This window comes from Oncorhynchus clarkii, unplaced genomic scaffold, assembly GCF_045791955.1.
Source record: "Oncorhynchus clarkii lewisi isolate Uvic-CL-2024 unplaced genomic scaffold, UVic_Ocla_1.0 unplaced_contig_6757_pilon_pilon, whole genome shotgun sequence".
NCBI classification, from domain to species: domain Eukaryota; kingdom Metazoa; phylum Chordata; class Actinopteri; order Salmoniformes; family Salmonidae; genus Oncorhynchus; species Oncorhynchus clarkii.
Genome location: NW_027261001.1, coordinates 2,330 through 126,097, shown reverse-complemented (window position 1 = coordinate 126,097; position 123,768 = coordinate 2,330). Strand labels below are relative to the sequence as shown.

At 44.8% G+C, this 123,768-nt stretch overlaps 3 protein-coding genes and 1 pseudogene across 4 annotated transcripts; 1 reads left to right on the top strand and 3 right to left on the bottom strand.

The window, feature by feature from the left end:
- Nucleotides 1-16,561: 16,561 nt before the first annotated feature.
- LOC139403123 (microtubule-associated tumor suppressor 1 homolog) lies at nucleotides 16,562-94,993 on the top strand. 2 transcript variants are annotated; one of them, XM_071146833.1, is made up of 15 exons: nucleotides 16,562-16,618; nucleotides 32,860-34,801; nucleotides 36,039-36,273; nucleotides 44,690-44,920; nucleotides 46,958-47,116; nucleotides 50,198-50,305; nucleotides 70,177-70,505; nucleotides 78,997-79,063; nucleotides 82,994-83,208; nucleotides 84,265-84,370; nucleotides 85,095-85,168; nucleotides 85,357-85,452; nucleotides 86,017-86,133; nucleotides 87,322-87,419; nucleotides 93,819-94,993. In XM_071146833.1, exons 2-15 carry the CDS (start codon nucleotides 33,212-33,214, stop codon nucleotides 94,033-94,035), a joined length of 3,642 nt encoding a protein of 1,213 aa, XP_071002934.1. In that variant the 5' UTR covers nucleotides 16,562-16,618; nucleotides 32,860-33,211; the 3' UTR covers nucleotides 94,036-94,993. The 2 variants fall into 2 exon arrangements, with proteins under 2 accessions (XP_071002934.1, XP_071002933.1); XM_071146832.1 differs by lacking the exon at nucleotides 16,562-16,618 and adding an exon at nucleotides 16,722-16,991.
- Nucleotides 94,994-96,269: 1,276 nt separating this feature from the next.
- On the bottom strand, nucleotides 96,270-104,539 carry LOC139403122 (fibrinogen-like protein 1; annotated as a pseudogene).
- Nucleotides 104,540-113,213: 8,674 nt separating this feature from the next.
- LOC139403130 (uncharacterized) lies at nucleotides 113,214-118,157 on the bottom strand. Its single transcript, XM_071146842.1, has 4 exons — nucleotides 117,685-118,157; nucleotides 114,946-115,043; nucleotides 114,762-114,864; nucleotides 113,214-114,525 (listed from the first exon to the last, which is right to left on the bottom strand). Exons 1-4 carry the CDS (start codon nucleotides 117,986-117,988, stop codon nucleotides 113,690-113,692), a joined length of 1,341 nt encoding a protein of 446 aa, XP_071002943.1. The 5' UTR covers nucleotides 117,989-118,157; the 3' UTR covers nucleotides 113,214-113,689.
- A 337-nt stretch (nucleotides 118,158-118,494) lies between these two features.
- Nucleotides 118,495-122,004, bottom strand: LOC139403129 (uncharacterized). Its single transcript, XM_071146841.1, has 4 exons — nucleotides 121,573-122,004; nucleotides 121,357-121,448; nucleotides 119,971-120,079; nucleotides 118,495-119,859 (listed from the first exon to the last, which is right to left on the bottom strand). The coding sequence occupies exons 1-4, from the start codon at nucleotides 121,823-121,825 to the stop codon at nucleotides 118,664-118,666; spliced, it is 1,650 nt and encodes a 549-aa protein (XP_071002942.1). The 5' UTR covers nucleotides 121,826-122,004; the 3' UTR covers nucleotides 118,495-118,663.
- Nucleotides 122,005-123,768: the final 1,764 nt, after the last annotated feature.

The following is a 123,768-nucleotide window of genomic DNA, read 5'->3' as shown; positions in this document are numbered from 1 at the left end:
TGGCTAGACTAATTTACCAATCTAAAAATTGCTCGCTGACATGGCTAATTTGAACGACTGCCAGTTTAACAAAAATACTTTTATGTAACTAGGTAAGTTAGTTACGAACAAATTCTTATTTACAATAACAGCCTACCACGGCCACACCCGGACGACGCTGGGCCAATTGTGCGCCGTCCTATGGGACTCCCAATCACGGCCGGTTGTGATACAGCCTGGAATCAAACCAGGATCTGTGATGACGCTGCTCGCACTGAGAACCGCTGCGCCACTCGGGACTTTCAATGACCGATTTAACAGGAGAAAACCTGCTGCGGCACAACAGTGTATTCCACTGTTATAACTCAACAGTAAATTGAGTTCCTAATTATTGTTTATTTGTTTTTGTCGGAGGAGGAGGGCACTAGAGGCCGGGGCCCTACGGTTTACGTCGCTTATGCCTGGAGTCCACCCACACCCAGTATGTGTTACAGAAAATGTTATTAGAATGTAAACCTGCTCAGAAACTAAGTTATTACATGGAACTTCAACCTATTATGCCATTTTAGCCTGTGATCGGTTGGAATTTTGGAGGAATTGGGGAAATTGTATGATTAGATTAGGTATATATTTTAAAGTTTGAGTGGTTCACAAGATAAGAATGTGTGCCAATGACTATAGAGCATTTCTACCTATTCCAAGAATCTGATAAAGATGCACAATTTCTCCAACGGTTAGATCCATGAAATATACATGTTTGTATGATGGTTAAGCCTGTAACCCTTCAATTGCAATTCAAAGATAATTCTCCAATAGAATAGTTTCTATTATTTCACCTTTTTATTTTTATGGGGAAAGCCATGCTTGTATTATCTGTAATCCAGTCAACTCTATACTGTATTCTGACCAATGGCGCTGATTTGACACGGACTGTATTTGCCCACTAGATGGCAGCCGAGATTGAGAAATGACCTCTGCCTGCAGCATAGCATACTGCATACCACCACCATAAGAGGCTGCTGCACCAACTTTTCAGTTCAATATGCCCGGTTTTTATCAACTTTTTCTTATGACTCTAGGACGTCACCAACTAATATATATATAATCCTGCGTTTTCATCTGAATTCCGCGAAGGTTAAAAAGGTTACAATGACGCCATAGTCTGCACAGGTGAATAGTGCAGAGAACGGATTGCATGACTGGCATTTCTCTGGCCTCTGTCTTGTCGTGGAGTCTCTGGTAAGTTTTGCCCTTTTGACTAACGTGCTGTTGTGGCGTTCAGTTGTAAACAAAACTCGTGTTATTTGCTAAAAAATGTTAGGAAATGTTTTGTTTTCAGTGCCAAACAAATAGAAATGTTCGTGGACTAAACACTAATGCGTGTTTATTACTGTGTAACTTGGTTCAAGTCCATCTATCATGGCTTGTCTTGAAAAGAAGACACTTTCTTGGAGCCACTGTGTATGTAGCCGACAGTTAGTTCAGTCTGAGGTTGTGTGGTGGTCTGTTGTCCTAAAGAGCTGAGTAGAAACAGATATGGGTTGGGTTAAGTACACTTGCTCAATAAAAATACAGCATTGAATGTGTTTTGTTAAAATGTGTGCCAGTAACCCAGTGTGTGTGTGTGTAGCTGCGTGTCCTCTGTCTAGTTGTACACCTCTGTTCAGCAGTCTACACCCGTTGGTGGTATCCCTTTTGTCATCATTAGTGAATGAAAGTATTCAAGTGATTTCATGCCGCACTCTTCGATCACAAGATGTCAAACCCTCACCTAACTAAACAGTGAAATGTCAAGGGCATAATGGTTTTGAGTTAAACACTACATCTGGAAAAAGGATCCTAATATAGCCTAAGATAATCTACGCCTGTCAGGAGATCTACAACACAATATGCTGCCAGTGGAAATGAATAGATTATTGACTTACAGTATACAAAAGTAATTAAGTAAGCCTTGTCTGAGACTCCAGCCCCTAGGGCCATTCTGGCTATCTCCTCCTGTTTCAGTAGCATGAGGCAGCTTGACGTACAAGTACACCCTCTGGACAGGACACTAGTCTAGCTCCTGTTTCAGTAGCATGAGGCAGCTTGATGTACAAGTACATCCTCTGGACAAGACACAAGTCTAGCTTCTGTTTCAGTAGCATGAGGCAGCTTGACGTACAAGTACACCCTCTGGACAGGACACTAGTCTAGCTCCTGTTTCAGTAGCATGAGGCAGCTTGACGTACAAGTACACCCTCTGGACAGGACACTAGTCTAGCTCCTGTTTCAGTAGCATGAGGCAGCTTGACGTAAAAGTACACCCTCTGGACAGGACACTAGTCTAGCTCCTGTTTCAGTAGCATGAGGCAGCTTGATGTACAAGTACACCCTCTGGACAGGACACAAGTCTAGCTCCTGTTTCAGTAGCATGAGGCAGCTTGATGTACAAGTACACCCTCTGGACAGGACACAAGTCTAGCTCCTGTTTCAGTAGCATGAGGCAGCTTGATGTACAAGTACACCCTCTGGACAGAACACAAGTCTAGCTCCTGTTTCAGTAGCATGAGGCAGCTTGATGTACAAGTACACCCTCTGGACAGGACGCTAGTCTAGCTCCTGTTTCAGTAGCATGAGGCAGCTTGATGTACAAGTACACCCTCTGGACAGGACACAAGTCTAGCTCCTGTTTCAGTAGCATGAGGCAGCTTGATGTACAAGTACACCCTCTGGACAGGACACAAGGACACTAGTAGCTCCTGTTTCAGTAGCATGCAGGCAGCTTGATGTACAAGTACACCCTCTGGACAGGACACTAGTCTAGCTCCTGTTTCAGTAGCATGAGGCAGCTTGATGTACAAGTGTACACCCTCTGGACAGGACACAAGTCTAGCTCCTGTTTCAGTAGCATGAGGCAGCTTGATGTACAAGTACACCCTCTGGACAGGACACAAGTCTAGCTCCTGTTTCAGTAGCATGAGGCAGCTTGATGTACAAGTACACCCTCTGGACAGGACGCTAGTCCAGCTCCTGTGTCTGTAGCATGAGGCAGCTTGACGTACAAGTACACCCTCTGGACAGGATGCTAGTCCAGCTTGATGTAGATTAGTGTTTGGAGCCAGGGTATTCAAAAGCTCTATGTTGACATTGAACCTTCTAACCTGTTACCTGAACATTCACTATGTACAGTCAGTTCCCTTCCTTTGTGCATTGACGTAGAAGGTGTGTTATGCCAAGCCTGGGTTTATCCCAGTGTCAATGCATGGTCAGTTTATCATGACTGGGCATTCCTGCCATAACGGCATCATCTTCTGGGCTGCTGAGACAAGAATTACATCATGACATAATGTCCATGCCATCGGACTAGGAGGAAGAGGGAGTGGTGTGTGTGTGTGGTAGAGCTCTTGGCTGCCACTGCGGCAATGTCTCCTCTTGGCACTGCATGAGGGACTATAGGGTAAACCTGGAGGTTAAACTAAATACTCTCTCACTGCAGCGGAGAAAGGGCAGGCTGTCTGTGATGAATAAGTCTTCTGTTTGACTACCTGAGTGAAGGGGGATGAGAGGGAGAAAGAGGGTGATGGGGTAGGCATACTCTGTATATATGGGTAGTTGTCATTTGGCCAAAACGAAAGTGGAAAAATATTATTTTCTAAAATTAAAGTTAAATAAACCAACTCAGCAAAAAATGAAACGTCCTCTCACTGTCAACTGCGTTTATTTTCAGCAAACTTAACATGTGTAAATATTTGTATGCACATAACAAGATTCAGCAACTGAGACATAAACTGAACAAGTTCCACAGACATGTGATGAACAGAAATTGAATAATGTGTCCCTGGACAAAAGGGGGTCAAAATCAAAAGCAACAGTCAGTATCTGGTGTGGCCACCAGCTGCATTAAGTACTGCAGTGCATCTCCTCCTCAGGGACTGCACCAGATTTGCCAGTTTTTGCTGTGAGATGTTACCCCACTCTTCCACCAAGGCACCTGCAAGTTCCTGGACAATTCTGGGGGGAATGGCCCTAGCCCTCACCCTCCGATCCAACAGGTCCCAGAAGTGCTCAATGGGATTGAGATCCGGGCTCTTCACTGGCCATGGTAGAACACTGACATTCCTGTCTTGCAGGAAATCACGCACAGAACGAGCAGTATGGCTGGTGGCATTGTCATGCTGAAGGGTCATGTCAGGATGAGCCTGCAGGAAGGGTACCACATGAGGGAGAAGGATGTGTTCCCTGTAATGCACAGCGTTGAGATTGCCTGCAATGACAACAAGCTCAGTCCGATGATGCTGTGACACACCGCTCCAGGCCATGACGGACCCTCCACCTCCAAATCAATCCCGCTCCAGAGAACAGGCCTCGGTGTAACGCTCATTCCTTCAACGATAAACGCAAATCTGACCATCACCCCTGGTGAGACAAAACCGTGACTCGTCAGTGAAGAGCACTTTTTGCCAGACCTGCCTTACAACAGACCTACAAGCCCTCAGTCCAGCCTCTCTCAGCCTATTGCGGACAGTCTGAGCACTGATGGAGGGATTGTGCGTTCCTGGTGTAACTCGGGCAGTTGATGTTACCATCCTGTACCTGTCCCGCAGGTGTGAATTTCAGATGTACCGATCCTGTGCAGGTGTTACACGTGGTCTGCCACTGCGAGGACGATCAGCTGTCCATCCTGTCTCCCTGTAGCACTGTCTTAGGCATCTCACAGTACAGATATTGCAATTTATTGTAATGGCCACATCTGCAGTCCTCATGCCTCCTTGCAGCATGCCTAAGGCACGTTTACACAGATGAGCAGGGACCCTGGGCATCTTTCTTTTGGTGTTTCTCAGAGTCAGTAGAAATGCCTCTTTAGTGTCCTAAGTTTTCATATCTGTGACCTTAATTTCCCACCTTCTCTAAGCTGTTAGTGTCTTAACGACCGTTCCACAGGTGCATGTTCATTCATTGTTTATGGTTCATTGAAACAGTGTTTAAACTCTTTACAATGAAGATCTGTGAAGTTAATTCAAATTTTTACGAATTATCTTTGAAAGACAGGATCCTGAAAAGGGCCATTTCTTTTTTTTGCAGAGTTTGGTTGTCTAAATAATTCAAAATGTTCTGCCACCTCCGACTACCATTTCCTGCATTGTAGCCTTGAATTTGTGTCATAATCTATGCTAATATAGGGCTAAAGGTTTCATGATTCTAAAATAGACAAGACAATTATTATTTGTTACTTATGTTTTTAAATCGGGATTCATATTCTGGAAATTCTTTTGAAAAACACAGTTTACTTGTGTAATGATGGGAACCAAGTGTCTCCCGATTCTCATTTTGAGGAACATTCAGTCATTTGACAAACATTTAGATTGTGTATATTATGATGATGTTACCTGCCTCATGCTTAACAATAATTTTTACATTTTGTTCAAGACATAACCTTTTTTCCCTTCACCCCATAGGACAGTATGTCACCCCATAGGACAGTATGTCACCCCATAGGACAGTATGTCACCCCATAGGACAGTATGTCACCCCATAGTCAAATTTAACATTCAACATAATTCATGACACTTTCAGAAGGTTTCTGACCACTGTGAAATGCAACTTCTACACATCAGTAATAGATCATTAAAGAATTAAAAATGTACTCATTCCAACTGAAGGGCCTCTCGTCCTGTATTGTTATTTTTCGTCACTACCTCTCCGAGTCGGACTGGGTAATTTGCCCGCCCGCTTCCTTCCTGGATGCGGTAGCTGTTTCTTAGGCTCCCTCCCTGGAATCTAACCCAGATTCCCTATCGCCATGGTAGGCACAGAAAGTACCATTGAAAGTTGATAGGGCAGACATTCAAATTAGACGTCACCAGTCAAAGTTATATAGTCACCAAAAGCGTTTGTGGTGCCCGAGAGTACCCTGCATGGGTCTGAATGAGTGCACGCATCCCCAAAGGTCAGCACCCGTTGACGTTTATTAGCTCTGTAACTGCTGCAGTCATCCAAGTAACGTTTGAGCAACCAAAGGAACCCTAACGGATTTAATGACCCACTTGACGTTTCACTTTACCGTGTCTTTGAGACCAGACTGACAGGAGGACTCAGGTAGACCCCCACAACATGGAGGTGTAGCTGGCCAAGCAGTGAGGCGCAGTCCTCTAGTGATGGAGGAGACCCAAGCACACCCGTGTGGACCCAGTGGGAGGCCCCGAAGCCGTGAGAGCCGAGGCATCGCTCAGGAGTGTTCTGCTGGAGTTGTTTATATATATGTATGTGTGTGTGTGTGTGTGAGTGAATGTCTAAGCTGTTAACCCAGGGGGCTAGTTACCATATCTGTTTCTACTCAGCTCCTAAGGACAACAGACCACCACACAGCCTCAGACTGAACTAACCGTCGGCTACATACACAGTGGCTCCAAGAAAGTGTCTTCTTTTCAAGACAAGCCATGATAGATAGACTTGAACCAAGTTACACAGTAATAAACACACATTAGCCCATGAACATTTCTAATAGTTTGGCACTGAAAACAAAACATTTCCTAACATTTGTTAACAGAAAACAGACTTGTTTTCAATTGATTGCTGCTAAGGTTGATGGCTCAATCCTGACACACTTTTGAAGATCAGACCGCTCAAACTATATTTGACGAGACTCCTCGTTGTTCATTTCCATTTTCCTGTTGTCTCTCTTGTATGACGTGCTCAGACTTTTTGAAGTCAATCTGGATGAAAACACTGACACCATGGTTACCATAGTAACAGTCAGAGCCCCATCCTTAGCCGCAGGGTGGTAACTTTCCCCGACTGTTACATGTGTGTCTTATGCATTGCATTGCACTTTAATCAACTGTCAAGACTGCAACAAGCAAGGCCAACATAGCCACTCCTTATTCAAACTCATATAACTTTGCCTGGGCTTGTTGAGTTACGCAATAGCCATTTCTGATTGATGGCATCATTGTATCTTAAGAGGTCTTACCAGCCATTCAATTCTTTGTTTACCCTGGAATTTAGCTATGTAAAGAGTTAAACTGTTAAATCTAGTTACATTTTTCATTAATGGAGGCCAAGCCTCTCCCATTGTTACAGTATTTACTGTTTTACTCTTAAAAGTCATAGATCAAGTTGTCTTACCCACTGTACCAAAACAGCCAGAAACCTGTGATTCTAGTTTAAAATGAAACATTTTACATTTATTTTTGTCATTTTTGGTCTAATTTCTCTTGACTATTTACTGACCCTAAGCATTGAGACAGGGGAGTTATAGTTTACTATCCGTAGTATAGATTGACTGGAGCTCTCTATAGATATGATGTATTAGCTGCTTGTCCTGTTTTAGTGCTACCATTTAGGGTGTTATCACTCTTCCTCCTCACACTCTACTGTCTGTGTTGACTCCATCCCCTCACTCTGGTCTATTTTGGGTCCGTAACCCGTCAGGCATTCTAAGCAGCCACCCAAGCCGCGTAGGCTATGCCAGGTGGAGAACGCTGCATCCTGGATGTTTGTGGGGAGGAATTGCACCAGGGTCACTCAAAATGAATGGTCCCTCAGTGTTTCCGCTGTATGCATTTAGCAGAAACACACCGCCGCTGCTAAATCGAAGCTGCCACCGCAACAAAATAAATATATATATATATATATAGATAGTGCCTTCGGAAGGTATTTAGACCCCTTTACTTTACAGCAATATTCTAAAATTGATTAAATTTGATTGAAATTGAAATATATATATATATATATATATACACACACACACGCACATACACACAGTGGGGCAAAAAAGTATGTAGTCAGCCAACAATTGTGCAAGTTCTCCCACTTAAAAAGATGAGAGGCCTGTAATTTTCATCATAGGTACACTTCAACTATGACAGACAAAATGAGAGAGAAAAAAATCCAGAAAATCACATTGTAGGATTTTTAATGAATTTATTTGCAAATTATGGTGGAAAATACGTATAGGTACCTTTTTGCAAACTCATAGTGGGCTGTCATGTGCCTTTTTACTGAGGAGTGGCTTCTTTCTTGCCACTCTATCATAAAGGCCTGATTGGTGGAGTGCTGCAGAGATGATTGTCCTTCTGGAAGGTTCTCCCATCTCCACAGAGTAACTCAAGAGCTCTGTCAGAGTGACCATCGGGTTCTTGTTCACCTCCCTGACCAAGGCCCTTCTCCCCTAATTGCTCAGTTTGGCCGGGCAGCCAGCTCTAGGAAGAGTCTTTGTGGTTACAAACTTCCTTTTAAGAACGATGGAAGCCACTGTGTTCTTGGGGACCTTCAATGCTGCAGAAATGTCTTGGTACCCTTCCCCAGATCTGTGCCTCGACACAATCCTGTCTCTGAGCTCTACGAACAATTCCTTCGACCTTATGGCTTGGTTTTTGCTCTGACATGCACCTGTCAACTGAGGGACCTAATATCGACAGGTGTGTGCCTTTCCAAATCATGTCCAATCAATATAATTTACCACAAGAGGACTCCAATCAAGTTGTAGAAAAATCTCAAGCATGATCAATGCAAACAGGATGCAACTGAGCTCAATTTCGAGTCTTATAGCAAAGGGTCTGAATACTTTTTTATTGTTGTTTTTAATACATTTCAAAAAAAACATTTTTGCTTTGTCATCATGCAGTATTGTGTGTAGATTGCTGAGGAAATGGTTTTATTTAATCCAATTTAGATAAAGGCTGTAACGTAAAAAGTCATTGGCACTGTATATTTATTTTATTTATAATGTAGATGCCCCAGGAAAACCCTATTCCCTGCCCCGCTAACTCTGCCACCACTGCTGAAAGAAATCCTAGGGGAAACACTGGTACTCGCATTTTGTCGTACATTCCAAATAGTCCAGCTGTTTGTTTACCTACACCTGAGTTTAGTTCCATTCTGTTTTGGCTGGAGGAGCACAAAATGGCAACCGTCTTTCTTTGACCGCTTCCTCTGAGTTCAGTCTCACTGGCAGGTTAATGGCGTCTCATAAAAACCTGATACGGTGCAATCACGTTAGGTGGGTCCGGTGTAGACCCAACATGCCTGTTAGGGTGGTATGTTGCGTCTCTCTGACTCCCTCGCTCACTGGCAGAGCACTGAGACATCCGATATAGCTGCTCACTTAGTTCGGTCATGTTTCACCCACACAAAGACTGTAATTTTATTCCGATCTCCAAACTAAACTTGCGTACTGCTTAGTATACAGTGATGTGTTGGCTAGGCAGGCAAGACGAAATACTGGTGCACTTTCAGCGGGCAAACAGTGTGGAACTTTGCAGATAGAAATGTCATGTATAGAGTTGATGTGATATAAACGCAACACGTAAAGTGTTGGTTTCATGAGCTGAAATAAAGTACGCCCAAAATGTTCGATACGCACAAGAAGCTTATTTCTCTAAAATGTTGTGCTCAAATTTGTTTACATCCCTATTAGTGAGCATTTCACCTTTGCCAAAGGTAATTAATCCACCTGACAGGTGTGGTATATCAAAAAGCTGATTAAACATGATCATTACGCAGGTGCACTTTGCGCTGGGGACAATAAAATGTGCAGTTTTGTCACACGACACAATGCCACAGATGTCTCAAGTTTTGAGGGAGCGTGGAATTGACATGCTGACTGCAGGAATGTCCACCAGAGCGGTTGCAGTACGTCCAACAGGCCTCTCAACCACAGACCAGGTGTAACCACGCCAGCCCAGGACCTCCACATCTGGCTTCTTCACTTGTGGGATCATCTGAGACCCGGACAGCTGATGAAACTGAGAAGCATTTCTGTCTGTAATAAAACCCTTTTGTGGGGAAAAACTCATTCTGATTGGCTGTGCCCATACCCAGTCATGTGAAATCCATAGATTCGGGCCTGATATTCATTTCAATTGACTGATTTCCGTATATGAACTGTAACTCGTTGAAATTGTTGCATATTTTTGTTCAGTATACATGCCAGAGAGGCATGAATGTCCTTCGTACTGTATTTCTATCTAAACGTTCCACAACGTTGTGGTCTGTTGAGGTGGAGATGGACTGTTATGACCCACCTGCGAGCTATTTGTTTAGTCTGATAGTCTGCCTCGGTTGAAGCTAACAGCTGAGCTATGTGAGGACTCTGAATGACTCCAGAGGGAATAGATGTCACAGCCTCCCCAGGCGGTCTGGAATACCCCCTCTAACCACTAGGCCTAATGCTTGCTGGGTGGCTTGTCGAGCACTTAGCTTAAATGTTTACACCCACCACATAATTGAGAATGTGGTCTAATGGCTCAGTGTGGTTGGTGGTGAATGGTAGATGTTGCATTTGTGTAGTCTAAATACCTACTTAAAATACCATTGTCTACCTTTTCACCATATAGCCTTATTGTATGCCTTATGTACAGTGACATCAAAATGATTCAGACCCCTTCCCCTTTTCCACATTTTTTGATTGATATAAATTACTTTTTTTTACCTCATGACAAATCAAAACAGGTTTTTAGTTTTTTTTGCAAATTTCTAAAAAATAATAAACAGAAATACCTCATTTGCATATGTATTCAGACCCTTTGCTATGGGATGTGAAATTGAGGTCAGGTGCATCCTGTTTCAATTGATCATCCTTAAGATGTTTCTACAACTTGATTTGAGTCCACTTGTGGTAAACTATATTGATTTGACATGATTTTGAAAGGCACACACCTGTCTATATAAGGTCCCTCATTTGACAGTGCATGTCAGAGCAAAAACCAAGCCATAAGGTCAAAGGCATAGATCTGGGGAAGGGTTCCAAAACATTTCTGCAGCATTGAAGGTCCCCAAGAACACAGTGGCCTCCATCATTCTTAAATGGAAGAAGTTTGGAACCACAAAGACTCTTCCTAGAGCTGGCTGCCAGGCCAAACTGAGCAATCAGGGGGGAATAGGCTTGGTCAGGGAGGTGGCCAAGAGCCCGATGGTCACTCTGACAGAGCTCCAGAAGTACAACCATCTCTGCAGCACTCCACCAATCAGGCCTTTATTGTAGAGTGGCCAGGTGGAAGCTACTCCTCAGTAAAAGGCACTTGACAGCCCTTCGGAGTTTGCCAAAAGGCATCTAAAGGACTCTCAGACCTTCAGAAACAAGATTCTCTGGTCTGATGAGACCAATATTGAACTCTTTGGCCTGAATGCCAAGCGTCACGTCTGGAGGAAACCTGGCACCATCCCTACGGTGCGGAATGGTGGGTGTAGCATCATACTGTGGGGAGGTTTTTCAGCGGCAGGTACTGGGAGACTAGTCAGGATCGAGGGAAAGATGACCGGAGCAAAGCACAGAGAGATCCTTGATGGAAACCGGCTCCAGAGCACTCAGGACCTCAGACTGGAGAAAAGGTTCACCTTCCAACATTACAATGACCCTAAGCACACAGCCAAGACGACACAGGGTTGGCTTTGGGACAAGTCTATGAATATCCATGAATGGTCCAGCCAGAGCCCGTACTTGAACCCGATCAAACATCTCTAGAGAGACCTGAAAATAGCTGTGCAGCGACGCTCCCCATCCAACCTGAAAGAGCTTGAGAGGATCTGCAGTGAAGAATGGGAGAAATTCCCCAAATACAGTTTTGGCAAGCTTGTAGCGTCATACCCAAGAAGACTCGAGGTTGTAATCACTGCCAAAGGTGCTTCAACAAAGTACTGAGTAAATGGTCTGAAATACTTATGTAAATGTGATATTTCTGTTTTCTTTTTTTTAATACATAGGCAAACATTTCTAAAAACTTGTTTTTGCTTTGTCATTATGCGTTATTTTGGGTAGATTAATGAGAAGAAAAAAAAACATTTAAGGAATTTTAGAATAAGGCTGTAACGTAACAAAATATGGAAAAAGTCACGGGGTATAAATAGTTTCTGAATGCACTGTATGTTACAAGTCTAAATAGTTACAGAATACTGACCTATTTCTTCCGTTTAGCTCCTTGTGGAGCAAGGGGCCTCCCAGGTCTAAATGATGGTTCTGGGTCTTTAGGCCAGCCGGGCTGATTGCCCCTTAGTCTCCAAAGAGGTCCTGAGCTCTGGTGGCCTGACAGGGGCAGCCTGGGAAAAATGTGTTCCCTTGTCGAGGAGGGTAAGTGCTGGCTGAGTGGTCCATGATAAGTTGACTGTGTGTGTGGTCCTAGTATTGAAATATGTATTTCAAACAAGATTAGGCAGATTTTAAGTAGCTGGCTGTGATGTTTTGCAGTCCCGATTTTTAAATACATGATGTATTTAATTTGTGTGCTCCTGTTTAGTACATTTAGTCTACCACATCCCAAGTCATTGCTTTCATCAAAACATTTAGTCCACCAGTGGTTATTTATACTGGTCTTCACTTGATGTACTTGTCCTGTTGCCCAGCCCATAGACCCTGTCCTGTTGACCAGCCCATAGACCCTGTCCTGTTGACCAGCCCACAGACCCTGTCCTGTTGACCAGCCCATAGACCCTGTCCTGTTGCCCAGCCCATAGACCCTGTCCTGTTGACCAGCCCATAGACCCTGTCCTGTTGACCAGCCCACAGACTCTTTGTGTGCTCCTGTTTAGTACATTTAGTCTACCCTGTCATTGCTTTCATCAAAACATTTAGTCCACCAGTGGTTATTTATACTGGTCTTCACTTGATGTACTTGTCCTGTTGCCCAGCCCATAGACCCTGTCCTGTTGACCAGCCCATAGACCCTGTCCTGTTGACCAGCCCACAGACTCTTTGTGTGCTCCTGTTTAGTACATTTAGTCTACCACATCCCAAGTCATTGCTTTCATCAAAACATTTAGTCCACCAGTGGTTATTTATACTGGTCTTCACTTGATGTACTTGTCCTGTTGCCCAGCCCATATACCCTGTCCTGTTGACCAGCCCATAGACCCTGTCCTGTTGACCAGCCCACAGACTCTTTGTGTGCTCCTGTTTAGTACATTTAGTCTACCACATCCCAAGTCATTGCTTTCATCAAAACATTTAGTCCACCAGTGGTTATTTATACTGGTCTTCACTTGATGTACTTGTCCTGTTGCCCAGCCCATAGACCCTGTCCTGTTGACCAGCCCATAGACCCTGTCCTGTTGACCAGCCCACAGACCTTTGTGTGCTCCTGTTTAGTACATTTAGTCTACCCATCCCAAGTCCTTTCATCAAAACATTTAGTTGGTTATTTATACTGGTCCACTTGATGTACTTGTCCTGTTGCCCAGCCCATAGACCCTGTCCTGTTGACCAGCCCATAGACCCTGTCCTGTTGACCAGCCCACAGACCTTTGTCCTGTTGCCCAGCCCATCCCAGACCCTGTCCTGTCTTCACTGATGTACTTGTCCTGTTGCCCAGCCCATAGACCCTGTCCTGTTGACCAGCCCATAGACCCTGTCCTGTTGACCAGCCCACAGACTCTTTGTGTGCTCCTGTTTAGTACATTTAGTCTACCACATCCCAAGTCATTGCTTTCATCAAAACATTTAGTCCACCAGTGGTTATTTATACTGGTCTTCACTTGATGTACTTGTCCTGTTGCCCAGCCCATAGACCCTGTCCTGTTGACCAGCCCATAGACCCTGTCCTGTTGACCAGCCCACAGACTCTTTGTGTGCTCCTGTTTAGTACATTTAGTCTACCACATCCCAAGTCATTGCTTTCATCAAAACATTTAGTCCACCAGTGGTTATTTATACTGGTCTTCACTTGATGTACTTGTCCTGTTGCCCAGCCCATAGACCCTGTCCTGTTGCCCAGCCCATAGACCCTGTCCTGTTGCCCAGCCCATAGACCCTGTCCTGTTGACCAGCCCATAGACCCTGTCCTGTTGCCCAGCCCATAGACCCTGTCCTGTTGCCCAGCCCATAGACCCTGTCCTGTTGCCCAGCCCATAGACCCTGTCCTGTTGCCCAGCCCATAGACCCTGTCCTGTTGACCAGCCCACAGACCCTGTCCTGTTGACCAGCCCACAGACCCTGTCCTGTTGACCAGCCCACAGACCCTGTCCTGTTGACCAGCCCACAGACCCTGTCCTGTTGACCAGCCCATAGACCCTGTCCTGTTGACCAGCCCATAGACCCTGTCCTGTTGGCCAGCCCATTGACCCTGTTGACCAGCCCACAGACCCTGTCCTGTTGACCAGCCCATAGACCCTGTTGACCAGCCCATAGACCCTGTCCTGTTGACCAGCCCACATACCCTGTCCTGTTGACCAGCCCACAGACCCTGTTGACCAGCCCATAGACCCTGTCCTGTTGACCAGCCCATAGACCCTGTTGACCAGCCCATAGACCCTGTCCTGTTGACCAGCCCATAGACCCTGTCCTGTTGACCAGCCCATAGACCCTGTCCTGTTGACCAGCCCATAGACCCTGTCCTGTTGACCAGCCCATAGACCCTGTCCTGTTGACCAGCCCACAGACCCTGTTGACCAGCCCACAGACCCTGTTGACCAGCCCATAGACCCTGTTGACCAGCCCATAGACCCTGTTGACCAGCCCATAGACCCTGTTGACCAGCCCATAGACCCTGTTGACCAGCCCACAGGCCCTGTCCTGTTGACCAGCCCATGTATGAGAGGAGCCAGGAGAGATAAAGGACTAAATCTGTGTGTTATCAGTAACAGCTGGCTCCATGCTGGCTTCATTTTCACTAGGTTACAAGGAGACACCAACATACACACTCTAGCTCTCTCTGGCTGTCATTTCCATGGCGAAGTGAAAGGTTATATGAGGGTTTGCATGCCACCAGGAAGCCAGACTCTCATCCAGGGGAGAAACATTTCCTCAATGTTCATATCATACCAAACAAACATCACCTCAACGTTTCTTCAAAAGCCTAAACAGTATAGTTACTCTAATCCCCTTGTGTGTGTTTTCCCTCTGATCTTGTGATTCCATAGCCTTTAACTCTGACCTGAGCTTCAACATAAGAAATGCTGGCTTGGCTTTGAATTCTTCAGCATCCTTTTTAATAAATCTGATTATTTTCGACGCCGCTATAACATGCCTGGACTTGAAGAAAATGTATCTGAAAGTAGTGATTATGTTTGTTTTTTTGCAGTTGCGTTCAGAGTCAATGTTTTTATATATTGACCCGTTATTTAATCAGATAAGTCGTGGAATGATTGGTTGATGATGATGCCATTCTCCACATAAATATGACAGTTTTCAGGCCTTAGACGTTTCCATCCATTGATCTTTGTGTGAGTGAATTTAAACCACTTGGTCTGTAGCTGCTGCCTGCTTACCCCTGAACGACATGTCGGCTAATTCCCTTCCCACCACTATGTGCTTATTGAAGTGGGAAAGTTCTGGAAAGATTTTCTGTTCTAAGCTGCAACATGTGTGGCGGATGTTGGATGTCCGAACTTCACTCTGGTCAAACATCTAGTGTTTGTTCATTCCAGACTTAGTTACAGTAGGGTGAAGGAGACCTATTGGGAGAACCCAAAATCTCTCTATTTACACGGGACTAGCTGGTCAGCAGCCCTGTGTATCGGCATGTCACATATTGTAATCTATTTACACGGGACTAGCTGGTCAGCAGCCCTGTGTATCGGCATGTCACATATTGTAATCTATTTACACGGGACTAGCTGGTCAGCAGCCCTGTGTATCGGCATGTCACACATTGTAATCTATTTACACGGGACTAGCTGGTCAGCAGCCCTGTGTATCGGAATGTCACACATTGTAATCTATTTACACGGGACTAGCTGGTCAGCAGCCCTGTGTATCGGCATGTCACACATTGTAATCTATTTACACGGGACTAGCTGGTCAGCAGCCCTGTGTATCGGCATGTCACACATTGTAATCTATTTACACGGGACTAGCTGGTCAGCAGCCCTGTGTATCGGCATGTCACACATTGTAATCTATTTACACGGGACTAGCTGGTCAGCAGCCCTGTGTATCGGCATGTCACACATTGTAATCTATTTACACGGGACTAGCTGGTCAGCAGCCCTGTGTATCGGCATGTCACACATTGTAATCTATTTACACGGGACTAGCTGGTCAGCAGCCCTGTGTATCGGCATGTCACACATTGTAATCTATTTACACGGGATTAGCTGGTCAGCAGCCCTGTGTATCGGCATGTCACACATTGTAATCTATTTACACGGGACTAGCTGGTCAGTAGCCCTGTGTATCGGCATGTCACATATTGTAATCTATTTACACGGGACTAGCTGGTCAGCAGCCCTGTGTATCGGCATGTCACACATTGTAATCTATTTACACGGGACTAGCTGGTCAGCAGCCCTGTGTATCGGCATGTCACACATTGTTGTAATGTGTATCGGCATGTCACATTGTACTTTCCTTTCCCTCCAGAACCTGGCGCTACTTTTCTGCTGCAGCAAATAAGGGTGGGAGACTTTGGCTGCTAAGCAACAGCGAATTCTGATTTGTCCCCTCCCACTTCGGGGGGGGGGCAGCAGCAGCAATCTGACCAGGTTACCTGCTCTCTCTCACACACACACACGCGCATTCCTCTCCAACAGTGTCAACAGAACTGAACTCTCCCCTCCCACTCTAAGTTAGACCTTGAACATGCCTGGCTGTGTGTGCTTTAGGAGGAGGTGTGTGTGTGTGTGGGGGTGCGCACTGGAAGTGTGTGTGTGTGGGTGCGCACTAGAAGTGTGTGTGTGTCGTGGAGAGAGTTGTGAGGAGAGCTGCTGCTGCTGGCATGAGGTGCTCATGGTAAGGGGGGAAAACACATTCCATGGCTGCCTTACACACACACACACACACACTACTCGTCCCCGTCCCTCTCTTTCTGAGAAGCTTTGGGGTTAGTTACTGCAGTACTGCTGAGCTTCAGAGCTGAAGGGGAGGGGTGGTTCTCCCTCTCTCTCTCTGAACCTCGTCAGTCGAACACTGATAGTATCGGACACAGCGGGGACAACTCTCCCACCACATTAACTGTGCAGCAGCGTGTGTGTTCGTGTGTGTGTGGTAGCGCTAAAGGGAGAGGGCTAAGTGTGTTCCAGGAAAAAGGAGGAGTGTGTAAAAGGAGGAGCAGCACCATTCTGGCTGTGTTTTCTCTCAGTGTACAGAGGGGCTGGATGTCTGGGTAAGTCATGGCTGGAGCAGCAGTACTTTGTATGATGGTGTGTGTGTGTGAAGGGGATGTAGATAACATGTAAAGATAACTTTACCTTGACTCTGGGGCATGTTTCAGCCTGGGTATTTGAATAGTATGTTTGAACTGAAACAAGTTGGTCAGTATGTTATTACTAGCTGAAACAAGTTGGTCAGTATGTTATTACTAGCTGAAACAAGTTGGTCAGTATGTTATTACTAGCTGAAACAAGTTGGTCAGTATGTTATTGCTAATTTGACATTTCCATAATTACCCATGTTCCAGTACATTTGACATGAGTCATTTAGCAGACACTCCTATCCAGTGCCTTGCTCAAGGGCACATCGACAGATGTTTCACCCAGTCATCTTGAGGATTTGAACTAGCGATCTTTCGGCTACTGGCATGCTCTTAAACGCTCTTAAACGCTAGGCTACCTGACGCCAGTACTGTTGTTGTATTTAGCTATACTGTAGTAAGATATCACTTAATATTGACTCTCTTGTACATAAGAATAATGTGCTTTATTAGCATGTCACCATAATACTGACTGAGCATCAGTTGTTTTAGCAGACTGACTGAGCATCAGTTGTTTTAGCAGACTGACTGAGCATCAGTTGTTTTAGCAGACTGACTGAGCATCAGTTGTTTTAGAAGACTGACTGAGCATCAGTTGTTTTAGCAGACTGACTGAGCATCAGTTGTTTTAGCAGACTGACTGAGCATCAGTTGTTTTAGCAGACTGACTGAGCATCAGTTGTTTTAGCAGACTGACTGAGCATCAGTTGTTTTAGCAGACTGACTGAGCATCAGTTGTTTTAACAGACTGACTGAGCATCAGTTGTTTTAGCAGACTGACTGAGCATCAGTTGTTTTAACAGACTGACTGAGCATCAGTTGTTTTAACAGACTGACTGAGCATCAGTTGTTTTAGCAGACTGACTGAGCATCAGTTGTTTTAGCAGACTGACTGAGCATCAGTTGTTTTAGCAGACTGACTGAGCATCAGTTGTTTTAGCAGACTGACTGAGCATCAGTTGTTTTAGCAGTGACTGAGCATCAGTTGTTTTAACAGACTGACTGAGCATCAGTTGTTTTTAATCAGCCTGCCTAGGGGCATGGGATTCCATCAGCATGTTTGGTGAATTGTATAAAGTTGTGGTCTGGTCCATATATGAACTATGAGCTCTGTACTGTAGTGATCTGCTCTGTAGGTATCTGGTTTGGCAGCTATCCAGCACCTCTCTCTGACGTTATTAAGAGACTAGATTGATTGTGTGTGTGTGTGTGTGTGTGTGTGGGGCCGGGACACGCGTCACTGTTACACAGCACAAGGCCATATACACCGGGTCAACACACTTGTTAATGATGTCGCCAGGGGAAAACAGTGTGACGTGCACACACACCCCTTAACAGTCAGATAGTGTCGCATTCACACACACACTCCAAATACTGTCTACCTCTTAAAACAGTGTTAGATTTCACACACACACAGCCTGTAGTTGCATTTGCTTCTTTCCGATCCCACAGATACAGCGGTGTTTGTATTCTGTTAGGGCACCATTCTCCTGAAACGTCTCGTCCTTGGTCTGTGAGTGACTAAGCACGCTGCTCATTCCTATGGCAACCATTTTTGTTCCGACAGCGTTCTCAGCTAGACCGAGGTGCTGTCCTGGGAATCTAAAGACGCAGGATTATGAAGTATCTGACTGCTACATTCCTTGGTGCCGTCTGACTTCCTGATTAGACAGAGCCTGTTGATACCATGTAGATAGAATCTAAGTATCTAATCATTTTATTGTTACCACAGTCCTAGGTCAGGCAAGATCGATAGCTGTGAGACGCATTAACGATGAATTGGCATGATTACCGGCATGTCAGTAATTAACAAGCTCAGGGGGAGTTTTAGTTCAGGCAGGCAGTGGAGCTGCAGAGGGGGGTGTCAATGCAGGGCTTCGAGGTACGGTCTGATATCAGTAGTCATGGTGTCATACAGCAGAAAGCAAAGGCCTGACCAAGATGTTTTCTCATGAAGATAAGGTGTGTATTTCAGATAGATCTGCTGTACTGTGCTCTTCTCGGCAAGTAATCAACACGTTGGGTCATTTTTGTTCCGTTTCTGATTTGTTTAAATTATGGGACAGTACAGGTGTTGTGACCAAGCATATGTAACGATTTCTAAGACTGTTGTGAAGTCTGGTAACATTAATGTAAATCAGCCTACAGGAAAGATAAATGCTGACAACTATTGATTGTCCCCATGCACCTTTACTAGGAACGTTGACATCTATGGAAAGTCTAAGCTGAAAAATATGAATGGCTTATCCATGAAGTGGTTTAAATCGGAGAACGGACCATGTGTTGTAATTAAAATATGAATGGCTTATCCATGAAGTGGTTTAAATCGGAGAACGGACCATGTGTTGTAATTAAAATATGAATGGCTTGTCCATGAAGTGGTTTAAATCGGAGAACGGACCATGTGTTGTAATTAAAATATGAATGGCTTATCCATGAAGTGGTTTAAATCGGAGAACGGACCATGTGTTGTAATTAAAATATGAATGGCTTGTCCATGAAGTGGTTTAAATCGGAGAACGGACCATGTGTTGTAATTAAAATATGAATGGCTTATCCATGAAGTGGTTTAAATCGGAGAACGGACCATGCGTTGTAATTAAAATATGAATGGCTTATCCATGAAGTGGTTTAAATCGGAGAACGGACCATGCGTTGTAATTAAAATATGAATGGCTTATCCATGAAGTGGTTTAAATCGGTGAACGGACCATGTGTTGTAATTAAAATATGAATGGCTTATCCATGAAGTGGTTTAAATCGGAGAACGGACCATGTGTTGTAATTAAAATATGAATGGCTTATCCATGAAGTGGTTTAAATCGGAGAACGGACCATGTGTTGTAATTAAAATATGAATGGCTTGTCCATGAAGTGGTTTAAATCGGAGAACGGACCATGTGTTGTAATTAAAATATGAATGGCTTATCCATGAAGTGGTTTAAATCGGAGAACGGACCATGTGTTGTAATTAAAATATGAATGGCTTATCCATGAAGTGGTTTAAATCGGAGAACGGACCATGTGTTGTAATTAAAATATGAATGGCTTGTCCATGAAGTGGTTTAAATCGGAGAACGGACCATGTGTTGTAATTAAAATATGAATGAATACCCCAATACAAAGGAGCTTATCAGTCTTAGTAGCTTCCGACAGGACGTGCTGTAATACGCTGTGGCTGGAACGGACCAGTGTGACGGGGATTATAGCCCAGGGAGGGGGTGGGGGGAGGAAGAGAGTGAGAGTAAGAGGGAGGGAGAAAGTGGGTGAGTAGAGATAGTTGTAACACTTTATGGTCCGGCCCCCAGCAGGGAAAGAACATTCCCAACCTCCACTTCTGGAACAGCTGTATCCCGAAGCCCTGACTGACTGACTGACTGCGCTCACTGACGGTTAGTGCAAGTGGGGACGCTGTGGAACAAGCTTTAGGGCTGGTACTTATCTCCAGTCAGATTAGTGACGGTGAAAGCAAGGTGTCTTTAGCCTTACAAGTGCATGACAACCAACCTGGCAAAGAGGAAACCTAGACTAATCTTCCTGGAATGAGAGGCAGGTTTTCTGTTGAGTCTGTGGAGAGGGATAACGAGGGAGAGGCAGGTTTTCTGTCGAGTCTGTGGAGAGGCATAACGAGAGAGAGAGGCAGGTTTTCTGTCGAGTCTGTGGAGAGGCATAACGAGAGAGAGGCAGGTTGAGTCTGTGGAGAGGGATAACGAGAGAGAGGCAGGTTTTCTGTGGAGAGGGATAACGAGAGAGAGAGGCAGGTTTTCTGTGGAGAGGGATAACGGGGGAGAGGCAGGTTTTCTGTGGAGAGGCATAACGAGAGAGAGGCAGGTTGAGTCTGTGGAGAGGCATAACGAGAGAGAGGCAGGTTTTCTGTGGAGAGGCATAACGAGAGAGAGGCAGGTTGAGTCTGTGGAGAGGCATAACGAGAGAGAGGCAGGTTTTCTGTGGAGAGGATAACGAGAGAGAGGCAGGTTTTCTGTGGAGAGGCATAACGAGAGAGAGGCAGGTTGAGTCTGTGGAGAGGCATAACGAGAGAGAGGCAGGTTTTCTGTGGAGAGGATAACGAGAGAGAGGCAGGTTTTCTGTGGAGAGGGATAACGAGAGAGAGGCAGGTTGAGTCTGTGGAGAGGGATAACGGGGGAGAGGCAGGTTGAGTCTGTGGAGAGGGATAACGAGGGAGAGGCAGGTTGAGTCTGTGGAGAGGGATAACGAGAGAGAGGCAGGTTTTCTGTGGAGAGGGATAACGAGAGAGAGAGGCAGGTTTTCTGTGGAGAGGGATAACGGGGGAGAGGCAGGTTTTCTGTGGAGAGGCATAACGAGAGAGAGGCAGGTTGAGTCTGTGGAGAGGCATAACGAGAGAGAGGCAGGTTTTCTGTGGAGAGGCATAACGAGAGAGAGGCAGGTTGAGTCTGTGGAGAGGCATAACGAGAGAGAGGCAGGTTTTCTGTGGAGAGGATAACGAGAGAGAGGCAGGTTTTCTGTGGAGAGGCATAACGAGAGAGAGGCAGGTTGAGTCTGTGGAGAGGCATAACGAGAGAGAGGCAGGTTTTCTGTGGAGAGGATAACGAGAGAGAGGCAGGTTTTCTGTGGAGAGGGATAACGAGAGAGAGGCAGGTTTTCTGTGGAGAGGGATAACGAGAGAGAGGCAGGTTTTCTGTGGAGAGGGATAACGAGAGAGAGGCAGGTTGAGTCTGTGGAGAGGGATAACGAGGGAGAGGCAGGTTGAGTCTGTGGAGAGGGATAACGAGAGAGAGGCAGGTTTTCTGTGGAGAGGGATAACGAGAGAGGGGCAGGTTTTCTGTGGAGAGGGATAACGAGAGAGAGAGGCAGGTTCATAGAGGTTTTGATATTTTTCTGTATTTGTTTACTAATGATTTACTTTCACCTCTTTATTTTGTTTTTCATTCCATGATCTTCAAAGGACGTTATGCAATAGTTAAGCTTAGATGCTGAAGTAACTGCCAAAGTTTGAGTCTCGGCTCCAACAGGAAGTGATGATGTTGTTTGGTCTGATTGCGTATTGTCCAGGAGCCTTGGGAGGTAGGCTGTATCATATGATTTGGACCTATGCTGTGTAACGTTAGCCTGTGTTATAGTCTAATATTGATCTGTAACTTTAGCCTGTGTTATAGTCTAATATTTATCTGTATCTTTAGCCTGTGTTATAGTCTAATTATTATTTTATTTTTTTGTGTATTTTTCACCCCAATTTCGTGGTATCCCACTGGTAGTAGTTACAGTCTTGTATCATCGCTGCAACTCCCGTACAGACTCGGGAGAGGCGAAGGTCGAGAGCCATGCTTCCTCCGAAACACAACCCAAACAAGCCGCACTGCTTCTTGACACACTGCTCACTTAACCCGGAAGCCAGCCACACCAATGTGTCGGAGGAAACACCGTACACCTGTCGACTGTGTCAGCGTGCACTGCGCCCGGAGTCGCTGTTGCGCGATGAGACAGGGATATCCCTGCATGCCAAACCCTAACCCGGACGACGGGTCTCCCGGTCGCGGCCGGCTGCGACAGAGCCTGGACACTGCACCACTCGGGAGGCTTGTTATAATCTCTTATTGATCTGTAACTTTAGCCTGTGTTATAGTCTATTATTGATGGAGGTCAATTGACCAGTCGTTGGTATAGCCATTGATTAAATCTGTGTGTGGAGCATTAAGATCATCAAGTGTGCTGGAGTTGGTTTTCAATGTACTTCGTTATTGCCATTTGACCAATAGTCAAATTAAACTAATCACGTTTAAGGTTACTTCCTGGTTAGTGAATTCTTGCTCCACTGTAATACCAGTTGTGGATAAAGTGTCAAATTTACATGATTACACTGCAGCAGCCAGGCAGGAAGACCGTGTGTGGCCCACAGTCTCAACTCTCTCTGGGTTCCTTGTTGTTCCGGATGAGTGGTCATCCATCAGCAGCTCTGCTGTGGTCCGGAACAGGGCGAGATGGAGAAAGAGAGACTTGCAATTCTCCCACCATCAACATGATCTAATGGGTAGTTTTTAAAACCCTGACTCTCAATCCCTTACCAAACATCATCACTGTCCATCTAGTGTGTGTGTGTGCGTGCGCACGGCAACTCAGATAGTGTCTGTTTTTGATACCCAATCTCCTATTGACACTTAAAGATGACCTTTTAGCTTGTTGCTGATGCTACCTCTGCTAAGTCTGTCATGTTGATGCTACCTCTGCTAAGTCTGTCATGTTGATGCTACCTCTGCTAAGTCTGTCATGTTGATGCTACCTCTGCTAAGTCTGTCGTGTTGATGCTACCTCTGCTAAGTCTGTCGTGTTGATGCTACCTCTGCTAAGTCTGTCATGTTGTCTCAATCTAAAGTTGGCTTGCGTACCTTTCTAGTTGTCTTCCCTCGTTAGGTTATGAGTTCTAGGCTAATAGTTCAGTGGTGCCTTTTTAAACCTCTGAATCTCTCAACTTCCCCTCCACCTCTCCATCCCCTCCCTCTCTTTATAGTACTCGACAGGCCTGCACTAGAGCGTGCCAGGGTCTCTCTCCCCCCTCCAACAATCGCCAGGCGTGTACAGTTACCCATAATCCCCTGGGGGACAAAGACCTAAGAGTGTAACATGAACAGACACCAACTCTTAGATGTGGGGAGGGCAGCTCTAACTGAAGCCCAGAATGTCAGTCTGAGTCCCACATGGCACACTATTCCCTAAGTGCACTACTTTTGACCGGGACTCATAGGGTTACCCATAGGACTCTGGTCAAAAGTAGTGCACTATAGAGGCAATAGGGTACTGTTTGGGACTTGGACTCCGTTCAAGAGCCTTTTGACCAAACGTGCCACTCGCTGTGTCCTTAATTCAAATGATCATGTATAGGCCAGTGTGTAGAGATGGATGTCATTGGAGTGTGGGTGTCGCTCTTACTAAATGGAGTTGATCCAGTGATATGTGAGGATCTATAGGATTGTACATTGTTAGAGGGCTGTAGTCTCTTTCTAAGCGGGCCACTCTACTTGAACTAGGTGGGTCTTTCACACTATGGTGCCAACTCTAACCATGCACTTTTAGTGTGGTTGGGATGATAGTCTGTTAAGTATGTATGTTTGCTCAAGTTCATACTCCCCAGAGGCCTCCATTTATAAATGTTGTATGTGCACAAAATATGCCCCAAAACATGCATACACCAAGTAGGCATTTCTAAAATCTGAACTTGACGGTGAGATTGTGCTTATCCTCCCGCAAACTTTAGACCATGTTTACGCACAGTTTGTAGCGGTTCACGTTTTGTATTGCAAATGCACAAAGCAACCTCGTAGCCCTGTACATGAATATACGATGAATTATTCATAACAAAAAAACAGGTAGCTAAATATAATAACCATGCAATTAATGGCTGTTAGTGAGATGAAAGAGAATCAATTTATTTTATCTTTGCATTCTAAAATACTTTGAAATCTGTCATTTCCATGACCATTGCAGAATAAATTCCTCATCTTTTCTGACTGTGATGGTTTCAATACTCGCAAAGTAGCCTATAGGCCAACAACAAGTTAGGATAGGCTACCATTCGTTTCTTTTAATTGGACTCACATCACAGTAGTAAATAGAAAAGCTACCGGTATGTTTAAGTATTTTGCCCAATGCAAGCCAATCCGAAGTGCTAGAACAGACGGTTCACCTTTCCATTGACCTTTGTAGACTCCGTCTGAATAGCCAACTGTGACGTAAAATTCATCGAGTAGCCTAGGCATCTCATTTACACACTACATATATCATAACCATTGCAGAATAAATTCCTCACCTTTTCTGACCATGAAGTAGTACAACAAATGACCATGCACATCTCTAATTTATTTGGGCCTATTAGATATTCTAATTTAATGTTTTTGCTCCATGCATCCGAAAGGGAGCGCAGTTTATAACATACAGGTGAACAGACCGTTGATCTTTTGCATTGAAGTGTGTAGACTACCACTGTAAGTAGGCCTACTGTAGTTTAAAAAAATCTGAGTAAATCCAATATTTCAGAATTTGTGAGCAGTGCAACATATTTAGGTTCTGAGAAAGTAAATGCAAAACATTTATTGATTTCAAACGAACTGTTTCCAGGTAAAAAAAATAATGAGCATTTTTTTTCTGTTTTAGAAACGGTCAGAAGGCCTACAGCAAATGTCTTGGCCTATTTCCAATCCTTCCAAAGTATACAGCAAATGTCTTGGCCTAATTCCAATACATCCAAAGTATACAGCAAATGTCTTGGCCTAATTCCAATACATCCAAAGTATACAGCAAATGTCTTGGCCTAATTCCAATACATCCAAAGTATACAGCAAAAAGGGCGTTATTGTCACCATACAAGGTGAATGATGGGCATTATTCTGGCAGAGTTTAAATGCTCGTTCACACTTGTACAGTTTTACGACAGGTCTGTTTTATAACGGGAAACATGCGTAAATATTTCATTTTTTTAAATTGCATTTTTGTATATTTTTTACAATTACAATTGTCTTAAACCACCACCGCATTTCAAAACTGTCAAACAAGTCAGTTGGTTGGTTTGACTGGCTAGCTAATTAGCAGCTGGCTAGCTGGATGTTTTGAGTTCAAGGTTGAGCGGAGAAGCCTGAAGCAAGAGCCAGGAGAGGACACCTGAGATGACAGAGGACGAGCGCAGATGCTCGGGAGTACTACAAGGTTACTTTGGACAATTGTCGACGTACGGTGAGCCTAGCTACCCGGCTACAGAGACCAGTCATCATTGATCCGGTCCAGACCTGTCTGACCCTGTCCCTGACCAAGGCTCCTGAGTCTTTTACCTGGCTGTGACCGACTGATGCCACCTCCCTCCACACAGACATGTATCACACCATGTCACATGATTCATTTGTTTATTTAATTATTGTTTATTTATTCACATCAGCTCTTAGCTGACAATGTTGTACACCTTGACGATAAACTAAACCTTAATGTAGCATTCATGAAGCCTTCAAAACACTCTTGTCATAGGAAACACACAATTCTCTTGACATTACACCTCAGCTCTAACAACCCTTTAACACCTCCCAGTATGGCAGAGCTGTACAATGCTACAGTGGTACCTCCCTCCCTCTCAGGTGACCTGTTCTGTATTGAGGTAAATACCAAAGGGCAGTGGCTCTATATTGGACTCTGTCTCAGGTGTACCAGCTCACCTGTCAGCTAGCGTTCCCACAACTGCAGAGGGCTAATGCATGTTTGATAAGGCCAGTGTGATATACACACACACACACTCAGGTCTGCAGTCGACCGCCCAGCCCTAACTCATGCATTAGCAATGAGACAGGGTCACACTCCATGGCACGGGGATGAGTCCCCACAACATCAGTAACACAACTCAGAACAGCAGAGGGAAGAGTCCCCACAGCACCAGTAATACAACGCAGAACAGCAGAGGGAAGAGTCCCCTCAGCACCAGTAATACAACGCAGAACAGCAGAGGGAAGAGTCCCCACAGCACCAGTAACACAACTCAGAACAGCAGAGGGAAGAGTCCCCACAGCACCAGTAACACAACTCAGAACAGCAGAGGGAAGAGTCCCCACAGCACCAGTAACACAACTCAGAACAGCAGAGGGAAGAGTCCCCACAGCACCAGTAACACAACTCAGAACAGCAGAGGGAAGAGTAACTCAACTCAGAACAGCAGAGGGAAGAGTAACTCAACTCAGAACAGCAGAAGGAAGAGTAACTCAACTCAGAACAGCAGAGGGAAGAGTCCCCACAGCACCAGTAATACAACTCAGAATAGCAGAGGGAAGAGTCCCCACAGCACCAGTAATACAACTCAGAACAGCAGAGGGAAGAGTAACTCAACTCAGAACAGCAGAGGGAAGAGTCCCCACAGCACCAGTAATACAACTCAGAATAGCAGAGGGAAGAGTAACTCAACTCAGAACAGCAGAGGGAAGAGTAACTCAACTCAGAACAGCAGAGGGAAGAGTCCCCACAGCACCAGTAATACAACTCAGAATAGCAGAGGGAAGAGTCCCCACAGCACCAGTAATACAACTCAGAACAGCAGAGGGAAGAGTAACTCAACTCAGAACAGCAGAGGGAAGAGTAACTCAACTCAGAACAGCAGAGGGAAGAGTCCCCACAGCACCAGTAACACAACTCAGAACAGCAGAGGGAAGAGTCCCCACAGCACCAGTAATACAACTCAGAATAGCAGAGGGAAGAGTCCCCACAGCACCAGTAATACAACGCAGAACAGCAGAGGGAAGAGTAACTCAACTCAGAACAGCAGAGGGAAGAGTCCCCACAGCACCAGTAATACAACTCAGAACAGCAGAGGGAAGAGTAACTCAACTCAGAACAGCAGAGGGAAGAGTAACTCAACTCAGAACAGCAGAGGGAAGAGTCCCCACAGCACCAGTAATACAACTCAGAATAGCAGAGGGAAGAGTAACTCAACTCAGAACAGCAGAGGGAAGAGTAACTCAACTCAGAATAGCAGAGGGAAGAGTCCCCACAGCACCAGTAATACAACTCAGAACAGCAGAGGGAAGAGTAACTCAACTCAGAACAGCAGAGGGAAGAGTAACTCAACTCAGAACAGCAGAGGGAAGAGTCCCCACAGCACCAGTAATACAACTCAGAATAGCAGAGGGAAGAGTCCCCACAGCACCAGTAACTCAACTCAGAACAGCAGAGGGAAGAGTAACTCAACTCAGAACAGCAGAGGGAAGAGTCCCCACAGCACCAGTAATACAACGCAGAACAGCAGAGGGAAGAGTCCCCACAGCACCAGTAACTCAACTCAGAACAGCAGAGGGAAGAGTCCCCACAGCACCAGTAACACAACTCAGAACAGCAGAGGGAAGAGTCCCCACAGCACCAGTAATACAACTCAGAACAGCAAAGGGAAGCGTCCCCACAGCACCAGTAATACAACTCAGAACAGCAGAGGGAAGAGTAACTCAACTCAGAACAGCAGAGGGAAGAGTCCCCACAGCACCAGTAACACAACTCAGAACAGCAGAGGGAAGAGTCCCCACAGCACCAGTAATACAACTCAGAACAGCAGAGGGAAGAGTCCCCACAGCACCAGTAATACATCGCAGAACAGCAGAGGGAAGAGTAACTCAACTCAGAACAGCAGAGGGAAGAGTCCCCACAGCACCAGTAATACAACGCAGAACAGCAGAGGGAAGAGTCCCCACAGCACCAGTAATACAACTCAGAACAGCAGAGGGAAGAGTCCCCACAGCACCAGTAACACAACTCAGAACAGCAGAGGGAAGAGTAACTCAACTCAGAACAGCAGAGGGAAGAGTCCCCACAGCACCAGTAATACAACGCAGAACAGCAGAGGGAAGAGTCCCCACAGCACCAGTAATACAACGCAGAACAGCAGAGGGAAGAGTCCCCACAGCACCAGTAATACAACTCAGAACAGCAGAGGGAAGAGTCCCCACAGCACCAGTAACACAACTCAGAACAGCAGAGGGAAGAGTCCCCACAGCACCAGTAACACAACTCAGAACAGCAGAGGGAAGAGTCCCCACAGCACCAGTAATACATCGCAGAACAGCAGAGGGAAGAGTAACTCAACTCAGAACAGCAGAGGGAAGAGTCCCCACAGCACCAGTAATACAACTCAGAACAGCAGAGGGAAGAGTCCCCACAGCACCAGTAACACAACTCAGAACAGCAGAGGGAAGAGTAACTCAACTCAGAACAGCAGAGGGAAGAGTAACTCAACTCAGAACAGCAGAGGGAAGAGTCCCCACAGCACCAGTAATACAACTCAGAACAGCAGAGGGAAGAGTAACTCAACTCAGAACAGCAGAGGGAAGAGTCCCCACAGCACCAGTAATACAACTCAGAACAGCAGAGGGAAGAGTAACTCAACTCAGAACAGCAGAGGGAAGAGTCCCCACAGCACCAGTAATACAACGCAGAACAGCAGAGGGAAGAGTCCCCACAGCACCAGTAATACAACGCAGAACAGCAGAGGGAAGAGTCCCCACAGCACCAGTAACACAACTCAGAACAGCAGAGGGAAGAGTAACTCAACTCAGAACAGCAGAGGGAAGAGTAACTCAACTCAGAACAGCAGAGGGAAGAGTCCCCACAGCACCAGTAATACAACTCAGAACAGCAGAGGGAAGAGTAACTCAACTCAGAACAGCAGAGGGAAGAGTCCCCACAGCACCAGTAATACAACTCAGAACAGCAGAGGGAAGAGTCCCCACAGCACCAGTAATACAACTCAGAATAGCAGAGGGAAGAGTCCCCACAGCACCAGTAATACAACGCAGAACAGCAGAGGGAAGAGTAACTCAACTCAGAACAGCAGAGGGAAGAGTAGGGAGCATCATGAAGAACAAGGAACACACCAGGCAGGTCCGAGATACTGTTGTGAAGAAGTTTAAAGCCGGATTTGGATGCAAAAAGATTTCCCAAGCTTTAAACATCCCAAGGAGCACTGTGCAAGCGATAATATTGAAATGGAAGGAGTATCAGACCACTGCAAATCTACCAAAACCTGGCCGTCCCTCTAAACTTTCAGCTCATACAAGGAGAAGACTGATCAGAGATGCAGCCAAGAGGCCCATGATCACTCTGGATGAACTGCAGAGATCTACAGCTGAGGTGGGAGACTCTGTCCATAGGACAACAATCAGTCGTATATTGCACAAATCTGGCCTTTATGGAAGAGTGGCAAGAAGAAAGCCATTTCTTAAAGATATCCATAAAAAGTGTCGTTTAAAGTTTGCCACAAGCCACCTGGGAGACACACCAAACATGTGGAAGAAGGTGCTCTGGTCAGATGAAACCAAAATTGAACTTTTTGGCAACAATGCAAAACGTTATGTTTGGCGTAAAAGCAACACAGCTGAACACACCATCCCCACTGTCAAACATGGTGGTGGCAGCATCATGGTTTGGGCCTGCTTTTCTTCAGCAGGGACAGGGAAGATGGTTAAAATTGATGGGAAGATGGATGGAGCCAAATACAGGACCATTCTGGAAGAAAACCTGATGGAGTCTGCAAAAGACCTGAGACTGGGACGGAGATTTGTCTTCCAACAAGACAATGATCCAAAACATAAAGCAAAATCTACAATGGAATGGTTCAAAAATAAACATATCCAGGTGTTAGAATGGCCAAGTCAAAGTCCAGACCTGAATCCAATCGAGAATCTGTGGAAAGAACTGAAAACTGCTGTTCACAAATGCTCTCCATCCAACCTCACTGAGCTCGAGCTGTTTTGCAAGGAGGAATGGGAAAAAAATTCAGTCTCTCGATGTGCAAAACTGATAGAGACATACCCCAAGCGACTTACAGCTGTAATCGCAGCAAAAGGTGGCGCTACAAAATATTAACTTAAGGGGGCTTAATAATTGTGCACGCCCAATTTTTCAGTTTTTGATTTGTTAAAAAAGTTTGAAATATCCAATAAATGTCGTTCCACTTCATGATTGTGTCCCACTTGTTGTTGATTCTTCACAAAAAAATACAGTTTTATATCTTTATGTTTGAAGCCTGAAATGTGGCAAAAGGTCGCAAAGTTCAAGGGGGCCGAATACTTTCACAAGGCACTGTATATTTTCTAAAACCAAAAATATTGTATTTTCAGCTGTTTTGAAACTGGTGTACAGAAGTAAAAGACTAAATTTAAATCCGGGAAGCATAGACAGCGCACATAGAACACGTCTACCGCTTCTTAAACTTTGATGCGAATGACCAATCTATAAATTGCATTTCTATGTGAATTTGACCAGGCTGCCTAAACAGTTTTACCTATTGCAGCTTTAAGAACTACTTATCACGACATGACAACCTGACAAGTATTGGGTTGGTTGATGATTTTTGAGTGTACAATAGGTTGTTGTTGGAGTGAATAGGAGTTTTATCGAGAACACGCTAGGTAAGGCAGTACTATCGGTTACTCTCACTGTTGTCTAGGTGTAGTAGTGAGCTCATAGTCTATGGGCTTTCTATTGTCACTGGGCCATTCATTGGTGAAGCACTGTCCTGGATATGAAAATTAAACTGATCCTTATTATAGCCCCTCACTTTCTCACTCTGACCCAGATTAACACACACACACTGACAGGCAGGTGGGAGTCTTTGAGCCTGTATACCACAAGCTATCTATCTTAGTTTGTGGATATGGAGCTGCAGATTGTTCCTCGTTTAGACCAAGGTCTCGCATCGTGTTCCCAGAGGACTGCTAGGTAAATGGAGGTTCCTCTCTCTCTCTCTCTCTCTCTCTCTCTCTCTCTCTCTCTCTGGATCTTTCCCTCTCAGGAACCCGCTGCATATCTGTTGTTTACTTGGAAAAAGCAAAGTGACTCCATCTGGTGTTTTCAGTGTCTCAGCAAGCGAACACTTTCCCCTTCATCGTTATCATGTGCACAAGACCTGGGGTGTGTTCATTCAACAAGCGTTTCTTATTGGACTAGTTCAGGCCGCCCTGACATGTTTCAGTCCACCTTCTGATGTTTGGTGCTGATCTTTTCTGTTTCTCCACTTAGTTCAGTTTAGTCTCTGCATTCACCCTCGTACTGTAGAGTTGTGGGCCTCTGGCTCGTCCCAAACAGCACTATAGCAGTTTTCCCCAACTCCAGTCCTCCAGTACCCTAAACAGCACACATTTGTGTTGTAGTCCCCCAGACAAACTCACCTGATTCAACTCATTTTGAGGGCTGGATGATTAGTCGACAAGTTGAATCAGATGTGGTTGGACGGTGCTACAGCAGAAATGTGTGCTGTTGAGAGGACTGGAGTAGGGAAACACTCCCCTACACCACTACCTTTGACCAGAGCCCTATGGGGCCTGCTCAAAAGTAGTGCACTAAAAGGGGAATAGGGTGCCATTGGAATGCACTCTACTGTAGGTCTATGGCCTTTCTAACATTGCTTAAACTTCCACAGAGCTATTGTTTGTAGATTTTCAATACTACAGAGACCAACTTGTCTTTATTTACCCTTGGTTATGAGTATCAAAGCCAGTTTCATTAATTACGAACAACATTTCATCTTAAGATGGTTGACCTCATTGGTTTAAATGGCAACAGATTCTTAACGCCATATTAATGACTTTTAGTGGAAACTAGGACGGATTTCTGCGTATTGTAATGCCACCTACTGTATGAACGGCAGGGTATCAGTTGTTTGAAAATCCTTCCAAGAGAAAAAGTTTTTGAATTTGGGATTCAAGCATTACATGAGTTTCCACATCATAACTAATTAGGTTATGTTGGTACACTGTGTGCTTTTGTTGAAATGTTTTGTGTTGTGGTGTAATATCCAGTTTAATCACTTCCTGTGGTTGACCAACAGAGGGCAGCAGAGGTCTCGCTGTCTCTGTCTTTCTGTCTGTTTCTCTGTCTTTCTGTCTCTGTTTCTCTGTCTTTCTGTCTGTTTCTCTGTCTTTCTGTCTGTTTCTCTGTCTGTCTGTCTGTTTCTCTGTCTCTGTTTCTCTGTCTTTCTGTCTGTTTCTCTGTCTTTCTGTCTCTGTTCCTCTGTCTTTCTGTCTGTTTATCTGTCTTTGGCTGTTTCTCTGTCTTTCTGTCTCTGTTTCTCTGTCTTTCTGTCTGTTTCTCTGTCTTTCTGTCTGTTTCTCTGTCTTTCTGTCTCTGTTTCTCTGTCTTTCTGTCTGTTTCTCTGTCTTTCTGTCTGTTTCTCGGTCTTTCTGTCTCTGTTTTATGATACTGTTGTGTTAATATCGTAGACACTGTCAAATAAAGTTTTTTCAACATAATAACTGTGATATTGATGCCTGTGTTTCCTTGTCGTTGTGTTTTCCAGAGGTTTTCAGAGGAGGAGCTCTGAAGAGTATGGACTCCACTCCAGTGACTGAACTAAAGGGTCAGTTGAAGGGGCCTTAGAATGGGACCACTCCTCACTTCCTCACTTGTCCAAAAGTGCACTTCAATATCTACCTCTCAGTGACTCCTAGGCCTATAGGGACTGCTGACTACTTATCACTGGTATTGCGCTGATCTGTGTCAGCTTTAATCAATGAAACACCTTGCTCAGTAGACGTCTGCCTACATAGGTAAACAGTTGTAAGCATGGAGTTCTCCGTGGTTTGACTTTGTTTTGAGGTCTTTAGCAGTTAGCGACATCAGCTTTCCCCACGCACTCCCGGAGACCAGAGATGAGTGTGTCTCAGCCCGGGGAACGCGTCCCCGTCGGGGGCATGAATGGCTCCGGAATGAGGCTCCCCCTCCTCTGCACCGGCGACAAAAATGGCAATGCTTTCCCTGTCTCCTCTTCATCCTCCTCTTCCTCCCCAGACTCCCTGCAGAGTCTGAGCAGCCTGGACGTCGACATGGAATGCGTTATGTCGACCCAAATCAAAATGGCCGCTGTCTCACCCGCTGCGGAACTGCCTCAGACTGAGTTCTCTGAATCCAACGACAACTCGGTGTCCGTCTACCTGGACGCTGATGAGGACTCCTGGAACGACAACCTGACCCTCGCTATGAGCATTGCTGGGATACGGGAGCATAGAAACGGTAGCCAAGGCGATCTCCATGACAACGTTAACAGTGTGGCGAGCAACAGCGGTGGGAGAAGGGACTCTTCCCCGGACTCGGCGGCCACGGAGATCCCAGGTGACGAGGATGATGAGGAAGGGTTTTTCCTGTCGGTGAGCTCGGACATGGTGATGAGGAGAATCAGCCTGATCGACTCGGAGCGGCTCCCCAGCAGCGGGGTGTCCATCCTGGAGGACTCGGACACGGCCTCCCCCTCCACCACGGCTCCCATCCAGGCTCCACTCTCCGCCCCATTGCCTGACCTCTGTAAGGGCCTTGAGGGGAGGAAGAGTCCTCATGCTGGGTCCATCACCATGGAACTCCAGAACCTCCAGACCGGGGCTAGCAGCTCACCGGGTCTGCCCGATATAGAGTCACTTCAGGTGGGGGTGGATCTGCCCGAGGAGGCCTGCACTCTGGATTTTCTCCCCATGGTGGAGGCAGCGGACACCGAGCCTATTGTGGCACTAGAGGTTCTTCTCAGTGAGACTATAGTGTCTCCAGATTCTGAAGGCTTCACTGTAGTCTCCCAGACCTCCACCTCAGTACAAGTCTCCAAGGGTGTGGATTTGGCAGTGTCCCCCTTTACCGTTCCCCAGTCTCCAAACAAAGGGTCCAAAGGTGCGAGCCCCGCCTTCCGCAAGACCAAGGAACACCCGTGTGCAACTCGGGTCAAACCGAACGCCGCCATCGCCAAGACAGCGGTCACCACGACATCCAAACCTGGTAGGACCGACGTCAAGAGGTTCCCCAAACCCGACCTGAAGAACGTCAAGTCTAAGGTCATGTCCAGGCCCGCCTCTACAACCAGAACAGCCAATCAGACGCAAGGAAAAACTGCTCCGGCCAATGAAAAGAAAGCCCCAGACGGAGTCAAAAGGCAAAGGTCGTCTTTGGGTCAAACTAAAGTAGCTTCGCTGAAGCCGAGCCCCAAACCCAGACCCAATCAAAACACAGAGCCCAGAGTCTCTAACCAATCTGAGAAGAGGAGGAAGGGCACTTTAGTCAATGGCATTCGCTCCACCTCCAGCAGCTCTCTGGGTTCAGAGTTGGCTGTGGATGGGCACCGTTGGACGCCTGGGGAGGGTCTCCTAAATGGAGAAGAGGGTACTACAGGAGTGTGCACTACAGGAGTGTGCACTACAGATGACACTACAGAGGGAGCAGGGGGTGAGACACCTGTAGAACAAAGGAGAAGAAATGGCACAGTAAGTAGCCCACTGTGTGTGTGTGGGGGGGGGTGTTTGTTCTATTACGGCCCTGTTTAAATAGTTTGGTCAAATCTTTCCTTCGTTCCTCCCTCTCTTCCTTGAAAGAATCACTGATCTGCATTTCACATGATATAACCAATACACACCAGACTGCCCTCACCCAATTCAACTTGTCCAGATCAGTGACTTCCTCAAGATGTATTTTTAGGATCCACAACAGGGGCTGTTAGTGAACTGACTGAGATTTCCAGTCACCAGGAACATACTGTACTTTATCAGGATGATATGACGCATGTATAGAACAAGCCCTAGGCTGGTTTCATCTCTAAACGGTGGGAGCAGTGGTTTTAGGTGAGGGAGTGGCAGTGGTTTGTTGTTGGTATTTTGCCTTTAAATCCATTGACAGGTTTCAACTCTTCCTGTGTTTGAGTGGCGTGATTGAGTAGTTCCTCAGGCAAGTCTGGCTGCGAGCATGTCATCACATGATTTAACTATGTTGTTAGTCAGGCTTAAGTAATCCATGGCTAAAGGAGGGCTTTGGGTTTAAATGTCAACTGTATCATTCACTGCAGTATGATGTTGAACATTGAACCCCAATCAGTGTTGGGGTTCTGTTGAATGACAGCATGAGTCAAATCATTTTTTGTGTGGAATGTCTTGACATCTGCGGGTGTGTGTGACACGTCGGTTGTTGAATGTTCCGCCACATTCTATTCTCAGTTTGAAACAGTCCTCAGAACAGATTTGTTTCTCAGACACTTCTCATATGAAGGCAAAAGCCATTTGTCAAACTGTTCTGAATAGCGTAAGAATAGTCCGAACATTTATAGTAGTCAAGTCTTTTCTTTGAAAACTCGCCTGCAAACTCACTCCATATGTGCCCTGTGTTTACAGAAAGAGGGGAGGAAAGAGGGGGAGGAAAGAGGGGGAGGGAATAAAGAGGGAGGGAATAAAGAGGGAGAGAAACTGGTCCCTGCAGTGAATCCCAGAGGGAATGTAGTACAATAGCAACTTTTTTACCTCAGAGTTCCAGCCTACTCCTATTTCCTCTCTCTCTCTCTCTCTCTCTCTCTCTCTCTCCTCCCCCTCCTTCTCACTCCTCCTGCCTGTGTGCTTCTACTTCCACATTTCTGCCTACGACTCTGGAATGGCCAACACCATGGTCTCGGTGCGCAGCTCCGAGCTGGGCCCCATGGGCTGGGACGCGGTAACTAAACGACAGCTCTTTCTGCAGAAGGTCTCCTCCAAGCTGGGGCCCTCGTCGGTCAGACAGCTGCCCCAGGTCAAGGGCAGGGGGGCCGGGGGAGCGAGCAACACCGGGGGACCCTCCCTGTCTCCCACCTCTCCAGCTCCAGTAGGAGGGAGTTTTGGCTCCAGGCTGCCCCCTCCCGCTCCTCCTACGACGGGGAAGGACGGCCAGACCACTGGGAGTGTGTCTCCACCGAGAGGACGACCAAGTCAGACAGCTGGTGACTACACACACACACACACACACACATCTTTCTGTGTGTCAGCAACTTGATAAAGTGTATAAATGACAAAGTGTAGAAAAGACATTGCTGTGTGTGTAGAGACTTGAAACTGTGTGTGTGTGTGTGAGCGTGTGTGAGTGAATGTGTGTGAGTGAGGTGTAGTGGAATGTGAAAGGCATTCTCAGCTCTGCAGTGTCAGCCTGCTCATTTCCTGCTGCTGCTGCAGAGATGAGGGCACTTAAACACACACTCTGGTTTGGGTAAACAAGACACACACTCGTACGCATCACACAAACGCACGCTCCATAAACACACACACACACACACACACACACACACACACACACACACACACACACACACACACACACACACACACACACACACACACACACACACACACACACACACACTCAATCAATCAATCAATCAATCAATCAATCAATACAGATCAGAACAAGACAATCAGACAGAAACAAACACATGGAGCAACAGAGAGATTGTGTGTGTGGACGTGTTTAACCAGAAGTTCCCACAAGAATAGTAAACAAACAAAAATTTAACTAACTGCGGATATTTTGTTGGTCCCCACAAGGTCAAATGCTATTTCTATGGGGTTTAGGTTAGAATTAGTGTTAGAATTAGAGGTTGACTGATTAATCGGCATGGCTGATTTCAAGGTTTCATAACAATCGGTAATTGTCATTTTTGGATGCCGATTACTGCATATTTAGTTAAAAGAAATTAATGTTAGCAGGCAATATTAACTAGGGAAATTGACACTTCTCTTGCGTTCTGTGCAAGCAGAGTCAGGGTATATGCAGCAGTTTGGACCGCCTGGCTCGTTGCCAACTGTGTGAAGACCATTTATTCCTAACAAAGACCATCATTAATTTGCCAGAATTGTACATAATTAGGACATAACATTGAAGGTTGTACAATGTAAAAGCAATATTTAGACTTAGGGATGCCACCCGTTAGATAAAATACGGAACGGTCCCGTATTTCACTGAAAGAATAAACATTTTGTTTTCGAAATGATAGTTTCCGGATTTGACCATATTAATGACCAAAGGCTCGTATTTCTGTGTGTTATGTTATAGTTAAGTCTATGATTTGATAGAGCAGTCTGACTGAGCGATGGTAGGCAGCAGCAGGCTCGTAAGCGTTCATTCAAACAGCACTTTCCTGCGTTTGCCAGCAGCTCTTAGCAATGCTTGACGCACAGCGCTGTTTATGACTTCAAGCCTATCAACTCCTGAGATTAGGCTGGCAATACTAAAGTGCCTATAAGAACATCCAATAGTCAAAGGTATATGAAATACATATGGTATAGAGAGAGAGAGTCCTATAATTACTATAATAACTACAACCTAAAACTTCTTAAATGGGAATATTGAAGACTCATGTTAAAAGGAACCACCAGCTTTCATATGTTCTCATGTTCTGACCAAGGAACTTAATTTTTTTTTACATGGCACATATTGCACTTTTACTTTCTTCTCCAACACTGTTTTTGCATTATTTAAACCAAATTGAACATGTTTCATTATTTATTTGAGACTTATTTATGCATATTACAAATATATATAATTTGTCCGATTTTAATCGGTATCGGCTTTTTTGGTCCTCCAATAATCGGTATCGGCGTTGAAAAATCATAATCGGTCAACCTCTGGTTAGAATTAAGTTTAGGGTTAGGAGCTATGGTTAGTTTTAGGGTTAGAAGCTAGTGTTAGGTTTAGGGTTAAGGTACGGGTTAGGGGTTAAGGAAAATAGGATTTTGAATGGGACTGAATTGTATGTCCCCCACAAGGTTAGCTGTGCAAGAGTGTGTGTGTCGATCTCCAGACTGTGTGTTTCTGCTTGGGTCTGTCTCAGTTCTGCGCAGAGTTACATAAGATAACTCTCTCTCTCTCTATTTTCATCTCACTCTCTCTCTCATCATGTTCCCTCACCACATGTAACCGACTGCATCTTTTAAAAGCCCTTTAAAATGGGAGACTGACTGACTGTGTGCTGTGCTTGTGACCATGCGTGTCTGCGGTCTAATTTTACTCTAACTTCCCTCTGTGTCCTCTCAGAGGAAGTCGAAAAGCATATGCAACCCTCTCGCTCTCTCCTTCTTCCTTCTTTCGGGTCCTCTCTTCCTTCTGCCAGAGGGGTTGGATCCAATGTTTGATTCTCTCAGTCCCCATACACACAAAAGGCTTTTCTTGTGTGGGGAAATTGAGACTACTGTTAGCGTGACGTGGGTCATTGGGAGTAAGTCCCAAATGCCACCCTATTCCCTATATAGTGCACTGCTTTTGACAAAAGCCATATGAGCCCTGGTAAAAAGTAGTCCACTACATAGGGAATAGGGTGTATTTTGGGACGTAGTCTTTGATACGCGAGACATCAACATGTTGTCTTCCATCTAGTCTTCAGACGTAGAAAAAGTACGCCTTTCCTACGCACTTCTCAGTGTTTGGTAATCAGACGTAGAAAATGTACGCCTTTCCTACGCACTTCTCAGTGTTTGGTAATCAGATGTAGAAAAAGTACGCCTTTCCTACACACTTCTCAGTGTTTGGTAATCAGACGTAGAAAATGTACGCCTTTCCTACGCACTTCTCAGTGTTTGGTAATCAGACGTAGAAAATGTACGCCTTTCCTACCACTTCTCAGTGTTTGGTAATCAGACGTAGAAAATGTACGCCTTTCCTACGCACTTCTCAGTGTTTGGTAATCAGACGTAGAACATGTACGCCTTTCCTACGCACTTCTCAGTGTTTGGTAATCAAACGTAGAAAATGTACGCCTTTCCTACGCACTTCTCAGTGTTTGGTAATCAGACATATCTTATTCAGTCACGTAAAGCACTCTGCATGTTCATTCAATGGGTTTTCAGTACATGTGTCTTAAGCCATCCCTTTAAATACGCTGTATCTTTGATTTAGAATTCTGTTGACCGACTCACTAGAATATATGGAGAGAACAGGTTCAGAATATTAGGAATCAATGAAAGAAAGCCATCTAAATTAATGCATTTTCATCTCTGTTTTACATTTTAGTCATCAGCAGACGCTTTTATCCAGAGTGACTTACAGGAGCAATTAGGGTTACGTGTCTTGCTCAATGGCACATTGGCGGATTTTTCATGTAGTTGGGACGGGGATTCGAACCAGCGACATTTCGGTTAATGGCCCAACGCTCTTAATCCCTGGGCTACCTGCCACCCTGTTTTAGCACCAATTGACAGGTTTAAAAATAGTCTGATTTTGTCAGGTATTTAGGGTTAAGAAAGTATTTGAGTCATAAAACAGGTTTGGAGAGCCTTTAATCAAAAATACTGTGGTTTGATTCATCCTGAAAATTGCCACCTTCAGTTTGTCAACCCATGGTAATGTTGCAAGATTAGTGTTCATTCAATTATAACAGGGAGAATAATGTACAATAGTAGGCTATACCCTCACCTATTGCCTGCACTAACCATCAGGTTGTAACTGTTACGGCTTGGGCTGCACTCCGCTCCATAACAGTTTAGTTAGCCTACGTGTAAAAACAAATTAGATCAACTGATACTAATGATCCTCAGCAACCATACGGACGAGACAGTGTTTACAGAGGAGGAAAAGGAATGTAAAGGCAACAATGGAATGATAATATAGGCTATACCACCTGAAGGGAACTAACAGTACATTGGCGGTTGAATATGTGTGGTTATTAGTCCTACTGATGGTTGATACTGATAGTGGATAATATTTAACATGAAAGTCTAGGTGGCCTATAATTAAGACATTCGAGAGTAACCATCCCTCAAAGTTAATTAATTTAATTAATTAAAATACGGAATAATGCCAAAGCATTTCATAAACTTTACTGTGGGAAAGTTGATTTGTTGATAATGCTTCAGGTTGCTGCCAAATGACTGGTTTAACGTTTGTCTCCAGTGACTATAATGTAAAATGGATCTAAAACAAGTCTATTTACAATCCCCTGATCCAAACGGATGACTCATTTACCTAGCTCTTATCGATAGCTCTTATCAAGTTGTAAATGACAATGTATGGAGAATGGTGTTATTTCTGTCTGACAAAATAAATTAGTATTTTTCCACTTGAAACGGGTAGGTAGACATTCATGGTTTCCTTGCAGGTAAAGATGGTCAAATTATGAGGGAATTAAGTCAAGGTCAGAATACAGCATATCTGTAGACACATCTCCTCCACACCTTCAGTCATTATGAGGGAATTAAGTCAAGGTCAGAATACATCATATCTGTAGACACATCTCCTCCACACCTTCATTCATTATGCCTCCTCCACAGCTTCATTCATTCAAGCTCCAGACCCAATGAATAGCAGGTGAATAGAATGTTATTCTCATGCTTAGGTTTAAGGTCAATATATACATGGAGAGAAAAGTGCATAAAAAAAAGGAATTGCGTTCCATTTACACACGCTTAACCCGGGTCGGGATTCCCCCACAATAGCCTGTCTGTCATTTAACTATTTGTTTCCATAACCGCTAGGCTGCAGTGTGTGATATGGGACAGTTGGGATTCGGGGGCGGATTGGATCTGAGGGTGTGTGTGTGTGTGTGGAAGAATGAATCTATCAGAAAACCAGATCTGCGTCTTGTCAGAAAAGGTCAAATTCTGAGCGGACAATAAGTTTCCTTGTTTCTGAAAAACGGTGGCAAATTTGACCCCGAACTCTGGCCATGTTGAAAAGGCGTCTTTGAGAAGCACATTCAGAGAAACCTTCTCCACCCAAATAAGAGTTCAAAGGCTGTCTGTTACTCATTCACCATCATTTGTTTCAAATCCAATCAAATGTTATTGGTCACATATACGTGTTAAGCAGATGTTATTGCGGGTGTAGCGAAATGCTTGTGTCTGCTCCGACAGTGCAGTAATATCTAACAAGTAATATCTAACAAGTAATATCTAACAAGTAATATCTAACAAGTAATATCTAACAAGTAATATCTAACAAATAATATCTAACAAGTAATATCTAACAAGTAATATCTAACAAGTAATATCTAACAAGTAATATCTAACAAGTAATATCTAACAAGTAATATCTAACAAATAATATCTAACAAGTAATATCTAACAAGTAATATCTAACAAGTAATATCTAACAATTTCGCAACAATACACAAAACTAAGTAAAGGAATGGAAATAAGAATATATCAGCAATGTCAGAGCAGCATAGACTAAAATACAGTATATATACAGTGTATATACATATGAGATGAGTAATACCAAATATGTAAACATTATTAAAGTAACTAGTGTTCCATTTATGGCCAGTGATTTCAAGTCTATGTATTTAGGCAGCAGCCTCTAATGTGCTAGTGATGGCTATTTAACAGTCTGATGACCTTGAGATAGAAGCTGTTTTTCAGTCTCTCAGTCCCAGCTTTGATGCACCTGTACTGACCTCGCCTTCTGGATGATAACGGGGTGAACAGGCAGTGGCTCGGGTGGTTGTTGTCCTTGATGATCTTTTTGTCCTTCCTATGGCATCAGGTGCTGTAGTTGTCCTGGAGGGCAGGTAGTGAGCCCCCGGTGATGCGTTGGGCAGACCGCACCACCCCCTGGAGTGCCCTGTGATTGCGGGCGGTGCAGTTCAAATCAAACTTTATTTGTCACATGCGGCGAATACAAGTGGAGAACTTACCGTGAAATGCTTCCTTACAAGCCCTTAACCAACAGTGCAGTTCAAGAGGAGTGAAGAAAATATTTACCAAATAAACTAAAGTAAAAAGTAGAAAAAAGTACAAATTAAAATAACACAATGTTGCCCTACACCACACTGTCTGTGTGGGTGGACCATTTCAGTTTGTCAGTGATGAGTACGCCCAGGAACTTTAATCTTTCCACCTTCTCCACTGCGGTCCAGTCGATGTGGATATGAGGGTGCTCCCTCTGCTGTTTCCTGAAGTCCACGATCATCTCCTTTGTTTTGTTGACGTTGAGTGAGAGGTTATTTTCCTGGCACCACAGTCCCAGAGCCCTCACCGGTCTCGTCGTTGTTGGTAATCAAGCCCACTACTGTTGTGTCGTCTCCAAACTTGATGATTGCGTAGGAGGCATGCTTTGGCCTAATGTCTTATGTGGTTACTGAGGCAACATGCTTGTGCTTGTGTTCATTTTTTACCTTGTTGTAAACACTCACCGCAAGGTGAACACACAACTCCTAATGTTGCCTAGGTAACATAAACATGTATACGTGTATCTTCTTAAGACATTCAGGCAACCAACACACAACTAGCTATAAGTTCTCAATTATACACGGAGTATACAAAACATTAGGCTCTTTCCATGACAGACTGACCAGGTGAATCCAGGTGAAAGCTATGATCCCTTATTGATGTCACTTGTTAAATCTACTTCAATCAGTGTAGATGAAAAAGGATTTTAAAGCCTTGAAACATGGATTGTGTATGTGTGCCATTCAGAGGGTGAATGGGCAAGACAAAATATTTAAGTGCCTTCGAATGGGGTATGGTAGTAGGTGCCAGACGCACCGGTTTGTGTCAAGAACTGCAGCGCTGCTGGGTTTTTCACGCTCTAAAGTTTTCTCGTATGTACCAAGAATGGTCCACCATCCAAAGGACATCCAGCCAACTTGACACAACTGTGGAACGCTTAGGAGTCAACATGGGCCAGCATCTCTGTGGAACGCTTTCAACACCTTGTAATGTAGAGGACGAATCGAGGCTGTTCTGAGGGCAAAGGGGAGGGGTGCAACTCTATATTAGGAAGGTGTTCCTAGTGTTTGGTATACTGAGTGTATAATACAGTATGTATTTGCTGTCAAAGGGCTATTTTGGTGGTACTGCAGTAACTAAAACTGTACACAGGAGGTCTATTCAGTCATGTTACTGTACTATCCAACAGCTTGAGCTAGACATTTCCTGTACACACAGATCCAGGACCAGCTTGCCCTTCTCCAGTCCTAACCCTGACCATCATGATGGAAAACGTCAAACTGACCGCACAGTAGATCATTGTTATCCTACTACTAATCTCTACACAGCAATGCTCTTCCTCTCTTTCCTGTCTCTGATGAGCAAAGCCGATGGTGACGAAACCCACAGGTCCACTCAGGGCGTTGTCCTGGATACACATGTACACATCCTTGAGTTTTGACACACACAAACAACGTCTCTGCTATTGTCTCTCTCACACTGTCTCTGTCTCTCTCGCTCTCTCTCACACACCACACACCACACACCACACACACACACACACACACACACACATAAACACACACACACAAACACACAGGGCAGTGGTGTGAAAAGGGAAGAGCCGTAGGGCCTTGGGGAGGTGTTCCTACTGATAGTGAAGCATGTTTGATTATGTACTGGAAAACATCTAAAGGAAAAGAGGAGGGAGGAGGAGGTGTTGTTAGTTCCCACCAAGCCCTCCCCTAAGCTGGAGAACAGCCCAGGGGTTACCAGACGGGTCAAGGTAAACTACAGTATTTGGCTCCGTGGGTCATGGACAGACATTGTACCAGACATTGGTCAAATTAATATGTCAAAAAGTATTTGCGTTGTGCGTGTGATTCATCTTGTGTGGGCGCTAAATCCAAACGCAGCTCAAGTATCTGGAATAGCCTGTAAGATCCAGGGTCCTGTTCAATATCAGCTAGTAGAAACTATTTCAAACAGAGTGAAACAGGAACGTACTTCATTAACTTGTACCGTAAGACTAAGAATTTAACCTTAACTAGTCACGTTGCCAAATGTGTTGTTACGTTGTGGCCCACTGAACATGACCCAGGTCTGAGGTGTAAGACTAGCCATGTATCCAGATAGTTCATATCATGTTATTATACAGTGCTGCTAGCGTCACCGCAGTTTATTATGTTCAGGAGACGCGGCCCAGTCACTACATGGTGCTCTGTTACAGTATTCAGCAACACTACAGGAACACTATAGGAACATAACCCCTCCCTCTGTGAAAGACCAATCCCTGTTCAATTTCATAACCTTTGACTAGAGGTCACAAACCTCATTCACTTCACACTGGAGCCAAATCTCTGCACCCTAACGTGTGTGTGTGTGAGAGAGAGAGAGCTTGTCTAAAACTTGCTGATATGTCTGTATATATCCATCAATGTCACCCTACAGTATGTCCACGTACTTTGTGCTGATATGGGCACTTCTCTATATGTCTCTCTGTATGTACTCAGTGCCAGAGGGGGTTCTCTCTCACTCCCTGTCTCTCTCCTATTCATCCTTCCTCTGCTAGCTCAGCTGTGTCACTAGATAAATAAATGTTAGAATTTTCAGTGTACTGACATATTGATATTATGGACATTGATTCATACTGATACAGACGTGAATACTTCTCCCAATACCTGAATCTGATGAACCCTGTTGGTCCTTTCCTACATTTCCCAGGTATCCCCAAGCCACGTGTCACAGACAGACCCTCTGGATTGCCTGGGCCTACTGTGGTGACCTCTAACCCAAAGCCATCCGTCAACCAGGGGTTAGGTGCTGCTCGCCCTTCGGCTGCTGCCGCCGCCGTGTCCAAACTGCCCGTGAAGAACCTACCCACAAGCCTTAGCTCCTCTTCTCTGGGCAGCGCCGCCAGCGAGAGTAACGGATCTTCAGCAGCCCCCAGCAAACGTGAGACTGAGTGTGTGTGTGAGACTGAGTGTGTGTGAGACTGTGTGAGATGTGTGTGCGTATTGAGTTATTCTTCCTACATTGCGGCACCACAGAAGGTCTTCACACAACACACTCAGTGTGCAAGCAGTGGTTTTCATTGGTGTGGTCTTCCTGTGCTGGTGATTCACATCCTCCTCTTGCCACTAGCTCACACACACACACACTCTCTCGCTCTCGACAATTCCATGAGTCTCCCCTGCCATTTGACTCTGAAGAGAATGTCCATGTGAATCTGGCCCCTCATTGCAGTGGCATTCCTGCTTTCTCTATCGAGGTCAGAGTTCACATCTGCCCAGGCTCTGTGTGTGTGTGATCTGAGAGGCGGACAGGGTACTCTCCTGACCCACATATCCAGGGGGCTTTGTCTGGACGGCATCATAAACCTCTGGATTACATCTGGTCCTCCTCTCTATCTACTGTAGCTGCTGGAGAGGTGGAGGTGGAGGAGGGTGGTGGTTGTGTGTTGAGGACGATGGAGGTGTGAGTGGAGAAGGGTGAGGACTGACTCTTACTCACACACATTTATTTAACTCATTTCAGGGAGTAAATGTTAGTTTCCAGAAAGTCTACATGCTTATTGTACAGACCTGCTGTAGTCTGCTGTCAGGACTGATTTAATGTCCCTAGAGGTGATAATCAGCTCCCCCACAGTGTTGGCTTGCTACACTGAACCACTCAACACTGGATAATGTATAGTTGCCGTGTCTCAGTTTATCAGGAAATCTATATTGAAATGAACACACAACATGTTGAACGTGTAGAGTTGAGTTTGAGAGTGAGGTTTTTATTACTATCTAATAGTTTCATGTGATAGCCCAGTATTCTATTGGTTTAATGTGATACGTCTGAACAATACTATCAACAGCATCACATGACCTCCCTGTGTGACTTGGTCTAAATGGGGATAGGGGGTCAATGGTTGTCTTTGTTCACTACAGTACAGCCACCACTCTGTTGAAGAGAAAGAAGAGGGGGGTGGGGAGGAGGGGAAAGGGGGATGTTCAAGAGAGATGAAGACATGGATGAGACCTGCTGTAGGAATTCCTTTAGTGACAGAACAGTAGAGAAAAAAGAAACACCTTCCTTCCTTCTCGCTCTTCTCGCTCTTCTCGCTCTCCTCTCTATCGCTCTCATGCACTCTCTCACTCTTCTCACACTCGCTCTCTCTCCACACTTTCACACGCTCTCTCTCTCTCGCTCTCACACTCACACTGCAATGACTCAGCGCCGAAGGTAGAAGACCTATGGCTACTGTTGGATGAGCAGGTTGTCATGGTGATCGGATGACGACCAAGATACTGTTGCTATGGCGATGCGCCGCCTCTGTTTACAGAGGAACTAATCACACACACACAGTGATCACGCAAATCAATCTACCATTGTGCCTTAACCACATCAACATACTGGTTTCCGATGCTCTAATTGTGTTGCAGACGGCTGTCTCTAATGCAGATGATGTTGTTTATGCAGCGTTTTGAGACATTTGTAATCAGTAGTCTGATGATTGTAATCATGTAGATCATTAGGACCAGAGATTATTCCCCTTTTTGGTAGGTAATCGGCGTTATGTGCGTTTAGCTTAATGAGGGGAATTATGCCATGTAAACAGCGTTTTTTTTTCTTTCTTACGTTTGGGCTGTGAGAGGTTCGCTATCTGCCCACACAGACTTATTCACAACGGAGACCATTGCAGTTTTGATACAGTAGAACTATCATCTATCAGTATTGACGTATGGAACGCCGTTTGGGTCTTTCCGTGTCTAAAAAGATACCCGTCAAATAACACTGTTCTATCATAGAATGTTGTGTGTGCTGGAGTTACACGTGCGAGCCAATCATCTTTCACTATTGAACAACTCAAACTAAACCCAATGTAGTTGAGTGAGGTTTGAATGAGTTTCAGTCTATTTCCAAGTGGTTAATAGACTATATTTGTATTAGTTAATTCTTAATTATAGTATTTACTGTCATCATCCCTGTCTTTCTCTGTCCTAGTCCCAGGTCCAGTGGTGGGGGGCTGTAAGCCAGATGAGAGGCCCAGCCAGCCTACAGCTCCAGTGGGAACCCAGGGGTCGATTAAGGCCCCCACCACTACCAGGCCACTGGGGTTCCGAACCAGAGCCCCCTCACTACCAGGGAGAAGCACTGCAACAGGTGAACACACACACACACAATACTTTCACATATCCTTGCTGTATGCTTACTTTCACTCACTAACCTTTTGATTTTGAAACCGATCCCTTTAAGTCTGATGGTCTAAGCATAGTTAGCATTTTAACAGACGTGTCTAAACATGCTCACCACCACTAGCCAGTTTCACTAATGAGTCAGTTTCCCTCTCTGTGATGTGTTTCTCTGATCAGGATCAGATGGACTAGTTTCATTTCACCCAGATGGTGATGTCTCCTCTGGTGCTTTTGATTTGCACACCACACCCTCTCCTTGACTTGAATATCTTTTAGCTAAAACATGGACATATTTGTGTTGAAATGGGTTGGTTTCTCCTGATTAGACCCAATGTGTTGTTCCAACAGAACCACATAGATTGGAATATTACCTAACCAGGATTGTATTACCAACCAACCTCAGTCCCTGTGTGTGTCAATGATTACGCAACGGGTGGGTCTAATCCTGAATGATGATTGGTTCATTTATACACTTTATCTCCACTATAATGTGTGTCAATGAATATAGCGCTCCCTTATATTGGTTAGATAGAATCTCTGTTTATTTCTGTGGCCCCTGGAAGTGCCCACAGGATATGAGTAATATTAGCTTGGGGTAGATGGAGTACAGTACATCTGCTGTAGCGACGTCATGTTGCCATGGCAGCAGTGACCACTGACAGTTAATGGATACAGTAGTCGGTATGTTAGTTGATTTTTTTTCCCTGTAGATTTCTGCTTGGTTGAAGTGTAAACATATGAGTACCAATATTTTTTATTCCATTGTATCTAGGTCAGTCTGATTTTTCTCATTGGTTTCAAATGTCTTAATTCAACTATAACTTATGAGGACACACACACTCTCTTTCTCTCACACACACACTGCAATGACTCACCGCCGAGGTAGAACACTCCATTCCCACAAATATCTATTCCTTGTGTCCCACTATATTGTAAAATACCAAACCATATAAAGGGGAGTACCTAGTCAGTTGTACAACTGAATGCCTTCAACTGAAATGTGTCTTCCGCATTTAACCCAACCCCTCTGAATCAGAGAGATGCGGGGGACTGCCATAATTGACATCCACGTCTTTCGGCCCCCGGGGAACAGCGGGTTAACTGCCTTGCTCAGGGGCAGAACGACAGATTTTTACCTTGTCAGCTCGGGGATTCAACCCAGCAACCTTTCGGTTACTGGCCCAACGCTCTAACCACTAGGCTACCTGCATATCAACAGACTAGCTGATTTGTGATTATCTAACTATCTCATTTCTAAAATTATGTTTTAACATAATAGTTTTCCAACCCTGTGGCTCAAATGACCCATCATTCTCCGATTCCCATTGAGTAGGGCCCAGTTATCGATCTGGATATCCTCAATCGGATAGGATTGAATGCATAGAAATATAATTAATAGAACGGGAGTCCTCATTCAAGTCAATGATTCTTCTGTTCTATTAATTCTATTTCTATGGATTTAATCCTATCCAATAGATGAAATCCAGATAACTTTTTGATAAGCTGGGCCCAGGTGATTATGAGGTGTTTATTTATCCACCCTCAGCTTGACCCTGTGGTAGGTGGACACAGGGGCTTGTACCCTGTAGTGGTAGGTGGACACAGGGGCTTGTACCCTGTAGTGGTAGGTGGACACAGGGGCTTGTACCCTGTGGTAGGTGGACACAGGGGCTTGTACCCTGTGGTAGGTGGACACAGGGCCTTGTACCCTGTAGTGGTAGGTGGACACAGGGGCTTGTACCCTGTAGTGGTAGGTGGACACAGGGGCTTGTACCCTGTAGTGGTAGGTGGACACAGGGGCTTGTACCCTGTAGTGGTAGGTGGACACAGGGGCTTGTACCCTGTAGTGGTAGGTGGACACAGGGCCTTGTACCCTGTAGTGGTAGGTGGACACAGGGGCTTGTACCCTGTAGTGGTAGGTGGACACAGGGGCTTGTACCCTGTAGTGGTAGGTGGACACAGGGGCTTGTACCCTGTAGTGGTAGGTGGACACAGGGGCTTGTACCCTGTAGTGGTAGGTGGGCACAGGGGCTTGTACCCTGTAGTGGTAGGTGGACACAGGGGCTTGTACCCTGTAGTGGTAGGTGGACACAGGGGCTTGTACCCTGTAGTGGTAGGTGGACACAGGGGCTTGTACCCTGTAGTGGTAGGTGGACACAGGGGCTTGTACCCTGTAGTGGTAGGTGGACACAGGGGCTTGTACCCTGTAGTGGTAGGTGGACACAGGGGCTTGTACCCTGTAGTGGTAGGTGGACGCAGGGGCTTGTACCCTGTAGTGGTAGGTGTACACAGGGGCTTGTACCCTGTAGTGGTAGGTGGACGCAGGGGCTTGTACCCTGTAGTGGTAGGTGGACGCAGGGGCTTGTACCCTGTAGTGGTAGGTGGACGCAGGGGCTTGTACCCTGTAGTGGTAGGTGGACGCAGGGGCTTGTACCCTGTAGTGGTAGGTGGACGCAGGGGCTTGTACCCTGTAGTGGTAGGTGGACACAGGGGCTTGTACCCTGTAGTAGGAGGTGGACACAGGGGCATGTACCCTGTAGTGGTAGGTGGACACAGGGGCTTGTACCCTGTAGTAGGAGGTGGACACAGGGGCTTGTACCCAGTAGTAGTAGGTGGACACAGGGGCTTGTACCCTGTAGTAGGAGGTGGACACAGGGGCTTGTACCCTGTAGTAGGAGGTGGACACAGGGGCTTGTACCCTGTAGTAGGAGGTGGACACAGGGGCTTGTACCCTGTAGTAGGAGGTGGACACAGGGGCTTGTACCCTGTAGTAGGAGGTGGACACAGGGGCTTGTACCCTGTAGTAGGAGGTGGACACAGGGGCTTGTACCCTGTAGTAGGAGGTGGACACAGGGGCTTGTACCCTGTAGTAGGAGGTGGACACAGGGGCTAAATCTCTGCGCTCTCCTTTAAGACCCAAGCTCCACTACTACACAGATACTACTTCATAAAACCACACTAGCCCTATAACCTGGTAGTCTCTGCTACAAGGCTGCAGTTAGGTTTAGTCTGTCTGTTGACATGGTGTTTCACTATTTCTCTACCATAGGGCTGAAGACTCCAGCGGTGACCAGCCAGGTAGCAGGCAAGCAGGCCCAGAACCCCCTTCAGAGGGCCGGCTCGGCCAGATTCAACCGCCCCGCAGCTGCTGCCACAGGTAAGAGTTCTGTTTGAACGTTTTGGTGTTGGGTTTGGGTTTTGTGCCTGGGTTCCGTCTGCTAGTGTTTAGTGTTTTTCTACGTAATGGTTAGGGTTGCTTAGAAGGCACTAGAACCAAGGATCTTGAAGTATATTTAAACAATAAGGCCCGAGGGGGTGTTGTATATGGCCAATATACCACGGTGGAGTGCCAGGACACCGCCCTTTGCTGTGGTATATTGGCCATATATCACAAACCCCTGATGTGCCTTATTGCTGTTATAAACTGGTTACCAACGTAATTAGAACAGTAAAAATAACTGTTTTATCATATCCGTTGTATACGGTCTTATATACAACGGCTGTCAGCCAATCGGCATTCAGGGCTCGAACCACCCAGTTTATAATTTATTATAGTGTCTCTGAAAAAGAGACTTGAGGGCAATATGATTCTCACCCATACAGGTGTCATGGGTTATTGTTGAATTGTGAGCAAACCTCCACAAACCAGTGATACTTTAGCACCCACACCACAGGAGAAGGTAGGCCCCCAGTTACCATGGTAGCGCTCCAGCGTCATCACACACTGGATTTGTGTAAAACTAGACTTGGAAAATTCCCGGCCTCAATATACAGTATGAAAGTGACGAGTCATTTTCCAGGAAGTAGCCTTGAAGTTTTTTAACTTTTGTTTTTGAAGTTTTGTAAGCTTTTAAAATGGTCTTCAATGGGCAAAAATGGAGCGCAGTGTTCTTCAGTGCAAAAACTTTATTACAGGCATCTGGCAGAAGTAAATTCATACACAAACACAGCTATTATTGTATATACAGTACCGGTCAAAAGTTTGGACACACCTACTCATTCAAGGGTTTTTCTTTATTTGTACTATTTTATACATTGTAGAATAAAAATGAAGACATCAAAACGACGAAATTACACATGGAATCTTGTAGTAACCAACATTTTTTTAAACAAATGTATTTTAGATTCTTCAAAGTAGCTTCACTATGCCTTGATGACAGCTTTGCACACTCTTGGCATTCTCTCAACCGGCTTCACCTGGAATGCTTTTGCAATAGTTTTGAAGGAGTTTCCACATGTTGAGCACTTGTTGGCTTTTCCTTCACTCTGTGGTCTAACTCATCCCTAACCATCTCAATTAGTTTGAGGTTGGATGATTGTGGAGGCCAGGTCATCTGATGCAGCACTCCATCACTCTCCTTCTTGGTCAAATAGCCCTTACACAGCCTGGAGGTGTGTTGGGTCATTGTCCTGTTGAAAAACAAATGATAGTCCCACTAAGTGCAAACAGATGGGATGGTGTATCGCTGCAGAATGCTGTGGTAGCCACGCTGGTTGTGTGCCTTGAATTCTAAATAAATCACAGTGTCACCAGCAAAGCACCATCACACCTCCTTCTTCATGCTTCATGGTGGGAACCACACATGCAGAGATCATCCGTTCACCTACTCTGCATCTCAGAAAGACATGGCAGTTGGAACAGATTTCTACCAGTCTAATGTCCATTGCTCATGTTTCTCGGTCCAAGCAAGTCTCTTCTTATTATTGGTGTCCTTTAGTAGTGGTTTCTTTCTGGCAATTTGATCATGAAGGCCTGATTCACACAGTCTCCTCTGAACAGTTGATGTTGAGATGTATCTGTTACTTGAACTCTGTGAAGCATTTATTTGGGCTGCAATTTCTGAGGCTAGTAACTGTAATGAACTTATCCTCTGCAGCAGAGGTAACTCTGGGTCTTCCTTTCCTGTGGCGGTCATCATGAGAGCCAGTTTCATCATAGCGCTTGATGGTTTTTGCGACTGCACTTGAAGAAAATGTCAAAGTTCTTGAAATGTTCCGGATTGACTGACCTTCATGTCTTAAAGTAATGATGGACTGTCTTTCTCTTTGCTTATCTGAGCTGTTCTTCCCATAATACAGACTTGGTCTTTTACCAAACAGGGCTGTCTTCTGTATACCACCTCTACCTTGTCACCACATAGCTGATTGGCTCAAATGGATTAAGAAGGAAAGAAATTCTACAAATGAACTTTTAACAAGGTACACCTGTTAATTGAAACGCATTCCAGGTGACTACCTCATGAAGCTGGTTGAGAGAATGCCAAGCATGTGCAAAGCTGTCAACAAGGCAAAGGGTGGCTACTTTGAAGAATCTCAAGTATAGAATATATATATTTTTGTTTAAACTCTACAGGACCGGTGTATCCCCCACGGGATGGTTAAGCTAACGTAGGCTAATGTGATTAGCATGAGTTTATAAGTTACATGAACATTTCCCAGGACAGACATATCTGATATGGGCAGAAAGCTTTAAATTCTTGTTAATCTAACTGCACTGTCCAATTTACAGTAGCTATTACAGTGAAAGAAAACCACGCTATTGTTTGAGGAGAGTTCACAATTATGAACTTAAATGTATTAATGAACCATTTGGGCAGTCTTGAACAGATATGCAATGGTTCATTGGATCAGTCTAAAACTTTGCACATACACTGCTGCCACCTAGTGGTCAAAGTCTGAATTAAACCTGGGCTGGAATAATACATTATGGCCTTTTTCTTCCATTTCAAATATGATGGTTAAAAAAAATTAAACACATGTTTTTTTTCTTTGTATGATCTTTTACCAGATCTAGGGCGTTGTTCTTCTACATTCATTTCACATTTCCACAAACTTCAGAGTGTTTCCTTTCAAATGGTATCAAGAAAATGCTTGCTTCAGGTCCTGAGCTACAAGCTGTTAGATTTGGGTGTGTCATTTTAGGGGCAAATTGGGAAAAAAAGGGATGGATCCTTAAGAGTTTTTTTAACACTTGTTTGGTAACTACATGATTCCATATGTGTTATTTCATAGTTTTGATGTCTTCACTATTATTCTATATTGTATAAAATAGTCAAAATAAAGAAAAACCCTGGAATGAGTAGGTGTTTCCAAACTTTTGACTGGTACTGTATATATCTTAAATGACCTAGTTTTCATGAATTTGATGATATAATCAAGCAAGCACATTCAAAAGATTAGGGGACAGGAACAGGAAGTATGACGTAGGACGATATCACTTGCACGTTGTATCAGTGCACTTCCCTTGACCAGTGTTGTCAAAAGTGTTGCAATGTTGTTACATCACAGATGGCTGACTGAATAATTCTAGCTCAATATACAGTACAATCCGAAAGTGTTTCTATAACTATGAACTAACTTTTAACCTCATTTCATTTCACTGAAGTTTTAAGCAGTGGTGTGAAGTACTTTTAAGTTAAAAAAAAAAAAACTTTAAAGTATTACTTAAGAATTTTTTGGGTACCTGTACTTTATGGTTAACATTTTTGAAAACTATGACTTTTACTTCACTACATTCCTAAAGAAAATAATGTACTTTTTACTCCATGCAGTTTCCCTGACACCCAAAAGTACTTGTTACATTTTGAATGCTTAGCAGGACAGGAAAATAGTCAAAATCTCACACTTATCAAGAGAACATCCCTGGCCATCCCTAATACCTGATCTGGCAGATTCACTAAACACACATGCTTTGTTTGTAAATTGTGTTGGAGTGTTGGAGTGTGCCCCTTGCTATGCTTTAATAGAAAAATAGAAAACTTTTACTTTTGATACTTAAGTACATTTGTGCAATTACATTTACATTTGATTCTTAAGTATATTTAAAACCAAATACATTTAGACTTTTACTCAAGTAGTATTTTACTGGGTGACTTTTACTTTTTCTATTAAGGTATATTTACTTTTACTCAAGAATTGGATACTTTTCCCCCACTGGTTTTAAGTCACTGTGTTTAGTTCAAAGGTTTTCTATTTAAAACACATTTATGGACTTCTGTAGCCTAATTGGGGAGATAAGAGGGAGAAAATTATAAATAGAAGAATGTAAAAACGTGTTAGCGATTTGGAAAGCATTCCCGTGTGTGTGTGGGTCATTAGGAGCGTTTGGGTTGTGCGTTCTGGCTGACTAGCTCGGAGCTCACAAGCTCGTGACAAGGGTAAACAAACACACAAAGAATGGTGTCCCGAACACTTCCTGTCATTAAAGGGATACAGGGGACTGATGGAAATCACTTGGAGTGAAACTAGGCTAAACTGTTGCCTCTGTCACACACAGACCCTGTGTGCGTGCATGGTTAAACAGCGCTGTTGTATCCAGGCTTGTCACAGATGCCGGCCGGCCACGTCAGCAGTGCCCTGGCGTCGCTACAAATACTTCTTACCTTTGACTGCATTGTTGTGGACATGTGCTCTAACGTGGCGATTCCCATCTGTTTTAACTGGCAGGTTGGCACCGTGTGGTGAGTCAGGAGGAGAATAGTCCAATGTAATGTGTTGACACTAAGGCCATTTGTCCTGCGATCTCTACTGTTGGCAGTTGGCAATAATGCCACTACTAAGGACATGTGGTCCGAACGTGCTCCTATCAACAGGTCTCAGATTAGTTTTTGTTGCTCAGCTCATAAGAGTTGAGGTTAGATTTGGGTTTGCGATTGCTGATCCCAAATCAGTCTTTAAAAAAGCAGAAAGTACAGTGTTTTTAGTTAACATATTTAGGCCATCTCTCAGAGGCTTTGAATTATGGATGTGTTCCTGGAGGCCTGGTCAAGCATGGGTCTGTGGTTAGTCCCCTCCCCCAGCCTGGGCTGGTCTTGATTGGGCTAGGCCTCGGCGCCTGGCTGCCTCTCTGCTGCGGTTGCGTCAGGAACTCCCATTGGGGGTTTGTGGGGAGCCACCAGTTGCAGACATGCTGTCACCCCCTTCGGCATACCACGCACGCGCACACACACACACACACACACACACAGACACACACACACAAAACAATGGCTTTACAGGACAGTGGTTACAATGGCTGTTGAAGCTGTCTGGCAAGATGCCTGTTTTCAGTTTTCTTTTTTAAGACAGACTTTATTCAGTTTGTTGCCCCCTGCCTAAGTTTAGATATTGGATCAGTGCAGCGCTGCTATGGGACTATTTATACTTCAGGCCTGAGTTGTACTTGAGTTGTCTTGCCTTGTAGCTCAGGACATATTTCTCAAGTGGGGCTCTTACATGAAGTGACCACTTGGAGATTCTTCAAGTCTCATTTGTCAAACTAAAATATTGTTTTTGTTAGTTCTGTCACATTGTTGGATACAGGACCATGCATTTCAGGGGTGTCATTTTAGTGAAACTTAGGTTATGGCAAAGTGACAAGGAGCTTATTTACTGCCTTCCCTTCCGCTCCGAGGCGTCTGCATGGTCCTAAAGTCAGACTTCTCAGAGGTGGCAGGTCCCAGAGTGGTGTACGTAGTCGTTCCTGATCTGGTAGCCTAACCAGGTAAAACTCTGGACCTTTTACAGGTTGACGTGATTAATATGTTGTAAAAATGATTCATATGGGACCAGAGTATTTCTAATCAGGTCACAGGGTTTTAAAACATTCCTGGAAAACTCCTGGCCTCGAGGAGGAGGATAAACCCTGTCAAACTTCAACAACTTTGTACTTGTTAATATGAATTAGATTTAAAAGCAGAACTATGTTGGTTTCCTATACACCGACACAGAGAAGCAACATGATTGGAAAATAAAACTCACAGGGCTGAGCTTGCTTTATGCAGGTTGCGTATAGTCTGCGCTATGCAACTGTAGGCCTAATTACAAACCGGTCTGAGTGTCAACTACTGTGTTTATTGATTCATTCCACTTAATCATTTTGGATTGGAAAAGGTCTAGAGAGCCTAGTCAGACCAAATTTGAATATAAACCAAATTTTATCCCATTCACATTTCCTCACGAACAAATGGGCTATAAATACACAATGTTACCGCTTCGTCTACCCTGGCCAGAGGAACAGGGTGCATAGTAGGCTACACGACGCAGCTGGTATTGTTAGTAGCCTAGTCTACAGTTGATCAGACTGAAAAAGAGTCTGATTTCCATGCAATACAGCATGTCAGATGGCTGGTGTTTAGGCTGCTACATTTATGTAAGAGTTGTTGCTTGTGTGGGAAGTGATGGGTTATCACGCTTGCTAAATACCAGAGGAAAGTAGAGAGAGCCCCTTGAGCTTTGTGCGCTGTGCTCGGCCCGTGCGACCTGCGATTTCTGTGAATCTGATTGGTTGAGACACGCAAAGCGCTGTAGCTGAACTCCGATATGAAGGACAAAGACATTCTGTGTGTTGAGTTTGACAAATCATGAGGCAAATGGGTCTAAAAAAACAGCACTTTGCTATTAAACTCTACCGACAAACAAATAAATGCAACATGTTGTTTTGGTCCCATGAGCTGAAATGTTCCATATGCACAAAAGCAAAGCTTTATTTCTCTCCAATTTTTTTGCACAAATGTGTTTTACGTCCCTGTTTGTGAGCATTTCTCCTTTGCCAAGATAATCCATCCACCTGACAGTTGTGGCATATCAGGAAGATGATTTTAAAAAGCATGATCATTACACAGGTGCACCTTGTGCCGGGGACAATAAAAGGCCACTCTAAAATGTGCAGTTTTGTCACACTACCCAATGCCACAGATGTCTTAAGTTTTGGGAGCATACAATCGGCATGCTGACTGCAGGAATGTCCACCAGAGTAGATAATTGAATGTTAATTTCTCGACCATGAGCCTCCTCCAACGTCGTTTTAGAGAATATGGCAGTACATCCAACCGGACTAAAAACTGCAGACCATGTGTTACCACGCGTTTATATTTTTGTTCAGTATAAATCAAAAGTGCCGCTGCCACACCTGATTTGAAAACGAAATGCCGACTTGCAACAGATGTTCCGGTGGCCCTGAGAGTACACTAATACTGCTAAACCGAATTGGCCTTTTAAAAGGATGGATTGGATGGATTTTAGTACCCATTTTAAATTGTTGGTGTTGAGCTCGGGTATGGCCATACCCAACTGCCGTCTCTCTCTCTCTCTTTCCATCTCTCACTCACTCACTCACTCACACAGATTTCTCTCTGGAGTGACCTTGTCCCTGTAAACCACGGCTGCCTCGGAGGAGAGGAGAGGGGGATGTGGAGGGGAGAGGGGTGTTACAAACCCATTAACTAGCCTACTAATATTGTTGCATTGGTTAAGTCTAGGGGCCTCGTTACATGGTCTGTAACCTCGTTACATGGTCTGTAACCTGACTCATTATGTCTAGGGGTCTTAGTTACATAGTTACATGGTCTGTAACCTGACTCATTATGTCTAGGGGTCTTAGTTACATAGTTACATGGTCTGTAACCTGACTCATTATGTCTAGGGGTCTTAGTTTCATAGTTACATGGTCTGTAACCTGAATGAATGTGTGCATTTGTGAGAAATCAGCATATGCACCTCAATGTTGAATGTACTGTGCCCAGGGAGAGAGCAACCTTACCTTGGTCCAGGGCCAGCTCTGTCTCTCTTGACGTCTGGGTCGGCCAGTCCAAGCAAATTATTATTTCTTCAGATGGTGCTGAAACTTAAATTTGTACAAAAAAGAAAAGGCCTTCCCAAACTAAAGACTCAAAAAACTAACGAAAGCCCTCAAACAAAACGAGTTGGTTCCCCAAGCTGCCACTGTGACATCACCTTAATTGTCAGTACCTGATGTGCTTATCAAGCCTTGGCTCAGCACCTAGACCTGGTTGCTGCCCTCTGGTGGTGGAGTGTGGAAGTGTATCCTGGAGAGTGTTTGTCTATGTCCTAACACTAACCTTCCCCTCCACATCATAACAGGGGGAAGAGTAGGAAGTGCCATCATGTGACTGACACCCCCTGACTCACATTTGATCATATGCCCCATTCACTACCACACCCTCCAATGTGCACCAATGCGTATCTTGTCATTATTGATTAGGTGACATCACTATCTATTAGCATGAATTCAATTCATAAACCCCCAACAGAATGTCAGTCGCATTGAATCCCAGCCATCTCTATGGTCCAGTGTTTATCTGTGCCTCATCATCCATATACCCCCTGTGGTGTGTATTCCACACTGATTCTCCAGACAGTGAAAAGAGCAGCTGAAGGAAGGAAATGGACAGCCATTCACAGGCTGCCTGTACAGCCACCCTGTAGAATAGTGTCACTCATCAATATTCTGAGGCGTGTGTGTTTGTTTTATGTGTGACAAATGCATCCCTTTCACAGACTCCACCCTCCCAGTGAATAGGCTTAACACAGCACCTGCCACAGAGGGAGAGATGGAGATAGAAGGAATAGAAAGAGAGAGAGAGAGGGGTGGAGAGAGGGGAGTGATGGGAGAGGGGTGGGGCCTCCTGCTTTCAAGGATCCACATTTTTCTTCTCTCCTTTATCTCTGCTCTCCCATCAGTTGGAACCTCGGTATGAACCATCTGCATCCTCCCACCTTCTCTTCTCCTTTCCTTCCCTCCATCCATCCGTCCATCCTCCCCCTCACATGTTCACCCTGGGAGTGAAGGAGAGCGAGATGTTATTCTCATGTCCCTCCCACTTGCAGCTCTGCGCACACTCCTCCCTCCTCCCTCCCTCCCTCCCTCCATCCCTAGCAGCATCTCTCTGTGTGTTTTCTTCACAGTACTATCGAAAGAACCAATGTGAGATACACAGAGATGCCGAGGCTGAGCTTTGTCTAACCGTGTGTTTGTGTGAAAGAGAACCTCTAACGCCTATTGGTCCCAAATGCTGCAGTGTGTGTTTGTTGCAGTGTGTGTGTCTGTGTCCGCGGCTGTGTGTGTGTGAGGCATCACTAGGGGACATTGCATACTACCGCTGATCCTCTGAAGAAGAGATCATCATCGTCAGTGTTTCTGCCTACATTTGTTCCTTTCTCTCTGAGGATTCTACTACAGACTAGACCTGGACTATCTCTCCAAACTGTTACTGCCTCTACTGCAGGTGGCAGAAAAACAATGCTATTTTTGGCGCCATTTTCTCTTGTTTTCCATTGGCTGGGGGTACAGCTCGAGTGTAATTTTTTCCCCCTATGCTCCCGCACTCATTCACAGCTCCTGTAGCTCTCTCTCGCTATCTGGGAGTGGTGTAGCTCTCTCTCTCCCTCTATCTGGGAGTGGTGTAGCTCTCTCTCTCCCTCTATCTGGGAGTGGTGTAGCTCTCTCTCTCCCTCTATCTGGGAGTGGTGTAGCTCTCTCTCCCCCTCTATCTGGGAGTGGTGTAGCTCTCTCTCTCCCTCTATCTGGGAGTGGTGTAGCTCTCTCTCCCCCTCTATCTGGGAGTGGTGTAGCTCTCCCTCTCCCTCTATCTGGGAGTGGTGTAGCTCTCTCTCTCTCCCCCTCTATCTGGGAGTGGTGTAGCTCTCTCTCTCCCTCTATCTGGGAGTGGTGTAGCTCTCTCTCTCCCTCTTTCTGGGAGTGGTGTAGCTCTCCCTCTCCCTCTATCTGGGAGTGGTGTAGCTCTCCCTCTCCCTCTATCTGGGAGTGGTGTAGCTCTCTCTCTCCCTCTATCTGGGAGTGGTGTAGCTCTCTCCCCCCTCTATCTGGAAGTGGTGTAGCTCTCTCCATCTATCGGAGTGGTGTAGCTCTCTCCCTCTCCCTCTATCTGGGAGTGGTGTAGCTCTCCCTCTCCCTCTATCTGGGAGTGGTGTAGCTCTCCCTCTTCCTCTATCTGGGAGTGGTGCAGCTGCTCTCTCTCTCCATCTATCGGAGTGGTGTACCTCTCTCCCCCCCTCTATCTGGGTGGTGTAGCTCTCTCTCTCCCTTTATCTGGGAGTGGTGTAGCTCTCTCTCTCCCTCTATCTGGGAGTGGTGCAGCTGCTCTTTTGGACTTGTTTTTGTTGGGAGTCTTTTTCTCTTGTTCCCTCCTTGGAGGATTATCTACCTAGAGACTAACCTAGTCTGGAGGAGTATCTACCTAGAGACTAACCTAGTCTGGAGGAGTATCTACCTAGAGACCAACCTAGTCTGGAGGAGGATCTACCCTAGAGACCAACCTAGTCTGGAGGAGGATCTACCCTAGAGACTAACCTAGTCTGGAGGAGTATCTACCTAGAGACTAACCTAGTCTGGAGGAGTATCTACCTAGAGACCAACCTAGTCTGGAGGAGGATCTACCCTAGAGACCAACCTAGTCTGGAGGAGTATCTACCTAGAGACCAACCTAGTCTGGGGGAGTATCTACCTAGAGACTAACCTAGTCTGGAGGAGTATCTACCTAGAGACCAACCTAGTCTGGAGGAGTATCTACCTAGAGACTAACCTAGTCTGGAGGAGTATCTATCTAGAGACTAACCTAGTCTGGAGGAGTATCTACCTAGAGACCAACCTAGTCTGGAGGAGTATCTACCTAGAGACCAACCTAGTCTGGAGGAGTATCTACCTAGAGACTAACCTAGTCTGGAGGAGTATCTACCTAGAGACCAACCTAGTCTGGAGGAGGATCTACCCTAGAGACCAACCTAGTCTGGAGGAGGATCTACCTAGAGACTAACCTAGTCTGGAGGAGTATCTACCTAGAGACTAACCTAGTCTGGAGGAGTATCTACCCTAGAGACCAACCTAGTCTGGAGGAGTATCTACCTAGAGACTAACCAAGTCTGGAGGAGTATCTACCTAGAGACTAACCAAGTCTGGAGGAGTATCTACCTAGAGACTAACCTAGTCTGGAGGAGTATCTACCTAGAGACCAACATAGTCTGGAGGAGGATCTACCCTAGAGACCAACCGAGTCTGGAGGAGTATCTACCTAGAGACTAACCTAGTCTGGAGGAGTATCTACCTAGAGACTAACCTAGTCTGGAGGAGTATCTACCCTAGAGACCAACCTAGTCTGGAGGAGTATCTACCTAGAGACTAACCTAGTCTGGAGGAGTATCTACCTAGAGACTAACCTAGTCTGGAGGAGTATCTACCCTAGAGACCAACCTAGTCTGGAGGAGTATCTACCTAGAGACTAACCTAGTCTGGAGGAGGATCTACCCTAGAGACCAACCTAGTCTGGAGGAGTATCTACCTAGAGACTAACCTAGTCTGGAGGAGTATCTACCTAGAGACCAACCTAGTCTGGAGGAGGATCTACCCTAGAGACCAACCTAGTCTGGAGGAGTATCTACCTAGAGACTAATCTAGTCTGGTGGAGTATCTACCTAGAGACTAACCTAGTCTGGAGGAGTATCTACCCTAGAGACCAACCTAGTCTGGAGGAGTATCTACCTAGAGACTAACCTAGTCTGGAGGAGTATCTACCTAGAGACCAACCTAGTCTGGAGGAGTATCTACCTAGAGACTAACCTAGTCTGGAGGAGTATCTACCTAGAGACCAACCTAGTCTGGAGGAGGATCTACCCTAGAGACCAACCTAGTCTGGAGGAGGATCTACCCTAGAGACCAACCTAGTCTGGAGGAGTATCTACCTAGAGACTAACCTAGTCTGGAGGAGTATCTACCTAGAGACTAACCTAGTCTGGAGGAGTATCTACCTAGAGACCAACCTAGTCTGGAGGAGTATCTACCTAGAGACTAACCTAGTCTGGAGGAGTATCTACCTAGAGACTAACCAAGTCTGGAGGAGTATCTACCTAGAGACTAACCTAGTCTGGAGGAGTATCTACCTAGAGACCAACATAGTCTGGAGGAGGATCTACCCTAGAGACCAACCTAGTCTGGAGGAGTATCTACCTAGAGACTAACCTAGTCTGGAGGAGTATCTACCTAGAGACTAACCTAGTCTGGAGGAGTATCTACCCTAGAGACCAACCTAGTCTGGAGGAGTATCTACCTAGAGACTAACCTAGTCTGGAGGAGTATCTACCTAGAGACTAACCTAGTCTGGAGGAGTATCTACCCTAGAGACCAACCTAGTCTGGAGGAGTATCTACCTAGAGACTAACCTAGTCTGGAGGAGTATCTACCTAGAGACCAACCTAGTCTGGAGGAGGATCTACCCTAGAGACCAACCTAGTCTGGAGGAGTATCTACCTAGAGACTAACCTAGTCTGGAGGAGTATCTACCTAGAGACCAACCTAGTCTGGAGGAGTATCTACCTAGAGACTAAAGACAAGAGACAGTGGATTGTTCCCTCCTTTTTTCTTTGCTTTTATACTAGAGGAATCTCTCACCAGAGACATGTTATGGTCTCCTAGACTCTCTCTGTCTAACTTCCATGTGAAGTTGACAGCCAAAGGATTGTTCCGGAATCTCCAACTCCTCTCGGGATGCAAGAAGACCACTGTGGTGTTCCATGCAGGTCTGAGACACACACACACACACACCTCATCACTCCATCCATCGTACCCCTCCTCCGTTGTCTTATCTCCCACGTTCCCTATTTCTACCCCCGTGCCGCGGCAGCCATTGTTGCCTTGCAGTCCTTCTTTACCAGGGGGTTCTCTCACTGTTGTGTATAGCCGCCATGTCTACAAATTAGATGCCACTCTCTATGAGTCTGTGTCTGTGTGTGTATTTGTGTGTGTGTTTTCTACACTAGTGGCTCCACCATAGCGTGGTGGTGAATAGCCGGCAAGGCAGAGGGCTTCTTCTAACCGTGAAGCCCAGAGGGCCTTGACTCCCATGGTACCCAGACACACAGCCTCATCTGGCTCCTAGTAGCCTGACCATCGTTCTGTCATTAAACCACTATGTTAAGACGGTCTGGAACAGGCCTTTTCTTTGTGTTCTGTGTCATTGTATCTATTATGAAGCAGTACTATGGGCTGGCATGCTGGTTTTGTGTCAATCACACACTTGACTCCTCCCTCTATCTGTTTCAAAGGGTTATACATCTATTTACTGAGGCGTTTTTTTCTTGCTATTTAGTCTTTGGCATTTCGTCTGTTGAAACCTGTACTTTAGCCTGACCTGTTGTTTTTGTATTCAAACTAGACTGAACATCTGTCTGCGTTCTATTTCTGTTATTAAATGGTTATATCTATACCGGCTAGAATAGCAGTGCAACGGAGTGTGTAATAGTAAAACCGTAATATGACGTGTTGTTTTGTATCCAAGCTCAGGCTGCACGTGTCTGTCTGAGGGCGGCCTCCATCTTAGTGGTTTAGAGACCCACTTCTCTGCTGTGAGAGAAATGTAGGTTACAGCAGGCTTTAGTCACTGCCTGCTCTGCGGCAAGGTTGCCCATTCGTGCAAGAGCTAATCTCAATGTTTTTTCAGTGTTCGCCTGATGAGGGAATTATCTGGTGGAATGAGGACAGAATATTCCAAAGGAGGGACCAGGGAGAGATGTTCCCTTTCTGAAATCTGTCTGGTGTACTGGAGGGAGTAGTGGTATTTTGGGAGCGATAAGATTATACATTCTCTAAAGGAATGTTTATATTCTCTAATGAATTCAGCCAGCCATGCCTTCTGGTTCTCATATTTATGTGATGAACAGATATCAAATCTATGTTATTTTTATACCAGGCAACCTGTTTTTAGGGATGTAGGCTAATTTAAACCAGGTCAGTAAGCATTTCTGTACAGGCATATTGCTGGGCAGACCCAATCAGTGGAGCACTATAAGGACCCCAGTTCAGTGTTGCTAGGCACACATGTGCTAATGACACCCCATGTTCTCTCTCTCACTCCACACACCGACCACAGGAGGTTGGTGGCACATTAATTGGGGAGGACGGGCTTGTGGTAACGGCTGGTGCCAAATAGGTGGAATGGCATCAAAAACATCAAATACACATGGTTTGATGCCATTCCGTTGTCTCCGTTCCAGCCATTATTATGAACCGTCCTCCCCTCAGCAGCCTCCGCTGACGTCGATATTTCTCCATGTGTTGCCATGGATACAGCCGGGTTGGGAGTGCAGTCGCCTCGTTAGGCAAGCGATACGGTCTACGAGGCCCCAGTTATTGCAGTTAATGAACTTTGACTGGACTGCAGGTGGGCCAGGGGTCCTTCTAGATTTTCTAGGAGTCTGTAGCCGTGTCACCGGGGATAAGTTCACTTGCGCCTGCATCTCAACTGACACCCTGTTCCCGATATAGGGCCCTGGTCAGAAACAGTACACTATGTGGGGTACAGGGTGGTATATGAGAAGTTCTCGGCCTTATTGGGGGCTTGGTTTATTTACAATGTGTCTTACACTTCAGTTTCTAATCATACTTATATTCCATAGTCACCTCAAGGTTGTCAGAGAGATAGCGTCTAATACTGAGATAACAGCCGGTAAATATGTTCTGTGAAGCCCATTATAGGCCAGGCTAGCACACAGACTCTCGCCCTCCTGCCTGTGGCCCAGCAAGCTTTTACATGGGTGTATCCAATGCTGTTGACGCCACATCTTTTAAGTAATGTGCATCAAAATCCTCATTTGACAAGTCTGCTGCAGATGCAGTTTGCAGATTAATGCCGTCAGATTCACACTTTTCATTTTTACAGATTTGATGTTTCATCTGAGCACAGCAGGGGGTATCTTTAATCCCACCCAGATTAAGACTGCGGGATTGTGTGTGTGTGTGTGTGTGTGTGTGTGTGTGTGTGTGTGTGTGTGTGTGTGTGTGTGTGTGTGTGTGTGTGTGTGTGTGTGTGTGTGTGTGTGTGTGTGTGTGTGTGTGTGTGTGTGTGTGTGTGTGTGTGTGTGTGTGTGTGTGTGTGTGCACAAGTGATGGGCACTGTTTACTGCCTCTGGCACATCAAACCCTTTTGAAACGTATTCCCAACCGAACTGAAACCATGTTGGTGTTTGAGGCTACTGTAGTTTGCCAGAATGTAGAGAGTGAGAGTTGGACAGAGAGCCAATCCCTCATCAACTGTACAGTATTAATTACACTCCTGACTGCTGCTCCAATGGGCTGGCAAATTAAAATACAACCCACTTCATAGGATGGATTAAGACTGGATTACTGTGTGTGTGTGTGTGTGTGTGTTGGGGGCAGTAGCTTTTCCACCCAGATCAGACTTTCACAGCGCTGAGCTGTGTTTGTGTGTGTGTGTGTGTGTGTGTGTGTGTGTGTGTGTGTGTGTGTGTGCAGGGGGTCATAATTTTGGCTATAGCTTTTGCACACTGCTCAATTCTGTGAAAGGCTGATCTGGGTGGAAAAGCTACACACACACACACACACACACACAGTAATCCAGTCTTAATCCCTCCTATGAAGTGGGTTGCATTTTTGCGACCCAGCCCATTGGAGCAGCAGTCAGGAGTGTAATTAATACTGTACAGTTGATGAGGGATTGGCTCTCTGTCCAACTCTCACTCTACATTCTGGCAAACTACAGTAGCCTCAAACACCAACATGGTTTCAGTTCGGTTGGGAATACGTTTCAAAAAGGTTTGATTTACTCAGATGACAGATCTAACACACACACAGCCGCACACACACACACACACACACACACGCCATCCTCAACTAAAAGACACCCTCTCCGCTCGTCTTCTTCCTCCTCTCATCCAGCCCCTCATCTCTCCCTTTCAGTAGCACCTCTTAACGTCTCCTCTAGACACTGATCCAAGATCAGTTTAGTGTTTCTCCCCATGATAGTCATGACTTGTGGAGGAAAAGCTGATCCTAGATCTGTGCCCAACTTCCATCCAGAGACTTTTTCCCCCTAACTTGTAAAATATGTTCCAAATGGCACCACCTTCCCTATATAGCGCACTGGTTAAAAGTAGTGCACTAAATAGGGAGTAGGGTGCCATTTGGGATGCACATAATATCCCACTGCATGCTAAGTGGCTAACTGACTGACATCTCTCTCACAGACTGGGCCCTGAACCTCTATCAGCCTGCATGGCAGATCTCAGGTACACACTCTGCAAAATGTCTGCTTGACTCTTTTTTTTTCCTTCCAGAAAGGAGAACGGAGAAAAAATAAGCAAGAGACATTTTGTAAAAGGTGACGATATGTTGCTGAATATGATGGAAATATATCTGAAGCTCCTCCCAGTAAACAGAAATACTACTGGCAATCATGTTATATAATAGTGGTATATATATTGGTCCAGTGACATCCGCCTCTTAGGCAGATCAGATAAACCTCCATGGCCTTTGTTTTGGTTCTCTTTAGGAGTTTCCTCCCTAAACCAAGATGATTGTCATAAATTACAGTTGTTTATGCTTCTGAATGAAGACTATTCATGTGGGTTGTGTGTGTGTGTGTGTGTGTGCGTGCCTACTGGGAGGATGTTTTGGTTTCCCCTCCCTGGTGTGTTAAAAGAGATTTAGCGATTAGCAGTCACCCACAGGATGCCCCTGTGTGTGTGGGTGTGGTGTTGTCGTTTGGGTGCTGTGGTTGGCTGTGAAAACACAGGATGAAAGTAGGCACCGCTCCCCCTGTTAGCTCAAGCCATGCATGGGGACATCCAGACTGGCAGTGGTGCGACATGCTCGAGGAAGCGTTGAAACTCTGTGTGTTACGGATAGTCTCTAGTCGTGTGTGTCCCAGGGTGTGGGGTTGTCGACCACAATGCCATTAGAAGAGGCAGACACACTGACAGAGTGCTAATTACCCACTAACACACACACACACACACACACACACGTTTCATACTCAAGCATGTTCCACCACTGTCTGTCCAGGTGTCCCTATGCACACACACACTGATGCATTGAATTTGGAAACAGAAAATGCATGACAAGAAAATATTTATAACCCAAATGGCAGATTAGTGTCAAACTGTTAATAAATGGCTGTTGACTAATAGGATAATGCAATGTAATTGGAGATTGGATTAGTAAATTGTTTGATATGAGTGTGTCTGAGCCCATGCTGGTTATTCTAGAACTAGACTGATTGAGTTTGAGCTCCATGCTGGTTATTCTAGAGCTAGACGGATTGAGTTTGAGCTCCATGCTGGTTATTGTAGAACTAGACGGATTGAGTTTGAGCTCCATGCTGGTTATTGTAGAACTAGACGGATGGTGTTTGAGCTCCATTCTGGTTATTGCAGAGACAGATGGAGTTTGAGCTCCATGCTGGTTATTGTAGAACTAGACGGTTTGCTTTTGAGCTCCATGCTGGTTATTGTAGGGCTAGACCGATGGAGTTTGAGCTCCATGCTGGTTATTGTAGAACTAGACCAATGGAGTTTGAGCTCCATGCTGGTTATTGTAGGGCTAGACAGATGGTGTTTGAGCTCCATTCTGGTTATTGTAGAACTAGACAGATGGAGTTTGAGCTCCATGCTGGTTATTGTAGAACTAGACGGTTTGCGTTTGAGCTCCATGCTGGTTATTGTAGAACTAGACGGATTGAGTTTGAGCTCCATTCTGGTTATTGTAGAGCTAGACAGATGGAGTTTGAGCTCCATGCTGGTTATTGTAGGGCTAGACAGATGGAGTTTGAGCTCCATGCTGGTTATTGTAGGGCTAGACAGATGGTGTTTGAGATCCATTCTGGTTATTGCAGAGACGGATGGAGTTTGAGCTCCATGCTGGTTATTCTAGAACTAGACAGATGGAGTTTGAGCTCCATGCTGGTTATTGTAGGGCTAGACCGATGGAGTTTGAGCTCCATGCTGGTTATTGTAGAACTAGACCGATGGAGTTTGAGCTCCATGCTGGTTATTGTAGAACTAGACCAATGGAGTTTGAGCTCCATTCTGGTTATTGTAGAACTAGGCAGATGGAGTTTGAGCTCCATGCTGGTTATTCTAGAACTAGACAGATGGAGTTTGAGCTCCATGCTGGTTATTCTAGAACTAGACAGATTGAGTTTGAGCTCCATGCTGGTTATTGTAGAACTAGACAGATGGAGTTTGAGCTCCATGCTGGTTATTGTAGGGCTAGACAGATGGTGTTTGAGCTCCATGCTGGTTATTGTAGAACTAGACCGATGGCGTTTGAGCTCCATTCTGGTTATTGTAGAGCTAGACAGATGGTTTTTGAGCTCCTTGCTGGTTATTGTAGAGACATATGATGTTTGAGCTCCATGCTGGTTATTGTGTACCTAGACAGATGGTGTTTGAGCTCCATGCTGGTTATTGTAGAGCTAGACAGATGGAGTTTGAGCTCCATGCTGGTTATTGTAGAACTAGACAGATGGAGTTTGAGCTCCATGCTGGTTATTGTAGGGCTAGACAGATGGAGTTTGAGCTCCATGCTGGTTATTGTAGAGCTAGAGTGATGGTGTAGGCGTAGGCTGATACAGTAGATCAAAACCTCATACAGTACAGTGTGTGTGCATGTTTTTGTTCCAGCCCTGTCTAAACTGAGGTCTAAGATTGAAGACCATGATTAGTTGATTATTAGACTCAGATGTGTTAGTGGTGGGCTGAAAAACCTGCTGACACTGTATCCCTCTAGCCCCAGGACTGCCCATCAAGGTGACACATGAAGCCTGTTTCTATGACTGAGGGGTTATTGCCAGTGTGGTGGCCATAAGGGGGCAGTATCACAGTGTTTAACCCTCTTAGGGAGAAGGTCATAGCTCAGCTGGTGTGGTGATGGGACGCCCATAGTGTTATAGCACTCTGCCTCTCATTGATTTGACTGTGTCAGGTGGACATCTTCATATGCAAACACTATTAAAGAGAGCTTTACTAACACTTTATATGTGATAGCTTTAGGGAAAGATAGAGATGGTTGATCTGGCATTTATAGATATGATGATTATGATGATCAACATGAAGTATCAGGGATAACTCTATTGACAGTCTGCTGATGAGTATGATGATCAACATGAAGTATCAGGCATAACTCTATTGACAGTCTGCTGATGAGTATGATGATCAACATGAAGTATCAGGCATAACTCTATTGACAGTCTGCTGATGAGGATGATGATCAACATGAAGTATCAGGCATAACTCTATTGACAGTCTGCTGATGAGTATGATGATCAACATGAAGTATCAGGCATAACTCTATTGACAGTCTGCTGATGAGTATGATGATCAACATGAAGTATCAGGCATAACTCTATTGACAGTCTGCTGATGAGTATGATGATCAACATGAAGTATCAGGCATAACTCTATTGACAGTCTGCTGATGATTATGATGATCAACATGAAGTATCAGGGATAACTCTATTGACAGTCTGCTGATGATCAACATGAAGTATCAGGGATAACTCTATTGACAGTCTGCTGATGATTATGATGATCAACATGAAGTATCAGGCATAACTCTATTGACAGTCTGCTGATGAGTATGATGATCAACATGAAGTATCAGGCATAACTCTATTGACAGTCTGCTGATGATTATGATGATCAACATGAAGTATCAGGCATAACTCTATTGACAGTCTGCTGATGATTATGATGATCAACATGAAGTATCAGGGATAACTCTATTGACAGTCTGCTGATGAGTATGATGATCAACATGAAGTATCAGGCATAACTCTATTGACAGTCTGCTGATGAGTATGATGATCAACATGAAGTATCAGGCATAACTCTATTGACAGTCTGCTGATGATTATGATGATCAACATGAAGTATCAGGCATAACTCTATTGACAGTCTGCTGTCGGGTCAAGAGCTGTGGCCAGTTTTCCCTCCTAATAAAACATGGCATGCAGCTTCAGTCAGGCATGAAATCTCCATGGTCCACTTTGCTCTGAGACAACAAAATACATAGGAGAGGGATGGAGGGAGAGGAGAAGAGATGGCAAAATGAGGGAGGGAGAGAGGGATGAAAGGGAGGGGGGATAGATGGACGGAGAAAGGGAGGGGAGAGAGGGATGAAAGGGAGGGGGAGAGAGATGGACAGAGAAAGGGAGGGCGTGGATGGTTTTGTCTCCTAACTGCACTGTGGCTTGATGCTAATGCACTCCTAATGGATCCTTGGATTCTACCTCGGGCCCATCATTACAGAGCTATCCCAGCATGCACTGCTGCACTGTTTCTTAGCTCCACTGGGGTTTCAGTCGGTGTCTGCTCAGAGACCTTTAGGCGTATCCTACTGCATGCTAGTGTGTATGTTGTGTTTCTATGTTGTGGAGAGTGGAATGTGAGAGACCATGCTAAAAGTACTGGCCAGAACACTCAACCGACCTTGCTCTCTTTCAGTGGACAAGAACAAGGCTCGGGGGGCGCCATTGGCGAGGACCCTCTCCCAGACCAGCACCACTACTCAGGTAGGAGGACCCAGCCAACCCCAGCCGCCCCAACCAGACCTGGTCCCAGTCCCTGCCGTCCCTCTCCCAGTCCAGGGACCAGTGGTCTCGGCATCCCGCCCGGCCCGGGCTCTAGTGGAGGCTAAGCCAGCTACGGAGGCCCAGTACCGTGCCCAGTGTGAGAAGAAGAACCAGAGCCTTCACCAGCTCCGACGGCTCCTGGACCAGGGCAACCGTCGGATAGAGGCCCTGGCTACCGTGGTGCAGCACCTCTTCACCGAGGTAACACAGGAATATGTCTGGGTTTTACTGCACCTTGGTGTGCTGTTCTGTCACCCTTACCTACATGTACAAATGACCTGGACTAACCTGTACCCTCGCACATTGACTTGGTACCGGTACCTCCTGTATACAGCCTCGTAATTGTTGTTATTATTTGTTTTTGTTTATTTAGTAAATATTTTCCTAACTCTATTTTCTTAACTGGGTTATATGTTAACGAAGGGCTTGTAAGTAAGCATTTCACGGTAACAGTCTACACCTGTTGTATTCGGCGCATGTGACATAAAATGTGATTTGTTTTGTTTGTTGTAGTTAGGTGCTTGGTGAGCTGAAAGGAATGTCCTCGGCCTATTTTAGTAACTATGGCCTTGTTGTTATAGAGGGCAGAGAACCAGATCTGTCCTCTGTGTGTGTTTGAGTAGTGCCATGGATATTATTCATGTAGCAATATAGATATAGTGGGTGTTGGTTGGTTGACTTGCAGAGCTTCTGTTTACATGACTGAGGAGGAGGAGGCAGGAAGGACCGTAAATCTCACCACACCCACTCACCATTTAGGGTCCATGGCTGTCATCAAATACACAGGGCCTTTCCATCCAGAACTATGACTTGATGAGTGGGTGTCAACGGTATGCTGTGGATGGCTGAATGTGGATGGCTGCATGCATGAAGTATCTGTTGTCTCTGCTGTCTTCTGTTGTCCACTGCTAAAACAGCCAGTTCAAGGTGTGTGTGTGTGTGTGTGTGTGTGTGTGTGTGACTGCCTGCCACCAGTCAAAAGAAGCCTCTCAATCATAACACTGGTGACACTGCTATCCCCTATCAATATCCTACAAAATCCCATCCATATCTTATATAGTATACGTGGCTTTGGCTTTCTTAGACAAGGATCCTGTTGAACCAAACTGAATTCCTGGTTCATGTCTTTTGAGGGTGTGTTCTATCCGTGTTTTAAGCCAGCGATTGGTCCAGCCAGGCGAGTGGGTGTGGCTTGTGTGCATAATACCGCCTGTCACTCACAGAATCCCGGACTTGAATAGGCTGCTGTGTAAATATTTGCAGAGATATTTACCCTCTGTCTTCAGGACGAACATTTGGAAACGCTCATTGTGATCAAGTGACATTTCTTGACAGCACATGTTAAACACAGTAGGATATTTTTAATTATATGCTTTGTGTATTTAGGATTGAGAGGAATCATCCCCAAATTAAAACACGAATTATAGACCAGAATCTACTAACACAGAGAGAGAGTGAGGTTTCACTACTCTGTAAATCCTTTCATGACAGGCATTTCCACATGAATCTTTGTCATACTTTTAATTATTCTGGTACGGCAGGAACATGTTTGGAATAGCAGTGATAATCTGCTCCAGGCGCCAAAATCCCTGGGCGTTTATAAAGTATACTGGCTCACCTTGCTTTAACAGTTTTATGAGGGCATAGTGAACTTTTCAAATTCTTCATCTGTATGACAACTGGCTAGGGAATGTGCAGCTCACAACCTTTTCCCCCAGATTCTCTCTTTCATTCTCTCTCCGTTTCTCTCTCTCCCTCTCTCTTTCATTCTCTTTCCATCTCTCTCTCTCTCTCTCTCTCTCTCTCCCTCGCTCTTTCATTCTCTTTCCATCTCTCTCTCTCTCTCTCCCTCTCTCTTTCATTCTCTTTCCATCTCTCTCTCTCTCTCTCTCCCTCTCTCTTTCATTCTCTTTCCATCTCTCTCTCTCTCCCTCTCTCTTTCATTCTCTCTCTCATTATCTCTACCATGTCCTAAAGCTGATTTGGTCCTTAGTTTCTCCTCACACTTACAACATGACAGCAAGTCCCAGTTGTATCTGATATGCTACCCCACATCTGGTATGAATGAAGAACCGTAACATCACTGTTATGTGTTTAAAGGAGGGGGGGGGGGGGGGGTAGGGAGGGAATGAGGGAGGCAAAGATGGATACATGGAGATGGAGGGAAGGGTGGTCTACAGCCTTGTGATGTGATGTTGACCACGCCTACCGTCTGCTGACCCTACCTGACCAGAGGTGTTACACACACTGAGCTTCACATTAACACACACCGTCTGTCTGTCTCTCTGCCTGAGTGGTGTGATAGACTGTGTTCTCTCCCATCACGGTCTCTCTGCCTGAGTGGTGTTATAGACAGTAATCTATCTGTCTGTCTGAGTGGTGTGATAGACTGTTCTCTCCCATCACTGTCTCTCTGCCTGAGTGGTGTGATAGACTGTTGTCTCCCATCACTGTCTCTCTGCCTGAGTGGTGTTATAGACTGTTCTCTCCCATCACTGTCTCTCTGTCTGAGTGGTGTGATAGACAGATATAATACTGTCTGTCTGTCTGAGTGGTGTGATAGACTGTGTTCTCTCCCATCACTGTCTCTCTGCCTGAGTGGTGTTATAGACTGTGTTCTCTCCCATCACTGTCTCTCTGCCTGAGTGGTGGGATAGACTGTGTTCTCTCCCATCACTGTCTCTCTGCCTGAGTGGTGTTATAGACGGTGTTCTCTCCCATCACTGTCTCTCTGCCTGAGTGGTGGGATAGACTGTGTTCTCTCCCATCACTGTCTCTCTGCCTGAGTGGTGTTATAGACTGTGTTCTCTCCCATCACTGTCTCTCTGCCTGAGTGGTGTGATAGACTTCTCTCCCATCACTGTCTCTCTGTCTGAGTGGTGTGATAGACTGTGTTCTCTCCCATCACTGTCTCTCTGCCTGAGTGGTGTTATAGACTGTGTTCTCTCCCATCACTGTCTCTCTGCCTGAGTGGTGGGATAGACTGTGTTCTCTCCCATCACTGTCTCTCTGCCTGAGTGGTGTTATAGACTGTGTTCTCTCCCATCACTGTCTCTCTGCCTGAGTGGTGTGATAGACTTCTCTCCCATCACTGTCTCTCTGTCTGAGTGGTGTGATAGACTGTGTTCTCTCCCATCACTGTCTCTCTGCCTGAGTGGTGTTATAGACTGTTCTCTCCCATCACTGTCTCGCTGTCTGCGTGGTGTGATAGACTTCTCTCCCATCACTGTCTCTCTGCCTGAGTGGTGTTATAGACTGTGTTCTCTCCCATCACTGTCTCTCTGCCTGAGTGGTGTTATAGACTGTGTTCTCTCCCATCACTGTCTCTCTGCCTGAGTGGTGTTATAGACTCTTCTCTCCCATCACTGTCTCTCTGCCTGAGTGGTGTTATAGACTGTTCTCTCCCATCACTGTCTCTCTGCCTGAGTGGTGTTATAGACTGTGTTCTCTCCCATCACTGTCTCTCTGCCTGAGTGGTGTGATAGACTGTGTTCTCTCCCATCAATATCTCCTGTAAACCTGGTTTCATCTCCTAGAGAAAAGAACAACCATGTGGTTTCACCTTCCACAACATTCACTCCTCCACAGGTGCTGTTGTGTGACAGACTGTGAACTGAGCGGTCATTTAGATAGTAGAAAATCATCTCCACTATGCTGTTCTGAATCAGACAACGTTGGTTTCTTTATCAAGTTAAGGAAATCATTCGTTGTGTCAAGTGCTGTATCAAATCAAGGGATTCCTGCTTCAGTCCGGTTGGTTTACTTTTCCACTTTCTAACCAAAAACCCCTCTGTGGAGGAGACAGACAGCTCTGGAATGCTTTTCTGGCTTTCTATTGATTAAAGAGATGGATTGAAGGGGAGACGGGGGAGGGAGAGAAATCGAGGAGGGACTGGGGGGAGAGAGGGACTAATGCACCAGCTGCAGTTTCAAGCCTCCCTGCAGGCAGGGAGAGAAGGGTAAAGGGGTGGGTCTGTTGGGTTCCACCACATCACCTGTGAGCTGTACATCTGGGGGTATCAATAACCCCGCCCCCAAGCTTCAAGCCCTACCGTAATCCTCCTGATAGAGGGAGAAGAGAGGTTCCTATCTGAGGAACAGCAATGAGCTCTCTGAATGTTGTAGAGGTTGTCAAGCCAACTAAAGACGAGAGCAAACTTAAAACTCTCTAACAGAGTAGTAATACTAATGAGTGTCCCCCTAGATTAAAATGTCCCCCTAGATAAACCCAGGTCGCATTCATAAGGGCACATAGTAGTGAAGCGTTTGGGGGGGAAAAACCTAAAGCGTTGTTATAGTCCCTACCTGTTTCAGTATGTTTTCTCCCATTTGGTTCCTAATGAACACACCCATGATCTGATGCCATCAGTTATTTTAGATTAGACTACGTGGATATCTCCTGGTGTACATACTGTGTTGACTTGTAGTGTAATAGTGTGGATGATCGTGAAGGAGGGATGAATCCTCTGGGCTGTAAACGAGTGGAGAATAGCCCTCCTGTCTCATCCCTCCATCCGAGTACATTTCCGTCGTAGGGAAGATTTCCTGGATAGCGTCTGGCTAGCTAGGAGGATATTTAGAGAGTCTTGGCAGTGAAATATCTCTTCACTTATAGCATTATAAGCCTTCTATTGACTCTGCAGTGCCAGACTCTCTCTTTGTGTGAGTCTAATCTAAAAGGAGGATGCCAGTGCTGTCTTGGCCTGCAGAGACCACTTGAAAGCGCCACGTAGAAGATTCTACAGCGCAAACCAAGCCAGAAATGGAATGGATTAGCCAGCTTTGACGTGAAGGACACGAGTCAAAGGTGGCATAAAAAACAGTTGATTAGGTCTAATAGGACTCCGCTATACCACAGCAGTTTGAGCATCTGGTTAGACTGTAAACTCTCCTTCCAGACCCACATCAAACATCTCCAATCCAAAGTTAAATCTAGAATTGGCTTCTTATTTCACAACAAAGCATCCTTCACTCATGCTGCCAAACATACCCTTGTAAAACTGACCATCCTACCAATCCTCGACTTCGGCGATGTCATTTACAAAATAGCCTCCAATGTACATTCTTCCACTGCAAATCTACCATTCCAGTGTATTTACTTTGCCACCATGGCCTTTTTTTTGCCTTTACCTCCCTTATCTCACCTCATTTGCTCACATCGTATATAGACTTGTTTATACTGTATTATTGACTGTATGTTTGTTTTACTCCATGTGTAACTCTGTGTCGTTGTATCTGTCGAACTGCTTTGTTTTATCTTGGCCAGGTTGCAGTTGTAAATGAGAACTTGTTCTCAACTAGCCTACCTGGTTAAATAAAGGTGTTCTCAACTAGCCTACCTGGTTAAATAAAGGTGTTCTCAACTAGCCTACCTGGTTAAATAAAGGTGTTCTCAACTAACCTACCTGGTTAAATAAAGGTGTTCTCAACTAGCCTACCTGGTTAAATAAAGGTGTTCTCAACTAGCCTACCTGGTTAAATAAAGGTGTTCTCAACTAGCCTACCTGGTTAAATAAAGGTGTTCTCAACTAGCCTACCTGGTTAAATAAAGGTTTTCTCAACTAGCCTACCTGGTTAAATAAAGGTGTTCTCAACTAGCCTACCTGGTTAAATAAAGGTGTTCTCAACTAGCCTACCTGGTTAAATAAAGGTGTTCTCAACTAACCTACCTGGTTAAATAAAGGTGTTCTCAACTAGCCTACCTGGTTAAATAAAGGTGTTCTCAACTAGCCTACCTGGTTAAATAAAGGTGTTCTCAACTAGCCTACCTGGTTAAATAAAGGTGTTCTCAACTAGCCTACCTGGTTAAATAAAGGTTTTCTCAACTAGCCTACCTGGTTAAATAAAGGTGTTCTCAACTAGCCTACCTGGTTAAATAAAGGTGTTCTCAACTAGCCTACCTGGTTAAATAAAGGTGTTCTCAACTAGCCTACCTGGTTAAATAAAGGTGTTCTCAACTAGCCTACCTGGTTAAATAAAGGTGTTCTCAACTAGCCTACCTGGTTAAATAAAGGTGTTCTCAACTAGCCTACCTGGTTAAATAAAGGTGTTCTCAACTAGCCTACCTGGTTAAATAAAGGTGTTCTCAACTAGCCTACCTGGTTAAATAAAGGTGTTCTCAACTAGCCTACCTGGTTAAATAAAGGTGTTCTCAACTAGCCTACCTGGTTAAATAAAGGTGTTCTCAACTTGCCTACCTGGTTAAATAAAGGTGTTCTCAACTAGCCTACCTGGTTAAATAAAGGTGTTCTCAACTAGCCTACCTGGTTAAATAAAGGTGTTCTCAACTAGCCTACCTGGTTAAATAAAGGTGTTCTCAACTAGCCTACCTGGTTAAATAAAGGTGTTCTCAACTAGCCTACCTGGTTAAATAAAGGTGTTCTCAACTTGCCTACCTGGTTAAATAAAGGTGTTCTCAACTAGCCTACCTGGTTAAATAAAGGTGTTCTCAACTAGCCTACCTGGTTAAATAAAGGTGTTCTCAACTAGCCTACCTGGTTAAATAAAGGTGTTCTCAACTAGCCTACCTGGTTAAATAAAGGTGTTCTCAACTAGCCTACCTGGTTAAATAAAGGTGTTCTCAACTAGCCTACCTGGTTAAATAAAGGTGTTCTCAACTAGCCTACCTGGTTAAATAAAGGTGTTCTCAACTGGCCTACCTGGTTAAATAAAGGTGTTCTCAACTAGCCTACCTGGTTAAATAAAGGTGTTCTCAACTAGCCTACCTGGTTAAATAAAGGTGTTCTCAACTAGCCTACCTGGTTAAATAAAGGTGTTCTCAACTAGCCTACCTGGTTAAATAAAGGTGTTCTCAACTAGCCTACCTGGTTAAATAAAGGTGTTCTCAACTAGCCTACCTGGTTAAATAAAGGTGAAATAAAATAAAAAATCAAACATCTCCACTGTAACTATGTAGCAGGCTAGCCAATAGGCAATGGCCAAGCTCACTTTGATTCCTTATAGGTCATGTCTTTGAAAAGTAGAATCTAGTGAGTGTTGTTAGTGCTGCTAATGTTTATGAATGGATTAGCCCCACAGACACATGTACTGTACAACCACTGGCTCTTTTAAAAGTTAAAGGAACCAGAGAGGCTTGACCACGCAGCCCCCGAGGCCCAGAGCAGAGGGCCTTAGCCCAGCCTGACCTCACGCTCATCTAGCCCTCTCCCTCCACTTCCCCCAGACCCCCAGCTCCAGGCCCTGTCTCTAGTGGAAATATATGTGGGCTGGAGCTTGGCCAAGGGCGGCTGGGTTGGAGGTGGGGAGGTACTGCTAGGCAGGGCTTGATGTGCTGAGTACTCCTTGGAGAGGGAGGGAGGTTTATTTGATGTAGACAGACCAGTTTCCTGAGCGAGCGAGAGAGTGGAGTGGTAGAGGTGGTTGGAGAGGGGGAGGTTCTGACCAGGCACATTGTAGTGGAGCTCCTAGATGTAGCACTTGGCCCTTCAGCAGCCCAGGGGGAATAACATGGGCTCCTCTGGCAGCAAAGCCTGCCTGAAGACTCCTCCACATACCAGAAAGAAAGGCAAGGTGTGTTTGTTTTCTCTCTCTCTTCTTTTCTCTCTCTCTTTCTTTCTCGCTCCGTTTGCTTTATTTTTGTTGTTTTTGTTTTGCGCATCTGTTGGCGGGCTGTTTGGCCTCTCTCTCTCTCTATCTCTAAATCTCAATCTATCTCTCTCTCTATCTCTATCTCTCTATCTATCTCTCTATCTATCTATCTCTATCTATCTCTATCTATCTGTTCCCTTACAGCTGACCGATTGGATTCATGACTATAAAGTGTGTGTGCATCATGCCATGTGTCAAATAGAGACGGTTATGAAGTGATCGTTGTGTCTCTGTTTTAAAGAGTGTGGACATTTATTATAGCACCGTCTAGGTTTGACCATTTTAGAGAATTGTGTGTGTGTGTGTGATTAGTGCAGGGTGTAGCCTTCCATCCTTTCAGGATGTTGAGACAATGTTGATATGTATGAGAGTGTAAGTCCGTAAGAATGATCAAGTTCATGAGAGAATTTGTCTGAGAGGAAGCGTGTGTGTTTTAGACTCAAACTATCTACTTATTAATGCGTAGGCCTGTCAGATGAGTTTTCATAGTGTTCCCTGTTTCTAAGATGCCCAATGTCACTTCTAAGTCACCCTAAAAGTCGTCTCTCCACAGTATGATAACGGCGTGATATGGACACACTGTCATAAGGAAAACAGTGTCTGGTGTCGAGACAGCTGCTGAAAACGCTAGCCTGGTTCCCAAATCCGTTTGTGCTGTCTCGTCAACTCCTACGGTACCATAGAAGATGGCAGACGGCGCTAACAGATCTGGGACCAGGCTATGAAAATGCAGCTCAGAAATGTGCTGTTTCTGTAGCCTACCCAGCGGGCTAATGTAGGTTGTAGTAGGTTGTTGTTAGAAGTTACAGCATTCCTCGACACGCCTATAGGAATATGTTATTAGGTCACCATACTGAAGCCTGTAATTTTTCAAAGTCTAAGAAGCTTTTGTTGCCAAGGAATGATGTTGTGGAAAGATGACTGTCAGTCGAGTCATAATGTCTGACGTAAAACCATTGTCTGGTTCCACTTGAAACGAAAGTCTCACATAGTTTAGGAATAGTTTTTCCATTGACTTAATAACTAATAGTCTCTCTCTCTCTCTCTCTCTCTCTCTCTCTCTCTCTCTCTCTCTCTCTCTCAGCGTGAAGAGACATTGAAGCTGAAGAAAGGACTGTCCCTGGAGCTTTCTACCCTGCGCGATGAGCTCAGTAAGAAAAAAACACCTCAAGCATGTCTACCCCTCTACCTCATGTCTACCCCTCTACCTCATGTCTACCCCTCTACCTCATGTCTACCCCTCTACCTCGTGTCTACCCCTCTACCTCGTGTCTACCCCTCTACCTCGTGTCTACCCCTCTACCTCATGTCTACCCCTCTACCTCATGTCTACCCCTCTACCTCATGTCTACCCCTCTACCTCATGTCTACCCCTCTACCTCATGTCTACCCCTCTACCTCATGTCTACCCCTCTACCTCGTGTCTACCCCTCTACCTCGTGTCTACCCCTCTACCTCATGTCTACCCCTCTACCTCATGTCTACCCCTCTACCTCATCTCTACCTCATGTCTACCCCTCTACCTCTTACATTTGCACGTTTATCAGCACGTCGGTTGCTCAAGGAAGCGCAAGTGTTTGTCTGAAGCAGAAAATCTGTAAATAAGAAAATGATCAACGAAAACATTTAATCTGACAATTGTGTCTCGTTATGAGTGAAGCCAACAAGTTTTTTTTTGTTTTTTTACAACACTCAATGTGAATGAACCTTCCCTCTATTTCCCTCTCATTTCCCTAACCTGTTGGCTTATCATTAAGGCCTTATCAGGTCGTCAACTGCCTTCCAAAGCACTGTGTGCTGGCCAACTCTCTGCCTCTGTGTAGACATTATTAGCCCCCACCCCCTAGGCATGCTGTATTTGGGAGGCGTGAATGCAAGCCTCGGCATGTTTTGCAAAAATGTGTGTGCCTGTGTGTACACCTGTTAGCATGCAAGTACGTGTGTTTGCGCGTGTCAGGGAAATGCATTGAACTGATGTTATTGGTAGCCCGTGCAGCGGTCATAAAGCCTTCATAATTACAGACCGTCTCCTTTGTCCAAGGTCTTCCTTCAAGCAGGACTTAACGTCTTCCCTCCAAGCCTTCACCAACAGTAGTTAGTGGTAGTCTCTCTGCAGCATCATCTCTGTTTACCCTTATGGAGACATGCTACATCGCTGTCGTGACAGGACAATAGTCTTTACATAATGGGGTTAAGTGCTGTGAAACTGCTTGTCAGGGAAGGGGGTTGTTCTCTTTAGGAGGAAATGTTCAGACTAATTCTGGAGAAACGTCTAGTTGTTGTAGAGCAGGGATCAGCAACTAGATCACACCGCGGGACGATTTCCTTTCTTGAGGAGATGGTCAGGGGGCCAGAGCATAATTACAAATACTTTGTAGACTGCAGATATAATATTTGACTAAAACACAGTCATTTCAAACCTTGCTTACATTTGGATACAATCACATATATCTGTTATGCGTGGGGTATCCTTATGAACAAAATAAAAATCACTTGGAGCTGATTTGCTGGTGTTTCTAGTCGCTCTTTAACTCTTTTTACATGGGGGGCCAAATAAAATCATCTGCAGGCCATATTTTGTTGTAGTGTAATCTGACATGTTGACAACATTTTGATCCATGTTTCCCCAGAATTTCAAATACATCCCATTGTAAAAACATGCATCCTTCCTCCCTTCAGGATGATCCCTGATCTGACACGACTGGATAGGTCAATAATATGGGATAGAATCCATGCTGACAGCTATCCATTTTTCTTAGTGGTGATCATTTCAAACAAGGCGGGAAGGTGTTTGTGAACATGTTGAAACACTCATTGTTGTGGCTGTGTTTCAAACATTACAAGGCATTCTGTTCTGTTCCACCAATGACATCAGAGTGGCGTTCCAGAGGAATGGGCTTGTTCAGTTCTGTTCCTTCGACTTGGCCCAGACCCCAGATGTTGTAATGTGTTACGAAAGGGAGAGGAAACGTGCTCCGTTTCACTTTACCCACGTGCCCCCATGACCGTCTCAGACGTCCTGCCAGACCTCGTCAATCCTCGCCAACTGTGCAAGATGCCTTAGAGGCATCTGGTTGGAATGCCTGTACAATGTGGTTCTGATGAACAATACCAACGGCCGTCTGCTGTCAGGGATATAGAGAGCTAGAAAGCCCCCTTCTCTTTTAAACAGACAGGCACACACTCTCACATGCATGATAGACACACACACACAACACTCCGACTGCAATTCTGTCGTTTTCTTCCTTCACACACTTTTCTCTCTCACACACGTTTATACAAACAATACTTTTACTACACAGTGAAAACCATTCAGTCTCAACACACACAAGCCCGGACACACCCTTTAACTGCCGTACCAAGCCCTCTCCCCCTAAAAGCAAACACGTGCATAGATGCACTTTCTTTCCCACCGAACCTCAGCAGAAAATGTATCGACTACCATCTGTTTGATGAGCGGGGGCTTTGGTGTGCTTGTTGAACCTTGACCCCTGTTTTTACACATGACTGTGGAATGTATGAATCTCACTCTCACCACCTCCTTCAAAACTCTGTCTGTTAACGTCAGACTTTGAGAAGTGCTAACAAGTCTCTCTGCTATGTCTACTGTATGTTTGACCAGCAGAACCTGTGCCAATACGTTTCTCTTCAAGCTAGTGAAAGAACGTTGTCAGTCTGACTTCCAGGGATTTTATTTGTCTTTCCGACAGTCTGGGAGTTAACAGTTCTAGGCTCTTTATAATGAGTGGATAATGGTCACAGTTAAAATTTGCGGATTGAGTTAGTGATATTTCAGGTTTGGCATTGAAGCCCGTTATCTACTTCCTGAAGTCTGATGAACTAATGGATACCATTTTGTATATGTCTGCTGGTTTGCGTTGGCTTGTGAAACGACCTCCAACTCCCTTCGTACTGGACACAGATACATAGAAATGGTATCCACGAGTTCATGTTAATCTGGGGAAGTAGATAAAGGGGATTCATTGTTAAAATCCTGAACTATCCCTTTAAATCTGATCCTAGATCAATTTTATCTTGAGCTGATAATGGCTACAGTAACAGGCTTGAGTAAATCCTGATCCTAGATCTGCCCTTAGATACACATTCTTTCCAGCTCCTTAAATTGTTCCTTCTTGACCCATGATGTCGTGTTATGAAACTATTTGTGGGGGGGCAGCGCTGATGTCATAATACGGGGCCCACATGCCAGTCACACCTGCCCCTAATCCACACACACACACACACACATACCCTTTCTGTTAGTTACCCCATAATAAAGACAGGACCCGTCTGTTAACGGGCTCACAGCTGCCGGCCTTTATGACAACATCGCCGTGGCAACAGGCCTCAGAGTTAATCCCACAGGGGAGGATATGAGGAAATGTCAACTGTCCAGGCTGCTCTGTGCTGCGCTGTGGGAATCTGGTATTATCATTACATATATGGGTCTATCATTACATATGTATTAAAATATAGTCCTGTCATTAGATGTCGATTAAGTAGGTTATAGCCTACTAGACCCAAATGAATTCTACTCCTGGTTGGGCAAAACAATTACGTTCAATGGAGATCTGCTGTTGAAGGGGCTTTTTAGTTCAGGGCCTGGTTTAGTGGGTCCTGGAATCCGGCCCTTAGTTTTCAGCGGACATGTAAAGTGTTGTGTGAAAGGGTGCATATGATTCTGATCAGGATTAGAGGTTGGGGTTGGATTGCGCAATGTTGGAACAGTGGTGCATTTTTCCAGTGCGTCGTCAGATGTTCACATCCAATTGGTGTTTATGCAACGCTGTTACAAAAACACCAATTGGCCGTTAGATGTTATTCCAACGCTGTCGCCCTCTTATTACAGTGAAGTCATTATTTATCATAGAGCCTCATTCTGGTTAATTGTGTTTTGAAAGTGAATTCTAAAATACAAAGTGACAATGACATGGTCTCTCTCTTTCTCCTCCCCCTCCCTCTCTCTCCTCCACCTCCCTCTCTCTCCTCCCTCTCCTCCCCCTTCTCCCCCTCCCTCTCTCTCCTCCCTCTCCTCTCCCTCCCTCCCTCCCTCCCTCTCCTCCCCCTCCCTCCCTCTCCAGTCTCCTCGTCCCAGTGCTGTGAGCGGCTGCAGAAGGAGAAGGAGGAGGTGCGGGTGTCTCTGGAGGAGGCGGTGCGGAGGGTCCAGAGGGATCACCAGGCTGAGCTGACCGGCCTGGAGGAGAGGCTCAAGGCCTTCTACCAGGCAGAGTGGGACAAGGTGCACCAGGCCTATCAGGAGGAGGCGGACAAATGCCGCGCCCTCATGGAGCAGCAGGTCAGTGGTCGAGGCGGTGACCAGGCTTGTGGTGACCGGGCTCTGAAATGTTCAACTTGTTAACTGGTTGAACGGGGGTACGTGTTTAACTACAACCTGTTAGCAAGTCAGAGTTTCCTAGTTCCGACTAGCACGTGAACACAGCATCCACTGGCTCTCAACCGCACCACACACAGCGCCCAACTCCTAAACGCTTCCCGAGATTTACGACCGTTGCCATGGTTATTACTCCCTGATGTCATCAGCGGTAGAACGGGGCGGCATGGATGAATATGAATTGGCACGTAGTATTCCTTCCTGAGTCCTCTATGGCCTACATCTAACTGGTAATTCAATTAGCGATAAATCATCCACATCAGCTTGTTCCAAATCAGATACTTTTTAGCACACCTCCTCCCACACACAAAACACACACCTCATACACACGCAGACTCCTGCACATACACACACACACACACACCTCACACACACGCAGACTCCTGCACATACACACACACACACCTCATTCACACGCAGACTCCTGCACATACACACACACACACCTCACACACATGCAGACTCCTGCACACACACACATAAAACACTTCCCGTTTCTGTTATGCTGCTTTCACTCTGTGTATTTAAATACTGGATTCTCCACACAGTTCATTCTATTATTTCTCATTTGAACTGGCCTGTTAGGAGCAGGTGACACCAGCATTTCACTGCACCCGCTATAACACCTGATAAACTGTGTATTTAAATACTGGATTCTCCACACAGTTCATTCTATTATTTCTCATTTGAACTGCCCTGTTAGGAGCAGGTGACACCAGCATTTCACTGCCCCCGCTATAACACCTGATAAACTGTGTACGCAACCAATAACCTTGAAATGTGTCATAATAGTAGGGGGGAATATTAGTAGTATGAATTGGAAGTATAAAGACGAAACCTTGGACTATTGAGATTCACCCCGTAACTGATGCTCAGCTTGTAATGGCGTACTTGTATTACTGAGAGGAGCCCATGGAATTAGAATGGTCAATCAATCCATTTTCTTCTTCTCTCTGTCAGCTGGAGGAGATGAGGAGCAGACAGGAGACTCTGAGGAGAAACTCTGAGGCCAGCCACGCTCAGCAGATGGACACGCTCAGACTGACCTACGACACCGCTGTCCAAGGTGAGGACACACAACCACACACCTTCACAGAACTCATTGAAATTCATCCCTCTATTCTTCTGTCCTAAAATGCATGTTTCAACCCATCCACCCATCAATCCATCCACCCATCAATCCATCCACCCATCAATCCATCCACCCATCAATCCATCCATCCACCCACCCACCAATCCATCCACCCACCGATCCATCCACCCATCAATCCATCCACCCATCAATCCATCCACCCATCAATCCATCCACCCACCCACCAATCCATCCATCCACCCATCCATCCATCCATCCACCCATCAATCCATCAACTCTCCCATCAATCCATCCACCCATCAATCCATCCACCCATCAATCCTTCCATCCACCCATCAATCCATCAATCAACTCTCCCATCAATCTATCCACCCATCAATCTATCCACCCATCAATCTATCCACCCATCAATCTATCCACCCATCAATCTATCCACCCATCAATCCATCCACCCATCAATCCATCCACCCATCAATCCTTCCATCCACCCATCCACCCATCAATCCATCAATCAACTCTCCCATCAATCTATCCACCCATCAATCCATCCACCCATCAATCCATCCATCTCAGGCATCCACACACTTGGTTGGTTTTCACATGAGAAAGGTTTAATCCAAAGTGGTTTAATTGGTGAATAAGTGACTAGTTTTCCTCCATCATTGACTCAGTGTGTGTGTGTGTTGTTGTTTTGCAGAGCTCAGGAAAACCCTGGAACAGGACTTGGAGAACCTGGACAAAACACTAAAGGAAACGGAGGCCACTCTCACTGTAAGATCCATGTTCCCTGTACCTCCCTGATCACAGCCTTACCAACACGTTTACCCAATACAGATACTACTATCTTCTGTATGTCTTATATAGATAGACTCAGTATCAGGGAGGAACACTGTTGTAGTGTTGACTTAACTCTCTCTCTCTCTCAACCACTTTCTCTCTCTCTCTCACACCCACAACAGGAGAAAATCCAGGACCTCACGTTGGAGAACGAGGCGCTGAGCGAGAAGCTGCGAGCGGAGGAGGAGAGGAGGAGGATTCTGGCAGAGAATAACCAGGTAAAAGGAACATGATGGCACCCTATGTAGTGGTCTAATTATGCCCAGAGCCCCATGGACACAGGAAGGTGCTGAAGAATGCTATTGTTCTGGTACACTGTGTACCTCAGTCAACAATACTACTGCTGTGAGACAGATGTCCCAGTTTACTGCTTCTTTTTTGTTGTTATTGGGCCTTATGGTCTTTTTACTGGTGGAATACTGCCCCCTGTTGGTTGCTAATGGACATGCAGCACTGGTCATTGTGTCCGTTTCTGAGATGGCGGTGTTTGGGGATATATCCACAGTGACTCATGCATATTTAGTTTCATTTGGGAATCAAACCCACCACTCTGGTACTGCAATCATCCATCTTAAAGTGGGTTATTGAGACTGTTGTTTGTCTGGAACAACAGTTTGTAGGGGATAGAAGAGGTTAGGAATAGGACTCTGGTTTGTGAATGAAATTCTCTCTCTCTCTCTTCCCCCCATTTTTCTCTCTTCCCCATCCTTCTCTCTCCCCCTCTCTCTTCCTCTCTCTATCTCTCTCTCTCCCTCGCCCCCTCTTCCTATCTCTCCCTATAGAAGGACTCCCATGTGTTGTATCTGGGACAGGAGCTGGAGAGTCTTAAGGTGGTTCTGGAGATAAAGACCAAACAGCTTCATCAACAGGACAAGAAACTTATGCAGATGGACAAGCTGGTGAGGACGTACGCACACTCGTCAATGAAAACGCGCCTACACACACGCATGCCCTGAGCTTGCCCCGGTGTATGTTCGCTGTTGTCTTCGCTAGCTCTCTCTGTACATCACTGAAAGGGTGCGCCATCTTATGTCATCCCTTATGAGACACACACACATTCCTGTGTAGACGGAGTGTTTTAGTAAGGGTTTGTTTTGCCGTTCAAGCTCGTGATAGATTGTCTTCAGCCTTGGGAGTCACCACATAGAGAATCATTTTGGTGCAAAACAAAACTGCATAAATGCCCCACGAATATTGAGTCATGAGTGGAAAGATTGAGTCTGCCTCGCCGCAGGCTTCAGAGCAACCTAGTTAAACAAATACCTTTGTCTCAAAGTGCTGGTTAGAATCCTGGGCCTAAACCACCTAGGAGCGGTGAAGACCTGCACACTGAGATCATCCACAGCTATTGGGACTTTCTGGTGCCCAGAAGTTTATTGTGCATAAATAAAAGATGAAAACAAAACACAACCGTTTGTGCATCAAGCCATCATCAGTGTTTAATGGTGGGCACAGACACCAGCCTTCTATTAGAGATTCATTGCATATGTCACGTGATCGAGTGAGCAAATCGCTGTGTCGCATTAGTGGAAACCAAGACTCTTCCCAGGAGAATTAACGTGGCAGGTTAGGAGAATTAACGTGGCAGGTTAGGAGAATTAACCTGGCAGGTTAGGATAATTAACCTGGCAGGTTAGGAGAATTAACCAGGCAGGTTAGGAGAATTAATGTGGCAGGTTAGGAGAGTTAACGTGGCAGGTTAGGAGAATTAACGTGGCAGGTTAGGAGAATTAACGTGGCAGGTTAGGAGAATTAACGTGGCAGGTTAGGAGAATTAACGTGGCAGGTTAGGAGAATTAACGTGGCAGGTTAGGAGAATTAACGTGGCAGGTTAGGAGAATTAACGTGGCAGGTTAGGAGAATTAGGTTAAGGTTAGGAAAGAGGTTAGCTAAAATGCTAAAATTGTCCCAGACACGATTCAAACATAAGCCTGCCCTGAGAACAGTCTTTGTTTCCATTAATGCGATGCTGCGAGCAAATCTATAAATGCAAACAAGTACATGTTATCATGGCATGATTCAAGTACAGGAGTGGGGAGAAATATCTAATTTGAACTTTTCCATTTGTGTTGTCTGTCTGGCGCCAGATGGAGAGCAACGTGAAGCTGGAGGAGCGTCTGAACAAAGTCCAGCAGGAGAACGAAGACTACAGGGCCCGCATGGACAAACACACCGCACTCTCCAAGTACGTACTGCGGAGAGGAGTGACTCATCTCTCTCCAGAATCCTCATCTTCACCATTTGTCCTTCCAGCAGGGTTTCTAGCATGCAAATGTAGTTATAAGAATGTGTGTGTTCCTATGTGTCCGTTTCTCTGTGTTGCTGTAATAGAGGCTGTTCAGTGAACCACCTTCACTTTGTGTGCGTCTTCCTCTCTCCCCTCTCTCTCCTCTGTGTATCTTCCCTCTCTCTCCTCTCTATCCTCTGTGTGTATCTTCCCTCTCTCTCCTCTCTCTCCTCTGTGTGTATCTTCCCTCTCTGACCTCTCTCTCCCCTCTGTGTGTATCTTCCCTCTCTGTCCTCTCTCTCCTCTCTGTCCTCTCTCTCCTCTTTGTGTGTATCTTCCCTCTCTCTCCTCTCTCTCATCTCTCTCCTCTCTGTCCTCTCTCTCCTCTCTGACTTCTCTCTCCTATCTGTCCTCTCCCTCCTCTGTGTGTATCTTTCCTCTCTGACCTCTCTCTCCCCTCTGTGTGTATCTTCCCTCTCTGTTACTGTGTTAAATGAGGCCTCACCTCCTGGCTACACTAGTGACCATATCCCCCGTGCATCCCGCAAAGGCGGAGGTGTTGCTAACATTTACGATAGCAAATTTCAATTTACAAAAAAAAAAATGACGTTTTCATCTTTTGAGCTTCTAGTCATGAAATCTATGCAGCCTACTCAATCACTTTTTATAGCTACTGTTTACAGGCCTCCTGGGCCATATACAGTGTTCCTCACTGAGTTCCCTGAATTCCTATCGGACCTTGTAGTCATAGCGGATAATATTCTAATCTTTGGTGACTTTAATATTCACATGGAAAAGTCCACAGACCCACTCCAAAAGGCTTTCGGAGCCATCATCGACTCAGTGGGTTTTGTCCAACATGTCTCTGGACCCACTCACTGTCACAGTCATACGCTGGACCTAGTTTTGTCCCATGGAATAAATGTTGTGGATCTTAATGTTTTTCCTCATAATCCTGGACTATCGGACCACCATTTTATTACGTTTGCAATTGCAACAAATAATCTGCTCAGACCCCAACCAAGGATCATCAAAAGTCGTGCTATAAATTCACAGACAACACAAAGATTCCTTGATGTCCTTCCAGATTCCCTCTGTCTACCCAAGGACGCCAGAGGACAAAAATCAGTTAACCACCTAACTGAGGAACTCAACTTAACCTTGCGCAATACCCTAGATGCAGTTGCACCCCTAAAAACTAAAAACATTTCTCATAAGAAACTAGCTCCCTGGTACACAGAAAATACCCGAGCTCTGAAGCAAGCTTCCAGAAAATTGGAACGGAAATGGCGCCACACCAAACTGGAAGTCTTCCGACTAGCTTGGAAAGACAGTACTGTGCAGTACCGAAGAGCCCTTACTGCTGCTCGATCATCCTATTTTTCTAACTTAATTGAGGAAAATAAGAACAATCCGAAATTCCTTTTTGATACTGTCGCAAAGCTAACTAAAAAGCAGCATTCCCCAAGAGAGGATGACTTTCACTTTAGCAGTGATAAATTCATGAACTTCTTTGAGGAAAAGATTATGATTATTAGAAAGCAAATTACGGACTCCTCCTTAAATCTGCGTATTCCTTCAAAGCTCAGTTGTCCTGAGTCTGCACAACTCTGCCAGGACCTAGGATCAAGAGAGACGCTCAAGTGTTTTAGTACTATATCTCTTGACACAATGATGAAAATAATCATGGCCTCTAAACCTTCAAGCTGCATACTGGACCCTATTCCAACTAAACTACTGAAAGAGCTGCTTCCTGTGCTTGGCCCTCCTATGTTGAACATAATAAACGGCTCTCTATCCACCGGATGTGTACCAAACTCACTAAAAGTGGCAGTAATAAAGCCTCTCTTGAAAAAGCCAAACCTTGACCCAGAAAATATAAAAAACTATCGGCCTATATCGAATCTTCCATTCCTCTCAAAAATTTTAGAAAAGGCTGTTGCGCAACAACTCACTGCCTTCCTGAAGACAAACAATGTATACGAAATGCTTCAGTCTGGTTTTAGACCCCATCATAGCACTGAGACGGCACTTGTGAAGGTGGTAAATGACATTTTAATGGCATCGGACCGAGGCTCTGCATCTGTCCTCGTGCTCCTAGACCTTAGTGCTGCTTTTGATACCATCGATCACCACATTCTTTTGGAGAGATTGGAAACCCAAATTGGTCTACACGGACAAGTTCTGGCCTGGTTTAGATCTTATCTGTCGGAAAGATATCAGTTTGTCTCTGTGAATGGTTTGTCCTCTGACAAATCAACTGTAAATTTCGGTGTTCCTCAAGGTTCCGTTTTAGGACCACTATTGTTTTCACTATATATTTTACCTCTTGGGGATGTCATTCGAAAACATAATGTTAACTTTCACTGCTATGCGGATGACACACAGCTGTACATTTCAATTAAACATGGTGAAGCCCCAAAATTGCCCTTGCTAGAAGAATGTGTTTCAGACATAAGGAAGTGGATGGCTGCAAACTTTCTACTTTTAAACTCGGACAAAACAGAGATGCTTGTTCTAGGTCCCAAGAAACAAAGAGATCTTCTGTTGAATCTGACAATTAATCTTAATGGTTGTACAGTCGTCTCAAATAAAACTGTGAAGGACCTCGGCGTTACTCTGGACCCTGATCTCTCTTTTGAAGAACATATCAAGACCATTTCAAGGACAGCTTTTTTCCATCTACGTAACATTGCAAAAATCAGAAACTTTCTGTCCAAAAATGATGCAGAAAAATTAATCCATGCTTTTGTCACTTCCAGGTTAGACTACTGCAATGCTCTACTTTCCGGCTACCCGGATAAAGCACTAAATAAACTTCAGTTAGTGCTAAATACGGCTGCTAGAATCCTGACTAGAACCAAAAAATTTGATCATATTACTCCAGTGCTAGCCTCTCTACACTGGCTTCCTGTCAAAGCAAGGGCTGATTTCAAGGTTTTACTGCTAACCTGCAAAGCATTACATGGGCTTGCTCCTACCTATCTCTCTGATTTGGTCCTGCCGTACATACCTACACGTACGCTACGGTCACAAGACGCAGGCCTCCTAATTGTCCCTAGAATTTTTAAGCAAACAGCTGGAGGCAGGGCTTTCTCCTATAGAGCTCCATTTTTATGGAACGGTCTGCCTACCCATGTCAGAGACGCAAACTCGGTCTCAACCTTTAAGTCTCTACTGAAGACTCATCTCTTCAGTGGGTCATATGATTGAGTGTAGTCTGGCCCAGGAGTGGGAGGGTGAACGGAAAGGCTCTGGAGCAACGAACCGCCCTTGCTGTCTCTGCCTGGCCGGTTCCCCTCTTTCCACTGGGATTCTCTGCCTCTAACCCTATTACAGGGGCTGAGTCACTGGCTTTACTGGGGCTCTCTCATGCCGTCCCTGGAGGGGGTGCGTCACCTGAGTGGGTTGAGTCACTGATGTGGTCATCCTGTCTGGGTTGGCGCCCCCCCCCCCCCCCCTTGGGTTGTGCCGTGGCGGAGGTCTTTGTGGGCTATACTCAGCCTTGTCTCAGGATGGTAAGTTGGTGGTTGAAGATATCCCTCTAGTGTTGTGGGGGCTGTGCTTTGGCAAAGTGGGTGGGGTTATATCCTTCCTGTTTGGCCCTGTCCGGGGGTGTCCTCGGATGGGGCCACAGTGTCTCCTGACCCCTCCTGTCTCAGCCTCCAGTATTTATGCTGCAGTAGTTTATGTGTCGGGGGGCTAGGGTCAGTTTGTTATATCTGGAGTACTTCTCCTGTCCTATTCGGTGTCCTGTGTGAATCTAAGTGTGCGTTCTCTAATTCTCTCCTTCTCTCTTTCTCTCTCTCGGAGGACCTGAGCCCTAGGACCATGCCCCAGGACTACCTGACATGATGACTCCTTGCTGTCCCCAGTCCACCTGGCTGTGCTGCTGCTCCAGTTTCAACTGTTCTGCCTTATTATTATTCGACCATGCTGGTCATTTATGAACATTTGAACATCTTGGCCATGTTCTGTTATAATCTCCACCCGGCACAGCCAGAAGAGGACTGGCCATCCCACATATGCTCTCTCTAATTCTCTCTTTCTTTCTCTCTCTCGGAGGACCTGAGCCATAGGACCATGCCCCAGGAATACCTGACATGATGACTCCTTGCTGTCCCCAGTCCACCTGACTGTGCTGCTGCTCCAGTTTCAACTATTCTGCCTTATTATTATTCGACCATGCTGGTCATTTATGAACATTTGAACATCTTGACCATGTTTTGTTATAATCTCCACCCGGCACAGCCAGAAGAGGACTGGCCACCCCACATAGCCTGGTTCCTCTCTAGGTTTCTTCCTAGGTTTTGGCCTTTCTAGGGAGTTTTTCCTAGCCACCGTGCTTCTACACCTGCATTGCTTGCTGTTTGGGGTTTTAGGCTGGGTTTCTGTACAGCACTTTGAGATATCAGCTGATGTACGAAGGGCTATATAAATAAATTTGATTTTTGATTTGATTTGTCCTCTCTCTCCTCTCTGTCCTCTCTCTCCTCTTTGTGTGTATCTTCCCTCTCTCTCCTCTCTCTCATCTCTCTCCTCTCTGTCCTCTCTCTCCTCTCTGACTTCTCTCTCCTATCTGTCCTCTCCCTCCTCTGTGTGTATCTTTCCTCTCTGAACTCTCTCTCCTCTCTGTGTGTATCTCTCCTCTCTCTCCTCTTGGTTTGTATCTTCCCTCTCTCTCCTCTCTCTCCTCTCTGTGTGTATCTTCCCTCTCTCTCCTCTCTCTCCTCTCTGTGTGTATCTTCCCTCTCTCTCCTCTCTCTCCTCTTGGTGTGTATCTTCCCTCTCTGACCTCTCTCTCCTCTCTGTGTGTATCTTCCCTCTCTCTCCTCTCTCTCCTCTCTGTGTGTATCTTCCCTCTCTCTCCTCTCTCTCCTCTTGGTGTGTATCTTCCCTCTCTCTCCTCTCTCATCTCTGACCTCTCTCTCCTCTCTGTCCTCTCTCTCCTCTCTGACTTCTCTCTCCTATCTGTCCTCTCCCTCCTCTGTGTGTATCTTTCCTCTCTGACCTCTCTCTCCTCTGTGTGTATCTTTCTCTCCTCTCTGTCCTCTCTCTCCTCTCTGACTTCTCTCTCCTATCTGTCCTCTCTCTCCTCTGTGTGTATCTTCCCTCTCTGACCTCTCTCTCCTCTGTGTGTATCTTTCCTCTCTGAACTCTCTCTCCTCTCTGTGTGTATCTCTCCTCTCTCTCCTCTCGGTTTGTATCTTCCCTCTCTCTCCTCTCTCTCCTCTCTGTGTGTATCTTCCCTCTCTCTCCTCTCTCTCCTCTCTGTGTGTATCTTCCCTCTCTGACCTCTCTCTCCTCTCTGTGTGTATCTTCCCTCTCTCTCTTCTCTCTCCTCTCTGTGTGTATCTTCCCTCTCTGACCTCTCTCTCCTCTGTGTGTATCTTCCCTCTCTCTCCTCTCTCTCATCTCTGACCTCTCTCTCCTCTCTGTCCTCTCTCTCCTCTCTGACTTCTCTCTCCTATCTGTCCTCTCCCTCCTCTGTGTGTATCTTTCCTCTCTGACCTCTCTCTCCTCTGTGTGTATCTTTCTCTCCTCTCTGTCCTCTCTCTCCTCTCTGACTTCTCTCTCCTATCTGTCCTCTCTCTCCTCTGTGTGTATCTTCCCTCTCTGACCTCTCTCTCCTCTGTGTGTATCTTTCCTCTCTGAACTCTCTCTCCTCTCTGTGTGTATCTCTCCTCTCTCTCCTCTCGGTTTGTATCTTCCCTCTCTCTCCTCTCTCTCCTCTCTGTGTGTATCTTCCCTCTCTCTCCTCTCTCTCCTCTCTGTGTGTATCTTCCCTCTCTGACCTCTCTCTCCTCTCTGTGTGTATCTTCCCTCTCTCTCTTCTCTCTCCTCTCTGTGTGTATCTTCCCTCTCTGACCTCTCTCTCCTCTGTGTGTATCTTCCCTCTCTCTCCTCTCTCTCTTCTCTGTGTGTATCTTCCCTCTCTCTCCTCTCTGTGTATCTTCCCTCTCTGACCTCTCTCTCCTCTGTGTGTATCTTCCCTCTCTGACCTCTGTCCTCTCTCTCCTCTCTGACTTGTCTCTCCTCTCTGTCCTCTCCGCTCTGTGTGTATCTTTCCTCTCTCCTCTCTGTGTGTATCTTCCCTCTCTCTCCTCTCTCCGCTCTGTGTGTATCTTCCCTCTCTCTCCTCTCTCCTCTCTGTGTGTATCTTCCCTCTCTCTCCTCTCTGTCCTCTCTCTCCTCTCTGACTTCTCTTTCCTCTCTGTCCTCTCTCTCCTCTCTGTGTGTATCTTTCCTCTCTGTCCTCTCTCTCCTCTCTGACTTCTCTTCCCTCTCTGTCCTCTCTCTCCTCTCTGTGTGTATCTTCCCTCTCTGACATCTCTCTCCTCTCTGTGTCTCCTGCAGGCAGTTGTCCAGTGAGCAGGCCATGCTGCAGCAGACCCTGCAGAAGGAGTCCAAGGTCAACAAGCGTCTCTCCATGGAGAATGAGGAGCTGCTGTGGAAGCTGCACAACGGAGACCTGGCCAGCCCCCGCCGCCTATCGCCCTCCTCGCCCTTCCACTCGCCCGGCAACTCGGCTTCCTTCCCCACCGCCGCAGCCCCACTCTCGCCCAGCAGATAACCCAAACTAGATACCAAGGGGAGAGAGATAAAGAGAGTGTGTGAGTGTTTGTGTGGATACCCCCTCCAACACACCCTAGAGACAACCCCCCTCTACAGTCCCTTACCTCCTACCCCCCAGATCACCAACCCCAGCCTCTCAAGGAGACAAAGCTGTTCCAAATACGGATGGACTACTTCATATGATGACGCTGCAGTTTTGGCTTCTGCCCACAATGACTTGTACAGACGTTTTCTTTGCTCCCAGAAAGAGAAGACAATGTTGCACAGATGCACTTACTTAAAAGCGTGGGACAATTCTGCCTTCGTTCTTTTCTGCCTGATTTCTCTCACTTTTTTTCCCCTCAGCAGAGAGAAAGAACAGGCAACTTAAACCTCAGGGTTTGTACATAGCTTCTCAGCTCGTTTTGATTCTCCTTCTTTTATTTGTGCATCGTGTTCCCCGCTCCCCGAATAAAGTTTGTGCGAAAAACCTTGGATGTAGTTTTGAAAATGTTAAAATGATATAGGCCAGAGACGGAAGTGGAAGTGAGACATCGCATTCCCTTTTTTCTGGTTCATATACAGTCAATGAAAAAAAAAAAAAATGGTAAATGGCCTAAGTGGGGCATCTTCATTTATCCGCCATCTTTGGTAGAGACTTTTAGGGTGATTTATTGAAGAGCAGAGCTTTATCCAACGAGCTTTTGACCCGTTGTATAAACAGTCTCTATCTGGGCGCGGATATTCAGTTAAAGTGAACTTTAATCCCAACCCTTCATCTCTCTACCGTAATAAAAGTGTGGAATGTATTTACCCATCTGTGCTTTATCACTCAGAATGTTCCCAGTCCAAAACTCCACAACTTTGTGTCGAGCCAATGTTCTCTCAAACCTCTCCACGTCTCCAAGAATGCCTCAAACTGACCATCATTTTGTTTCATTTTAAAAGGTAAATAAACAAACGATAAAAAAAAAAAAGTCAATGTTATATTTATTATCCCTCTATAAATACATAATTAAATAGTGGATATGATTAGGGACATGTAGGTATTTGTATAATGTGATACATTGGAAGAGATTGGTTATACACACAAGTCCTTTACCTGTCAAAATGATTGACCGCTATGTCAAAGCAGTGTGTGTGTGTGTGTGTGTGTGTGTGTGTGTGTGTGTGTGTGTGTGTGTGTGTGCGCGCGCGCGCACGCTCAATCTTGTTGTTGTGCAGTAGTACCTAGAGAAAGGAATCCACCCTGGAGGGCACAGATCACCCATTTAACACCTACCTCAGTGGCCTCAAATCTCCTCTACGACCACTCTACTGTGCTTTAACATGGAAGTAATGCACTCTCTTTTCACTGGGGAGGTTTTGGTGCTCTGTCTGTCTGTAATGTACTACTGGTTTGTTTGCACACACTATTCAGTCATGTCTAGTGTCTGTTATCTCTGGCTGCATTATTAACAGGTAGAAACTAGTGAATGTATTAAGGGTTGGCTTAATAAACCAAGGGGAGAAAAATGGGCATGTTCCAGGTTGTCTTTAGTGCAGTGGATCTGTGCAGTAGATTAGATCTCACAATGTCTGGAGAACTGTTTGTCTGAGGAAGCCCATTTATATGATAGAGCAGTCTCTTTTGAGATTGGAACGTTGGATTGGAATGTGCCCAGCGAGGACGACCTGGAACGTGCCCAGCGAGAACGACCTGGAACGTGCCCAGCGAGAACGACCTGGAACGTGCCCAGTCTGGTTGCAAGTGAGAACTCTGGGGGGGAAATATAGGCAATATTTCTGTTAAAGTAAGAGTTGATCATAGTTAACATTTTATTAAAATTGAGTCGCAATCTGAAATTATTTGAGTGGAAAGTACACAATTGTACCATTATTTATAAAAGAAAAACATTGGCCAACAGTCACAAAAACAATCGGCCATCAGTCACATTCACGTTGTTATTTTTAACAGTGAAAGACATGCTCCGGTACATTGACGACTAAGAAAGTATGTTTTAAACCTCCTGCTTTGGGCTGGATGTGTAGATCACATGCACATGGGCTAGCAGCAGGTGGCCTAGCAAGTTAAAACGTTGGGCAAATGGCCAAAAGGTTGCTAGTTGGAATGAACAACAACAGCTCCTCTGGCACCCGATGTGGCAGCCCCCCACACCTCTCTGATTCAAAGGGGTTGGGTTAAAAGCTGAAATACATTTTTGGTCTGCAATTGACGATGAAAATAAATGTAATCCTTTAATAATCTATGAGCAGAATTACTGTTTTACCTCAATTAGCATCAAGATTGTTATGATTGGATGTTCTCTATGTAACACCACCTTCAGCCTGTCCTAATTGAGGCAAAACTCTTAACAGGATCGATGTCGTCTGGCGTTCGGGTCAGTTGGACATCAGATCCAGCCGGATGGACGTCGGAGGCCCGGATCATCATGACTACGGATTTGATTGAATACCACCAGCCGTGCCAGGTGTACCAGACCACCCCGTCATCCATCACCGCTTGGTACGGCCCGTTGTAGTAGTGACCGTTCAAGTTGCCAGACTCACACCTGGTGGAGAGACGCAGAATGACACCAACATCTGAGATTCATAGTAGAAGGTCGCGTTCCATTGCTTGGACATTACCAGATCTATGCTACCATGATTACGATAATGATTACGATAATTGTGAATTAATCGTGAATAATGATTAGTGAGACAGTTAGAGGCATAAATATCATAATGCAGAAGGTCAATACTCTGTTGTTCAGAGGTTACTGAATATCCACAGTAATGCAGAAGGTCAATACTCTGTTGTTCAGAGGTTACTGAATATCCACAGTAATGCAGAAGGTCAATACTATGTTGAGAGGTTACTGAATCTCCACAGTAATGCAGAAGGTCAATACTATGTTGAGAGGTTACTGAGTCTCCACAGTAATGCAGAAGGTCAATACTCTGTTGTTCAGAGGTGACTAAATCTCCACAGTAATGCAGAAGGTCAATACTCTGTTGTTCAGAGGTTACTGAATCTCCACAGTAATGCAGAAGGTCAATACTCTGTTGTTCAGAGGTGACTAAATCTCCACAGTAATACAGAAGGTCAACACTCTGTTCAGAGGTTACTGAATCTCCACAGTAATGCAGAAGGTCAATACTCTGTTGTTCAGAGGTTACTAAATCTCCACAGTAATGCAGAAGGTCAATACTCTGTTGAGAGGTTACTGAATCTCCACAGTAATGCAGAAGGTCAATACTCTGTTGTTCAGAGGTTACTGAATCTCCACAGTAATGCAGAAGGTCAATACTCTGTTGAGAGGTTACTGAATCTCCACAGTAATACAGAAGGCCAATACTCTGTTGAGAGGTTACTGAATCTCCACAGTAATACAGAAGGTCATACTTGCTGAACCACCAGCCTGACATGTCATGGCGGATACACTTCTCATCGTCCTTGTTGGGATGGTCGTAGGTACTGAACTTGACTCCCAGTTGACCGGCCCCTAGACTGTTCCACTGCCCACTGGGATGGGAGTGGGCTTCGGGGAGGGCGTCCCCCGCATTGCCAGTGTACTCACCCAGATGAAGCTTATACTGGTTCTGGAGGGGGAAGAGGAGTATTTTAGGGAGTATCTTTTTAAGTATTTTATGTGGAAATAATTCAGTGATTTTGAATATTTAACTATGTAAAATCACTGAACTATCCCCTTTAACCTAACACCTGATCTCAAATTTCAACTAATTGTAGTCTTCAATTTAGACCCCAAACAAATGCCTACATTGGTGTGCACACACTGCAGAAGTCCTGGGCCAGAATTCCCCACGCCAAGTGTAAAAGGCACCACGACTTTAGGTAATAGGCTGATGACCGGGAGTGATAGACCAAAGAATGTAACATGCTTACACTGTAACACAGTCAATGTTCTCCTAAACAGAGCACTGCTGAGATGTATGTTTTTGAATACTGCTGAGGAGGTGAATGAAGAGGAGTGCTGGTTTTCCCCAGGACCTTTGCTCAAGGACATTCAAATCACATTGTATTTGTCCCATGCTTCGTAAACAACAGGTGTAGACTAACAGTGAAATACTTACTCACGGGTCCTTCCCAACAATGCAGAGAGAAACAACAGGTGTAGACTAACAATGAAATACTTACTCACCGCTCCTTCCCAACAATGCAGAGAGAAACAACAGGTGTAGACTAACAGTGAAATACTTACTCACAGGTCCTTCCCAACAATGCAGAGAGAAACAACAGGTGTAGACTAACAGTGAAATACTTACTCACCGCTCCTTCCCAACAATGCAGAGAGAAACAACAGGTGTAGACTAACAGTGAAATACTTACTCACCGCTCCTTCCCAACAATGCAGAGAGAAACAACAGGTGTAGACTAACAGTGAAATACTTACTCACCGCTCCTTCCCAACAATGCAGAGAGAAACAACAGGTGTAGACTAACAGTGAAATACTTACTCACCGGTCCTTCCCAACAATGCAGAGAGAAACAGGTGTAGACCTAACAGTGAAATACTTACTCACCGCTCCTTCCCAACAATGCAGAGAGAAACAACAGGTGTAGACTAACAGTGAAATACTTACTCACCGCTCCTTCCCAACAATGCAGAGAGAAACAACAGGTGTAGACTAACAGTGAAATACTTACTCACCGCTCCTTCCCAACAATGCAGAGAGAAACAACAGGTGTAGACTAACAGTGAAATACTTACTCACCGCTCCTTCCCAACAATGCAGAGAGAAAGAAAATAATAGAAAAGTAATAACACTTAATAATAAATGCAGAATGAGTAGCGATACCTTGGTACTGGTGCCCCGTGTACATAGCCGAGTCGATGTGCAGGAGTACGAGGTAATTCAGGTAGATATGTACATATAGGTAGGGGTAAAGTGACTAGGTAACAGGATATATAATAAGAAGTAGCAGCAGCATATGTGATGAGTCAAAAGAGTTAGTGCAGATGGGGGTCAATGCAAATAATCTAGGTAGCTATTTGGTTAACTATTTAGCAGTCCTAAGGCTAGGGGGTAGAAGCTGTTCAGGGTCCTGTTGGTTCCAGACTTGGTGCATCGGTACCGCTTGCCGTGTGGTAGCAGAGAGAACAATCCATGACTTGGGTGGCTGGAGTGTTTTATCATTTTTAGGGCCTTCCTCTGACACCGCCTGGTATAGAGGTCCTGGACAGCAGGGAGCTCGGCCCAGTTATGGACTGGGCCATATGCACTATCCTCTGTAGCACCTTGTGGTCGAATGCAAAGCAGTTGCCGTACCAAGCAGTGATGCAGCCAGTTAAGATGCTCTCAATGGTGCAGCTGTGGAACTTTTTGAGGATCTGAGGGCCCATCACAAATCAGCCTCAGCCTCCTGAGGTGGAAGAGGCATTGTCGTGCCTTCTTCAGGACTGTGTTGGTGTGTATGGACCATGTTAGTTCCTTAGCGATGTGGACACAGAGGAACTTGAAGCTCTCGACCCACTCCACTACAGCCCCATCAATCCGGATGGGGGCTTCCTCGACCAACCATTTCCTGGAGACCACGATCAGCTCCTGGCACCACACTGCCATGTCACTGACCTCCCTATAGGCCAGAGCTCTCAAACCTTGTCCCTGGAGAGCTACCGTCCTGTAGGTTTTCACTGCAACCATAATCTAGCACACCTGATTCTAATAATCAGCTGGTTGATTAACTGAATCAGGTGATTAAAACAGGGGTTGGAATGAAAACCTACAGGAAGGTAGCTCTCCAGGAACAGGGTTGGAGAGCCCTGCTATAGGCTGTCTCATCGTCGTTGGTCATCGGGCCTACCACTGTCATGCTGTCAGTAAACTTAATGACGGTATTGGAGTTGTGCGCGGCCGCGCACCCTGAGGGGCTCCCGTGTTGAAGATCAGTGTGGTGGATGTGATGTTGACAATCCTCACCACCTGGGGGCGGCCTAGCAGGAAGTCCAGGATCCAGTTGCAGAGGCAGGTGTTCAGTCCCAGGGTCCTGAGATTAGTAAAATAGCTTGGAGGGCACTATGGTGTTGAACGCTGAGCTGTAGTCAATGAGCAACATTCTCACATAGGCGTTCCTCTTATCCAGGTGGGAGAGGGCAGTGTGGAGTGCAATGGAGATTGCGTCATCTGTGGATCTGTTGGGGCGGTATGTAAATTGGAGTGGGTCCAGTGTGTCTGGGATAATGGTTTTGATGTGAGCCATGACCAGCCTTTCAAAGCATTTCATTGCTACAGTTGTGAGTGCTACAGGGCAGTAGACATTTAGACAGGTTACCTTGGCCTCCTTGGGCACAGGAACTATAGTGGTTAACTTGAAACACAAAAGCTATTACAGACATGGTCAGTGAGAGGTGGAAAATGTCAGCTGATCAGCGCATGCTCTGTATACTAGTCCTGGAAATCCCCAGTTTATACAGTATGAACAGTAGATTGGTTCGTTTTTTTTGCGAACAAGGACTTATGTCAACAAAGAAAGGGAAGGGGGGGGGGGGTGTTGGGTTAAAGACAAAGGAAGGAGAGATACTACAAACGTTCTTGTTCATTACGTTCTATCAAGATCTCAACTGCCTTTTGTACAGTTTGAACAAGAGTAGACAAAATAGTGACACCCAATGTTATGGGAAAAGCGTGTCTGTTCCGTGTGAGGAATGTCTGCTGTGAAGACCGTGGTGTTGTGTTCACGTGTACCTTTTCATCATCAACTTTCATGTTTTTGTACTTGGCGAAGCGCTGGTTTCCGTCAAAGTCCTCCATGTTGATCTTTAGGTTGTAGTCGCCTAGAAAACAGAGTCAAATACCGGTCATAAAGAGCCAAAATGGCCACCGATTGTCACCCAGGTGGGTGAGACAGTAGTGGTGGTGGATGAGTTGAGTTGCTGTGGCCTCGTACAATGTAAAGCACTCGGGGCCACGATCAGACTTGAGATAAGTGAACTTAACAAGGACTTAAGCCAATAAAAGATTGACTTATGTCAACATTTTTGGACTTGAGTCCATTTTAAGTCAACTTATCTCAAGTTGGAAATTGGGCTCTTTAAGCTTGATTGTAGTTAAAAGGTCTATGTAATATAAAAGCAACTCATTATTAGGTACATTCCATGTGAATTTGGCCACATGCCTTTTAGATGTTTTTTCTAGCCAAGAGTTGTTACCTGACTAGGAAAACTCTGTGTCCTAGTTATAACCTGAGTAAGGCCAGGAAAAACTCTGGGTCATATTACTATTACTGCCTGTTCCTAAGGGCCGGGAGTTTTTCCTGGTCAGATCAAGTGGTGGGGAAAAGCTCTTGGCCCTAGTTGTAGGTTTTCCTCTTCACCTTGAGAGGTGAGGTAGTGTAGGGGGTCGTTCCCTAGCCAGAACTCTCCGTCTGACTCGCTGTCTCCAAAACCATTCTTGTACTCCACCCACGCTCTGTAGAGGGAGGGAGACACACCCACATGCACGTGATGCTAAACCTGAAACCAACGAGATTCCACGCCAGCGGGAGAGAAATGTTTTAGTATCTCAGATTGTTTTGGAAATTCTCACAAAAATGTAATTGGGAGAAAGGATGTTTGAGTTATATCATTAAAAGTACCAAAGTGCCCACTCTGGAAATATGATGTACTTGTAGGGTATATTGTTCCAAACAATGTCTTTAACATTTGTTTTAAATCAAAAAATGTCGTTTTGAGATATTCATATTTATAGTGTTGAATAAATGAATGTGAATGTGTAAGTCAGAGTCTGGACATATTCCATCAGTTAGATCACATTATAAAGAGTATGATGACACCATGATGTTGTCTGTATCTGGTGCGGTTCACAGGTCATAAGGTCTTACAGGAGACGTGTAGGTCTTAAATGTAGCCACTTTAGGCCCTTTTATCACACGTTTTCTTTCCACCTACCTGTCGAAGGACTCCGTTCCGTCCTTTCTCCTCTGGAAGACAGTCCAGCCTCCTCCATCACTCATGTCACAGAACACCATGAAGGAGGAGGGAGCCTGGTCCGGTCTGATCATATACAGGCCACTAACGGAGTTCCCATCCTTAAAGATCTCAGCACAGTCTGACACACAGAGGACATGGTTACAGTGCTTGCACACCAAATGGCACCCAATCCATTCCTTATACAGCGCATTATCTTTCACTATTTATGTCTGTTTTAAAAACTAAATCGAATTTCTAATCAAACATGAATCACACAAAAAAACTAAATTCAGTTCAGTAAAAAGACATTCCATTCATTCTATGTTCTACCCATAGAATTCCACATTAACAAAAGGAACTATGGGGTTCTACCCCCTGCCTGACCTTTGTACTGGCCCCCAGTCTGGAGGTGTGTCTGGGGGATCTGGGGCAGCTTCTGGGCCTGGCTGAGGTGAAGCCCCTGGATGTAGCGGTACTGGTCGTTGATCACCCTCACCAGGTCCTCCATCTCAGCCTGCAGACGCCCCACCATCTCCCCACACTGCACTGGGGCCTAGTGGACAGGACAGACAGGGGGAGAGGGGGACCCTGTTCACTCTCTCAGGCTATACAACTCATTTAACAAAACTTTTTTTTTTAAAGTAATCAGAATGATCTGTTCTATCACCATTGATTCTGTTGTTCATTGTGACTGGCGTTGTTTCTGTCTCCGTCTGTTCAGATGACAGGCTAGAGCGAACAACTTTCCTCACAGCTGAGAAGGTTAGTGTTGGTGTTGGTCACACCGTGCCGCGCCGTGCCACCTGGTGCTTTTGGCAGCTGTCTATATCCAGGAACCACTTCCTGCACTTGCAGCATTTGACCGGCTTCCCTTTACCATGGATGTTCATGTGACTCAAGGTCATGAACTTCCTCCCACACAACGTGGAGACGAACGGCTTCTCGCCGGCGTGAAACTTTAGGTGCATGTTGCGATTTCCGACTTGCGAAAACCCCTGTCGCACGCTTCGCACATATACGTCTTCTCCCCTGAGCACACTCTTTCATGTGCCTCTAGCACTGGCTATTGGCAGAATGATCTGTTCTATCACAGTTTTCAAGATAAGATAAAGGAACAAGTTTGTTAATTTTATGTGTTAGCCTACAAATGCTAATCTCAGTACATTAAACAATAACATAAATGCAGAAACCTGTTATGATGTAATCTGATATAAACTATATTTGGATGCAGAGACAGACGATGCATGCACACACAAACACACACACAAACATACATGCAGGTGCATGCAGAATACACCAAAATGGCACATACGATGTCATCATCACAACGTATGTGGGTGTTAAGGAAGTAGAATTATGCACATTATGAACCAAAGCCAATCAAAATGTAAATAAATCTTACCGAGTGGCATTCCGTGAAGAACAAAAGCCCCAAAACTACTATGGTGGACGCTCCTGCCATGGCGTGTGAGCTGTGTTCAACCACCAGTGTTACTGACGCTCTGTTCACCCTACCCTCTGACAACCCACCATGGAAGACACTGGTTGCATCCCAAATGGCACCTGGTCAGTGGTAGTACACTATATAGGGAATAGGGTTCCATTTGGGACGCAGGACACTAGTGTCTAAACATCGGAGTCAGCACGAGTGTTCTGCTCTACTTTGAAAAATGGCTAGTGACTTCCCACCATAGTCTGGCCATTGACCTTCTGATTAAACCTTGTTGTGTCTCGTGGTCTATTGGGTAGGAAGAGGGGCTGCCTTTTGTAGTGTCTTCCCTCTATCTATCCTCCCTTCTCATAACCCAACTGGTGATACAATACCACCTTTTACTGGCGTCCTCTTAAACATGGCCCTTCCGACTCTTATTTGAGTTCAACGACTTGTAACTTTCCCTGCCTAAAGTCAACATTCCCCTTGTTTCATGTTTTAGCTCTAGTTTTGATTTACTTCTATTAATTCCATGGGTTTGATTCAGATCTTTTTTCATAATTAGGCCGTCATTGTAAATAAGAATTTGTTCTTAACTGATTTGCCTAGTTAAACAAAATACATGCATAAGGCTTTTCTTCCTCATATCAAAACATATATATTAATATTGGAATGTGTTTTTGATAAATGTATCTGTCCATTCAGTCTTATTCATTATGAACTAAAAGGCTAAACTGATCTCAGATCAGCACTCTGAGACACTTTGTGGATACGGCCCCAGGACGTCAAGCCAGTTCCACTGTTGTTTATTTCTCATTATTCCCCTCCAATCAGGGGCTGATTTAGACCTGGGACACCAGGTGGGCGCAATTAATTATCAGGTAAAACAGAAAACCAGCAGGCTCTGGACCTTAATAGGGTAAGATGTGAATACCGCTGGTTCACATGATAGGTGAGCTGTAGTAAGGTGTGTTCAGAGGTGTGGCCTGAATGGTCTGATCGTGAGGTGAGGTGTGTTTACATGCTGATGTGATTCTGCCCAGAGGTATTTGTCTGATGTGACCAGGCCTCCAGGCAAGTGTCTGAGGGAGAGCTGGCTGGTGTAGAGATGACATGTATCCAACTCCAGCTACCTCCAATTGATGCTGGGTGACCTACAGAAAGCCTGTTGATGCCGGCATTATTGACCCTGACTAGTAGAGGTCACAGGGAAACCCAGTGTGGGTGCCACAGAGCTAACAGACTGCCATCTTCAGCTCCAACATGGGCTCATTAGTGGACTCATCAATGTTTCCTTAACTCTATCATAGGAAGAGAAGTGAAGCGAAGGAGGTGTTGGCTCAGTCATAAAGTTTTCGCCTTGTAAGCATTGGGTTGTCTACTTGTCCCAGCCACTGCTGATTACTGTTCTGAAACCACAGGATTTAACCAAACCTACTTATCGTGCCCTTCTATGTGTTTCAGTCCCACCCAGTGGAGTCCTCAGTGGGGAGGTAACCCTCTTCCAGAGCACTGGGTTCAAACCTACAGCCCTGTGCTAATGAGGTGAGATCCCACAGACTCCTTCACACTCATTACACTTCTCTTTGTAGTTTAGACATCGACATTCAGTGACTAAAGCAGAAGAGAAAGAGATGGGTTTTCAAACACATAACTCATGGATGAAAAGCATGACCTCGACCCCTAGAGCAACCATCTCTTTCACATTGAATAGTTTTCTTTGTCATTTTGACAGTGACATTTGTGGAAATGTCCACTAAAGCACAAGAAATGGGATTTGAACCCATGAATGGAAGGCAAGGACTCGGGCCCTGAGCCACCAAGTCTATCAAGTTCATCAGCCTTCTCTTCGTGATGATCGACGGACAGACAAACACAGAACGATAGAGACAGACAACCATTGATTCTGTTGTTCATTGTGACTGCCGTTGTTTCTGTCTCCGTCTGTTCAGATGACAGGCTAGAGAGAACAACTTTCCTCACAGCTGAGAAGGTTATTGTTGGTGTTGGTCACACCGTGCCGCGCCGTGCCACCTGGTGCTTTTGGCAGCTGTCTATATCCAGGAACCACTTCCTGCACTTGCAGCATTTGACCGGCTTCCCTTTACCATGGATGTTCATGTGACTCAAGGTCATGAACTTCCTCCCACACAACGTGGAGACGAACGGCTTCTCGCCGGCGTGAAACTTTAGGTGCATGTTGCGATTTCCGACTTGCGAAAACCCCTGCCGCACGCTTCACACATATACGTCTTCTCCCCTGAGCACACTCTTTCATGTGCCTCTAGCACTGGGTATTGGCTTAAAGTCTTGCCTCATTGTTTGCAGTGTAGCGGTTCCTTGCCTGTCCTGGAGGAATCTGTATTGGAGCTATGCTGCCGGCGGTGCTGCTCTCGCTGGGGTGTCTGAGAACGGCGTCGCCTATCTTCTGGTGTCTGTGGCGTAGGAACACGATGAGTCTTTGGCGTCTGGGGCAGAGAGGCCGAATTCAAACAATCGGGTTCAGACTTAGGAAGACACTTTCACTGTGTTCAGCTCCTGACTGCTGTTTTGTCTGGATCATTCCCTCAATGTCTGCCTCTGACTTGAGAGCAGTGTTGGTCCCACGGCTCATTGTGTCCATTTCATGAATACCGTCCCAATATGTTTGACTCCTGGCAATTTGGCGCTTGCCTCCTGTAGAAATAAACAACAGTTTTTCATTCAGGAATATTATTCTGATATTTTCAAGTGGAATATTATGGATAGTCATATAAAGTGATGTAGTGGGCTCACCAGCACAGTGCATTCTACAAGTGTTGTACTCATCCTCAGTCAAATTGCAAGTTTGCATGCAGAGGATTCCCTCTCCTGGAGAAAGTGAGACATTGCCATTCTCTGTCAGAATGATGACAAATGACTGAGTGAATCTATGCCACAAACTACAACTTCCAACCACCTGACCAATGATCAGATGTGGTTGTTTGGTTTATAAATGTATCGTTAGATTAAGTTAGCATGCAAGTGGTAGCCAACTCAACATTCTGTTACTCAGATCTACTATGCTGGGACACTGGAGTTCATGGTTCTAGCTGGACCTCAAATCCTGTGCTGACCTAGAAATCTACTGCTGATTTTCATTCTTTCCATCTTATCAAGGACTAATTTAGACTTTGTTGGGTGCATTCAATGGGTCTGGCAAGTTCATTGGTAGCAAGCCAGATAGGGTACACGCACAGTAGATGACTAAACTCAACTCTAAGACGTATGATGGAGTTGAGCAGCGACTATTGTGGGCGGACTGGAGCTCTGACATCAAATAAAATATTTGTTTAAATCAAAAACTACAGATTTCAGCACCCAAAGAATAGCTGGCATTGCAACGTGGTCTCAGAGCATTTCGTATTATTCTGTACGTAAATCCGAGACACTACCTTTAGTATGATATGTTATGGTATGTACTTTTGGATGTCCGTAATCCATTTATTATGGTATGTTACGAATTACAATTAATATGATATGTTATGAATTGCTAGTGCTGAGCGATTAACAACATTTCGGGGGGGGGGGGGGGGGGGGGGGGGTCGGTTATTAAACAACTAATTGACCAACGTCAGTTAAATTACTTGAATTACACTCTAGAGAGAAATCAAGTCAGGAACTATGTGGGACACTGGGCTGAAGGGAGTTGTAGTTTTCACTAAGCATATATTCAACCTAGTTTAGTGGAAAAACGTGGTAATTAACTACAATGACCATAATACATCCGGCTCAGACAGATAAAGATCTCTGCAAGGATACACCCAAGACAATACCGTATGAAATCCCCCCGATCACACTTCTAGGTCTCGTCATGGAGACGTTTGCTAGCTAAGCTCATGCGCAGAAACACATCATTGGATCTAACGGTCGTCTCGTACCGAACTGCGCATGTGCAGGCCGTGAACTCAAAGGCACTCCTTTGATATAAAGTTCTTTATGACACATTTAAATGTGTCAGTTTGAAACCTTCATGGGTTGGAGTAATAACATGTTCAACTACTTAAGATGTTGGCTCAAATCTAGGTTGTGCCTTTAGATTTCGAGAAAATTAACAACTAAGGAAGAATTTTTCACTTCTCTCATTGACTTATCAAACATAAGCCTAGTCTGTTTCGCAATTCCCGGAAGTCTCTCAATGTTGCACCTCTGGGTTTATAAACTCGGGAATTTCCATTAACAAGCTAAAATCATTGTAATCTCATTATTTCATAATGCATTTATTGTTGAAAAAAATATGCTAAACCGAAATCGAACTGTGACAAAGAAATGTATAACCGATACGACCTCAAAAAGCATTAATTACTAAACACAACGAAATTTGTACAATATTTTACGAATGTGCAAAAACGTATGATATGTTATGAATTCCAATTTGTTGTGGCTAACGTTAGCTAGCTCTAGGGATTAGGGGTTAATGTTAGGCGTTAGGTTATAAAGTTAAGGTTAGGGGAAGGGTTAGCTAACATGCTAAGGAGTTGCAATGTAGCTAAACAGTAATAAGTAGTTGCAAAGTTGCTAAAGTTGCCTGTGACGAGATTCGAACATGGAACCTTTTGGAAAGACGATACCTAGCCTGTTGCACAACTGAATGCATTCAACCAAAATGTGTCTTCAGCATTTAACCCAACTCCTCTGAATCAGAGAGGTGCGGGGAGCTGCTTTAATTGACATTTCTGTCATCTGTGCCCAGGGAGCAGATGTTGTGGGGGGAGCTAACTGCTTTGCTCAAGGGCAGAACGGCAGATTTTTCCACCTTGCCGGCTTGGTGATTCGAACAAGCAACCTTCGTTGTTTTTGCCTTAAGTAACCCATTTTATGTAACCATACCAAATGTTATATATACTAATTTCAGTATCCCGGATTTAAGTTTACTTTGTTACGTCTAGTCTATGAGACCAGTCTGCGCATTATAGCACCCAAGGAATAGCACGCATTTACTTTGTGTGCTGAAATCTTTATCCAGTTGGTAGTTAGTCTTGTCCCATCGTTGCAACTCCCGTACGGACTCGGAAATCGTTGATTTTCATTTTTAAAAAACGTATTTTATGTGACGTTGGAACTTGTCCGCACACAATATTCGCCACTCAACTCCATCATGAATCTAGGAATTTAGTCTGCTAACCAAATGTTGGTTTTGTCACTCTGCCTGTGTGGCAAGTAGTCCTTCCATGCTCGTTTCGATTACTTTCAATTAATGTTTAATTCTTCTTTCATAGCATTGTATTTCTTGAGCCATGTTTTGCTTTATTTCCAAATGTGAATTGGAGGAGCCATCCTCAAAGAGCTTGCAGATTTCTGCTGCGGCGGTTTCGCTCAACATCTCCATGATCGACGCTACCTGTGTTGCAAAATGCAGTCTGAATCCGATACAACCAGAACGTGATTCCATCTGAACATCAAAATAATGTTACCAAACAATCAGTTTATGAATGAAACCTGCCCTGTTTGGCTGAAAACCCGTACAAAGGTAGACTTGATTGTTTACATCAGAGGTTCTTACACTTTTTCAGCCTGAGACCCAAATTAGAAGTTTAGGAACATATGCAACTATATGTAAATATTGTTACATTTCATTGCCCTTATGCCTAAAACAAATGCAATATAGACAAAAAACAAATAACAATGAAATTAAATTGCCATATAAATAGCTATTCATGTTTATTTTCACCCATTAAAAACTCTTACATATCTGTCTAGGTTGGAACTGTTGCTGTTAAAATTAAATAAATCATTGTAATTCTGAACTGGAACAAACTGATTGATCACATCATACAGATACATAACAGAACAGACCAGCAGGATTTTTGATAGTGCAACCCTAAGTAACAGTACAGATAAAATGTTCAGGCCTAATGCACATCTTACTGTAGAAATTATTGCCGAAAGACAGTCTAGGTTGGAGCTGTTGCTGTTAAAACAGAAGTCATAACTTTTATTCTGAACTGGAATAAACGGATTGATCCAGGCTGTATAACATCCGGCCGTGATTGGGAGTCCCATAGGGTAGGGCGGCGCACAATTAGCCCAGCATCGTCCAGGTTTGGACGGGGTAGGCCGTCATTGTAAATAAGAATTGGTTCTTAACTGACTTCCCTATTTAAATAAAAAGGTTCAATTTAAATAAAAAATATTTCAAAAAACAATCACACGGATGTAGAGCAGAAAATACACAGTTTTCAACAAGCATGTCTATTCTGGGATCCGTTTTTGACAGTGCATAATTTTTCATCTTCTTCTGTACTGTTAAGAGTTGCACTATCAGTCGCTAGCTAGCTTGCTTTGGCTAACGTTAGCTTTTAGCTGTGTACAAGGCCAGGGGATTGTTTGAAAGAGAAACTCACATCTACTTCTATGAGAGAGTACTCCCTTATTTCTGCTTATAAAATGACAACAATGCCTTGCTAGCGGATTTACTTTCCCACAGTCGAAGCACTGTTTCCTGAAGCATTCTGCCCTGTTCTGAAACAATTCCCTCGGTATCAGGACGTGTCGTTATATGAATTTGTTCGTTTTGATTGACTCATTACTAAGCACTTTCCCGCACAAAACACATTGAGGGAGGTCCTCGTTATTTCTCAAAGTTTGTATGACAGAGCGAGAAACTCATCGGTGTATTGGCTTCTCATGACGATTGAGCCCAGTCAGAATTTGTTGCTAGCATGAGTCAATTTGATGGCGAGTGGGAATGACAAGTCAGTGGCTGATAGCGCATCATCTGCCGCTGAACCACAGCGCATCATCTGCCGCTGAACCACAGCGCATCACCTGCCGCTGAACCACAGCGCATCAGCTGCGGCTGAACCACAGCGCATCATCTGCCGCTGAACGACAGCGCATCACCTGCCGCTGAACCACAGCGCATCATCTGCCGCTGAATCACAGCGCATCATCTGCCGCTGAACGACAGCGCATCACCTGCCGCTGAACCACAGCGCATCATCTGCCGCTGAATCACAGCGCATCATCTGCCGCTGAACCACAGCGCATCAGCTGCCGCTGAACCACAGCGCATCATCTGCTGCTGAAAGACAACGCAGCAGCTTGTGGGTCGCGGAGGGATCTTCAAGAAAAAAGATCAGGTAAACCGCGAAACACATGGGCATCTTCACACACGCGCAGGTGATAAACTGAGCAGAGACCGTTGCTAAACTGAGTGCGCTGCTAAACAGAGACCGCAGTTGCACTTGGCCAAATCAATTCCAGTAATTCATTACATAATTATACATTTACTCTGACACGTCGCGACCCAACATTAACAGGTCCGCGACCCATACTTTAAGAAAGGCTGGTTTACGTGGGTCTTCACTAAAGTTAGTTACAACAGCCACAAAGTCATCATGTATTCTATTTATATAGCGCCTTTTGAAATAATCTCAAAGCGCACAAAAAAAGACAAATACTGTAATTTATAAAAACAAGTCATTAGAAAGTTCATGGTTTAAGTGGTCATCTGAGGGAGGTGGTCAATCCGGGAGAGAAAGTCCGTTGGCAGGCAGGAAGCACTCAGTCAGATTAAGTTTGAGTTGAACCACTGCAGTACATGGAATCCGTAGTAGGTAGTTAACTAACGTTACTCCTTCACTACTACCAAAATGAAGCACCCCACTTGGATGGCTAAACCCCGCCTATTTCTACAATTTATCTTCATAAAATCTGACTTTAAACATAACACTAACCTTTACCCTAACATTAAATTCAAAACAAAAAGCGAATTATTGTTTTCATAAATTACAATAATAGCCATGGTCGATGTCGCTTAATGATGACGTGTTATCGTACATTTTAATTTACCGTAAACACATGGTATAATCCGCAGTAAATGTCTTGGGCAGGGGCCTCTAAACTTTTCGAGCATGATAGATACTTAAAAAAACTAAACAATTCTCGAGCTACACAATTTATAGCACATTATTTGATTCTCCTCTACCCTGCAACTCTTCCCCGTGTCCTTGGTGTACAATATCCGTTTTCTGTCAATATACCAAGATTTAAAAAAAAAATATATATATATATATATATATATATATATATATATATATATTATTATATTTACTCAATATTACAACTATTCATAGAGGAACAATGAACAATCCTCGAATCACATCAGAAGAACAATTGTGAGTTCTGGAAAAAAAATATTGCTGGAAATTAATTGGCTGATATTGTGTTACGTTTGTCTTTTTAAGCCAAAAGTGGCTAACCAGGGGTGGGATAATGTCAATGTGGCTTTGATTGGATAGTAGCTTTGCAATGGAACACATTAATGGCTTGTCGAGCTATTCATAGGTGGGCTGCGAGTTACTGGTAGCTCGCCATATACGCTACCGTTCAAAAAGAAAACACCATTTTTTTGTCCATTAAAATAACATCAAATTGATCAGAAATACAGTGTGGACATTGTTAATGTTGTAAATGACTATTGTAGCTGAAAACTGCAGATTTTTAAAATGTAATATCTACACAACTGAGCAAGAGTACATTAGTGTCTAGTTTGAGAAACAGACACTTCACAAATCCTCAACTGGCAGCTTCATTAAATAGTACCTGCAATACACCAGTCTCAACGTGAAGAGGCGACTCAAGGATGTTGGCCTTCTAGGCAGAGTTACTCTGTCCAGTGTCTGTGTTATTTTGCCCATCTTAATCTTTTCTTTTTATTGGCCAGTCTGAGATATGGATTTTTCTTTGCAACTCTGCCTAGAAGACTTGGATTAGCTAACGCAACGTGCCATTGGAACACAGGAGTGATGGTTGCTGATAATGGGCCTATGTAGATATTCCTTTTTTATTTTTTTTTAAATCAGGCCTTTCCAGATACAATAGTCATTTACAACATTAACAATGTCTACACTGTATTTCTGATCAATTTGATGTTATTTTGATGGACACATTTGCTCTTCTTTCAAAAACAAGGACATTTCTAAGTGACCCCAAACTTTTGAAGGGTAGTGTACCTGTTGGAGAACCGTGGTCTAGGGGCTCTATTCAATCTGGATTGCTGAAGCATTACAGATAGCGTGTTAAAAATGGGATTTCATATTGCGCCGACATCTGCAACGTTTACAGTGAATGCAGTCTCCATTAACGCGGGAACATCGGCCTTTACATTTCAATCACGCTGTAATGCTGAATTTCCGCGATAGGGATTTGGTTAAGAAATGCATTCATTCTTGTTTCTTGAGGTTAGCACATACATTGTGTGTGTATATATAGACAATTGATTGGATATGTATAACCAATCCAACCAATTGGAGAGCTGTGATTACTTACAAGGAAGCAGATATAAGTGATTGGTGTAAGCAATTAATAAAAATACTGCAGAAAAAAGCTATCCAGTGGGCCATTTCCCATGAATTTAATTGACATTTATTTGATTTGACAGCATAAACCTGCACTTCCTCTGTCATGTATTAACCCTTCTCTTGCAATACCTGATTGTGTAAACTGTCCACGCACTGTGCATTTCAACGGCTGTGTTTACACAGGCAGCCTAATTCAGATATTTTTCCCCCAACTGGTCTTTTAACAAATCAGATTGGCTCTGAAAAAGATTGGATGTGAAAAGATCTCATGTGATTAGTCAAAAGACCATTTTGGAGAAAAATTGAATTGGGCTGCCTGTGTAAACTGCTTCTCACCTGTTATACCTCAGTATTGCCGCGTTCATGTGCTAGTCGGAACTTAAATATTTCCGACTTGCTAACTGGTTCAGCGCAGCAAGTGTATAAACACCTATGATAACTAGAGCCAATTAGCAAGTCATTAATTTCAGCGTTTCCTAGTTCCGACTAGCACGTGAACGTGCATTGGTCTCAAATGATCCTGTCAGCAAACTCCTTCAAAACATGCAGGAAAACGTTTTATTATTTGCATCGTTCATCCCTGTGATTCAGTCACACAGTGAAGTCAGCCATGCCAGACGAGGGCTCAGTCCAATCCACTGGTCTCCGTAATGTCCTGCTTCATCCTCCTGGACTTCTTCTAGTGGTAAAATAAAACCATGTCCCAAGTTGGGATCAATAAAGTACTACTCTAAAAACAAGCCTTTCCCAGGGACAACCCCACCTTACCTTATGACCAAGGTAAGACGGGATGTATTGTACTAAACAGTCACATAAAGCTAATGACAGTGTCATCTTTAGGTAAATATTAATTTATAGTTAACAACATACATTTCTCAACTTCTATCTGTGGACCTATCATCCAAGTGACTAAAAGGCGAAACGTTTTGATCAGGAAACCTATAGCTAGTGTAAATCACTTCAGATACAGCTAACACACACACGTACTGTACAACACCTTTTCTACAGTCAAGCAGAAAGTTCGTTTTGAGCGTGAGGCGGCTCTCCGCACCGCGACTGCTGTCTGTGTCTCCGAACGCTGCAGAGTTGAGTGAAGGACTGGCCGCACCGAGAGCAGATGTAGGGTTTCTCCTGGGTGTGAACGGTCCTGTGTCTCTTAAGGTGACTTGACGAAATGAAACTCTTCCCACAGATCGAGCAACGGTACCGCCTCTCGCCACTGTGGATTAGCAGGTGCACCCGGAGGTTGTTGGGCTGCGCGAATGACTTGCCGCAGTGTGGGCAGCTGAACGGCCGCTGTCCCGTGTGGACCCTCTGGTGCACCTCTAGGGACGCCTGGCTGTGGAAGATGCGACCGCAGAAGTTACAGCCCATTGGCTCGTTCGTCGTCGTGGCTCCATGCGGCTGCCTCTGATTCGCTGGCGGTGCGGGAGGAGGAGGAGCTGTCATGTCAAAGGGGGCGAAGACGCCCATATCGCTGCCGGGGAACTGTCTGGACTGGCTCTCTACGTCAGCCTGGGTTTGGTAGGAGCAAGATGGATGCCCGGCAGCCTCTGCGTTTGCGGCTGCTGCCTGGGCCAAGGAAAGCCCCAGATGCCCCAGAACCCTCTCCTGCATCAGAGCCAGATCCAAACCGGGGCTATTCAGTATCTCTGTGCTGAGATCTGGTCCTGTTGGCTGCTGGGGTCTCTGGTTCACACCCTCTGTCCCCATCTCTGACTTGAGGTTACCTTCGGATCCACTGGTCCTAGTGGGCTCAGTGGGGTCCTCTGTGGCTGCAGTGGGCGAGCTGTGAGTGTCAGCCATGTTATGTCTCTCGCTGTCATCGTCGTTGGGTTCTGGAACTACCATCAAGGATGAAAAAGGAGTCATCAACACAATGATCAGACATTCCTAATCATATACAATAGGTTGCCTTTAAACACAGCACAAGTCCTAAGAGTTGATGTCTTCAGCTAAGGGCTAAGAGTTGATGTCTTCAGTTAAGGCCAGTAGTAGCCTGTGTGTTGGGTATTTCAACAGTGAGTGGATTGTAAATAAAAAATTGTTCTAAGTAATCAATATCTGCACTGAAACTTACCAGTGGGTCTACTCTCTGAGCTGATGTTCTGTTCTACCTTCAGGTCCACGCCACAGCTGTCCACTCTTTCCTGCTTGATTAGGGACAATGCAGTTCTGTCTTCCTGTAAATAAAATAGAAAAATACAGATTACGTTTCAGCCTATTCCATGTCATTTACGTTCATTTTGACAGCAAAAACACACCTGAGGCATGTGGTGGTATTGTGAATGGTCCTCGATTGTAGCCAGGGGGCCTCGGGCCTGGTCATTACTCACTGGCATGGCAATTGAAGACACTGAAACTACGAAGCATTGTCATTATTAGGATCATTGTATGAAGATCTGGGCACATATCCACAAAGTGTCTCAGAGTAGGAGTGATGATCTAGCATCAGGTGCCCTGCCCATCAGGTGCCCTGCTCTTATTCATTATGATTCAGGTTAAAAGGCTAAATTGATCCTAAATCAGCACTCCTATTCTGATTTGCTTAGTGAAACAGGAAAACAACAGGAAAACATGTATAACCAGGGTAGGGGAGTAACGGATTACATGTAATTCGTAACTGCTTACAAACAAACAAACTAATCCGTTACCAGGAAAAATATTGTAATTAGATTACAGATACTTTTGAAAAACTAGGATTACTCCTAGGATTACCTTTAAATTCAGAAACGATGTTTGCGTGAATCTTTCTGTTTTCTCTATGATATTCAAATCAGCAATATCACCTATTATTGATATCTACATAGCGCATTGATGTGAATCACACTGCTGCTCTCTCATTTAGCCATTTGCACCTTTGTCAGATTGTGGTTGATGGTTGTTCACAAATGTGTACAATTCATTCAAAAAGTATTCACACCCCTTGACCTTTTCCACATTTTGTTGTGCTACATCCTGAATTAAAAATGTATTAAATTGAGATTTTGTTCACTGGCCTACACATAATATCCCATAATGTCAAAGTGGAAATATGTTTTTAGAAATGTTTACAAATTAATAAAACATGAAAAGACATTGAATATATCCATTTGAGCACGGTGAAGTTATTAATTAATTACAATTACATGGTGTATGAATAAACCCAGTCACTACAAAGATACAGGTGTCCTTCCTAACTCCGTTTGCCGGAAAGGAAGGAAACCCCTCAGGGATTTCACCATGAGGCCAATGGTGACTTTATAAAAAACAGTTCAAGTTTAATGGCTGTGATAGGAGAAAACGGAGGAGGGATCAACAACTACTAGCCTAATTGACAGTGAAAAGAAGGAAGCCTGTACATAATAAAACACATTCCAAAACATTAATCCTGTTTGCAACAAGGCACTAAAGTAATACTGCAAAAAATGTGGCAAAGTAATTCACTTTTTGGGGCAAATCCAAAACAACACATTACTGAGTACACCACTTCATATTTTCAAGCATAGTGATGACTGAATCATGTTATGGGTATGCTTGTAATCATTAAGGATTGGGGAGTTTTTAAGGATAAAAAGTATCTGAATGGAGCTAAGTATAGGCAAAATCCTAGCGGAAAACCTGGTTCAGCCTGATTTCCACCAGACACTGGGAGATGAATTCACCTTTCAGCAGGACAATGGCTGATTTGACAGAGCTTGAAGAATTTTAAAAATAATAAGTGGAAAATGTTGCATAATCCAGGTGTAGAAAGCTCTTAGAGACCTCACCGCTGTAAACGCTGCCAAAGTTGCTTCTACAAAGTATTGACTGTATATAGTATATAGTATTGACTATATATAGTATTGACTTGTACTTTATCCCAATACTGGTTTAATTGTACAGCCAGTGAAGTATGCACTCTCGCAACAGCTGCATAATGTTGATCTCACCCTATGGAATAACAGTTTGAGGGAATTCCTCCCTTCTACACTCCTCCGTGTTATTGTGCTTCATACTGTCAAACACAAGTTTAATTTAAGAAGTCCACGAGTGGGGCTTTTATTGCTCAATCTAATTTGTGCTGATTCCCAAAAATTGCCCTCACAAAAAAAGATTACAGTCAGAGGGAAGTATAAACTGCAGTATGTCGCAAATACTTCGCTCAAAATGACAGTATTTTTTTACTGCAGTAATTTTGCAGTTACAGTGCTGTATACCTGCAGTTCAACTACAATTACTGCGTCCAAAATACCAGTCGACTGCACTTTCACTGCCGTTCAAAACTTGTTTTGTATGGGTGTCCATTTACCTAACAGACACATGCTCAAACTCGCGCACTTTTGATAGATGCAAATTAGGGAAATATCAAAGCGTCAGCACCAAAAACATAAACATTAGGCCTATAGCAAATGCAGCATATGTCATTCATTTTTCTTAAGCAAATTGTACTTTTCGGTAGTGCTCAATGCATGCCATTCCATGAGTGCAGCATTTATTTTTCAACTCGAAGCAATGAGGCCGATCAGTCCTCCAAGACAAGATAAACAACAAAGTAAGTTAATAAATCCTTCGTTTTTGGGTTATGCTCCGGTAAAAGAATTTGGCTAATATATATTTCAAGTCGTATTCTTCAAGATCATGGGGTATTCAAGGAATTGGAATGACTGGAAATCGGACAGACTTTGTTAATGCAAAGATAACCTAATTGTATTATTATCTGTAGTAGAAAGTAATGGGTTCGAAGAAGCCTACAAAGCCAACCCATACAGTAAAATGCACCATCGATTTATGGCCATCTATGTAAACGCTAACATTGATTTATCCCGCAATAGCTGTCGTTCAATTGGTAATATTCATTTTTACCTTCTAATGCCTCTTAAAGGGAAAGTAATCATATTACGTTCGGGAGTTTGGGCAAGCCAAACATTACGTTGCTGATTACAATTTGACAGGTAACTAACGGATTGCATTTAGAAACCCAGCCCTGTTTATAACCCGTTTATATATATAAATATATATAAATAATAATAAGCTGTCGGTACCTTCATGTGGTCTCAAATTAACTGCATGCATTTCATTCCGTAGATCGCGTCTTCTGAGTCTTCGCTCATAGCTCCGCATCTTCACGTCCATTTCGCGTAATTTTCGTCGGAGCACATATTTCTCTTTCTCGGTTTGCTCTCTCTCCCTCTCAATTTGCACTCTTTCCTGCTCCATTTGGGAACGCAGAGAGGAATAACCATCATCAACAATTTTGCAGATCTCGACCACCGCCGAATTGGCTAGCACCTCCATTATCGAAGCTATTTGCAATTGATAACCAACACAGTCCGCCATTGTTGCCATTTCTGCTCTTCATGCACCGTTTAATCTACAACCGAAATACTTAAGCCAAATTGCCTATCGTTGCTTAAAAATGTTGGATGATTATACTAGTTTGAATACTTATGTAAAGCCCTAGCTTGTTATTGTTGAATAACGATACTGCTTCGGGTCTAGAAGGATGCTATCGTGTCGCCTGTTGATGACGTACCCATCTTCTCGTTTGACTGGATTAGCACATTACTGCCACCTTCGGAGTTTGAAAGTAGAGACAGGACTAAAACAACTATTCTAAACAAAACAGTACACTGCACGAGAGCTTACACACACACAACCAATATTTTTAATTGAATTTTTAATTGTTAAACATAATAGCCTTACCCCCAAAAAATTGAATAAATCTTGACAACCCACGTTTGCAGAGCAGCCTTTGATGAAGTAGTAGGTTTAATAGCAATAGGGTCATCATTTAGTGACTTGGAGCAGTTTTTCATTCAATGCACTGAACAAGAATGATAACTCCACATTCATTTTCAGGGGGAATGTTTTAATATGTTCACATCACACCAAGAGACAGTTTACATCAGGATATTATTACAAAACAACAATGTTTACCGTGCACGATGTACAAAATTCATTATATCAATATTTTACCAACACGATATAAACAGAATACAGTGTCCATTAATTATTCAAGACTTAATCCTGCGTTCTACTGTGGACACTCTGGTGCCTCATTAGGTTCCCGAGCACAGAGAAACTCTTCCCGCACTGAGTGCAGCTGAACGGTCTCTCTCCGGTGTGGACGCTCTGGTGCACTTTGAGGCTACAGGACTGTGAAAACCTCTTGCCGCATACGCTGCAGCCAAACCGCTTTTCTCCTGTGTGAACACTCATGTGTCTCTTGATGTGGCTGGACTGGGAGAAGCGCTTCCCGCATTGGGAACAGCTAAAGGGTTTCTCCCTGGTGTGTATTCTCTGGTGGGTCTTGAGCTGGTGCAGGTGGAGGAACTGCTTGTCACACTGGGTGCAGCTGAAGAGTTTCTCCCCCATGTGAATTCTTTGGTGCAGTGCGAGGTCTAGCGAGTTGGAGAACAGCCGTCCACATTCCTGGCAGTTGACCAGTCTGTTTGAGAAGAGGAGGCCCCCTTGTGTCGAGTTTGAAGGGCTGACGAAACCATCGTCGCCGGGATACGGACAAGAGGTCAGCTCCTCGCCTCCAGCGCCGTCTCCTCGGTGGTGAGTCTGTATCCCGGCCATTTCCGACGGAGAGAAAAAATAGTCTAAGGAGGTATCGAATCCTTTTACATCCGATTCGCTGGACCTGCGCCCTTCCGATGACTCGCTCTCCCTTAAGTTAACGTTGCTCTGAGGACAGACGTTTGTGCTGTTCCCCAGCTGAATACCCTCCCTGTTTTTCCCAGGGATGTCAACTCCACACTGAGCAGCCAGGCCCATTCCAATATCCCTCCCTTTTGTCCAGGAGGGCATTCCTGCCTCCATTTTAAGAGTGTCAACTCCTCCGGCCTCCTGCTTCCAGCCCAGTGAGGCAGAGGAAGCCATACTGTCACACAAGGTTGTGACCCCACTCGGAGTCAAGGGCGGCTGGGCATCAAGTGGCTTAGTAGAGTCCGTTTCCACCAAATAAGAACAAGATGGATCAAGCATGTCTCTACCATCCTCTATGCGAGAGAGGCCAGCTGCTGTATGACTCTCTCTCTGATATGTCACACAGTCCGAGCTGTGTGTGTGCTGGCTTGCCGTGCTGTGCCCGTTCGCGGTCTGTTGGAGCCTCTGGTTGTCGCCATCCCGCTTCTCCTCAGCTACTTCCACAGGTGAAGTTTCTGCATTCAGGATTTGATCGTTCACAGCAACAAGAGACCGAGACACACTAACTGAGGACAAGAATGAGAGAGAGAGAGATAACAACAATTTCATGATGCGATTGTATACTTTTTGTAACTAGACCATTATGGCCCCATCCTATTGGTAAGTGTGGTACCTACTCAGTCTCCTGGGTTGCTGGTTGTGCTTTGAGCCACAGTCTCTCAGCTCCTCTTCCAATTTCTCTTCTTTTACAACCACTACCTCAGGATGCTCAGTCGTGTCAAGGTTCTGCAAAACAAGAGGAGGAATTGGACTGAACTGTAACTGTCCTGCTGTATCCTCAAGTTCACTCCAGGAATAACCACACAGTCTATAAGTACAGTTGGAGTGCGCTCTTAAATAATTCTCCATTTATTCTAAAATAAATTGAAATACATTTTTGTCTAACTTTTGGTCACCACACCTTATTGGATTTTCAACATTGATTCTGCAATGTTATTTTTGTAAACTTAAGTTTCATTGGCCACTCCAGAACAGTCCAGCGCTTCTTCCTGAAGCATTCCAAGGTGCTTTTTGTGTGTGCTTGAGGTTGTTGTCCTACTGGAAGAGGACCTTCAACAAAGACACTTGAGTTGAACATTGCATTCCAAAACACCTTGATAATGTCTTGCAAACATTTAATGCCCCCAGTACCAGAAGCAGCAAATTAACCCCACAGTATTGTCAAACCGCCCCCATAATTGATTGTGGGGAGGGTGTTATTTTCTTTGAATGCTTTGTTTGGTTTTTGGTAGACATAAGAAGATCACACTGCTGAAGGAGAAACAAAATGCCTGATTTAACTTAACAAAATCCACCCAAATGTTCTGTTGAACTCTTTGGCAATACAGATCAGCTCTGTGTTTACTGACAACCAAATGAAGCATTCAATGAAAATAACACCCTCCCTACCTCTGGTAGTGCGCAAGCCATCATGACATCAGCAGATTCAGGTGTTTTGTAGTCTAATGTTAAACCCAGTGTCCAAAAACTGGGTCTCTGTTGAAGGTTATAGGTCTTCCAGCAGGACAACAAGCCCAACCACACACACACACAAAAGCAAACAGGAATGGTTAAGAAGAGAGGCTGGAGTGTTCTGGAGTGGCCGGCAAAGTCCAGATCTGAATCACCTCAAAAACCTAAGGCGAGATCTAAAAACAGCAGTTGATGGCATCCCTCCAATATTAAACAATTATAGCAGTTCGCGGCTGAAAAGTGAGCCAAATTGTCAGTAGAAAGGTGTGGAAAGCTCTCTGATGGATACAAGAAGCGCTTGTCTCCAGTTATCTTGGCCAAAGGCTGTGCAACCAAGTACTAGCTCCGGGGTGCCAATATTTTTCTCCATGCTATCGTTTTTACTTTTTTAAATTAAAATGTTCAACTTAAAATGTACAAAAATAAGCCATGTGGAAAATCTGGTGATCAAAGTACTTATTTAAGAAATGGGGAACTATTTAAGAAAAGTGCAAGAGTGCTGATATATTTGTCTGCAACTATATCAGATATGTAACTTAGAATCCATTAACCTCTTCACTGACAGTCCTAGTGCTCCTGTCCCCCAACACCACGGATCCTCCATTTCTCCTTACACCGGGGGACTGCTTCTCTTCGACTTGATCTATATCGGAGTGGAAAAACAATAGATTCATGACATGCACGGCATTGAGAACATGCAGTCCACAAATAATATTTCCTGCACCAAAACTCAATGTCTATCATTGCATTAATTGCATTAAACTCACCTGTTCCTTGCGCACCAAAACAGCTCGACAATGGGGGTACGATGCTTCTTTTGACAGATCGTTCCCTAGAACGAACCTCCACCAGGTGTAGTTTGTTCTTCAAAGCCTGGTTTTCGCTCTGAGTTCTCGATATTTCAAGGCGCAACACGGCATAGCCATCGTCTACAAGTTGGCAGATTTCTGCCACTGCCGCGTTAGCCAATACCTCCATGATGGAGGCGAGCTGAGTGTGAAAAGGTACAGAATTCGACATTATCGCTTAACGTTATTTCACTCAAAGCTTACACATTAAGTGTATTGGATGAATGGTTTGTAGAGTAAAAGTACCATGTCATCAAAAAGCACTAACTACATTTATGTGAAAATCTTCGGCGATATTGTTTGTGTTCAGCTCGCTAGCCGTTAACATGTCATTGTTTACTTCCGGGTGGCAGAGGTCATGACGTTAGTCTACCGTAAATACCAGTTTATCGACCCAATTGATTTAGGATGCTGTTCTACTCGGATTCCGCCTCCCTCTATAGGAGAACTCACCATGTCACAGAAGTAAACACATTCAGTTCCAGGTGGAGAAAGTTGCTCTGTATTTACAAATCAGTAATCGCTCACTCATTCCATAGTTGCCCTGTTTATAAAATGGAAACATAAGTCTGGATATGTTTTTATTCAAATACGACAAGCTATTTAACAATGAAGCCTAAATGATGCTTTTCAAACAAAAGGAAAAATCACATTTTGCCAAAGCCAAAAATATGAGGGAAAAAATGAGACATTAAAACCAAAAATTCTTACACTTAAAAATGTTCATTCAGTTACAGCCATTTTATTTGGGTCATGTTCAGTGAAGAGCATAAATGGTAGCTGACATTCTCAGACAGAACACACGTTAGACATCATCACCACGATCATTGTTCAACTCAGGTTGTGGGACCTGAACTTACCAACCAAAGGCCTTCAGGTCGCTGTCCATACAAGATCAGAACACGGCTGCGCCACCTTTAGAGGGTGCTTTTCAAGCTGGTGTTTTTTAAGCTGGTACTGACTTTTAAAGCCCTTGTTGCACTCTGAGCAGCTGAAGGGCAGGTCTACCTTGTGTCTGAGCTGATGTTTGGTGAAAGGTGATTTGAGCCTAAATACCTTGCCACAGACGTCGCAGGTATAGTGTTTCCTTTGTATTTTTCTATGTATAAACATGTGAGAGCGCATGCTATTTTGAGTCGCCCAAGTTTTTCCACATATTTCACAAGTGTATTGTATCGGTTCATTCCTTATGGGTGCCTCAGGACTCTCAGCTGACTCAAACGGACTCTGTTGGTCCTCAATGTCCTTGGACTCAGGTTCTGGTTCGACAGTCTGCTCCACCATTAGAGGGTGTTTTTCCAGCTGGTGTTGTTTGAGATGGTACTGCCTTTCAAAGTCCTTGTTGCACTCGGAGCAGCTGTAGGGCCGGTCTCCCTTGCAAACAATGCACTCGTGCATGTCGCGATCCTGGCGCTCCTTGAACGTCTTGCCACAGTCCGCGCACCAGTAGTCTTCTCCAACGTGTATGCGCTCATGGTAGTCACGTATTTTAGAATATAAAAACATCTTTCCGCACACAAAGCAACTGTAGGTTTTCACACTGTGTTTGAGTAGCTTGTGCTTTGTCAAGCCATTCTGATGCTTGAATTTGTCACCACAAATATCACAACTAGAAGTCCCTTTGTGTGTTATCAAGTGACTTGTCATTCTGCCTTTCTTGGTCCCCGTCTTTCCACATATTTTACAGGTGTATCTTATGTTATATTTCTTCCTCTTTGTAGGTGCTGCAGCATCCACAATTGACACCAGCAACAGACTCTGTTCTTTCTTAAAGTCGTCGAGTCCAAGTTCTTTGGATCCCCTAGAGCAGGGGTGTCAAAGTCAAATGGACGGAGGGCCAAATAAAAAAATCAGCTACAAGACGAGGGCCGGACTGTTCGAATGTTCATTGAAAATTTTTTAAATGACGCATATAGTCTAGTGAACCTAATTGAACCTACTGAAAACCTAACAAATATATTACAATATGATCAGATAAATAAAGCAATATTTTCTTATGGCTCTGTCAGTAATCTTTAATTTTCAACAGACACAAAAGACAAATTTCCTTTATATAAATATCCCCATAACATGAACATTAAATGAAAGAAACCGGTATTCAAGGCACCATCAGTA

Excerpts from the sequence above, each read along its gene's own strand:
- LOC139403123 (XM_071146833.1), top strand. The coding sequence starts at position 33,212 with ATGAGTGTGTCTCAGCCCGGGGAACGCGTCCCCGTCGGGGGCATGAAT. Across the intron at positions 47,117-50,197 it reads AGGGAGAAGCACTGCAACAG|GGCTGAAGACTCCAGCGGTG; the intron begins GTGAACACACAC and ends TCTCTACCATAG. Across the intron at positions 85,453-86,016 it reads TTCTGGCAGAGAATAACCAG|AAGGACTCCCATGTGTTGTA; the intron begins GTAAAAGGAACA and ends CTCTCCCTATAG.
- LOC139403130 (XM_071146842.1), bottom strand. The coding sequence starts at position 117,988 with ATGGCAACAATGGCGGACTGTGTTGGTTATCAATTGCAAATAGCTTCG. Across the intron at positions 115,044-117,684 it reads TAATTTGAGACCACATGAAG|TTTCAGTGTCTTCAATTGCC; the intron begins GTACCGACAGCT and ends AATGCTTCGTAG. Across the intron at positions 114,526-114,761 it reads CTCAGAGAGTAGACCCACTG|TTCCAGAACCCAACGACGAT; the intron begins GTAAGTTTCAGT and ends CCTTGATGGTAG.
- LOC139403129 (XM_071146841.1), bottom strand. The coding sequence starts at position 121,825 with ATGTCGAATTCTGTACCTTTTCACACTCAGCTCGCCTCCATCATGGAG. Across the intron at positions 121,449-121,572 it reads TTTTGGTGCGCAAGGAACAG|ATCAAGTCGAAGAGAAGCAG; the intron begins GTGAGTTTAATG and ends ACTCCGATATAG. Across the intron at positions 120,080-121,356 it reads CTAGGACTGTCAGTGAAGAG|AACCTTGACACGACTGAGCA; the intron begins GTTAATGGATTC and ends CTTGTTTTGCAG.